The sequence below is a fragment of the Dromiciops gliroides genome, chromosome 2 (assembly GCF_019393635.1).
Source record: "Dromiciops gliroides isolate mDroGli1 chromosome 2, mDroGli1.pri, whole genome shotgun sequence".
NCBI lineage: Eukaryota > Metazoa > Chordata > Mammalia > Microbiotheria > Microbiotheriidae > Dromiciops > Dromiciops gliroides.
Genome location: NC_057862.1, coordinates 655500039 through 655638890, shown reverse-complemented (window position 1 = coordinate 655638890; position 138852 = coordinate 655500039). Strand labels below are relative to the sequence as shown.

Below are 138852 nucleotides of genomic sequence, written 5' to 3'. Positions count from 1 at the left end.
AGAAAGCATGGAGAGAGCTTCAGCATGCACGAGCAAGCGAATAGTCCCAAAATATCCATGCTGTCTACCAGAGAGCCCAGAGAGACAGCACGTGGCCTCAAGGAGACCCAAGAGAGCTCACCCATGCTATCCTCAAAAGAGAGAGAGCCCCTTGTAGGGTCTTCCAAGGTTTTTTATCCTCTTTTGATAGAGGCGGGTCATTATATATTGATCAAAGCTATTTGGTTGGCATCATTCAATTCCATTGGTTGACATGACTTGAGGGTGATCTACATTAAAATGAACTCTACAGATGACATCAGGGAAAAGAATACAGAAGACCCTCACTCAAGTTGCTCAAAGCAAAGTCCTTATCTAGGCATGGTTTAATCCTACCAGTCCTTCACTGCTCTAGACCAAAGAATCTATCTTCATTTCTTTTGTTCCCTTGGGTTCATCCCAGATGAGATTTGATAAAATTTCTCAAGGAACACTGGACTTTTTGGAGTAGGGGGAGAAAGGACTGAGAAAGTAATCTCTGGGTCCCCTCCCCGCCCAAGAAATTATTTTCTCACATTACAAAATTGGCTCTTCAGTGGAACAGATCAGGTACATAATATACAGAAGCAAATGTATCTAATAACTCAGTGTTCAATATAGGGTGATGTTATTGTTGTTGTTAAGTCATGTCCAACTCTTTATGATACTGTGGATCACAGCACACCAAAACCGTCCATGGGGTTTTCTTGGCAGAGATACTGGAGTGGTTTGCCATTTCCTTCTCCAGTGGATTAAGGCAAACAGATCACACAACTAGTGAGAGTCTGAGGTCCAATTTGAACTCAGGTCTTCCTTACTCCAGGCCCAGTGCTCTACCCACTGAGTTGCTACTGACATAAGGATTCACTATTGGACAAAAAACTGCTGGGAAAATTGGACAGCAGTCAGGCAGAAATTAAACCAATATCTCACACCTTAGACAAAGATTACATCCCAACGGGTACATGACCTAGATATAAAAAGTCACATCATCAACAAATGAGAAAAACATGGAGGAAATTACCTGTCCTATCTATGGATTGGTTGTTGTCCTTTGTAAACCCAAAGAGGACCAAAATGACATCACTATGTCAGGGTCAAGGTACAGTGTGTGTCTGACTGTGGCTGATCTATGAGTAGAGAAAAGTTCATGACCAAACAAAAATAGAGAGGAACATAGACAATAAAATGGATCATTTTTATTACATAAAATTAAGAAGCTTTTGCATAAAAAATCTAAGATTAGAAGAGAAATAGTTAACATGGAAAATATTTTTGCAATGTTTTTAAGATATACAAGGAACTGTTTCAAATCTAAAAGAAAAAAGAATATTCCCTAATTGATGAATGGCTTAAGGATATGAGTAGACAATTCTCAAGGGAAGAAACCCAGGCTATTTATAGCCACATATAAAAACTGCTCCCACACACTACTAATTAGAGAAATGTAAATTAAAGCAATTCTGAGATTCTACCTCACACCCATCAGGGTGGCAAAAAAAAGGTGGGGGAGAATAATAAATATGGAGGGACTGTGGGAAAACAGGCACATTGAAGCATTGTTGGTGGACCTGTGAACGGATGCTATTTGTTGTTCAGTCATTTTGCAGTTGTGTCCAATTCTTTGTGACCCCATTTGGGGTTTTCTTGGCAGACATACTAGAGTGGTTTGTCATTTCCTTCTCCAGCTCATTTTACAGATAAGGAACTGAGGTAAACAGGATTAAGTGACTTGCCCAAGGTCACACAGCTAGGAAGTATCTGAGATCAGATCTTCTTCACTCCAGGCCTGGTACTCTATCCACTTGTACCACCTATATGCCCCTTGTAAATTGGGTACAACCATTCTGATAGAAAACACTTTGGAATCAAACACAAAAAGTTACTAAACTGTATGTGTACCCTTTGGCCCACCTATACTACTGTGAAATCTATACACAAAAGTGATCAAGGAAAGCTGAAAAAGGTCTTTTATGTACAAAAATATTTAGAGCAGCTCTTTTTGTGGTGGCAAAACACAGGAAACTAAGATGTTCAATAATTGAGGAATGGCCAAATTTGTTGTTGTTCAGTCGTTTTTCAGTTCTATCTGACTGTCACCCTGTTTGGTGTTTTCTTGGCAAAGATAATGGATTGGTTTGCCATTTCCTTTTCCAGCTCATTTGACAGATGAGGAAACTGAGGCAAACAGGGTTAAGAGACTTGCCCGGGGGGGGGGGGGTAACTAGGTGGTGCAGTGGATAGAGCACCAGCCCTGGAGTCGGGAGAACATGGGTTCAAATCTGGTATCAGACACTTAACACTTATTAGCTGTGTGACCCTGGGCAAGTCACTTAACCCCAATTGCCTCACCAGAAAAAAAAAAAGAGAGAGAGAGAGAGACTTGCCCAGGGTCACACAGCTAGTAAGTGTCTGAGGCTGAATTTGAACTCATGAAGATGAGTATCCCTGATTCCAAGGTCACTGCACCACCTAGTTTTCCCTGCGGTATATGGGCATGATAGAAAATGATTATGTTGTTAATTTCCACATGAGTTGGAAAGATTTCTATGAACTGCTGCAGAGGGAAGTGAGAAGGAACAGAACAATTTATACTCTAACATCAATATTAGAAAAATGAACCATTTTAAGGGTTTTTATAAACCGATAAAGAATGAAAGGAGTAGAACCGAGAGAACAACGTATACAATAATTGTACAAATGAACAACTTTGAAAGCTGCAAGACTTATGACCAATAAAATGATCATCCCAGAGGACCGATGATAAAACCTACTTTCCACATCAAAGAGGTGAATGACTTAAAAGCGCAAAATGAGGGGCAGCGAGGTGGCGCAGTGGATAAAGCACAGGCCCCAGATTCAGGAGGACCTGAGTTCAAATATGGCCTCACACACTTGACACTTACTAGCTGGGTGACCCTGGGTTTAAAAAAAAAAAAAGGTGCAGAATGAGACATAGAGCTATTTTTGTATATGTCAACTGAGGGGATTAGTTTTCCCTGACTGCATATCTGTTTCAAGAAATGCATTTTTCTTTTCTTTCTTTTAAATGGATTGGTGTATAGGATGGGGAGAGAATATATTTCTGTTTGGTTTTGCTTGTTTAATAGAGAGAGAGATTTGGGGCAGCCACAAATGTCAAGTGTTCGTTTGCACTCTCATATGAGGTCACTGAACTGTTCATTTTACTTAATAGTTTTACTTTGTAATGAGAGAACTTGCATAAAGTAAAAGTAAACTGTAAATATTTACAAAGTGAAAACAAAACACATCAATAAGATATAATTTTTTTAAAAAAGGAAGCAGGTATAACCTATATCAGATTGCTTGCTGTCTTGGGGAAGGGGGAGGGAGAAAAATTTGAAACTAGAAATCTTATAAAAACAAATGTTGAGGGGGCAGCTAGGTGGCGAAGTGGATAGAGCACTGGCCCTGGATTCAGGAGGACCTGTGTTCAAATCCAGCCTCAGACACTTAACACTTACTAGCTGGGTGACCCTGGGCAAGTCACTTAACCCCAATTGCCTCACGCACACAAAAAAAGCTATCAGGGGGCAGGCAGGTGGATAAAGCACCAGCCCTGAATTCAGGAGGACCTGAGTTCAAATCCGGACTCAAACCCTTGACACTTACTAGCTGTGTGACCCTGGGCAAGTCACTTAACCCTAATTGCCTCACCAAAAAAAATGTTGAAAACTATCTCTAAATGCTGTTATGAAAAAAAATATTCCACATTCAGCAAAAAAAAAAAAAAAAAAAAAAAAAAAGGAAGCAGAGCAGTGAGTCAGATGGGACTGCTATTGCTACCATAAGACACTGAGTGTCACCTGGGACACTCATCGAACCTGCCCTGTCACCTGTCACTCCTACCCATCCTTTGCCTTATTCCACTCTGTACCCCCTAAAACTCATGTTCTCCTCATTGAGAAACCCCCTTCTTGTTAGATCTCTTTTTCTTATCATCCATCCATCATCTTCTTGCAATTGCAGGAACATGAGCCCCCTTGGTCCTCTCCAGTATTGTAATGCATCTTCTCTCTTTCACCAACATGCTGGGCCAAGAGACGAGGTAGACTCACTTCTTCCATCTCCCTGCCATTCCCAGATTATCTACCACTATCCATCAGCAATTTCAAGGTTCATTCCAGTCTTATAGACAAACTTATGGTAATCCTGGTAGCAGTTTTCTATCAGCCTGCCCAAGTCATTTCTCCCAAGGAATTCAGTACCTGGCTCACACACTTCTTTTTCACCCCAAGCCCTGCCTTTCAACTCACAGATTGATGTCCCCTCAGTTCTTCAGACTTCCAAGTTCATCAATATCCTTGACTCCCACGATCTGCACGTTCACAACAACTCCTACACAGGGATGGTCCCATCCTTGACCACCATCACTCCCAAGTGCTCCACCTCCATCGTTCATGATTCTCAAAGTCCTCTTGCTGGGTGGACCCTCCTGTGGCTACTGCCCTCCCTAACCCTATTCTTTGACTTCACTGCAATCTCCATTCACTTTGCCCTCTCTCTGGTATCCCAGCCCATCACTTCTGTTCTGGTCTCTGTTTCATTTTAAATTCGCATCCTAGTTAACCAGTTCCACTTGATACTGCCCTCTCTCCTTGAACCTTTTGCTTCCTTGTCCTTTTGTTTCTCAAAACCCTAACTTTGATGACTCCCACAATCCATCATCTCTGCTCCTACCCACTTGTTGCTGAATGCAGACCGAAGAAATTATACAATTGTATTGACTGGGTCCACTACAAATGTGTTATATAGTTCAAACTGGACCTTCACTGTTGTGTGTCAATTAATAAATATTTTACTCTTCTCCGATTCACTGGATCTCATTCCCCACAACTTCTGTTCCAAATCTTCTCTCCTCAAGTCACCTACACTACCCACTCTTCTCTCCCTCTCAGCTGAGGAACTGCCTCATACTTTACAGAAAAAAAAACTGTAGCTACTTGTCACCAGCTTTCTCTTCTCCCCAATTCTACAACTCAACTCCCCTTGACATTTTTCATTGTTCTCTCTTCCTTGCTGATACAAACCCCAACATCTCCACCAGGAGCTTACGCCTTTCTTTTCTTTTCTTTTTTCTTTTCTTTCTTTTTCTTTTTTTTTTTTTTTTGCAGGGCAATGAGGGTTAAGTGACTTGCCCAGGGTCACACAGCTAGTAGCTGTCAAGTGTCGGGGGCTGGATTTGAACTCAGGTCCTCTTGAATCCAAGGCTGGTGCTTTATCCACTGTGCCACCTAGCTGCCTCACTTATGCCTTTCTTAATCCCCTCCCTACCTAATTTTCAATTTCTTCTTACCCACTGGATCCTTTCCTGATACCTACAAATATGCGCAGATCTCCCCATCTTTAAAAAAAAATTACAAAAATCACATACAAAAAACTCAACCTGTTATCTCTTAGCTCTCCCCTGCTTCACAGCCAGACTCTTAGAAAAAGCTATATTTATTCATTGTCTCCGCTTTTTAACCTCCTTAATTTCTCAACCCCTTAACATCTGGTTTGTGACCCCACCACTCAAGCTGCAACTTTTCTCTCCAAGATCACTAATGATCTTTTCATTGCCAAATTCCTCTCCTCAGTCCTCATCTTTCTTGACCTTTCTGCAGCATTTTATGCTGTTGATAACCCCTTCTTCTTCTCTGTTTTCATGACCCTGCTCTGTCTTTGTTCTTCTCGCCTTTTGACTGAACCTTCTAAATTCCCTTTTCAGTATCAGGGCTTTATTTGTCTTGGTTCTTCCCTCTTTACATACTTTCTTGGTGATGTCATTAACTCCCATAGATTCAACTTTTATCATTATGGAGATGACTCCCAAACATACACATCTACTCCTCCTCCCTCTCCTGTGTTCCAACTGCCTCTCAGACATGACCACTAGGATGTCCTAGAGGCATCTCATACTCAATATTTCCAATACTTACTATCTTTCTCCCTAAACCCATCCTTCCCCTTAACTTCTCTGTTATTTCTTCTCTTATTTCTGTTCAGAGTACCACACTCTTCAAGTCAGCCAGATTACCAGTCTTGAAGTAATCCTCAACTCTCCATTCTTGCCTCTTTGTATATCTAATCATCACCTCTTTCTGGAATATTATAAAAGTCTTTTCATTGGTCTATTTATAGACAATCTCTCCTCTCTCCAATTCATTCTCCACATTGCTGCCAGGGCACCTAGGTGGCACAGAGGATAGAGCACTGGCCCTCAAGTTAGGAGGTCCTGAGTTCAAATCTCACCTCAGACACTTACTAGCTGTGTGACCATGGGCAAATCATTTAACCCCAATTGCCTTAAAACATTCAGAGCCATCTCCAGTCATTCTGATTATATCTTGCCACTGGACCCAGATGGCTCTGAAGGAGAGAGTGAGGTTGGTGATCTTGCACAGCCCTCCCTCACTTAAATCCTATTCAGAGCAAGTCATGGTATCACCCCAATGTCATGGTCTTCTTTGAGATCGAAGGACAAATAACAAGACCCATACTGCTGCCAAATTGACACTCATAAAGCATGGGTTTGACTACACCATTCCCCTTATGAGGCATCTAGATGTCCCAGTGAATAGAGTTCTGGTCCTGAAGATAAGAAGAACTGAGTTCAAATCTGGCCTCAGACATTTACTAGCTGTTTGACCCTAAGAAAGTCACTTGGGGCAGCTAGGTGGCGCAGTGGATAGAGCACTGGCCCTGGAGTCAGGAGTACCTGAGTTCAAATACAGCTTCAGACACTTAATACTTACTAGCTGTGTGACCCTGAGCAAGTCACTTAACCCCAATTGCCTCACTAAAAAAAAAAAAAAAGAAAGTCACTTGGCCACCATCTGCCTCAATTTCCTCAACTGTAAAATGGGGATCATATTAGCACCTACTTCTCAGGGTTATTGTGAGGATCAAATGAGATATTTGTAAATTGCTTAGCACAGTGCCTGACACATAGTAGGTACTTAATAAATGTTCCTTCCTTCCTTTCTTCCTTCTCAAGAAGCTCCAGTGACTCCCAACTTCTACTAGAATAACAAACAACCTCATGGGTAGCATTGAAAGCCTTTCACAGTCTGGCTCAATGATTACATACTGAGTCTCCCTCCCACAGTTCATGCTGTAGCCTAACTGCCAACTTGCTGTTCTTCACACCTGGCCTTCTACCGGCCTTTGCACAAGCTGTCCTCCAGTCTTGGAGTGCGCTCCCTCCTCCCGTCTTGGAACCCCCAGCTCCTACAAGTTGCCTTCCCTTATTATTCTCATCATTAGGGAGTTAGGGATTCCTATCGTTCCTCTAGTTACTTCTCTTGCCACACCAAAATCCATCCCAAGAGTAGAATATAAGATCCTTGAGGGCAGAACCTGTTTGATTTTTGTCTGTTTCCCCCAGACTTAGCATCATGCCTCGTAAATAATAGGTATTTAATAAATACCTGTTGGGGGCAGCTAGGTGACACAGTGGATAAAGCACCGGCTCTGAATTCAAGAGAACCTGAGTTCAAATCAGGTCTCAGACACTTGACACTTAACTAAGCTGTGTGACCCTGGGCAAGTCACTTTACCCTCATTGCCCCGCAGCAAAAAAACAACAACACACACACAAACAAAAAAACTGTCGAATTCAAATTGTGGAAACCTCTCTAGGAAGTGAACCAGTAGGGCAAGTGAGCAGCTGCTATGGTCTCAAGTAACAATGCCAGCCCTTCCTTGGCATGAAGCTGGGCCTCAGGATACCTCTGGAATGGTGCTCAGGAAGATTGGGTAACATGACCCGTGTGCTTATCACCCCAAGGTCTCTTGATAACAGTGGGTAGAGGAGAAGAAATGAGGACCAATCTCTGGATGCCATCCCACCCCTAAGTAGGGATTGGTAGGACAGGAATATATAAAGAGAAGGCAATTCTGGAGCAGGCCCTAAAATCACCTTGACCCAGTTGCCACCATGGCCTACTTGGGACTCCTGTGCTTTTTTGCCTTCATCGGTGCCTCTTTAGGTAAGTGCTAGAAACAGGAAGGGATGTTCCCATGGGCAGGCTCTCCATCGACAATAAGGAACGGCTCTCTCCTGACCTGAAATACCTAGGAGAAAGAATCATAATTCTAAGGCTGGAAAGAACTTCAGAGGCCATTTAAACTAATGCCTCCATTTTTACAAAGGAGGAAACTAAGTCCTAGAGAGCCTAAGTAATTTGCTCATGGTGATCAAGATTTGAACTTGGGTCTTCAGGATCCACATACAGTGGATCTTTCTACTGGACCATGAACCCTCTTAATACTCTCCTCCCCTGCAAAAAAAAAAATCTACCCATGGCCCTTGAAAAAATAGAAATCTGGCTAGAATCTCAGAATGAGCTCCTGTGGCATTTCCCCATACCCAATACTGTGGCTGGGGCTTGGTCCAGACTAGTGATTACATCCATGTAGTAAACTTCCCTGGTTGAAACTCTTCCTACCAATGTAGTTCATCAATTCAACTATAAAACTTAAAAGTTGACTAAGGCACTGAAAGATGAAGGCACTTGCTCATAATCACACAGCCAATATCTGTCCAAGCTAAGATTTGAACTCATTTTTTGAACTGATTTGAACAGACTTAAAGTCCAGAGATGTATATAGCCCAGTAACTAGGTAAGGGACGTGGAACCTTCTCATACCAGGTCTCTTCATGAGGTTGGAAGAGGGACCATTGACCACTGGACCAGGCAAGATTTCTCAAAGCTATCCCAGCCTTTCCTGCTGAATGGGTAGTGAGTGGGGTTTGTGTGTGTGTGTGTGTGTGTGTGTGTCTGTGTGTCTGTGTGTGTGTGTGTGTGTCTGTGTGTCTGTGTAAGATTATGGGGGAACAGAATTCTGAAGTGATTCCTCTCCTCCTCCTCCTCCTTTAGATACAGGAAACAAAAACTACTCAATAAAACCCATTAGCTTAGGCTGCTGCTATCCCTGTTCCCCTGAGCCAACAGACAGCATGCCCCTGATCTAGGCATGACCTTAGTTGTTTCCCAACCAAGCTCTCTAAGAAGAGAATTGGGATATTTCCTTTGGCGTTGTCATAGTTTTTTTGAAGTTGGCTTCTCAGTAATCCCATGATCCCTCAGGTGAGACAGTAACACACTCATAACAGGATGATCTGAGTCAGATGAGACAGTAACAGTATGACCTGACTCAGATGAGACAACAGTATCCATAAATTAGCAAGTATTTTTTTAGAGCTATTCTCCATGCAAGGCATTGTGGGAGCTACAAATAAAAGCCACATTCCCTGCTCTTACATAGCTTAATCTAGCTGAGGAGACCACCCCCCCCCATACACACACACACACAAACAATACAGAGCAGTCTAAGATAGATTGACAATAAGATCTATGGGAAGCAGAGGAGAGAGGAATCACTGGTAGGCTTCATGGAGGAGATGGTACCTGAGATGGACCTTGAAAGATGAATAGGATTCAGATAAAGAGTGTGAGCAAATAAATAAATTAAACATTTATCACACTGTACACTGATAAGATGGAAATAAGGTACAAGAGGATGGCAACTAGAATGGTGAAGGATCCTGAGTTAAGGGGTCGATGGGATTGGGGATCTCTAGCCTGGAGGACAGAATGCACAAGGGGGACACAAGAGTTGTCTTCAAATATTAGAAGGATTGGTCATATGGAAGAGGGAGGGTAGAACTAGGGGCAAGGGCTAGATGGTGCAAAGAGGTCTATTTAGGCTCGATACAGGGAAACATTTTCTAATCATGAGGTCCCTTCCAGCTCTGAAATTCTGAAATTGTGTGATTTATTAAGCACCTACTGTGTGCAGTCCACTGGGCTTGGTAGTAGAAGATTTATGAAGTTATCAGACATGGTGTCTGTCCTCAAGGAACTTACAGTCTAGTAAGGACAGAAGACTCTGGAACATGGACAACTATAATGCAGATATTAGGATCCTGGGACCAAAGATTTAGAGCTGAAAGGAACTTTGAAGGTATCCCTACCCCTTTGTCCATTTTACACATGAGGAAACTGAGGCCCAGAGAGTCATTCAACTAATAAGTGTTTGAGGCTACATTTGAACCCAGTTCTTTGCTGCCTCTTTGCATTACCTAGTGAATATTTCAGAGATGTGTGAAAAATGAACTTTTGAGATCTAAAAGGAAGATTCATTCTCCCTCAGAGGTGATTTGGGCCACCCAGTTCCCTAACCTAGCTCGGGACTTCAGGATTGTCAGCATCCCGGAGTTGCCCCTTTCCCACACCATCTTGATGTTTCCGCAGGCTGTGGTGTCCCTGCCATTGAGCCTGTCTTGAGCGGCCTGGCTAGGATCGTCAATGGTGAAGATGCTGTCCCTGGCTCCTGGCCCTGGCAGGTCTCCCTTCAGGTGAGAGTCTAGACCCTGCTCCCTACATAGGGGTTCTATCCATGATAGAACCTCAGGACTAAATAACAAGCTGGAGCCAGAAGCCCTGAAGGTCAGGGGCGGAAGAGACAGACTCCTTGACTACCCCAATCCCTAGTCTGTGCCTGAAACCCAGAATCCTGAGGTTTCACTCTATGGTGTCTAGAATTTGGGGGAGTAATGGATTCTTCTGCCCTTTCTATCTCTAGGATAAAACCGGCTTCCACTTCTGCGGGGGATCAATCATCAGTGAAGACTGGGTGGTCACTGCTGCCCATTGTGGTGTCCTGTAAGGAGTGGGGAGAATTAAATTCCTTCCTGGGGCTGCCAAGTACCAGAGAATCAGTGAAGACATAAATAGAGACAATTCACAGATCTAGTAAAGTAGCAGGATATCAAACAAATCTACAAAAATCATCAGCATTTCTCTATAGTAATAACAAAACTTAGGATGATACCATAGCAAGAGAAATCTCATTCCAAATGAACAAAATATTGGGACCCAATCTACCAAGAACACTCAAGAAATACTTCTAGAAATACAGTTAGAAAATATTCCTTACAGAAATAAAGGAAGACAAATAATTGGAGGGGTATTCATGGCTTTTGGTCGGATTGCACCAATATTAATAAGAATGAGGATATTGCTTGAATTAATGTATAGATTTAGGGCAATAAAAGGGGTTGGGAACATAGGGTCACAGTTGTAGAACTGGAGGTAACCAAAGATGATTATCAATGTCCAAGTCAACTACATACACTTTGTAGTCAAGGAAACTGAGACCCAGAGACATTAAATGATTGTCTCGGATCACACAGCCTAGTAAGTAGCTGAGTAAAGATCAGTTCAGATTCTCTTTTCATTGTACCAGTTTGCCTCTGGCTACTTTATGGAATTAGACAAAACAATAACCTAATTCAGTTACAAGACCAAACAGTCTAGAATTTCCAAGAAAAAAAAAAATTTAAACTAGAGACAGAGGAAGTACTTTCAGCCTTGTGAGGTTGTGGGAACAAGGGGGTGGCCTACAGAACATGCCCTCCCCCCACCTTCAGAGGGAGGTCCTGAACTGAGTACCCATTCTCCCTTCCCAGTACAGCACACAAATACATAGACTAGATGAAATCCCATGGTGCTCCATACACAGCCATGTCAGGTGGAAACTCTCTCTCTTCCATGAGAGGGGGAAAGGTCTAGTCTTCTGTTCCTCCTATTATAGGAAATCTGACGTGGTAGTTGCTGGTGAGTTTGACCAGGGTTCTGACGAGGAGGATATTCAAGTGCTGAAGATCTCCCAGGTATGGTCATGCCCAGGGCCTCCTAAGGGTGTGTGTGTGTGTGTGTGTGTGTGTGTGTGTGTGTGTGTGAGAGAGAGAGAGAGAGAGAGAGAGAGAGAGAGAGAGAGAGAGAGAGAGAGAGAGAAAAGTAATCCTCAAAGTGATCCTCAAAGCTTCCCCAGTTCAACCTCCTACTAGACCTAAATCTCTTGTGGGCGTCAGGCTGCCATATTTGTCTCCGTATATTTACTAGTACAAGATATAATTCTGCATTAGGTACACTTAACAGACTTATTGGCTCACAGATTTAGACAGGGAAGGGGCAGTAAGGATCGTTAATGATCATTAAATCCAATACCCTCTTTTCTTTTTCTTTTTTTTTTTTTTTTTTTGCAGGGCAATGGGGGTTAAGTGACTTGCCCAGGGTCACATAGCTAGTGTCAAGTGTCTGAGGATGGATTTGAACTCGGGTCCTCTTGAAACCAGGACCCGTGCTTTATCCACTGCACCACCTAGCTGCCCCCAATCCCCTCTTTTTTTTTTTTTTAGTGAGGCAATGGGGGTTAAGTGACTTGCCCAGGGTCACACAGCTAGTAAGTGTTAAGTGTCTGAGGCCGGATTTGAACTCAGGTACTCCTGACTCCAGGGCCGGTGCTCTATCCACTGCACCATCTAGCTGCCCCCCAATCCCCTCTTTTTAAAGATGAATCAACTGGGGCCCAGAAAAGTTAAATGAGTTGCTCGTTTCTTGCTCGTAGGCAGTAATTAGTAGAGCTGAGAGTCCAAGCCAAATCCCTTTTCCAATGTAACACTCAATGACACACCAGCTGAATCTCCAGGCTGAAGGCATGAGGCCATGTGCCATGGGGGATAATGGGAGCCTCTTGATCCCAGACCCTATGGCCTGTGTGACCTGTGACCTTTCCAGGGTAGCTCAGGGATGAATGTTGCACCTTCTCAAAGGACAGGATTAGGCAGGATCCCAGAGGTGTGGAGGCCAGGGTCATTCGTTGATTTCTTTTTCTTTTCTTTTTTTTGGTGAAGCAATGAAGGTCAAGTGACTTGCCCAGGGTCACACAGCTAATAAGTGTTAAGTGTCTGAGGCCCAATTTGAACTCAGGTTTTCCTGAATCCAGGGCCGGTGCTCTATCCACTGCACCACCTAGCTGCCCCCATTCGTTGATTTTTTTCATTCGATGAGTATTTATCAGAAGCCTACAATCAGCCAGGGCCCAGTACCAGGCTTGGGGATACAAAACAAAAACTCAAGGACTCATTCCCTCAAAGAGCTAACATCCTATTGGAAGAAACACCTTCTATAGATAAATAGATTCAAAATATTTATGTAAAGGGTTCAGCAAACTTGTAGTAATAAGAAGCAAGGAGAGAGACAATGAGGCTAAAGGAGGAGGCCCTTCCTGCTGCAACTGAAGGTGTGACCTGGACTGTCTTGGACGCTTCTTCCCCCAATCCCTTTGTTTTCTTTTCTTTATTTTTCTTTTTTGTCTCTTCTCTTTTTTAGTTATTTATTTAGTATTTCATTTCTCCCCAATTACATGTAATAACAATTTTTAACATTCGTTTCTAAAATTCTGAGTTCCAAATTCCCTTTCTCGTGAGCCATTGGATATAGGTTAGATGTGTGTAGCAAGCCCATTTTATTTTTTTTAAATAATAAACATTTTTATTTAAAGTTTTGAATTCCGAATTTTATCCTTCCTTCCCATCCTGTCAACCTCCCTCCCTGAAGGGGTAAGCAATCAGATATGCAGTTCATTTTTTGGGGGGGGGGGGACGGAAATGAGGGTTAAGTGACTTGCCCAGGGTCACACAGCTAGTAAGTATCAAGTGTCTGGGGTCAAATTTGAACTCAGGTCCTCCTGAATCCAGGACCGGTGTTTTATTCACTGTGCCACCTTGCTGTCCCCCAAAATATACTTTTTTTTGTTTTTGTGGGGCAATGAGGGTTAAATGACTTGCCTAGGATCAAAAGTGCAGTTCATTTTCATAGACAAAAGGTTAGAGTTAAAAAAACAACAGCAACAACTGAGCAACCTTAACTCCCAAAGGACGTTAGTGGGTAAATGGCCACGGCTCAAATCTGGTGTGACCTGCAGAAATGAAGATTTGGGAAACGTATGAAATCAGTGCCATAAGTTAGGCCAAGGTCTTTCCCTGAACCAGGAAAATATGCTGAAGTCTAAAATGGGGTACATACTTTCAAATACAAAATTAATAAAGTCATGGGGGAGGAGAGCATCAGCTACTGTGGCTGTCAGGAAGAATGTGGAGCTTGAGCTGACTTGAGCTTGGAAGGAAATGAACAATTCTAAGATGGAGAGAGGTAAGGAGGGCCATGGACTTTAAGAATGATGAAAGAAGGGGTAACTAGGTGGAACAGTGGATAAAGCACCAGCCGTGGATTCAGGAGGACCTGAGTTCAAATCCGGCCTCAGACACTTGACAGTTATTAGCTGTGTGACCCTGGGCAAGTCACTTAGCCCTCATTGCCCTGCAAAAACAAAAAAGTGTATTTTGGGGGGCAGCTAGGTGGCACAGTGGATAAAGCACTGGCCCTGGATTCAGGAGGACCTGAGTTCAAATCCTGCCTCAGACACTTGATACTTACAAGTTGTGTGACCTTGGGCAAGTCACTTAACCCTCATTGCCCCACCAAAAAAAGAAAAGAAAAAAAAAGTTAAGCTAGCCCTTTAGGGACAAGGATAGCCCTGAAAAGTGTTGGGCGGGGTAAGGGGGCAGCATCCCTCAACCATGGCTGTCTCTCCTCACAGGTCTTCAAGAATCCCAAATTCAACTACTTCACCGTCAGCAATGACATCACTCTGATCAAACTGGCCACTCCCATCCAATTTTCAGACACCGTGTCCCCCATCTGCCTTCCCAGCTCTACCGATGACTTCCCTTCAGGCTCGAACTGTGTCACCACAGGCTGGGGGCTGACCAAGCACACAAGTGAGTTTGGAGAGGGGAGAGGGGGCCCCACGTGAAGAGGAATCCTAGCGAAATGCATCAGGTGAAAGACGCAGATTTACTGTTGCCTTCCTCTTCCTCAGGGTCCCTGGAGTGGGGTGAGGCTCTGCCTAGTGGGTAACGTTGCTCTTGTCTTGGGGCCTTCCAGATAGCAACACCCCCGAGAGGCTCCAGCAAGCCGCCCTGCCCCTGCTGTCCAACGCCGAGTGCAAGGAGTACTGGGGGAGCAAGATCAAAGACACTATGATCTGCGCTGGGGCCAGCGGTGTTTCCTCCTGCATGGTAGCTGCCTCTTTCCCCACCCCCCTCCCAAGACTTATATAGGCTGGTCTTTAGAAGAGCCTGGGGGTTGTGTGCCTCTAGAGCTAGGCTCCACTCTGCCTTGCCACCCCCCAACTGTCTTTTGATCTTTACCTCACCTCTAGCTCCCTAACCTTCCCTTTATTCAGTCACTTAACAGGTATTTATTAAGTGCCTGTTGTATGCCCATCTCTCTGCTGGATAATGGGGGAATACAGAAAGAGAAGGCACAGACCCTGTTCTCAAGGAGCTTACAGAGAACAACTATGTTTCTAGACAAAGGTCAACAAGCATGTATTAAGCACCTACTATATACCAGGCAGCTAGATGGCAAAGTGGTTAGAGTGCTGGGCCTGGAGTCAAGACGACTCATCTTTCTGAGTTCAAATCTGGCCTCAGACACTTACTAGCTGGGTGACTCTGGGTGAGTCATTTAACCCTGTTTGCCTCAGTTTCCTCATCTGTCAGATGAACCAGAGAAGGAAATGGAAAACCATTCCGGTAACTTTGTCAAGAAAACCCCAAATGGTATCATGAAGAGTTGGACATGACTGAAAAATGATTCTACAACGACAAAACTGTGTCAGACAGGATTTGAATTCAGGTCTTCCTGTCTTTATCTATTGTACCACTGAGCTGGCTAGCCAAGGTGAACATGACCTGGGGTGGTGTCTGTGTGAGAAAGGGACCTCTCTAAGGGACGTGAAGGTGGAAATGACAAGACTTGACAACAGAGAGGATTGGTGAAGTGAGTGTGAATGGGGAATCACCAACGTTGTGATCCTGGGTGACTCTGGGACTGGTGGGACCCTCAACAGCAGTAGGAAAGGTGGGGAGAAGGGGGAGAGTCAAGGGGAAAGAGACGTTCTGTTTTGGACACGTTGAGGTTGAGGTGCTATAGTCTGAGATGTCTGAAAGCCAGCATTTGATGCTGAGCTGGAGCTCAGGAGAGGCTGGGGTTAGACACACAGCTCTGGGAGTCCTCCATATTTGAGATGAGGGTGAGAACCTTAGGAGCTGATGTGATCAGAAAGTTTATGGAGAAAAGAGAAGGGGGTCCGGAACAGAGCCTTGGGGGCAGTCACGGTTAGTGAGTGTGATGTGAATGAAAAGAAAACACAAAGAAGACCTAGAAAGATCAGTCAAACAGGGCTTTCTGCAGAAGGTGGGATGATGCATGAGACCCAGGTTGGAAAGGATTGGGGCAGAGGCATGAGAAGGGCATTCTGGGAGGGGAATGGTATGAATAAAACAGTGGGGGCAGGCCCACCACTGAGAGTATCGAATAGAATAGAGTCAACTATTCTTTAGGTCTGAGAAGGAAAAAAAAATAATCATATATTAAATGCCTACTATGGTATTTCATTCAATTTAGGCACTGTGCTAAGCACTTTCTAAATATTCCCTTTTGATCCTCGCAGTAACTCTGTGAAGTAGGTGTTATTGTTATTCCCATTTTATAGATGAAGAACCTGAGGCAGACAGAGGTTATGTGTCTTGCCTGGGGTCACTCAGCTGAATGAGGTGAGCCTCAGCTTTCCCTGGCTCCAAGCCCAGCACTCTGTCCACTGCATCACAGAGCTACCTGGGGAATCTCTATAGTCCTGAGCTGGAGGTGACGTGATGAAAGTGGGATTTCAGGAAGATCAATCTGTCCCAGAGAGCAGGATGGATTGGAGGGCTGAGGCAGGAGAGCTTAGTGGCCATTCTAGGATTCTAGGGGAATAGATAATAAGGGTCAGGACTAGGGTCAGCACAGTGAGAATGGGTGAATTTGGGAGACATTTCAAAGGAAGAAATAATGGTTTGGGGTCAGGGTTTGGACACAGGGAATGAAAGGCAGAGACAGAGAAAAGAGAATTTCTCCCACCTCTCATCTCTCCCCTAGGGACCCCCCCCCAGGCTCTTCTCTCCAGCTTCAATCTTGCCTCCCTCCCCCAGGACATTCCTTAACGTTCAGTCTTCTTCCCCCACCCTCTCCATCTCCCCACCTTCTTTAACTGGTCTTCTTCATTCCTCCTCCTTCCCACTTCTGCCATGGAGAAAGCTGGACCCAGAGTTCCCTTCTCTTTGTCCACAGGGTGACTCTGGTGGCCCACTGGTCTGCCAGAGGGATGGTGCCTGGACCCTGGTGGGTATCGTCTCCTGGGGCAGTAGCACCTGTTCCACCTCCAGCCCTGGTGTGTATGCCCGGGTCACAGAGCTCATACCTTGGGTGCAGGAGATCCTGGCTGCCAACTGAGTTTCCTGCAAGAGATGGGCCTCTGCATTTCCCGTGTGCCTGCCTGACATCTCAATAAACTTCCTGGAGAAAGAAGAGTTGTTTCTTATTCCTGCGTCCGTGCCTGGGAGGCAAACCTGGGCTGTGACCTCCTCTGGGGGCTTCTCCCCTCTTCCTTCCTTCTTCCCAGAGTCCAGCCCTAGCGAGGTCTCTCCCCTGGACAGAGAAAGCTAGGCAAGAGCTTTGGGTGTTGGCCCCAGCCTGGGGTCACAGCTAGGTGAGGAATCCTCTGTCATGTGTCTCCTGACCACCCCACATACCCAGAGTGTCCTCCTCCCTTCACTCAGGCTTCTCTCTCTAGCCCAAATGCTCCCCTACCCCCTGCTTAGTTCTAGGGGAAGGCCCTTCTTTTTCTTTTTTGTCTTTTTTTTGTGGGGCAATGAGGATGAAGTGACTTGCCCAGGGTCACACAGCTCATAAGTGTCAAGTGTCTGAGGCTGGCTTTGAATTCAGGTCCTCCTGAATCCAGGGCCAGTGCTTTATCCACTGTGCCACCTAACTGCCCCTAAAGCAGTTTCTTTTTTTTTTTTCCAAGTAGGTGACTTTTATTTCTCTTTCAAATTTCAGTCAAGTCAATTTCTGCAAAATTGCATCCTTCCCCCAAAAGACATTTGGTGAATCAATTTCTGCCCTACAGAATTCACAGCTGGATATGCATATTTATGCACAACAATTATATCCTAGCTACAGGTAGCATGAAATTGGGAGGGGAGGAGAGTCATACATCAGTACTACAATTAGGAAAAAAAAGCAATAAAAATGTTATCAATTACAAACTTCATTGACTCCATTTCCACAACCAATTTAATCCAACACCATTTTTTTTTCTAGAAGAATTTCCATGTTGTTCTAAGTAACAGTTAAAATTCTATAAGCTGAAAATACATCTAGGGCACCTTTTGGTTAAGGTCTATGCCAAGATTGACTTATCACTCACAGAAAATGTTTGCTGTTTCATATATTAGAGCCAACCATGCATCTGCAAGACCAGTGCTACTTACAGCCTTGTCCAACCAATGGAGCAGATATCTTCCTGATCAGCCCAAAAATCGTTTTCCCACGGGCAGATCTGGCTTCTGTTCCAGTTTGCTGGCCTCAATGCATCTCCCTCCACCTTTCCAAGCCTAGATTCTCTGCTTACAGTTTCATCAAAGGGACAAAAATCTATGCTGTACAAAATCTTAACATGGCTTCCAGTTCTGAGACATCTAGAACAAGAAGATTATCCTGAATCATATTTATTTTTTATTTACATTCAGTAGTATGGATCCGTGACAGGTTTCATCATCTTTTGCTGTGACACTAAGCAAAATGCAAACTTTAATCTGGGAAGAAGAATCCAGGAAGTTTATGGCTCCACAGAGCAGTTTCTTGTTAAAATAGATTTTTATTGGGGCAGCTAGATGTCGCAGTGGATAGAGCACCGGCCCTGGATTCAGGAATACCTGAGTTCGAATCTGGCCTCAGACATTTAACACTAGCTGTGTGACCCTGGGCAAGTCACTTAACCCCAATTGCCTCACCCCCCCCCAAAAAAAAGATTTTTATTGTTATCTTAACCTATATTTCCCCCTGTATTCCATCTCCCACCCCTTCCAGAGGGCCATGTCCCAAAATAGACTTTTTTTATCTTAAAGTATTTTATTATTTTCTAGTTACATGTAAAGATAGTTTTCAACATTTGTTTTTATAAGATTTCAAGTTCCAAATTTTTCTCCCTTCTTCCCTTTCCTCTCCCCTCCCCAAGACAGAAAGCAATCTGATATAGGTTATATATGTACAATCACATTCAACATATTTCTGCATTAGTCATGTTGTGAAAGAAGAATCAGAACAAAAGGAAAAAACTTAAAAAAAAGAAAAACACACATGTACAAAAATATTTATAGCTGCTCTGTACGTGGTGGCAAGGAATTGGAAGTTGAGGGGATGCCCATCAATTGGGGAATGGCTGGACAAGTTGTGGTATATGAATGCAATGGAATACCATTGTGCTGTAAGAAACGATGAGCAGGAGGAGTTCAGAGAAACCTGGAGGGTCTTGCATGGGCTGATGATGAGTGAGATGAGCAGAACCAGGAGAACATTGTACATAGTATCATCAACATTGTGTGTTGATCTATTGTGATGGACTATATTCTTCTTTTTTTTGAAGTTAATTTTTTTAATTAATAAAGTATTTTTTCCCATTACATGTAAAGATAGTTCTCAATTATTGTTTATACAAGCTTTCCAATTTCAGATTTTTCTCCCTCCCCCCTCCCCTAGACAGCAGGTAATCTGACATAGGTTTTATATATATATACACATAATAACATTAAACATATTTCTGCATTAGTAATGTTATAAGAGAAAAATTAGAGCAATGACGAAAAACCTCAAAATAGAAAAACAACAGCACCAAAAACAAAAGAAATAGTACGGTTCATTCAGCATCTATACTCCACAGTTCTTTTTTTTTCTCCTGATTTGGAGATCCTCTTCTATCATGAGTTCCCTGGAACTCTTCTGTACCATTGCATTGGTGAGAAAAGGACTTCTTTTGTTTTTTCTCTTATAACATGACTAATGCAGAAATATGTTTAATGTTATTATGTGTGTGTGTGTGTATATATATATATATATATATATATATATATATATATATATATATATATAAACCTATGTCAGATTACCTGCTGTCTAGGAGAGGGGGAGGGAGGGGAGGGAGGGAGAAAAATCTGAAATTGGAAAGCTTGTATAAACAAAAGTTGAGAACTATCTTTACATGTAACGGGGAAAAAATAAAATACTTTATTAAAAAAAGAAAAACAAACAAAAAAGTCGAAACAATATGGATCAATCTACATTCAGATTCCACAGTTCTTTTTTCTGGATGTGAAGAACATTTTCCATCATGAGTCCTCTGCAATTGTCTTGGATCATTGCACTGCTGAGAAGAGCTAAGTCTATCACAGTTGTTCGTTGCATAATGTTGCTGTTACTGTGTACAATGTTCTCCTGGTTCTGCTCACTTCACTCAGCATCTTAAGTCTTTCTAGGTTTTTCTGAAATCTGCCTGTTCATCATTTCTCACAGCACAATAGTATTCCATTCCATTCATATACCACAACTTGTTCAACCATTCCCCAATTGATGGGCATTTCCTCGATTTCCAATTCTTTGCCACCACAAAGAGAACTGCTATAATTATTTTTGTACATGTAGGTCCTTTTCCCTTGTTTATGATCAACAGAACATTTAAAAAAAATACAAAGAGGGGCAGCTAGGTGGCGCAGTGGATAGAGCACTGGCCCTGGAGTCAGGAGTACCTGAGTTCAGGTCCCGCCTCAGACACTTAACACTTGCTGGCTGTGTGACCCTGGGCAAGTCACTTAACCCCAATTGCCTCACTAAAAAAAAATAAAATAAAATACAAAGAGAGGGGGGCAGCTAGGTGGCACAGTGGATAAAGCACCGGCTCTGTATTCAGGAGGACCTGAGTTCAAATCTGACCTCAGATACTTGACACTTACTAGCTGTGTGACCCTGGACAAGTCACTTAACCCTCATTGTCCCACCCCCAAAAAATACAAAGATAAGAAGAAGACAAGGGGGAGAGGGGAGTATTAATGAATTTTTGTATGAATTTTGAATGAACCAATCATTGACACAATGGAAAAGTCCAAAAAATATGTAATGTTCCATACTCACGGACCCTGCCTTCTGCAAAGCAGGGGTGGGAGAGCTGTTTGCTCAGTTCTCTGTGACCAAGCTTATGAGAAAAGTAGTTTTCATTCACCTGTTTATGTGCTTATGTGCTAGTCATTAGGTTCAGTGACGGGGATACAATGATAAAAGACAAGTAGGCTCTGCCCTCCAAAGACACATTCTTCTAGAGGGAAATAACACATAGACACATACATACATACATATATGGATAAATGATGGATGGATAGATAGATGGATGATGGATAACTCAATGGATAATGGATGGATGGATGGATGGATGGATGGATGGATGGATGGATGGATGGATGGATGGATACATCAATGGATGATGGATGGATGGATGGGTGGATGGATGGATGGATGGATGGATGGATACATCAATGGATGGATGGATGGATGGATACATCAATGGATGATGGATGGATGGATGGATTGATGGATGGATGGATGGATGATGGATGGATGGATGGATGATGGATGGATGGATGGATGGATGGATGGATGGATGGATGGATGGATGGATGGATACATCAATGGATGATGGATGGATGGATGGATACATCAATGGATGATGGATGGATGGATGGGTGGATGGATACATCAATGGATGATGGATGGATGGATGGGTGGATGGATGGATGGATGGATGGATACATCAATGGATGATGGATGGATGGATGGATGGATTGATGGATGGATGGATGGATGGATGGATGATGGATGGATGGATGGATGATGGATGGATGGATGGATGGATGGATGATGGATAGATGGATGGATGGATGGATGGATGGATGGATGGATGGATGGATGGATGGATGGATACATCAATGGATGATGGATGGATGGATGGATACATCAATGGATGATGGATGGACAGACCATTTATTTACCACGTACTAGGTCTTGTACTAAGAGCTGAGGGTACAAATTGTTGTTTGTCCTTCGTTTTCAAAGAGGATCATCATGGAGTGATGACTCATGCATGAATTGATTTAAGTGAGGCAGAATTAAACAGAGTCAGCAGTCTTACTCCCTCTTCCAGAGTCATCAAAGTCCACTGGCAGGACAAAAGTCAGACTGGCGATGGCCTAGGATGCAATGGATTACCTTGGCATCTTTGATGTCTGACCAATCTTCAGCCACCTTCATGGCTGGCAGAATAAATTGTTCTCATCCTCCCATTATACTAGGAGAAATCTTCACATGCTTGGGTTAGACATCCCCTGGCTCATCCATGGGTTTGAAGCCTATATCTGGGGATACAAATAGAAGGAAACAAGATAACCCTTGACCTTAGGGAGCTTACCTTCTATTTTTTTTAAACATTACTTTTTTTTTGGTGGGGCAATGAGGGTTAAGTGACTTGCCCAGGGTCACATAGCTAGTAAGTGTCAAGTATCCGAGGCTGGATTTGAACTCAGGTCCTCTTGAATGTAGGACCAATGCTTTATCCACTGTGCCACCTAGCTGCCCTGGGAGTTTACATTCTAAAGAAGGAAGACCACACATACAAGGGTGATGGAGAGAAGAGTACCCACAGCTCAGGTGGGGTGGAGTGGAGAGATGGCCAAGAAGTAGCATGGAGGTTTGGGCAAAAACTCACCTATCAGAACTGGTGTGTATTCATCAGTATAAGAAATACAAGGTCATTTTGGCACAAGGTAGGGAGACCTAACAACTGGAGGGGGGGGAAATCAGGAAAGGCTTCTTGTAGGAGATGCCACTTGAACTACTAGACTCCAGACAGGGTTCTGCTTGCTCAGGGCGCTTCCTAGGGACCAAAGTTCCCCTAACATACATGTACATACACAGACTCACATACTCTTATACATTCATTTACACTCATACACATACACACACTCACACAGGGCACCTTGGTGGTGCAGTGGATAAAGCACTATCTCTAGAGTCAGGAGGACCTGAGTTCAAATCTCACCTCAGACACTTGCTAGCTGTGTGACCCTGGGTGAGTCATGTAACCCTGATTGCCTTAAACATCTGGAGCCACCCCTAGTCGTCCTGATGTATATCTTACTACTGGACTGAGACAGCTCTGGAGGAGTGAATGAGGCTGGTGACCTTGCACAGCCCTGCCTCACTTCAATCCAATTCACTGTAAGTCATGACATGACCTCCTGATGTCATGGCGCTCTTTGAGAACAAAGGACAAACACACTCACACACTCATCTCTGCCAAGGGCTCTAAGCAGTACTGGAGGTTTTGACGAGAGGACCTACAAATGATGTTCAGAATTAAGGGGGAGGGGACAGCTAAGGGCCAGAGGTGAGCCTGAAGGACGTGGGAAAACACCCATCGCTCTCATTACCCTTGGTTCAATGGCCAAAGAAATCTGAAGGGAGGCCACCTTCTGGGGCCAAAGGCCTGGCTCCAGGTGAAGTCAGGGGTCCAGCTGCAGCTTTCTCAGGCACAGGCAGGGAGCAGGGGCCCCGGGACCCACCTGTAGGACCCTCAGAGAAGAGCCACGTGGCCCTCTGTGCCGGGGGGGGGGGGGTGCCCCCAAGGTCTCCTGATAACAAGGTGTTGCCCACCTGGGCTGACTATACAGGGCCGAAAGATATAAAGAGGCAGCTAAGAGACCAGCCCCTCACTCGGTCTGCCCCCAGCACCATAGCCTTCCTCCTGCTCCTCTTCCACTTAGCTCTCACTGGCTCTGCTTCTGGTAAATGGGGAGGGGAGGGTCCCTGGAGAATTCAGATGGAGGATCAGAGGATTTAACATTATTATTACTACTGGCTACAACTTACAGGGCACTTTTGGGTCTACAAAGTAGTTTACTTTTATTATCTCATAACTGATTCTCACAATAACCCTGGGAGGCAGGTGCTATAATCATCCCCATTTTATAGATGAGGTAACTGAGGCCAGAACCTGTGATTTACCCAAGGCTGTGCCAGGCTTCCCCCTCTCAGAGATGACTTTACCTAGCCCATTCCCCTCATTTTACGATGGAGGAAACTGAGGCCTAGGGAGAAGTAGTATTTCCTTGGTCAGACTTTCCTGGGTGGAACAAGGGAGGGCTCTCTGCTGCTGTGGGTGGAAATACCCCTAGGCTGGGCTGGGTGGCCTTGGACTCTGGGCTACAGGGCCCAAGGCCTCTGCCTGACAGGAGATCCTGGAGCAGGCCTTGGGCCATAGGGCTCCCTTGAGGGGATATAAAGGGTCAATGCTCCCAAATATCTCCCCAACATCACCAGGAACACCTCAGATTAAAGATTCATCTGGGTACCCAATGTCCTCTTTTAAAAGGCAAATCGTGGGCAGCTAGGTGGCGCAGTGGATAGAGCACTGGCCCTGGATTCAGGAGGACCTGAGTTCAAATCCGGCCTCAGACACTTAACACTTATTAGCTGTGTGAACCTGGGCAAGTCACTTAACCCCAATTGCATCACCAAAAACAAACAAACAAAAAAACAATAAAAGGCAAATCTCCCTGAGGATTGTAAAGATTCCTTCTCAGCCCTCCCCAAAGGGTAGAAAAATCCAAACCTCTGCTTTCTTCCAGATGCTAAACTAAAATCACCATCATCACAGATGATGTTTAGAGTTTTAAGGTTTGGGAAGCGTTTGACATGTTTTCTTATTTGATCCTGGGAGGCAGGGGCTGCTGTGATTATACCCATTAGAAGAGGGGAGGAGGGGAAGGGGGGATCCTATGAGTTGGGCTTGGGGGCTCAGCTAGGCCACATGTGTGTTGGGGGGTGGGGATGAGAGCCAGCCTTGGACTTCAGTTTATAACTCTCACACCTGTCCCCAGGCCGTGGAGTCTCTGCTATTGAACCAGTCCTGACTGGCCTGGCCGGGTGAGGATGCCTTCCCTGGATCCTGGACCCAGCAGGTCTCCTTGCAGGTGAGAGTGTGGGCCCAAGCTGAATGGGAAATGCCCTTCTCCCCCTCCCCAGGAAAGGGGTAGAAGGCCCCAGAGTACTTGGCCCAGGAAGGGAAGGTATACAAAGGCCTTCTTGAACCCAGGACCTGCTGGGGGTTGGGGGATGGCATAGAGGGAAAGGGTTCTCAACAGAAGGTGTGACAGGTATGGAACCAGGAATGGAGCCTCAGAGTCTCCAACATCCAGCAGGACTAGGCTTAGGCCCAGCTAGGCCAGGATCTCAGGCTCTACTGCGGGTAGAGGGGGGGGGGCCGGGAGGGGAGATCTTTGAGCTCATCTACTCCAACCCAACCAGTGTTTATTAAGCACCTACTCTTCACTAAGTATTGGAGACACAAAGCAAGGCAGAAACATTATTCCTGCCTTTAAAAAGATGACAGTATCATAGGAGAAACAATGTACAGAGGAAGAAACCAAAACAGGTTAGGTAACTTACCCAAAGTCCCACAGTCTGGATTGGAACTCGGGTTCTCCCACTCCCACAGCTCCTATCTGGCCAGCCCACAAAAGGCTGAGAACAGGCTGAGGCTGGGTTTTTATGTGGGCACAGAAGGACAAGGCCAAGGCATCTCTGTTTCAGATGCCTCCTCCTGCCTCCTCCTCTCATCAGGTGGGCCCTTAAGGGGAGGGCACCTCTGCGGTAGAAGTGACACTCCTTCCATTCTTTCCTTCCCCCCAGCTTACTGACGGCTTCCATTTTTGTGGAGGGTCCCTCATCAATGAAGACTGGGTGATCACTGCTGCCCGCTGCAAAGTCACATAAGTTAAGAGACGCCTCTGAGGGCTGGTCCAAGGCTTATTTCTGTATATCACCAACCCCCTTGGGCAATCTGGCGAAATACATGGACCTCTTTTTAAAAGAATATTTTTAAATGCATAAAATTGGGGCAGCTAGGTGGCTCAGTGGATAGAGCACTGATCCTGGATTCAGGAGTACCCGAGTTCAAATCTGACCTCAGACACTTGACACTTAATAGCTGTGTGACCCTGGGCAAGTCACTTAACCCCCATTGCCCCGCCAAAAACAAACAAAAAAAACAAAATGCATAAAATAAAATATGGAGGATTAAAAAAGAAACCTATTTTATAGAAGTATAATTATCAAAATATCAGAACTTCCAAAAAAATTTTTTTAAAAATATCAGAACTTCCAAGGTCTTGTCCCCCGTCCATCCCCCCACCCTCACCCCACCTATGCCCCAGGTGAGAACCAGAGAAGACAGAGGCTTCCAATTCTGGGATGGGGGAGAGGGTGAACTGGGCTGCTCATTGCCTTCCTCTGCCCCCCCAGGAGGAATCACAGCGTGGTAGTGGGTGAATTTGACCAGAGGTCTGATGAGGGGGTCGTTCAGATCCTGAAGATCCGGCAGGTGTAGCCCAGGTTTGGGGGGGGGGGAGGGAGGGGTCAGGGGATGAGGCTGAGGCCCAGAGTGGCCAAGGGTGTGGCTATCACCAAAAGCAACTCTTGGGATCCAAGCCAGGATTTAGAATCTTGTGAACATTCAGAAGTGGATTAAGCCAACTCCTATCTGATCACCAATTTCTTGTTGGAATTCCCTAGGTGATGGGGAACTCAACCTTATGAGCACCCATTCCATTGTGGGGTGGGGTACTGTTTTTTATTTATTTATTTATATGGTTATTTTTTATCTATCTATTTGTTTGTTTGTTTGTTTATTTGAGGGGCAGTGAGAATTAAGTGACTTGCCCAGGGTCAAACAGCTAGTAAGTGTTAAGTGTCTGAGGCTGGATTTGAACCCAGGTCCTCCTGAATCCAGGATCAGTGCTCTATCCACTGAGCCACCTAGCTGTCCCCATGGGGTACTGTTAATGTTCAGAACTCTTCCCTGGTGGCCAGCCAGAGGCTGTTTCCTCAACCTGTTTGGTCTCTGGGGCTGAGAACAGAAGGATTCAGTCACTCAGTGTGAGATGACCCCTGCTTTGGACTGGGGGGTTAAACCATACATGGCAATGACCAGATCTCGTGGTCAGAAATCTTGCCCCCTCCAGGCTCAGGTATTTCTGAATGGGACACGGGACTTGAGATCATTTCTGAGGGGCTCAAGTGGAGGCAAGGGCAAACCCCCAAGCAGAAGCTGTCCTCGTCCCCTTAGGTCTTTAATCACCCCAACTACACCAAGGCCCCCTACAGTAAGGACATGGCCTTAGTGAAGCTGGTCACACCTGCCCGATTCTCAGACACCGTGTCCCCCATCTGCGTGCCTAGTGCCAATGACTATATCCCTGAAGACTCCCGGTGCATCACTAGTGGATGGGGCAGGACCAGTTATGATGGTGAGTGTTCCGTGAAGGACAGAGCCAGGCAGGGGCTACCTCTGTGACCTTGGCCTCGGAGCTGGGCTTGGTGACCCCAGGACTCTTACCAGCTTGAAATGAGTGACCAGATACATACAGTCTTGTCCTTGACAGGACCCACCCCCTTCATGTCCCCTTCTGCCCATTACTCTCCAGACTACACAGGGCCCAAGAAGCTTCAGCAGGCAGCCTTGCCCCTCTTGTCCAATACCCAATGTGAGAAGTTCTGGAGCAGCCACATCAGCCCAGAGGTGGTGTGCGCCAGAACCAAAGGGGCTTCTTCCTGCAGGGTGAGGGTTTCTGTCTCTCTGGGCCCTTTTCCCCAAACCCTCCTTACTCACTGACCCTGTTCCTATATGCCCATCTGTAAAATTATTAAGTGCATTCTATGTGCCAGACACTCTGCAAAGAATTCTCCTTTCGGAGTCTCACAACCCTGGGAGGTGGGTTATTATTTTCCCCATTTCTCAGTTAAGGAAACTGAGGCAGAGGGTAAGTGACTTACCCAGGGTCATACAGTCAGTATCTGAAGCTAGATTTGAACTCATCTCCAGGCTCCATCTACCATGTCACCCAGGTGCCTTGAAATAGCAATACTTACTGTAGCTATTAAAAGTAGTCACTGTGGAGGCAGCTAGGTGGCTCAGTGGATATAGCAACGGACCTGAGTTCAAATCCAACCTCAGACACTTGACACTTACTAGCTGTGTGACCCTGGGCAAGGTCACTTAACCCTCATTGCCCTGACCCCCCCCCAAAAGGACTCACTGTTAGCTATCACTACATACAAGTATACAAAGCAAATACACAAAGTTTACATTCAGGAAATATGCAGAGAAAAGGATTTAGTGACCCCAGAGTGTATCACATAGCAGGCACTTAATAAAATTTTATTGATTGATTCTCTCCTCTCTCTCTCTCTCTCTTCCCAGGGTGACTCCGGAGGGCCCCTGGTCTGCCAAAAAGCTGAAGCCTGGACCTTAACTGGCATAGTCTCCTGGGGCAGCCAGGCCTGCGCACGTTTGAAGCTTGTGGTGTATACCTGCAACTGAGCTCCCGAGGGCAGCAGTAGTCTCGCCCATCCTCTTGAAATCTCAATAAAGCCCACTAGATGGCAGCAGCAAGCCAGCCTGTGCCTGGGGAGAGAGGGGCATGGCATTGGGCAGCAGTGGCCATGCCTTCCCTGACCTGAGGAATACTCTGGACCAGGTGTGCCTAACCTTTTTGGAATCCTGGCCCCTTTGACTGGAAGCCTATGGACTTCTCAGAACAATTTGGTTTTAAATGCATAAAATAAAATACAATAAAAACCAATTCCATTGAATAGTTTTCAAAATATTAATAGTTCTAAGTTCACAGACTTCCTGAAATCTATGTGTGTCTCAGGTTAAGAACATGGGCTGGAGGAGGGCTTCTCTGGATATCTCTCCCATAATTCTCTATCAGTCCATCTCATGAGGTGGGGGCTCACCCATCCACCCAAGGACTCAGGCAAGGACACATGCACAAATGCACACACAAACACAGATCACTCACGGCCAGGTAGACAGGGAGCCCTGGGTGGTTTGGGGGAGAAGAGTCTCTGCCCTTCCTCCCTCCCCCGACAAAATGCAAGTTGAAACTTCCCCATAGGCCAATGGCATGATTTTCTGCCTTAAAGTTTATTGTTATGGTTGCCGGCTCTCCTCACCCTCCCGTGATGACTCTGAAAGCGACCCTGTCTCTTTGTTCCCTCCCTCCCGATTATCACCTGTTGTCTAACTGGGGAAAGTATTTGAACCCAGGTTTAACGCACTTTCCACAACACTACAGTGAGAGGTTTGGAAACCACCTGATGAGGATGCTGGAAAAATTGGGACTATGGCCCCGAGGAGACAATGCATATACATTAAGTGCTTGATAGAAATAATAAAATAATAAAAGTATGCATGCATATATGTGCTAAATATACAAGCTAGAAATGTATACTGTGCACGCACGCGTGCGCACACGCGCACACACACACACACACACACACACACACACACTCGTGTATCTCTAAATACACCACATATGCTGGAAGATCCAACCTCTCTACCTCCCTCGTCTCCTCTGCATTTAGCCGGCATCAGCTGTGCCCTTGGCACGGCAGCCCCCAACCAGCCTCTGAGAACAGTATTTGGCTAGGGGGGGGATTAGTCCAGAGATGGGCAGCTGCCGACAGGGTGTCTCTGCAGGGCACAGGTGCCCTGCTTCCTCTCTGCCCATCTCCCTGCCCTCTCCGGCCAGAGCCATCAACGTGAGAGCTAACAGCTGCTGTGGCCAGCTGCCAGAGGAGGCGATGGGGCTGGTTATTTGCAGTGCCAAGCTCTATGGCTCCCAGGACAGAGCTCTTATGGTGGTTGGGGAGAGACCTGTGAGGGGGCCTCATGGGCAGAGGGGGCTTTGGAGACCACGGGGCTGCTGGGAGGAGAGACGGGTTCATCTACCGTCCTTGTTTGGGCCTTTTCAGGGGAAGTGCTCCTCCGTCCCAGCTGGTCTCGCCAACCACAGCTGCCCCCCCCCCCAAACACACCCAAGCTGGCTGCTTTGCCCTCATCCTTGAGGCAGTGACTCAGCCAAGGCAGCAAGGTCTGGCCAACAGAGAAGGGACCTGGCCAAGGTCACGGAGCATTAATGGCAGAGCTGGGCCCGGAGTCTGGGTCTTCAGGGGGAGGGGTTTTTGGACACAACAGTGGGCAGTGTCACTGTGCTACCCGGGAATGCCCAGTTTCCTGGTGATTCAGTCTTTACTATTATTCTATAGCGTTGCTTCTGATTCCTTCAGTTGCTAGAGCCCTTACCTGCCCCCCACCCCCATTCCCTTTGCAAATATCTCTATATTGTGAACTCCCTGAGGGTAAAGACTGAATCCCCAGGGCCCAAAAGCACCTGGTTTATAGGTGCTCATGTTTATGGGCAGAGGAAAGTGAATAAGAGTGCCTAATATGTGCCAGACACTATGTTAAATGCTTTACATCTTGGGGGGTTGGTATCTTATTTGACCCACACACTGACCTTAGGAGGTGGGTGCTTTTATTATCCCCATTTCACAGTTGAGGAAATAGAGGTAAACAGAGGTTAAGTGACTTGCCCAGGGTCCTACCGCCAGGGAGTGTCTGAGGCCAGATTTGAACTCAGGTCTTCTTGTCTCCAGGTCTGTGACACCATTTCTGGACTGACACCTAAGCACTTGTGGTCTAACCCGAAGGCTCCTAGCAGCCCCTCCTGGGCCAAGGATCAAGGTGAAGGGTGCAAGGAAGCTGGTCAGGGTTTGAATCCTGCCCCCCATGAGTCTCTTGATCATTTGCTCCTCTGTATCCCAGGTCCACATGTTACCAGGCCTTTCTCTGTTCTCTCACTCCTAGGCCAGGTGTGTCTACATGACCCCAAGACCAGGGTAGAGGGTGTGTGTGTGTGTGTGTGTATGTCTACTGAGGGACATACATACATCATCCTAAAAACATTCCACGCATCCCCAAGGAATGCCTGGTGTGGGCTCAGAGACAAAAAGCTGTTCTCCTTTTTCCAGAGTCTGTCTGTCGCTCTCTTTGACTGATGCGGTCCCCACCTGGTCCTTTCCTGGGCTCTGCTTCCAGGCCCCACTGTCCAAGGCCAGCAGCTCCCCCCAACTCCGACACTGCTCCCACTACAGCCGCTCACCTACTTTGTATTCCTGCCCCATGCCCACATGGGGGAAAATGTTGGCAGGAGACTGGGGGTGGAGACAAACTTTCACCAACTTCACTGAATTATTATTATCATCTCTAAAAGAAACAACGGGGTGTTTTTCAAGCCTTTCCCTTCAGGAGTTTTTACTTCCTTTGTCCCCCCCCCCCCCGGCCCCCCGACCCAGGTGGAAGGAGTCATTCACTGGGAGTCAGGGGACACAGACCCAAATGCTAACTTTGCTACCATCTATCTGGGTGACCTTTCCCCAGCTTCGGTCTGGGGGAATTCAAATGGAATTGGGCCATTAAGGAGTAGACCCATGATCCCAGGATCCAGATGGGGCTGGTTCAAAGGGGCTCCTCCCTGTCTCAGGGCTCCCATCTCATCCCACCTCGTTCTGTTCCCGTGATTAGGGCACACAGGCTGCCTTCTCTACACATTTCACTTACAGACAAGGCTCGCATCCTTTTAGTTTTAGGGGTTTTTTTTATTTAAATGTAGACCATTAGTCAAATGATTGGAAAATCAATAATGAAAAATAGTTCTTTAGTGTTTTTTCTCTGCTCCAGCCCAGCCACGCAGAACACAGTATGGTTCACACTGGAGCTGGGGGAGCCTGTGCCTTCTGGTGTCAGGGGAGAGGAAGGGAAGGAGGGGGGGTGGGCAGGCAGGAGGGGGAAAGGTGGGGGGGTGGGGGAAGAGGAGAGAGGGAGGGCTGGGTAGGAGATTCAGTCTCTCTTCAGGCCTCCCTGAGTCAGGCCTCTTGGTTGCTGTGGTTTGTTTCTTTTTAAATATGTACAAAGTCATTTACAGTCTGTGGCCCAGTCACCAAACAGCCAGAGCTACCCCCCGCCCCCCCAACATGGTCCCTTCTGCTCAGGCCGCGGCCAGCTGGCCCAGGACCCGCCTGAACTGCTGCGTGCTCTGGCCCAGCTCCTTCACGCGGTCCACCATGTCCTGGGCAGCTGTGGGGGAGGGGTACTGCAGGGCGGCCGTCTTGGTGGTCACCACAATCTCCTTAAGCATGTCACACAGGAGGTTGCTGTAGTGAGTCACCTGGCTCCGGACGTCCGGAGCCTTGGCCTGGCGGGACAAGGTGTCGCCGATGAACACCAGCTTGTGGGCGCTGAGGATGACAAACTTGCTGTGGGCCACGAAGATTTTGGGGGGTTGATTGGTGGCCACAGCGGTGAAGAAGGCGTCCACGGCGTTGGTCAGGGTGGTCAGGTTGGACTCACACTGCTCTAGGTAGAAGAGCAGCAGCTGCCGGTCTGAGGGAGCCAGCCCCCCCGGCCGCCCTGGGGCCAGGGGCTGGGAGGGGGTCCAGTTGGAGAGGTCATGCTCGATGGGCCGGGACACCTCCTGCTCGAGCCGCTCGAACTGCTTCAGCTGCAAGAGGAAAAGGAGGACAAGCCGTCCGGCGGGGCTCTGCCAAAGCTCACCTTGGGAGGGGCTGGGGGCAGGCTCCTGTCACCAACCCAACACCTACCACGGATACACAGGAACACTTCCCAAAGTTCCAGTGTCCCCATTTCCCAGATGGACAAAGGGACTCCAGGCTGCCTGAGGCCATGCAGCAGGCTAAGGGGCAGCTGGGATGAGGCACCTGCCCTTCTCTTCCTAACCTCAATCATGCGAGGGGTAGCTGTCTGAAAGAGTGGAAGGCCGTGGGCCCGCGGGGTCCTGATGCCATCGGCCCTGTGACCCTCTCCAAGGCTAGCTCTTCCCTCTGTCCAGGCACGGGGCCCTTGTCACTGTCCCTGCAGCTGAGGGTGCAGAGGGGCTGGGGGGGAGGGGTGCAGAGGGGCTGGGGGGAGGGGTGCAGAGGGGCTGGGGGGAGGGGTGCAGAGGGGCTGCCCACTCACCTGCTGCTGCTCCAGCTGACCCTTCCCCTGCCGAATGATGTTGCCCTTCTCTAATAACTCCTTCTGGGTTTTCTCAAATTCTTCCTTTCCCTGGGAGGAGGGAGGCAGAGGGAGACCGTTAGGATGGGGACGTTAGGATGGGGACGTTAGGATGGGGACGTGGCTGCCCCGCATGGCTTCATCTGAACCCTAGGAAAGGCGAGAGGAGCCCCCCTGGCCTCGGAGCACAAGGTCAGAAGTCCAGCAGGGCCCGCACCCCCACCTACACAAGAGGTGCACAGGTGTGGGCTAAGAGTGAAGCCCAGTGTGCCCACAAGGGGGCGACGGTGGCCCACGGGACGCTGACCTTAGGAGAAAAACCAATGATGTCGTGCCAGCCCTTCCTGGTCCAGGGGGCACCCAGGTCTGCCCCAGAGGGTGGAGTTCCCTGGCTTCCCCCAGCCTCAGTAACCTCAAGGGTCTCTCCCAGGCTCCTCTCTTAGAGGACAGAGAGGGAAGGCCCTTTCCTGGGGCGGGGTGTCACGGCAGAGCTGGGGTGAGGGGGTCCAGGCTGATGGTGGGGTGGGGAGTGCCTAATCTGGCTCCCACATGGGGTGGGGGGTTGCACTGCCTGCTCTGGGGCCTGGTTCTCAAGAGCTCCCCCTCGTGACCCAATAGAAGCTGACGTGAAGAGGGAGGAAGCCCCAAAGAAGTGGGTAGGGGGTCCCTGGGGGTGGGGATCATCTTATTTCTGACTGTCCCAGTGCATGGTCCCCAGAAAGCTAGATGGAAGGATGCTGAATGCCCGCAGGGGCCCAGAATCCTGGTTCTGACATAGCAAACTAACTCCCAGAGTTTGGGAGCAGCCAGACCCTTTGGGGGGTGGGGGTCTACATTTCCCGTAGGAAGAAGGAGCAGCTCCCAGCCCAGATGCACCCTGGCAGCTTAGCCGCCATCAGCCTGAGGGGCTTGTCCCCACGTCAGGCTCTGCCTGGGGACCCAGAGGGCCTCCTGGATAATGGAGCACACATAGGAGATCACCCCTCACTGTCCCTCCCTCCTGGGCCCCGGGGTCCTGGGAGAGATGAGACCCACAGCGGCCACGCTGCCGGCCTAGCTACAGGAAACAGTGAGCAGGAGGGAAAGCCAAGGAGAAGGAAGGAAGAGGGATGGAGGAGGACAGAGATGTGGGACATCAGAGTGAGAGAAGAGATACCAGATGGGGGTGGGGGAGGGAAAGAGGGGAGGAGGGGAAGATGGGAGGAGAGGAGGGCAGGGGAGGGCAGGGGAGGAGGGGAAGGAAGGAGGGAAGGGCAGGGGAGGAGAGGAGGGGAGGGGAGAAGACTCCCGACTCCAAAGCCCAGGGCTCCCAGGACACCCCGGGGCTTGGGCATCTCTCACTTCACCACCACTTTGGCAAAGGCTCTACCTGTGTGGCCCCCAAGGAAGGAGATGCCAATGGAGAGGACCTTTGTACCAGGGGCCTCCCTGGACTCCTCTACCCCCTGCTCACCCACCTGCAAGTGAACGTAGTCATAGTCCTCCATCCAGCCGGCCTCACTGTTCTCGTACTGCCCGTCTGGCGAGTCCTGGGCAGTGAATTTGGGAGGGGAGGGCAGAGGCCTCGACTGTATGCTGCTTGCCTTGTCCGAGGGGGTGCCGGTGCCAGGGGGTGGGGCGGGCTGGCTGCCCACCTCGGGGCCTGCCCCCCCATTGGACGGCTTTGTCCTTTTAAAGAGCAGCGAAGCATTGCCGTGCAAGAAAGAAGCCAGCTGCTTTGTGTCATCAGGGATGCCCCGGGAGCACGTGACAAAGCGGTCCAGGTTGTCGGGGGCTCCTGGGGGCTGGCCCCCCACCACCAAGGAGCTCAGGGCCCAGTGGCAGCCGTCCAAGGCCTGGCTGTGTGCCAGCAGCGTCTGGTAGGCGTCTTCCATCTTCTGAAGCTGTTTGCTGAGTTTAGCGTGAAGGGCACGGTCCGTGGAGTGGGTGGCATTGCCCACAGCCCCGCGGGCAAACTCCAGCAGTTCCCGGACGGTGCCCTTCACCTCCCCCACAGCGGCTTGCAGGCTGGGAATCTGGGGCTCCAGCAGCTCGGGGTCCCGCCAGCCACTGCCACTGACGAAGGACATGAGGTGGGCCACGGCCGCGCTCACGCCGTGCTGCAGCTTGGCTAGCATCTCCATGGCGGCATCCAGGTCCATAGGCAGCAGCTCCCTGCCCACCGCCGCTTCCTTCACCGGGACCACATCCAGGGAAGAGGAGGACAGGTTGCTGCGGGTGCTGCCCGTGCTCGAGGCCGACAGACGCTTGCCGTCGGCCCGGGCTTCGCGGTCGGCCTGCGGCGGTATATCGTACACGCTCTCCCCGTCGGCCTCCAGAGAAGCAGCCCGGCTGCTGGCCAGGTCCCGAGGAACGTCATACACGGAGCCCGGGGGGCCAGGTCCCAGCTTGCGCAGGCCCGGAGGCACGTCATAGATCTCCTGGGGTGGGGCCGTGGCAGGTGTCCCCTTGCCGGCGGGTGGGGGGACGTCGTAGACGTCGTCGGCCGGGTAGGGGTCTGTGGAGGGGATGGGTGAGGGCGCCAGGATCAGCGGGTGCCGGGCAGGGTCGAAGGGCTTGGGTTTCAGGAAGGCAGGGGGCACGTCGTAGGTTTCTTCCCGCAAGGGCCCATCGGGCACATCCTTGCTCACAGATGGGGGAATGTCATAGACCTGGAAGTAAAGGGGAGAGGTTTGGTCAGGGTCCACCCCAGACAGTAGGATCACTGACCTCCATACCCGAGGCCGGGGGACGCGTGTGGTGCGCCTGGAGAGAGCGCATATGCACGGTACCGGGCCCTGAGCGATCCCTTCACTGCTCTTGACCTCAGTTTCCCTCTCTGCAAGATCCCCTGCCCAGAGGCAGTTCCCCCGCAGTTCGATCTCCTAATGACCCTACACACAGACACCCCAGCGGGTCTCCACACGCACAAGGCAGGCCCTGCTGGGAGGGTGGACACCAAGGACACGTTGCTCACTCACCGTGTGCTGGTTGGGCAGCTGCAGGCTTTTCTCCACGCTGGGGGGCACGTCGTAGATGTCCAGAGAGGGGTCACGGCTGGTGGGGCCCTTGACGGCCATGGGGGGAGTGTCATACACCTGTGAGGAGAAAGCTCGGGGTTAAGGTAGCTGACCCTTCCCGCCACACCTCAGCTGTGTCTGACGGTGGCTAAGAGCAAGAATGGAGGAACAAAGAACCAGAAGACCCCAGGGTGCAGAGGCTGAGGGACCTTCTGCGGCACTCTGGGAATGCTGGGGCAGGACCAAAGGAAGAAGACCCCCCAGGGGGAGGGGGAGATGCGACTCCCCCCGCATGGAGGCTGCGTTTCCTCACCTCTTGGCTATACTGGCTGGGGAGCAGCCCCCTGACAGGGGGTACGTCGTAGATTTCCTGGGGCCCTGAAGACAACAGATGCCTGGGAATGTCGTACTCATCCTGCTCTGGCTTGGGTGACTCATAGACGTAGGCCTGCCCAACCCTTGTGGGCACCACCACCTGAGCAAGCAGGGAAAGAGAGGGAGACAGAATCAATCAATCAATCAATCAATCAACAGGCGAAGATTCCTGGCCCTGGCTGTGCACCAGCACAAGGCAATGTGCTGAGGTGAACCTCCAAATCTCATGAGTGAAGGGAAGTCCAGGTGTCAAATGGGCCAGATTAAACCGTAACTGGGAAATAGTTAACAAAGTGAATAAAAACATAAGACAACAAAGACAACGCTGATGAGCACGCGGCCAGCAGAGCGCCTCATTTCTCGGTCTGACACTCCGGCTCTAGTCCACCCAGATGGCCCCAAGACCCTCCTCTGGGGATCTGTGCCAAGTTGTCAGGCTTTGACGGAGGCCGTCGCTGCGCGAGGAGGACACCATTGAGTAAGGAGGCTGTCCCTGCGCGAGGAGGCCGCCACTGCACGAGGACACCAGTGGAGCTGAGCTCGGGTCTGGATGGTGGAGCAGCACTAGCCACCCCCATCTCCTTCACTTCTGGGCTCCAGGGCCGCCCGGAACAGCCCTCTTTGGAAAGGGGCCATTTCCTTTCTGTCCCGGTGTCTACAGAGCCCCGAGCAGTGCCCAGAATGTGGGAGGGGCTTAGCCTGAGATGGCCTGGCCTAAAGGTCACAATGAGGGCAGGGTCAGGATTCGAACCCAGGGCTCTCTTCTCTCCCTCCCCATGCATGGTCAGGGAAGCCTTGAAGGAGGAGAGGTTTGGGCTAGGTCTGGCATGAGGATGATTGCGAATGGATGAGACAAAGGTACAGAAGGGGGGAGGGCTTGGGTGTCCCACCCAGAAGGGGCTACCCTCCTGCCCACCCTCCCAGAGGGCAGCAGGCTACACTCTGCTGACTGGGCTGCTCCCAGCGACAGCAGGAAGGGAGGCGAGGTTCCTGCCTCTCAGCTCCCTGCTCCCCAGGGAGCTTGGAGCTGACCAGGCAAGAGCTCCTGGCCCACTGGGCTGACCCTGGAAGGAAATGGAGCCGGAGAGCAGGACTCAGGCAGTTCCTTCCAGTTCTGGGGAGGGGCAGAAGCAGGGACCCCCAGGCTGGCCTGGGCCAAGCACCCAGGGACAGGGATGCAAACCCTGCCCCTCCTCTGCGGGGCTCCAGAGCCTTTGGGGCCTGGATTTGCTCCCCATTAGAGAAGGGGCCTTCCCACCCCAGGGCCCATCTAGCCGGGCCGGTAAGGAGGGAGTCTGAATGGGTGCACGCCTGCGTGTACACAAGGCATTTGTAAAGGCTCAGCACAATCTGGGAGGGGGGGGGGTGTGCAGCAGGGAGCCTGCAAATTCTGTGAAAACCACCAGTCTGTGACTGCTTACATCAAGGGACACCTCTGTCTCTGTCTGTCTCTCAGTTTCCTCATCTGTAAATCCAAGGTGTGAGATGCCCTGGGGAGCCTGGGGTCACATAACCTCATCTTGGGGCACCCGTGTTTTCAAATGACCAGAAAAGGCCCCGCAGCTAGCTCCTTGATCCATATTTCTGGTTCACCTGTAATTCACATAGCAGTTGTTCAGTGGCCTGTGACTCAGTGCTCCTGACCTGCTGGAGATCTGGAGAAGTGAGTTCCTTAAACGCTTTAAACATTAACCACCTTGTTTGCCGAATCAAAGGGCCAAGGACGACGTTCTTCTGAACAAAGGTAAACTTCCACTTATTTAATAACTTCTTACTAAATACCTACTGTGCGCAGTGTTTGCTAGATACCTACTATGCATAGGATACAAACACCTAAAACTAAAACACGACATGAAATAGTACATTGAGGGCTAGAAGGAACCGGACCCAATACTCTCATTTTACAGATGAGGAAACTGAGGCTGAGAGAGGTGGGAGCACCTGCAGAAAGGGGAAGAGCCAGAACTGGAACCCAAGACCGGCCTCCAAGGGGAGCAGTCTTTCCCTCGCATCATGTAACACATCAGTGCTACAAAGTAAAATGTCCTCGGGATGTCTGCAGGCACGAATAAAACTGGAAATAAAGGAAGAAAGCCAAAGACCGGTCCCTGCCCTTGCTTGAAGAAGGGAGACTAGCCCCCTGGGAGAAAAACCCCCCCAAAGCAGCATGAGCGAAGGCCAGATGAAGGCAGCCCCACAGCAGCTCGGGGGGGCCAAAGAGAGCACCCAGGAAGCCAGGCAACACTTAAGAGAAGCGGCTCACGTGAACGGCCGCACGGTGTTGTGTGGAAAGAACACCGGCAGCCCCAGATGCTGCCCAACTGTAAGGCCCCTGAGCGCCGCAGGGGGAACCAGTTCCAGTCTGGGCTCTCGTCCTAATGGCTCAAGTGAGTCCCTGTGTGCCTCGGTTTCCTTATGATCCAGCTGGAGATTCTACTCGGAGTCCTTTCCCAACTGTGACATTCTCTTTAGCCTGATCAAAGCAGCCATAAGCTGCCTGGGGACAGAGGCTGGAGGATCGGGGAGGTGGCACGTTTGCTGAAAGGGAGAGCTGACAACTGGTACAGAGTGTCTGCCCACCTCCCTCGCTGGGCCAGGCAGCCTGGGGCACTCATCCCACATCACTGGTGCCAGAAAACCTGGCCACACGGCAAGGTTCCAGGTGTCTCTCCAAAGGGGGCCTTGGGCAGCAGCCGCTGTGGCAGCCTGCACCAGCTGAGCCCACCGGGCAGCATCCCGCTCATTCATGGGGGCTGCTGCCAAGCCCAGGGAGCACACAGGTCTCCTAAGTGGCCCAACACAGCCCTCCTGCAAAGAGGTAAACAAAGGACCCACGATGGGTCACACAGCTGGCTGGGCAGCAGCCAGGGAGGGGTCGGCTAATGAGATTTTCCAAGTGCCGCTCCAGCTCAGCTGCCCAGTCAAGGGGTTGGGCCCCACTCATGGAGAGAAAGGGGTTTTGTTCCTTAATTAAAGGGGGCGCAGCAAGGGTTGGGAGCAGGGCACCCCCTCCAACCTGAGCTCAGCTTCTCCTGCAGAGTCCCAGGAAGCAGAGGGGCCCTGGTGATCCCCAAGTGCTGACGTCTGCTACCAGACAACAGGCCTCGGGTCCCACCACACCTGTGTCCTCTCCCCTCCTCCTTTCTATGCGCCCCACAAGCCCCACAGAGCCATGTCTGAGGGTGGTGCCAAGGTCAGAAGAGGGCACGAGATACACATGCCAGCATCTCACCGACCCAGGGACCCATCTCCAGCAATGGTCCAGCCCTCCCCCCAACACAGGGCTAGCCCCGGGAAAGATGGTGACCTCCCTCTGCCTGCCCCGAGACCAGACTCACTGCAGCGACTGGCAGCTTCCCCAGCCGGGCCCACGTCATCGTCCATTAAGCAGAGCTGGTGTTTGGCAGTGCAGCGCCCGATGACGCACTTACCCTCCCGCTCTCCCTCCTGCTTTCCTGCCAAGTGCCTCCTCTCACTGGGCCTGGCCCCCCCCCCCCCAGCCAGCCAGCCATCAGGCGGGTGGGAAGGGGAGTCAAGAAGACTGTACTGGCCCAGCTGGAGGGACCTTCCTTGGGGGCTGGAAAAGGGGCAAGGGAAGGGCTCTCCACCCTGGCTTTACACCAGGAAGAAGCTGAGCACAGAAGGAAGGAGGCTCGCCAAGGTCACATATGTCCAGTGAGGGAGCCAGAGGCCTGGGAAAGGCGGCCAGGCCTCCTAGCTCCTGCCTCCCCAGAGAGGCCCAAGAGAAAGGCAGAAGCCAGGGGAGTACTCCTCGAGCCGAGCCCGGGCTGTCCCCGCCAGCCTCCTCTACAGTGGCCTGGCCGGGGCCTCTGGAGATAAGCGCAGCTGGAATCAGACTCAGAACGAGGGGGACCCCTCCCGAGGACAGCAAGTCCTGCTGTCCACTGCACAGATCTCTTTCAAACAGTTCAGGGGGGCAGGCAGAAGGACTTATTGATTAGGACTCCCCATGGGGCAGGCCCTGTGCCAAGTGCTAGGGATACAAGTACAAAGGGAACAGCAGTGGCTGCCCTCAAGGGCTCTGTGTTCTAAGGAAAGACCAACACATAAAGGGAGGTGAGAAGGGAGGCTGTGGGGGAGCAAGGCTAAGCTGGCCCACCTGGAGCCCTCAGGAGGGGGGGAGGCTGAGCCTCCCCAGACAGTGCAGGGGACGGGTCCCTCCAGGGGCTGGGGGCATGGAGCCTGAGCGGGGCACGTCCTCCCTTGCTCAGTTCCCCCTGACGGTCCCCACAGCAGCCTCCCCATGGCCACCCCCCTCATCCTCTCAGACTCGGGCAGCCCGGGCTGCTGCCACCACGGCCTCTGGCAGACAAATCTCCAACTCCAGAGATTTGATCCTCCTCCAGAGCTATTTTTAGACCCACCTCCTCCCCGGCCAAAACCTGCGGAGGCCCCTGCCCCAGGGAGGGGGGGCTGCACTGACTCAGGCTGCTGGGCTGGGAAGGGGAGGAGGGAGCCGCATGCGTGGCAGTGGGGGAGGACAGAGAGGCAGAGGGCCAGCCGGCGGGACGGCCTGGGAGCCTGTGGCTGCTCCTCCTAGCAGCTCAGGGAAAGAGCAGTTGGGAGAGGATGCCCCAGCTCCCCTTCGGCCAAGTCAGGAGTGCGGGAGACCCCACAGCCCCAGCCGAGGCTGACAGAGGGAGGTTGTGGGTGAGCCCGAGGGAGATGATGGGCAAAGTAACACGTGGGCCACAAGGCTTCTGGTGGAGAAACTGATGACCTTTCAAAAACACGGACGTGGCTTTTCTAGCTCTTCTAGGGGGAAAAGCTTTGTTTAAGCCAAGACTTATTGGACTGGAAGCCACACAAGGCTGTCCCTCTGGGACAGCAGGTGACACTAGGCCCACCCTCACCCACACACGATTACTTAATGGATGGAGACTTCCTAGGCAAGACAGGCTTCAAGGAACATTTTGGACAACAACTCCTCGTAGTCTGATAAAAAGGAGCAGCAGCAATAGCATTTACACGTGACTTTAAAGTCTACAAAGCACTTTACAAACATGACCTCACTGGATCCCCACCACAACCCTTTGCGGTGTTAATAGCCCCGTTTTACAAGTGGGGAAACTGAGGTAAATGGCAGTGAAGAATCTTGCCCCGGGTCACGTGGCTATTAAGTGCCTGAGGACAGATTTGAACTGAGATCTTTCTGAGTCCAGGCCCAGTGCTCACCCCGTGTCACTACCTAGCTGCAGCTGGATAGTGCACAGGGGCTTTCTTAAGCCCTAAGATAGCACAGGATAGTAGACAGAGCAGAGGGCTCTAAGTCAGGAACTGTGGGTTCTAAACCTACTTTGACACCAAACAGCTGCTTGAGTAAAGCAGGCATATGGGCATTCAACCAATGACCTCTTGTAGCTGACAGCAGAAGGGAAGCGGCCGCCATTTCCCTTTTCTTCTCTCTTGTGTACACGGCACATTGTTAAGTCAAATTTGTGAAACAGAATTATTTTTAGCTATTGGTAAGCACTCTCACATCCACTCTCTTACTTGGGCCTTGAAATATCCCTCTGTAGTGGGCGCCAGGCCAGTTTACAAATGGAGAAATCACGGCACCGAGAAGTCCAAATGACTTTAATAGCCCCAACTACCTGAGCCAGGAGCTGGCGGTAAAGTTTGTGTGTGCGGATGTGCGGCCGCAGCCAGTCAGATCAGGCAGATGGGGGGAGGAGGAGGAGAAAGAAGAGAAGGAAGCATTTGTCCTTCCTTTTCAGAGAGGACCAGCGACATCAGGGGGTGATGTCTTCATGTGAGTGTGAACCGGATTGAAAGGAGGCAGAGCTGCACAGAGGCGCCAGCCTCACTCTCTCTTTCAGTGTCACCGAGTGCAGGGACAAGACAAAAGCCAGGGTGACTGCCGATGGCCCCGGGGGGCAGTGTCTGACCTTGGCGTCGTCGATGTCTGACCAAGCTCTGGGTGGTTTATCGTGCCTGCTTCAGCCGCCTTCATGGCCATTGGGACACACTGTTCTTACCTGCCCACTCTGCCAGGGAAAGTCTTCACATGCTTGGGTGGCCATGCCCTTAACTCACCAGCGGGTTAGAGGCCTATTGGTTACCCTCAGCCCGGGTTAGCTGTCTGCCATGACAGTTTACTGGCATCTGCCCAATACACACGCTACAGCTTCTTGGAGCCACAAGTGAGAGCTGGGGGACACCCAAGGCTGGTGAGCAGCCCCCAGACCGGAGGTGCCAGTCCTCCCTGAACATACCATACCCCTCTCCTTCCCCAGTGTACAGTCAAGGGCTGCTCAGGGAGCCTGGAAAGGCCTGGCTAAGGCCAGCAGAGCCAAGTAGGCTGTCAGGGCTGCTGTGGAGGGGACCTGAGGTAGGGTCCAGAGTCAGTTCTGAGATCGGCTACGACTGGGACAGCAGGCAAGAGACACAAAGTTGGGACAGATTCAGCCCACAAGGGCAGGCCCTAGGTTCAGTTTTGAATGTTCTATTTCGAAAAGCGCAGACTGTGAAGACCGGACATTAAGCCACTACAAGTGCTCATGAACTGAGGATGTTTAATGTGAAGGGCCATCACTAGCTTCAAGCATGAAAAAGGGTTAGCATGGGGGTGATGGGGACTCAGCCTGATTGTAAGATGACAATGCAGGAGCAGCAGGGATTCAACGCAGTGCAGAGGTACATCCCAGCTCGATGTAAGCAAAACTTATCAATAACCCGAGCTCTCCAAAGGCAGAACAGGCTGTGCCTATGAGCAAGTGAAGCTCCCCGCCTTGGGTCTTCCCCTGGAGGCCAGAGAGCCACCAGGCCCACAGAACAGGTCCCTTCTGTTTAGGTAGCAGCCGGACAAGACCAACTCCAAAGCTACTTTCCACTAAGGGACCAGGAAAAGTAATACGGTTTGGAAGAAATAAAAGGATGCTGGGCTCTAGGGGAAGACCCGAGTTCAAGGCCTGGCTTTGATACTTTTTGCAGTGTCTCAAGTCTCAGTTTGCACTTCTGTAAAATGGAGAGAGTAAGAATTACAGCATAGACCTCACGGCATCATTGTGAGGAACATACTCTTGACACTTGACGGCCCATCTGTGAGAGTTATAATTACGGCCACCACCACGGGCCTCTTTTCCTTTCTGAAAATTTCTTTTTTTGTTATGAAAACATCGGCAAATACTTCAATCGACAAAGAACAAAAGAGACTACATAGGAACTGTGGTCCTCTGCAGCTCGGAGCTCCCACTCTCATACCTGCCCATTTTCCTAGACTGAAAAGGAGAGAACAACAGCCCTCCAAGGAGATAGCTGGGAAAGAAGAGGAACTGAGGCAAGAAGTGAATCCCTTTGGGCAGGTCTGCTAGGGGACAGAAAAGGGAGCCTCAAGTCCTCGCCTATCATGGGAGGGGCCCTAACTCGCATCCTGTTCCCTTTTCTCACCCATCCCAGTCGGGAAGGCCCCTTCCCCATCCTCTCCCCTCCCATGTGTCCAGGCCCACCTTAATGGAGAATCTTGGGGCACCAAAAGCCTGAGGGCAGGTGAGTGATGGGGAAGGTAGAGTTACCATGGGATGTTCCTTAGAAACTATTCTCCATTAAAAAGAAAGAAATGAATGAATGGCAAATTAAAGATCTTGTCAGAGCCAGGTTTCTCCACGGAAAGAGACTGTTCAGCTAATTGCAGGTCACGTTAGAACTCCATGTTTGATGTTCTTCACTGACCCCGATACTCTCGTCCTCAGAGGAAAGAGGGCAGCCAGCCACCAACAGGGCCGACGGGGAGAGAGGAGAGAAAAGAAAGCCACGTGCATCCACCCATCCATCCATCCTTGAGGGAGGCTGGCACAGGCCCCAGCTCCAGACCCTCCGAAGCCAGGCTCAGCAAAGAGAAAGCAGGAGAAGTCACAGGGACCACGGACAAAGGGAGAAAGGCTAGGCAGGCTCCACTCCCAGAACAGCCTCCGCTTGGTTCCATCATCCCTGGTTCAGCTGCCAGCTCTCCAGGTTCCTCTCCCACTCAGGAGCAGGGCAGTATGCTGGGTCCCCTCCCGACATCCCACAGGGCCTGCCTCTAAACCGAAGTCAGGAGAGGATGCCGGAAGGGAAGGCAGAAGCCAGTCCGTCAGGGTTAACAGCCAGGAGGGCCCAAGGACCCCCTGCTTGGCTCAGGGCTGGGCCTGGACTGTAGATCCCAATCAGAAGAGCTGGAGGACGCTGGGGGAGGGAGGTCCAAACACAAATCAGAAAGAAGCCGGTTCCAAGGGTGGCTGCGGCCCAGCAGAGGAAAGGGGGTGGGTGCCAAGGCCACGGCGTCCCAGGGCAGAGCCTGGCCCCGGGGCCCTCCGAGTTCAGGCTGGGACACCAGGACAGACAATCAGGAAGTTCTCCTCCGTCCTCTACAAACTTTAACTCTTGGGCAGTCCAGGCGTCTTTAGCCACCCCAGGCCTCACTCAGGGCCTTGCTGAAGTGGCGGGAGTCTTCATCTCACCTGACCTTCCATTTGGGAGACAGAGTGCCAGGAGCGGTTCGGGTTGGAATCCTGCCTCTGACTATAGCACCAGCCTCAGTCCCCTTCCCACAAAATGGGGAGAGCCCTTGTATTTCCCCTCCCACCAAGCGCTACATAAAGGTGGCCGTTAGCCACCTTCCTATGGTGGGAGGCCCCCTAGCTTAGTCTACATCTCCATGGTGTCCGGCACACACAACATGCCCGCTAGCCGCTGAAATGACCTGAGCTGACCCTCCCAAAGCATCCCAGGAAATTCAGCTACCTCCCCAAGTGACAAGACACTTTGTCCAAGTCTCCCGAACTGTGGACTTGGCTGGAGAAGAGGAGGGGGAAATGGTGGAGCTGGAGGCAGGCAGGCCGCCCCCCCCCCCAGCTGGCCTCCTCACCGGGCAGCTCCCGCCAGCCTAGGCCACAGCTGACATCCTGGATTGGCTCCCCCCTCGATGCCTCCCTCGGCCCTCAGGCCAGCATTTCTGAACACAGCACAAGCTGACTTCCACCTACCTTTCTAGCTTTTTCTCCTATTAGCCTTCTATTTATTCGCTTTAGCGTCAAGCTCCCCAGACCCGCCTCCCCCTCAGAGTGCTGGGGTCAAGTCAAGCAAAACCAGTGAGCATTTATGAAGAGCCTACTATGTGCTGGCACTGTGCCTAGGGCGAGGGATACAAAGAAAGACCAAAAGCAGGCCCTATTTTCAAGAAGATCACAGCCAGTCAAAATAATTCCCGGACAGCTGAGTACAAGCCAGACAGAGAAAGGCTGAGCGGGAGGCTGCATCAGAGGGAAGGCCCTGGGGGTTCACGGAGGCCAGGAAAGGTTCCCTGGAGAAGGCAGATCTTGAATGGAGCCTGGCAGGGTCATCCAGCCTCCAAACTCATGCCTGCCGCCCTCCTCCCCCCGCCCCCGCTGGTCTGTCCTACCTGCACTTCCAGGCCCAGGAGAAGGCTTGCCTTCAGTCTGGGTGCCCTGCACACAAGGTACTTGCTCAATGAGCATTTGCTGTTGGCCAAAGCCTCCTGGAACGCGCAGGGTCCCCAGTGTATAAATTTCTCATTTCATAGACAAGGAAGCTCAGTGGGCCTGAGCATTAGGCGTGCCTTGGGGCTGGCAAAGGTTTTAAAAAATATATATATATTTTTTAATTCTTTGAAGGGCAATGAGGGTTAAGTGACTTGCCCAGGGTCATACAGCTAGTGTCAAGTGTCTGAGGCTGGATTTGAACTCAGGTTCTTCTGAATCCAGGGCCAGTGCTCCATCTACTGCGCCATCTAGCTATCCCCCAGCTGGCAAAGGTTTTCAATGACCCCAGTGTGCTGATAAATCCGGATTCCCACAGATTAAAGTCTGGGGTCAGTTCTCAGGGCACATGAGAGTTGGTTCCTGACGGGGGATAGGTTCCTTTCTTCCCAAGGAACGGGAGGAAGTTTGAGACTGAGGATGTGGCCAAGACCACAGAGTGAACCCAAGACTCCTGGAACCCGAGGCCTTCTCTAACAACTTTCCCCAAGCGAAAGCTTCTACCTCCTGGGGCTGTGGGGGCCCTCATGGACTTGGCCCCCCCAGAAGGAATACACAGGCCTGTGCCCAGCCTAGGCAATGTGGACGAAAACCCCCATGAGAGAAGGGGCTTTGTCTCGGCACACAGACCAGGTGCTTAAAAACTCATTACGGTTATGTTTCCAAGAAAAAAGAAACAAGCACCAGGCTGAAGCTGCTCTTGGGGAATCAAACTATAATAGGGTTTCTCTGGCAGCTCTTACTAATGGACTTCAGGCCACTTCCAGGCCAGGGTGGGGACCCACATTCTGTGCCAAAGGAAGCAGCAAGTGAGCGGGCAGGGTCATGGATGCCAGGTGTGGCAGCCGTGGAAAACATCCACTGGGAAAGCAAACATTGGTGACCACTGCCCCTCATTAGTACAGTGTGCTCTAGAGTGGGCTGCTTTTGCAGCCATCCTGTGAGAACCCAGAGTCAGGCAGAGTGTTTGGAATCTCCTGAGCTTTTAATAAGCTGGGCTGTAGGTGCAAGAACATGGAACCAGCATGAGGCAAACGGGCTGTCAGCCCAGGGGCTACCATGGGGTGGAAGATACAGCATGCTCCTCAGAAACATGCTTCCCTCACACAGCAGCCCACGGCCCTACACCATGGTGGCACCCTGAGCCCCCAACTCCTTCCTATTTTTGACCAAGGCTCTACACTAGACAGAGCATTTAAAGAAAACACTGAATGGCTTCCTTACAGCTGACATGACTGCTTTGTTGTTCATCTTAAGAAACAATGATTTTCTCACTGGTGCTAACTACTATTTCTTGGTGCCCAGACCTGAAACAAGAGTACACTGTGTACAACTGGGTAAGGAAGGTGACTTGGATTATAATAAACAGAGGCCTGATTTGTTTGCACAGTAAACAAACATTCCTGTCCTACGGATAGCCTGACTTGTACATGTCCATGTAGATTCTCTCTGGCATCTGCCAAGTCCTTGACCCTTTGGGAGAGATTCTGTGCCTACCCTATGAGGAAGGATGTGGCCGTGCTGCTGGGGCATCCCCTCAACCTGTACACTTCCAAGGGGGAGTGGAGGGGCTCCCACACATACCTCTCTCTTTCCCCATCAGCAAAAACCAAGAAAATTCCTAAATTCCCTTCCAGAAACACAGAAAGAGAATCATCTCTGCCTCTATTACCCTACAGAGGTGCCTCAAACAGAGGGCTGAGCTACACAATGTACAAAGAAAAGTGCCGCCTCTCACCACTCCAGGCCAGCACCTGCTGCCCCAGCAGGAAGAACCGCTCAGTGTCTACCTGCACACACACCCCCTCGCCCTACCCCCACAGCATACATCCTGTCACTGCAGGAAACTCTGGGAGACCAGACCAGGAGCCAACTCTCCCAATGGTTACCAGGACACCTGGCTCCTGCGTCAGCCTCCCCTGGCTCGTTCCCTGCTCCCTGCCCCCACCTTCTCCCAAGAGGATGCTACCAGGCCCCCGGACGCAGGTTTATGACCACCATGTACTCCCTGGGGATTGGTAGGTAGAGGAACCCCTCACAACACTGTGCAGCAAATACCTTTGAATGCTGCCTGATTTACAATCAAGTGTATTGTGGGATATTAAGAAATTGCCTTTGTATGTCTGCCACCCAAGGCCAGGAGTCTGCAGCTCAGGTGCACTGTCATCTTCTTGGTTTGGCTTATTTGTGACAGGGGTGGGGGTGGAGGGGGAGTTAGAGGGAAGCGATGGAGGTGGGGAAAAAGAATATAAAACTTCCAGAGTGACCAGGTCTCAAAGTGATGAAAAAAGCACTGCCCCTTCCCTTCTTTGTTGAGCTGGGGGACTACAGGTGACACACCGCATGTACTGTGTCCCCCTTTGAATTTTTGTTACAAGAGATACTTGGGGGGCAGCTAGGTGGTGCAGTGGATAGAGCACCAGCCCTGGAGTCAGGAGGACCTGAGTTCAGATCCGGCCTCAGACACTTGACACTTACTAGCTGTGTGACCCTGGGCAAGTCACTTAACCCCAATTGCCTCACCAAAAAACAAAAACAAAAAAAACCAAAAAACAAGAGATGCTTAGGTATGGTGAGGGAGGAGGTATATGTTCATAAACAGGTGACGCCAAACAAGACATTTGCCAGTTGGCCTCAGTTTCCTTATCTGTCAAAAGAGCGGGAGAATGAATACCCCCAATGAGGTCACAAAGAGTCAGATATGCCTGAAACGACTGAACAACAAACATGGGTCAGAGTCTTCAGCTTAACTTAGCCAGAAATCATAGGGCTGGTGCAGAGCTCTCCATCAAACATGACTTGCCCCCTCCCTTACCCAGCCTCAGCCCTGTTATCCCTCGGGGGCAAGGGCAGTTACAAGGACACAACACGATGTGAAAGAACACTGGCCTTGGCATCAGGAGCTGGACTCTTCTCATAGTTCTAACGTTTATTAAACGTGAGGCCTGAGGGCGGCTAGGTGGCACAGTGGATAAAGCATTGGCCCTGGATTCAGGAGGATCTGAGTTCAAATCCAGCTTCAGACATTTGACGCTTACTAGCTGTGTGACCCTGGGCAAGTCACTTAGTCCTCACTGCCCCGCAAACAACAACAACAACAACATGTGAGGCCTGGGCCTTGTGGGGTACTCATATTCATCCATCAAATCAGCAACCATCCATGGAGCCCCAGAATTCATGCCACCGTGTTAGGCGCTGGACACCAGAAAAGGACAGAGGAGCTTCCCCCAAAAGGCTTACATTCTAAGAGGGGAAATAACAGGTACAAGTAGCAGGTAACCAAAGACTGGAAAGGTAGGCTAGACCCAGGTTATGAAGGCAGTAAGCGGCCCAATCGTCAAGTCTTTCATCCTAGAGATAATAAATGGAAAGTTAACTAGACAGGGCGGGGAGACGGTCGGGCCCGTACTTTGGCAGCATCCATAAGGAAGACTGACTGCCGTGGGGAGAGACTTGAGGGAGGGGGATAAATTAGGCAGCTGGGCAAGAGGTGGTGAGGCTTTGGAGCACTGTGGGATGGATGCAAGACGGTTCGGAAGCATAATCCACAAGACTTGGCAAATGGTTGCTTCTGGGGATGAGGAGCTGGGAAGGCCTGAGTATGACTGAGGTTGTGAATTGGAATGTCTGAAAACAGTGGTGCTCTCAACACAAAGGGGGATGCAGGAAGATGGATGGGTTGGGGGAAAAGATCATGAGTTCTGTCTGGGGAACCTTGTAAGGCAATTGATCAGAAAGGAAGGCGATTCAGGAATAGAAACCCAGGTAGGAGGGAATCCAGGAAGAGAGGAGAGGAGAGTCAACAGATCAGGTGCCGCAAAGGTCTTGAAGGATTCAGACTGAGAAAAGGCCTAAAGGTTTGCAGGGAAAACACTTTTCCAACTTTAAAGCCCGATTCTGGGTGGAGAGAAATGAGCCTGGGGGGGGGGAGGTGGCAGAAGCTCTAGAAAAGAACAAGGATCAGTACCATACTGGCGAGCGAGGAGCATCTCCAGAAGATGAGGAGTTATGCCCGGGCCTTTCTTAGAAACATTCTGAGGTGGCATCGGCCAGAATGGGGTGTAGCCCTGTGCTCTTTGGGGACAGAGCGGCAACCCTGAGTACAGGGCAGGACAAGATCCACTTTAAAAAGCCTGCGTCCCCCCAGTAAAAGCTGAAACTCCCACATGCGGCACTCATCTGGCTCCTCTTCAGTCTTGACTCTCCCCACCCCCACCCCCATGCTCCCCAGGTACTCTACATTCCAACATGGAGACATTCCGACTTGGCCTTTGGCTCTCCCAGTGCCCCATACTTGGAAATGACCAGCACTTGCCTGGGTGTTAGGAATCCTTCTCCCTTCCTTCAATCCTAAATCAAATGCTACTTCTTGCATAAAGCCTTCACTGACAGCTGCCTGCCCCTCAAACGTCTGACACTGGGCCTGGCTCTTCTTTGCCCTCATCCCTACCTGTCTCTAGCCTCCTCCTCTCCCCATTAGTCTGTAAGCTCGAACAAGCAAGAATTGTCCACGTTCATCTTTATCCTGTCTGTGAAAAGCTCTTAATGCTTGCTGAATTTAATTAGGGAGGGAGTCTTTTAGTAGGCCTGGACCCTCCCCAGAGCTGGGTGGATGGGAGGGTGTGGCATCTGTGGGCAGAACCAGACTACTCCCCTGGAAGAGGAAATGAGTGAGCACTCAGGAGAGTCCCTTGGTCTGAGGAGGGAGAACAAGCAACATAAATCATGAGGCTGATGGCTGTGTACAGAAATCCAGTCTACCAAGAGGGCTTGTCATTGGGAACACGGGCATCTGCAAGGCCCTCCCCACTCTTCCTGGCCTATTGAATCCCATGCCTGGCTTCAAGGTCAGATCTAAATCCAATCACCTCTGACTACCCACAAACCCACAAGCTTCTCCCGAATTTCTGCAGCTCTTACTTCCTGTAAAGCATTTGTCATTTCATAAGAACATAGGTAGAAAGAAATCTTAGAAGCCACCTAGCCTAACCTTAGCCCCTCTGGTCACATGGGGAGTGATGACAACAACAAACATTCACATAACGCTTCCTGTGTGCCGGACACTGGACCAAGCACCATAATGATCATATCTGATCCTCACAACAACCCTAGGAAGTACATGCTGTTGTTGCCCCCATTTTACAGGTGAGGAAACTGAGTCACACAGCCATGAAGTATCTGAGGCTGGATTTGAACTCAGGTCTTCCGGAAACTTTCAGGCCCCATTTCAGGAGGCCTGGGGAACTTTTAATCCAGTTAAATGTTCCACGGGCACAACTCTCTCTCTGACCACGTGGCTTCAATTCCCCCATTTACCTGCTGAAATTTCTGAGCCCCTTATCTGGTCCCGGAGACCTTTACAAGAAGACTCCAACCACCTATTCCTCTCCTACTCCGGCTTCCCCAGCCAAAGCGGCCGTGAGCTTTCTCCTCTTTGCCAAACAAGTTCCTCCCCATTTCCATCCATAGAAATGCCCAACTCACTCCCCAAAGCCCAGGCTACAAGCAAGCACTGATTAAGTGACTCCCGTGTGCTCAGCAAAGAACCGTGCCTGTCCCTAAGAGGCTGACATTCAATGATCTGAGAAAACATGTAAATCACAAGGCAATATTTGGGTGGGGGGGATCTGGAAAGGGGCCACTTGAGCAGTCTTTATGGAAACAGGATTCTAAGAGCAAGGCAAGAAGAGCAGCCAAGCCCGGGGCAGCTGGTGAGTGAATGCAGATGAGGCAAAATATGAAGTTTGTGAAGGGAAGTAAAGATGTCACTGGAGTAAGGCGGGCCACGGCCAGTGACCTGGGCCCTTCTGGCCCGTCCTCTACTCCTTGGCACCAGCTGGTCAGAAGTGCTGAGATCTACGTCATCCAGTCTCACCCCAAGCTAAACAGAAATCCCTCCCGAGATGGTTCCCAGCAAATGGTGACCCGGCATCCAAAGATGGGGGGCTTGCTGCCTCTGGAGGCGGCCCAATCCACTTTGGGACAGCTGATCTTCGGGCAGGCTACCCTTATTCCAGTCTGCAACCTTCATCCCCCGCTTCTGGTTCTGCCCTCCAGAGCTAAGGGAAACAAGCCTTCCAAAGAGGTGTCCTCCCGCATCACCTTCCCAGGTCCTTCAACCCATTTTGTTAAGGTTTGGAGACTGCAAGTTTGGCAGGCTCTCCTTCCATAGCTCCACCAGGACTCCAGGATCCCAGTGAGACAAAGGGAAGAGCTCAGCTTGGCCCTGGCTCCGACATGTCCAGGTAGATGCCGTCACTTAGCCCAGGGGGCGGGGGCGGGGGGCTTATGAGGCAAGCTGGTTGGGGCATCCCTGTCCTCAGACTAGTTGAGGGCAGATACGCCCGGCCAGCCCAGTTTTTGCTCCAGGGGCATTTCTCTGACCCTCCTTCCCTCCCGTCCTTTCCCTGGAGCTTCCTTCTGATGAGCCCTTTACTTGATACCCAAGGAAGAACAGAGAGAAGTTGCTTCCTCTGCCTCAGGCCCTCCCCAGATCCAGTGCTGCTGGCTCGGCTCCCCAATGTATGTGCAGCCACCCAAGTGTTTGGCTTAGCCAGAGAGGGGCAGAGCAGACTGCTCTCTCAGAGCACCCCACCCTCCCCGGGGAGAAAAAGCCTTGGCATCTCTGACCCACCTGGCAAGCTTGCCCATGACTGACTGCTGGGCAAGACCAGCCTTTAGCACAACCGTGCAATGGGCCAAATGTTATTTGCCTGTTGATGTCCCCAGCCCCAGCGGGCCTATCCCTGCCCTAGATCCCTGGCACCTTCCTGCTGCCTCTGAAAGCTTATGGTCCTTTCCATAGCCCCTCATCTGGAAGGAGAGACTAGTAAGTCAGAAGGTGTTCAATATGATAATGACTTCAGTGGGGCCCCTCCCAAGATGGGTATCTCAATTGTAACAGTTCAAAGGGACAATTCCTAATGGAAATAATTACAACCAGGATGGAAGACACTTGGGGCCATGGAGAAAGTTTCTGGTGTCTCAAATCACAAAGAATCTTAAGATCTGGAGTTTGGAAGGGGCCTCACACAATCGTTTTGTCCAATTTCCTCACATTAATAGGTAGCCACCTATTCCACCCATTTCACCTATGGCTATGGCCCTGCCAACCTGCTTCCGGGAAAGAGGTGTGGTGGCTAGTGCCCCTCTGCACTGGGCCAGTGCTAGATAGGAAAGCACCCCCACCCCATGCCAGACCTAAACAAGCATATCTTAACCATCTAGTCCCAGTCCACCATCTCTCCCCAGATGGTTCTAAGTTCCTGATAGCAGGGGTCGAGTCATCTTCCCCAGAGTATCACCTATGCCAGAGCGACATATGTAGCAGGTGCCTAAACAGTGCTCTGAGTGGACTTCAATTATCTGTAAGCTAGAAGCCAGGGTAACACCAGGCACAAGTCTATCTGAAATGACACAAAGCACCGGCAGCTTGTGTGCAGACACACGTGTCACAGGGCCAGATACTCAGAACCTGCTTCTCGGTCCAAGCCTGTATCAGACGAGCTGGGCCACTGCCCATCTCAGTGAAATCCTAGTGCTGAGTGAGGGGATGGGCAAGCTCAGCCGGCTGGTGGAAGAGGTGGCCCAGGTTCAGGGAGTGGTCCTCGAGGTACTGTCTGCTCCAGGGCGTGGGTGCTGGAGGCCAGGACTGGCACTGTGCCATGTGTGCCCGCTCAACTCAGACTCTGTGTGTGTGAGACACAATCACACACATACATTCAACGTCTCACATTCTCAAACATTCAGTCTGAAACACACACACACATGTATGAGTCTCTCAAGACTCAGTTTCCACATTTTCTTCTGGCCCAGACCTGGGATTTCATTGTACCTCCTGGGGAGGAGATTCTTTCCCTGCCTTGTAACATAAGGTCCAAGCATCGACCTCATTCGGTCCATCCCTGTGCACATCAGAAGTGGGCTTCCTGACCCCGAGGCCGTCCCTGTCTCCTGCGCCACACTGTCTCTCTTTAAGCTACAGCATCCAGGATTCTCAGAATGTCTTCTCTCTCATTCGAGCACTAACTAGGCCTGACCCACTTGATTTCCAAGATCAAATAAGATTTGGGGTGCTTGAAATGAGTGGCAGAGCAATGGACCTGAAATCATTAGATATGGCCTCAGACATGGCCTGGGTGTGTGACCCTGGGCAAGTCACTTAACCTCTGTCCGTCTACGTTTCTTCAACTGTAAAATGGGGATAATAATTGCCCCTACCTCCCAGGGTTGCTGTGAAGAAGGGATGCTGTCAGGGTCACATACAAAGCCCTCTGTACAGTGCCCACCGCACAGGAGGCATTTAATAAACGCTTCCTCCCTTCCTTTCCCCTTCCTCTCCCCTCTTCAAGGTAGGATGGCCATGGGCTCAATGCCCTTTCTACCCCCACCTTCCAGAGCAGCCAATAAAATGACAGGGAAACCACAGGACCATCAGGCTTTGAACACAAAGAAAGGGGCAGGTAGCGCCAGAGAGCAACTCTACCTTTGTAGGTGGTTTTGTCCCTTCCCAGCTCCGCACATCCATGGATGGGGGGACCCGGTAGATGTCTTGTCCCATCCCGGCTGACGGGGGCACTTGGTAGATATCCTGAGGAGGGCTCACAGGCCCGGGGGGCACCTGGCACACGTCCAGTGTGGGATTGAGCGAGGGGGGCACTTGGTAGATTTCCTGGGCCGGGCTCTGGAACTGGTGATGAGGTGTTTGCTTCTGGTACATCAGGGGCTGCTTGGCCGGAGGAGGGACCTGGTAGACACCCTGCTGGGCCTTGTTGGAGCCCGGGATCAGGTAGACACTATCTCCTTGGGTCTGGTAGGCAGGATGCATGGGGGCATATTGGGAGGCTGGGGAGAGCACATTGTACAGGCCCTGGGGGTGGCAGGGCAGGGCTGGCTGGGGCTGGGGTTGCCCCTGGCCCGGCCCACTCTGCTTCTTGTCGTACATGCCCACCAGGATCTTGAGCCGGTTGCCTGGGACGATGCCCTGGCGCCCGTGCAGGGAGCAGAGCCACCAGCCGTCCAGCCCTTGCGTGTTGCGCTCCAAAACCGTCATGATGTCACCCTTGCGGAACGACAGCTCGTCGGGGGATTCGGCCACATTGTCGTAGAGCGCTTTGGCCAGTACGTTCTGGGGAGAGAGAGGAGACGGGGCGGTTAAGGGCTGATCTCCTCCAAACCTCCCTCCAGCCCAGCCTCTGCCTTGGACGGAGGCCCCAGCTTGGGCAGAGCCCCCTCCCCAGCACCACCATCAGGAGGCCAGGGACCGGCTCCAAGCAACACCCAACACCCTCGTAGGAATAATTGTTTTACCCAGGCGGGGTCTAACCTCTCTGAATTCTTCTAAACCCATCCCAAAGCCATTTATTCCACTGGCCCAGGCCACCTGCCAAGCGTAATGAGCGCCATTACATTGCTCCCCTTGCTGAGTTAAACAGAATTCCCCTTCCACTTCCCTCACGCCCCACCCCCCACATTTCAAGGGACCCTCCAGGACTGGCTCTGCCTCTCCCCTTCCAGGTTGTCCCCTTCTGCTCGCCCTGCAGGCTTTTCTAGCACAGTCGCAGCCCCAACTTCTCCACTCCCCAACCTGGCCAGGCCTTCCTCTATCAGAGGATTCACTGTGGGGGCCGAGCACCCAGGCCAGGGGCTGGAGGAGGGACATGGGCTGGGGGAGCCCAAGAAACACCATTTCCAAGCAAGCAAGGGAAGGGAGGGAGAGGCCAGACGCAGCGAGGGCTCCGGACCAGGCAGAGAGAGGACCATCAGGAGGCCCCTTCCCTTCAGCCTTCCCCAGGGGCTTGGTCAGTCCTCCTTGGCTGGAGGAAGCTCCCACCAGCTCCGAGCTGCCTGAGCAGGGCCCAGGATGGGAGGAACAGGAGCCCCAGACAGAGATCACTGGTTCTCTCCCCAGCCTTGTTCTGAGCTCCCAAAGCACGGGCAGAACAGCAATTAGCCAAATTTGAAATGGGGGGGCTCGGGGGGAGGGGAGACAGGGTCACGCACAGGGCAGGTGTGTGCATGCCAGGGGTCACAATCACAGCAGAGCCCAAGGGAACAGGGCAGGTGAGTGAACAGAGCCTCCCTGATCCAGTGGAGGGAATGAGAGCATTCCTAAGGCACCCGCCCCAGGCAGGGAGAGAGCAGGAAGAGAGGGCTTCATCTCCTCCCCTCTAAAGTAAACCAGATTTGACTCCTGATGCCCCGAGGAGGCTTCCTACCTGAAGGACCTGCCTGACTAGGGCCTAGAGCCAGGGAGAGGTCACTGGGAGCAGGGAAAGACAGAAGAGACCAAGGGAGCCTGTAGAGAATGGCCCGGCCTGGTAGAGGGAGCGCATTCCCAGGAAGCCCGGATGCAGAGTGGACGATACCTCTCACAGCTGAACAGGAGAGAGGGGGCCACCAGCTACCCCCCCAACAAACCCCCAATGCCTTGGAGCACCAATGGGGGACAGGGCCTGAACCTGGTCACCTCAGAGAAGTGCCTGGTGTGGGGCGATGGCCTGGGACCCCGGAGCCCCTAAGGCCCTGGCAGCTCTAGAGCTGGGCCCACCCTCCCTCCAGGCTCCACTCAGGTGCTCCTCTGACCTGAGCCACAGCAAGAGCAGCCCGTGAGACACAAAGCCACAAGGACCCGATAAAGGAAGGCTTCCTTTCTGCTGCTGGGACTGTGGTCATCTCAGCTCTGATACTGACCGGCTGCATGGCCTTAGATGAGTCATTTCACCTGCAAAATGAGGAGTGGCACCAGATGGACAGCCTCTGAAATGCCTTCCCAGGACCTTGTTAATACAGAGCAGTCCCTGGATAGAGTATAAGGAACCCCTGAGGCACATGTGAAGTTAGAATTATGTAAAATGTGGCCATAGCTTCTAGCTCTGTGGAGATAAGTAATGTGAATCCAAAAATGTGCCCACTTCAGGGATGCAGGATGGGCGCGTGTTGGGCCCTGGCAGTAAAGGTTCCCACTTACACAGTATTGTACAAAGCACCTTCCTTACAAGACCCAGGAGGCGGACAGATAATTTGTGGATCATGGGCCTTGTCCAACAGATTCTGGGAAACAAAGAATCAAACCCCTTCAGGGAGTACATGACAGTATCAGAACTTGAACCCAGATCCTCTGGCCACGGGCTTCATGCTCTCTCCACTAAACCCGGGTGCCTCATGGCTGTGACTAAGCCGTCCTGGGTTTCCTGACACATTCACTCCATTCAGTGTCAAACTCCCAGAAGAGGAGACTCAGGCTGTGCTGCAGAAAGAACCAGTCATGGCTTGAACGGGCTGACTCACTTCTGAAGCCAGGCCAGCCCCAAGTCCAGGCTCCACTCCCAGAAGGATGACCCGCTCTTGCTGTCCCCTCCCCACACGGGGCATCAGTAGCTGCAGGGCTGGGTTACCTCACTGACCCCATATCTCTCCAGGCCCCTAAAGAGGAAGGAGCAGTCAGGCTCTGGGAGGGAGTGGGGCACATGGGACCCTTCTGGGCCTGCCTCTATAGGAGGCCCAAGGCCCCCTTTCCCCCTCACTCCCTCCCACTCCCGGAGGCTCCAGGCAAACCTGAGCTGCTAGGCAGGCCTCTACACATTGTCCCTGCCGAGCGAAGGGGACAGGGACGCTTCCTGACCCTCAGCTTCTCCCAGCACTTGTCTCCCCTTGGTATGGCCCTCAACTCTCCTTTTCCTCCCCTACCAAATGCACAGACTTGGAGAACAGGGCTCATAGCCTAGCTTCTTTGTCTACTCAGGGCCTAGGACAGTGATTGCACATGGGAGCCTTCTAACAAACACTGATTTGTTGAATGGAATCCCAAGATGGCTGTCGGGGACAAGTAGCGGGGGGCAGGGGGGGTGGGGTTAGGAGACAAGTTGACCAGGGCCTAAGTTAAAGATATAACCCTGTAGGGGGAACAGTGGAGAAATCGCTGGGCCTGGAGTCAGGGAGATCTGAGTTCAAATCCAACCTCAGACACTTACTAACTGTATAACCCTGGGTAGTCACTTGACCTCTTTTGCCTCAGTTTCCTTGAATGTAAAATGGGAATAACAACAGCACCTCCCTTGGGGGTTTCTGAGAGGATCCAATGTTAAAAAAAAAGTGCCCAGGGGGCAGCTAGATAGCGCAGTGGTAAAGCACCAGCCCTGGATTCAGGAGTACCTGAGTTCAAATCCGGCCTCAGACACTTGACACTTACTAGCTGTGTGACCCTGGGCAAGTCACTTAACCCTCATTGCCCTGCAAAAAAAAAAAAAAAAGTGCCCAGCACATTGTCTGGCCCCTGGAAGGGGGACATGGGAGTGGATGCGATGGGGGAAGCAAGAAAACCCAACCCCCCCCCTTATGCCCTCAATATATGCACAGATAAGAACCCCCCCCCCCCCAGTAACCACAGAGAAGTGAGTGATTGAGGTGCCGAGCCCTTCATCATGGGAGGGGATTTGAGTAGAGCTCATGGGTCACTTCCCATGATCCCTGCCAAAGAAATTCCAGGCTCTCTCCTTTCCTCAGCCTGCAAAGAGCTCACACGCGTGACAATGAAAGGAGCCCCAGAAGTTACTGGCCAGCCCTCTCACTTTACAGTCGAGGACGCCCAAGTCACCGGCATTTGAAAGCAGGCCCAAACCCCCAGCCCAGCAGGGCTTAAGCTGGGGGGTGGGGAGCGTGGGGAGGAGGGAAGCTGGGGAAGGGCACTAGGGGGAGGGCTGGGGGCCCAGAGGCAGCTGGGACTCTCCATGACAGGGCGGCCCGGCTGGCTCCCTGCTGGCGGTTCCCAGGAAAATCGCGGCACGGCCCATCCAGCTGTTCTGGGCCCCAGGGAGCGCCAGACCTGGAGCGGCTGGAAGCCAAGAGGAAACACAGAAGGGCTGGGAATGTCAACAGAAAAGCAGGCTGGTCCTTCTGGTGGGAGCTGGGGGGTTGAGCTGGGTGTCTGGGGGTGGGCCAGGGAGGCCCACAGGGTCCTAGCACTGCAGCTGACTAGCTAGGGAGCAGCTGGCTGAGTGAGCAAGCGGGAGGCTCCCCCTGCTCTCCGGCTACCGTGTGCCCTTGGCCAAACCATTTCACCTTGGTGGGTCTGCTTCCTCCCAAATCAAGCGAGGGAAAGGCCTCTACCCGGCTGCCCCTGAGCTCACAGACTGAGCAGGGCCCGGCCAGATACCAGCTAATGGGGAGGGGAAAGGCAGGAGCAGAGACTTAACCCTTTAGTCTCTTCAGTGGGCTCCCCTCCCACCCCACCCACCAGCTTCCTTCCGTGGCCGGACACACAAGCAGAAGGCTATGAATGAGGCAGCCAGGCTGGGGAGCAGACTTCCCAAATATGGTCTGAAGCCGGCCTCCCCTCTGGAATGACATCCTGTCCAAAAGCCGGCTGCGGCTCGGGGGAGGGGACCCAGGCACTCAGGAGCTCACTGCTCCCCTCCTGTCTCCATCACAGCCACCCAGGCCAGGACCCAGGCCAGGCTTCGCTTCCATTTCGGGTGGCTAGCTCCCACCCCTCCCCCCACACCTTCCTTATGGACAGGAAGTGCCTGGAAAGTGAGTCAGAGGGAGAATTTCCCCTCTCGCCCAGTCAGAGGCTGTCAGCCCCAAGGATTGGGGGCGGGAGTGGGGGACAGCAAGATCCAGCCCACCCTGGAGACAAAAGGGAATTCCCCTTCTGCCAAGGCCTCCTCTCCTCTCCTCCTAGCCCAGAGACTGAGGACACTAGCAGAAGCCTCCTCCCTTCCCCGCCTCTGCTCAGCAGACCCATTGACTGCGGCCATGGCCTCTGCTTCTGGGAAAGCCATCTTTGGGCACTGGGATGCTGCCCCTGCCCCTGTCCCGAGGGCCCAGAATGAGCTGTGGCCAAGCCTGGTCCTTGGGGCACCTCCCACCCTGCCCCAGGTGAGAAGTACTGAGGTGCTAAGGAGTCCGTTCCTATTGGCTGCCCCGCTCCTTTGTCTGGCCACCCCTCTCCCGGGCTGGCTTCTCCACCCCCTTCCATGAGCTCATTGTAATGTCTGGGCAGGTCTTGGCTAAAGGCTGCTGCTCATTGTATAGTCTATTCTGGGGCTTCAGCCCTCACAGGCTGAATCTACCTCAGGGGCAGGGAAGGCGTTTTCATCCCTAGGGAAGGAAATTTTCAGGTTCTCCCGTAGGAAGGGATGTGGGGGACTACCAGGACGGAACACAGCATCTGCTATCAGAGAGCAGCTTGCTAGTTTTCCTTTCTTACAAGGGAAAAATGAAAGAAAAGCTATGGCACTTTAACCCAAATAAAATAAAACAGAGGGCTTGGAATAAGGAATCTATGACAAGAAACCTTGCCAGCTCCCCTATCAAGCACCTTCATTTGGGGACCCCAGGGGATTCTGGGGGAGGGGAGGGACTTGCCCAGGGTCACACAGCTGGCACATGTCTGAGGCTGGATTTGAGCTCAGGAAGATGAGCCTTCCTGACTCCAGGCATGGCACTACCCACTGGACCACCAGCTGTCTCAAGGGTACTGGCACTAGAGTCCCATGTCCGCCCAGTGCCCGAGGCCCTCAGTTTTTCATCTGAGGCAGTGTGGCCTAATGGAGTGTGCATCTGTCTACAATTTGAATCACTGTATTTGGAGTCAGGAAGACCCTCGCTTTGAATCCTGCCATTCTACATCAGACTTACTGGGTAAGTCACTGAACTTCTGAGTCTCAGTTTCCTGTTCTGTAAAATGGGAATGAGAGCACCCACCTCACAGGGCTGTTGTGGGGATCCAGTAAGTTAGTGGCTGTAAAGCATCCGGCAAACACTCAGGAACCACATCAATGGGACTGATTTATCCTCATCAGGGATGCTTCTCAAGGTACAGTTCTCCTCTTCGCAGTGACCAACACTGGCATGTTGATAAACTGGGATTGATTGGGACGTGTGCCCTGTGCCCAGCCTAGCCCAGAGTAGGGGGGGGGAGGAAGGGAGCAATCTCATGGACTTCCATCATGTCTTCTCCCTGGCTCCACTAGAAACATTACTACGTGTCCTTGGGCAAGTTACCTTCCCCTCTGGGGGAACAAAACAAGATGTGGACTAAAAAGCCCTCCAGGGCACTTTCTGTCCTAAAACTTGATGATTCCACTTCTCTCCCAGGCAGCCTCCAAGCAGTGGCTGAGACACCCACAGGCACCTCACTGGGGCATCTCTTGGATCTCAGGGACGGGCAACTAAGATGCTTCTGATTCAACCGTGGCCTCCAAGCTGGGCCTGAATGTGCCTACATTGTCACCGCCTCCTCGGGATCCTCCGTGGAGATATTGGGGACACGAACTCAAAGCACCTTAGGCTAATGCTTAGGGTGGGGACAGAGGGGCCCGCTTGCTTAGCTGCGGCAGGGCTCCCGAGTCTCTGGCCCTGCACATCTCTCTGCAGAGAAAGAAAACAGTGCGGGTCCTCCCATACCAAGGACTTCTCTGGTCCTTTAGCTCTGCCCGGCACTATCTAGCCCCCAACAAGTCACATGCTCTCTGTCTCCCAATGTCCATCACCTGGCCAGACCCCCAGCTTTTCTACCTGTTTAATTCCTTCCTCCCCTCCAGGTGCAGCTCAAGAGGGAGCTCAGCTGCCTCTGATGGCCCAGGCCTGGGCAAGCTGCTGGGATGCCAGGGCCACTCACATACTGCCCTGTTCTACAGGTGCCCCATGTCTGCGACCAGACTATCTCAGAGGGCAGATGCTCAATAAATGCTGGTAGGCTTGGAGCCAGGTGTGGCACTGAACTGAGCAGTGGCTTTGACCTCAGCAGCCGTGCCACAGCCCTGGGTAAAGTATCTGCTGATGGTGATGCAGACAGCCAGAGAGGGACCCGAGGAGAGGGAGAAGACCCCCTCCCCATGTCAGTCTGCCATCTGTCCTGGGCCCTGCACCCTGCAGGCACAGGGCAATTGCTCCTCAAAGCCCAACTGCAGGTAAAGGCCTCCCTCTGAGACCAAAGGCCGTGCTTTCAGAGGAGAGCGGGCAAATTCCCAGGCCCTTGGTCTTGTCTGGTGACACTGACTGGCCAGGACAGAACATGGGGGATATACTGGGTAACCTGGGCATTGCCTGAGCTCTGAGAAGATGCCGGTACGGCCCGGAGCCTGCACACAGCCGGCAATCTTGCTGCAGTTACCTGGGGAGGTCACACAATGCAGAGCCCCATTCCCTCTGGCCAGTCAGGAGAATGGGTGACATTCCTGCCTCTAGTCCAGAACCGGCCCTGGAGAATCCACAATGAGGATGCATGTGCCCCACGGTGCAGACACACAGGAGCTTCCTCATCCTTCTGCCTGCAAGAAGACCTGTTTCTCAGACAACGCCCAGAGTTCTTACTTTCCTCCAGGCCCTATAAGAAGCCTGGAGAGGAGGGTGAATGCCCTACCCCACTCATGGCTCCTGGTCACTAGCCCAGGCCCAGGCTTTCTCTCCTGCCCCAAAGCCAAGCAGGGCGTAGACCGCTCAGATGGGTGCTCTGGATGGGAGCCTGCAGCAGGCCCCCTCCCCAACATGGGGAGGTCCCCAGCGGGCACTGGTGCCAAGTCACCACAAACCCTCCACTAGCCTGCTTCATGTTGAACAACAAACCACTTGTTAGCCAACGGGTGCTTGAGGGGCTGGGTGCTGAGGGCTCTCCACTTCAAATAATGTGGCTCATTGTGTCCTACAAGCACATCTCTAGAAGTCCTCAGGCAGCACAAACCTCCAGACCCTTTTGTAACTGAGTGCCCGGTGCCGTGTGTCTGTCTCTGTCTCTCTGTCTGTCTCTCTCTCACACACACACACACACACACACACACACACACACACACACACACACACACGGCCCCCATTCTGGAGAGCCAGGGAAAAGTGGGCCTCGGCTACCAGAGAGAACACAAGCGAGTGGCTGCTGGGTGTCTCTGCTCACTCAGCTGCTTGCTGGGCTGTGCCTGGGACTTCAGGCTGCAGTCTGAGGCTCCAAGTGTCAGAGGGAAGTGAACCTGGGAATTACTGAAAACAAGAGCATGGACTGAATGCTGGGAAGAAGGCCTAGGTGGGGGGTGGGGAAGGAGGAGGAGAATTCAGGGCCTGGGAAGAGGAGAGCACACTGGGCCATCCAGTGGCCCCTAACAGGAGGCTTCATCTCCTGGGCCTCGGTTTCTCATTTGTAAAATAAAGACAAACACATGCCCTGCCTCCTACACAGGCCAGCTGCTGTGAGGGTCACATGAGACCCGGCCCAGGGCAGTGCTGTGTCCATTGGAAAAGCTACTACGGGTGGGACCCCTTCAGTCCTGTCCCTCTCCTCGCTACAGAGAGCCGAGCTCGGATCCAGCAGGCATCCATCCATAAACAGCAGCTGACTTAAAACCTAAAAGCCTCAGAGGGGGCCAAGTACAATCTTCCCTTTTCTCCTGGTTCCAATGATGGCTAACCCACGGCTGGACACTGGCTGGAATATCTTCACAGGAGAGGCAGGTCCCCAAGGACAGAGGCAAGACTCTGTCCTCCATTCCCAAGTGGCTCCACCCTGGGGGCCGGGAGTGACAGCTATGGAGCATGGCTCACCCCCTTTCCCAAACTACTTTGGCCCTAAGAACACCGGCTGCCTCTTGTTCGTAAAGGTGCTCTATGAGCTGGATGGGAATTCTAAATAAATTATAAGAACGACTAGAAAAATGCAAACATTCACTGGAGTAGATTCCAAGACATCAAAGAGAAAGGATAGGGGCAGCGAGGTGGCGCAATGGATAAAGCACCAGCCCTGGATTCAGGAGTACCTGAGTTCAAATCCGGCCTCAGACACTTGACACTTACTAGCTGTGTGACCCTGGGCAAGTCACTTAACCCCCATGGCCCCGCAAAAACAAACAAACGAAACAAAAAAAAGAAGAGAGAGAGAGAGAAAGGATACAATTGAGGGTAAGAGATGGGGAACCCCAAAGCCAGGGCCCTGGGCCGGAGGAGGCTAAGGCCTACAGGTGTGGTGACCTGAAAAAGCCCAGCATTCAACTGGAAGGGCTTAAGGCTAGGGTGCTGCCTAGCCGTGGGACTCATCTTCCTCATGATCTCCCAGGGAAACACAGAGAAGTGAAGCCATCCTGCCTCAAATCAGCCAAACCACAATCAGGACTTAAGGGAGACTCTGTGCTACAGGGCCTTGCATATAGTAGGTGGTAAAGCAATGTTCCCTGAAGGCGATAATGAAGGACAGCTCAGTGTTATCTATGAGAGGGAAAATTCTACTTGGGCCCAGGGAGGAAATCAGAGCAGAAGAGTGGAAAAAAGGTCCGAAGAGCAGCGGCAGCTCAGGGACTACAGAAATTTGGCTTCTCCTGGCCTGAGCCAGAAAGAGAGAAGCAGGTAAATAAGGGGCCTCAAACCAGGAAGATTCCGGCAAGAAAATCTGCCGGTCATAGGAAACCTGCGGGAGGGCCCGGAGGGCTGATCAGCACTTCTGGAGAGGGCAGATTTGGTGGCCAAATCTCTGCTTCCTGCTTCTCACTGCCCAGGGGGATGAATGCCAGGACTGAGTAAACCCGGAGCTCCGAGAGTCTGACGTGTTCTGATTTCCCAGAAATCCCCTTCTCTGGGACCATGATAACAGGTAACATACCAACTTCTATCCCCTGTGGTTTTCTCTACCAAGCACACACACTTCCTCCCTAACCTAGAGAGCCAGAGATCCCCCTCCAAGGTAGCACTTGCCTACTCCAGCTATGCTGGGATGGGATGGAACATCCGGAAAGAGGCCACTTCTCAGGCCACAGGGTGGGACCCCTCTCTGAAGGGACCTGGCAGCACTCGGGCCCTGTTCTTGGCTAAGATCAACAAGGGGACTATGTGTCTGGGAGAAGCCCAGGCCGTTACTGACTGACTGCCACACAGAGGAGCTCTTTGTCTGAGGGAGAGCAGACGCCTCCGCCTAGATTAGTGCTCTCTGACCTCAGCCGGGGTGAGCTTGGAAGGGCCTTGGGTGAGGGGGTTCCCATCTCCAGGGCCTGGCCTCCTGAAGAGCAGGGACACAAGAGGACACACTGCCTTTGTACTTGCCAGCACCTGTCTTGTCTTCTAGAGGAGACCAACTTCACCAAGGTCACAGCCTGCCAGGGTCAGGGTCAGGATTCAAACCTGGGCCTTCTGACCCCGTGCCCAGTGCTTTCTCTTACAACACACTCCTTCCCAGGTGTCAGGAGCCCACCACCATTTTTTTTTTTAAATGTATGAGGTATTTTATTTTTTCCGTTACATGTAAAGATAGTTCTCAACTTTTGTTTATACGTGCTTTACAATTTCAGATTTTTCTCCCTCCCTCCCCTCCCTCCCCCCTCCCCTAGACAGCAGGCCCACCACCAATTTTAATGGCTCAATGAACGTCCCAGACAAAGCTCTAAAACCGGCAGACTCCTTTGAGCACAATCCAGAGAGCGTCAGTTCTCAGTGTCTGAGCAATCTCCAATCAGAGAAACAATGGTATCTAAGGGCACTCGAGTGGTGGGGTAGGGGGCTGCGTTAAACCCAGAGTGAGTGGCTGGCTAGTAGGCAGGAGCCGTGAGTCCACTCTGTCCAAGGCTCCCAGGGTCTCAGCACCACTCCCAGAGGATCATGGGAGAAGAGGCAAGATAAGGCCTCACCCTGCTTGTGGACACCAGAGAGGCTCCAGCCAGCCAGACAAGAGCTGAGCTTTCTGGTGCTGGTCTGAAGCTGGCATTTGGAAACTGTTCTCCTCCTCAGTGTTCCTCCCTGTCACAGCTTGTGCTAACAGGTTCAGGGCATTTGTGGAGATAGGCATGAATACCTGAGCCAACCACAGTGGGTATCAGAAGCAAACATACAAGGCTAAGCAGCCCCTCTCCTGTATCCAAAAGGATATTCAGGGGGCTGGCAGATGGGGCAGCAGCTTAGAAAAGGGAGGGGAGGCTCATCAGCCTTCAGCTTCCTCCCCTATAATCCCTCTCTTTCTGGGACTGAATAGAGCACCCAGAGTCAGGAGGACCTGAGTTCAAATCTAGCCTCAGACACTCACTAGTATGACACCACATAAGTCACTTAACCTTGTTTGCCTCAGTTTCCTCATCTATCAAATGAGCTGGAGAAGGACATGGCAAACTCCAGTATCTCTGCAAAGAAAATCCCAAATGGGATCACAAAGAGTCATAACAACTGAAATGACTGATAACAGGGAAGCTGTCAGGCCTCAGAACCAGAGATTTTCAGACCCCTCCCCTTGACTTTAAGTCTCTTCATCCATTTAAAAAAAAAGATCCCCAACACTCCTCTTCCTCCCTCCCTCTTTCATAACGTGGGTATGTTGGTGTTAATTTGAAAGAGGCGTCATCTTAAGAGATCACAGCCGTACCTGCAGCAAAGGGGGTATCAGATACCACTAATACAAGGGCACACATTTACGCGGTCTGTATTTGTCCTATTATTAATGCTAACAAGCTGACTACCGTGACCAGTAGGTTGGAGACAGGGCAGACGGGTCAACCGAAGAGACACACAATACTGAGATCATCTAAATCTGCAAGTCTCAAACTGTTTGGCCTTGGAACCCCTTCCCATGCCTAACAACTGCTGAGGCTCTGCCCAAGGGGCTGTTGTTTCCAGGGGCTGTTGTTAGCGCCATCCCTCTGAAATGACATGTTTGCATCTGTTTATCCAGCCCACCCCCCAAGGACTACAAAGCTGAGGGGCTGAGGGTGATTTGGTTTTCCACGGCATCACGAATACAGAGCTGGAAGGCACCCAAGGAACCCCAAGGGGGGCTTGTGCAGAGGGAGGTTATGGTTAAGTGACTGGCTAAAGGTCAAAGAGACAGCAGCAAAATTTGAACCAAGGCTTCAGCCTGACTCCAGTACCAGTGTCTCTCCCATTCTGTTCCCCCACCATCAAGGCCAGTGCCAGGCACGGATTGGCTGCTTAACGCTCAGTCAACAGAACCTGGTTCACTAGGTACCTTCAGGGTCAACCAAGGCTGGTTCTGTAGTCAGAGGACCTTTGCCACCGTGGGTGACCCACGCCTCAGTTTCCCCATCTGCAAGATTTGGGGAGCTGCTAGACTAGGTGGTTCCTAAAGTCTCTTCTCCAGTCTCCTGAACAGTAAGTGTGATGGCTCCCTCATCCCAAAGCACCCTCTCGCCCCAGCATACAACATAAAGCATTTAAAAGCCCTGGCGGTGGCAGGCAAACTCAAAAAGCTCCTTTTAGACAGCAGCCCCACCTTCTCCTCGCTTCCACCCTTCTTTAACCTGTTCCGTGGCCTGGCCATGCCCTCAGCAGGGCCCAAAGCCAGCGATCGAAGAGCTAGTGTTAGCTCAGCAGGGCCTGGCAAGTAAACAGTCATCCCTCAGCTCCCTCCAGCCCAGACTTGCCTACTGCTCTAACACCTGTACTGACAGCAAAGGCTGCACCCTTGGGGCATGGAAAAAAAAATACCCCAGCACAGGCAAGCAACTCCCCAGCATCCCCCAGGGCAGGGGGTGCCCAAGAGAGGGCGGGCGGACTGGGCTCCATCTTCCACACCCTGTTCCTGGGAGCTGGCCCAGCCCGCCTCACTCCACCTGCTTCCTTCACCCTGCCAGGGCACCTTGATAAGAACACACGGCACACCTGCTCCTCCCAGCCTAGTGTGGCACTGCCCCCACTCTAGCCCATCTCATCGGTTCTGACCAGGTTTGGGGGAGGGGAGGGAAGTGAAAGGAAATGGGAACCCCTACGGTAATACAGAAGGATGGGGAGACCACTAGTCTTGTATCATAGCCCAGCTCCATAAGCTACTGAAGGCATCAGGAAGCTCTCCCAAAGTTGGCAACTTGCTAGGCCTACACAGCCTCCCCCACCTCAGACTGCGGATTTGCTATATAGACACAGATACAGAAGGACAACTATTATCCGGGGCCAAATGGACACACAGGAGGAGGAAAATAAAGATTTTAGGAGGTGAGACAACACTTGGTGAGCCAACGGCATCTAGATACAAGGTCACAGGACGGGTGGGGCGGTCCCTGCCCAAGGGATAGGACACCCTAAAGCAGGTCCTATCTAGTCCTCTGGCTCCTTCTAAGAGTCCCGAGATTGGGCCTACACCTGGTGTTTTGCAATAGCAGGTATCAGGGGCGAGGAGCAGGGATGGCTGCGAGTGGGGCTCCTCCGATCGCCCCCACCCCCAGATTAGCAGGGCTGCGTTCCCTGGGTGAATCATTAACAGACTCCAGAGCCTATGACGTGAGCAGGCACTGTTTATCAGCCCGACCGATGTCAATCACTCACCACTACTCTACCAGCTCCTGGCCGATCCTCCCACCCCCACCGTCCCCACCCAGATGGGCAGGAGGTCACAAAGGGGAGGTGCCCAAAGCCGCCGCCACCGCCGCCCCCTCCTCCTCCCTCAGCCGAGCCAAAGGCGGGTGGGTCAGCCCAGAAAAATCGACCACTTATGGAGGAGCCTGGGGTCCTCTATCCCCCCACCCCCACCAATAACTTTTCTACCTTTCCCGGCAAACCCGGCGGTCCAGTCCTTCGGACGATAAAAATCCGAGAAGGTTGGGGCTGCGACCTCCAACAACATGGTGGGGGGGCTGCTTTCTGGCATGCACATTTAGCAGCGAACCCCACTTCTTATGGCCTCGGCCTGAGCCAAGCGGAACCCCGCCCCCCAGGCCTCCTCTGGACTTCAGGGCGTTAGACCAGGGAGCCCCCAGATGATGTCGGCGGGGTGCAAGCCGGTCTAGAAAGGGCCATCACCTGAGCCGGCGCCCACCTCGGCTGCGGCTCTCCCCGAAAAAAGCCCTAGCAGGAAATGCCACTCGCTTAACCCCTTTTCCGCCGAATCCCGACTCCAGGCATATGGGGGTGTTGGGGGGTGTGCACACACCCCTCCTCGAAGAAAGGGGGTGTGTATGCGCACGGGAGAAGAAGCGGGGGTTGGGGGTGTGGAAGGGGAGGAATGGGGGTGCGCCCTTCCCTAAAGCAAAGGGGTGTGTGTAGGGAGGGCTCTTACGGAAGGACGCGAACGCCCTTCTCCGAAGCAAAGGGCAGCGGGTATTGGGAGAAGCGGGGTGTGTGTGATGAGGAGGGGCTCACAGGAGGGGGGGGTGCTCCCTTCCCCGAAGCATAAGGGAGTGGTGAGGAGTGAGGGATCAGAGGAGGGTGTGCGCCCTTATGTTCCTTTAGAAAAGGGGTGTGTGTTCGGGGCGGGGGGATCACCTAGGAATGGAGTGCGCCCCCTTCTCGGAAGCACAGGAGGGGTAGGCACAGAGCTGGGGGTGTGCGCCCTTCCCGGCGGGGAGGAGGGCGCCGCGCCCGGAGGTGTGCGCCCTTCCTAGAGACAGAAAGGGGGTGTGTGCCGGAAAAGAGGGGCGTCCCGCGGAGCCGCTCCTCTGCCAGGTCCCCGCCGGGCCCCGCTGGCTTGGGCTGGCCCCAGCCCCGGCTCCCGCCCCGGGTCCCGGTCCCGGCCCCGGCCGCACTCACCAGGTAATTCATTTTCTCGGGCCCCGGCCCCGCGGCCCGGGCCCCGCTGGGAAGCAGGGGGAAGGCTGCTCGGTCAGGGCGGCCCCGGCTCCAGGGCCCCGATCCTAGCGCATCGCCCCCGCCGCCGCCGCCGGCTCCCGGGTCCCGACGCTCAGCGCTGCGCCCGCACACTGGCCGGGGCCGCCCGGGGGCCGGCGAACCTTCTGCCTTCACTGCCCAGCCCGGCTCCCGGCATGCCCGGCCCGCTTCCCCATTGGCTCTCCCGGGCTCTCCATGCAAATGAGCCGCCGCCGCGGCGTAGGCTGCCCGAGCGCCCGCCAGGCTCCCAGGAGCACGCTCCCCAACCTCGGACTGGGAGGAGCGCGTGCGCGCTGGGGGCTGTTTGAAGGGCGGACCTCGGAGCACGTGCCGGCCCCGGGGGCCTCGAGGGAGCCGGCCAAGGCCACGTGACTGGCGCCCCGCCGCCCGCCCCCTTCTCACCTTCTCCAGGGACCCCTGCCCTCTATCCTAACATTCACCAACCTTTTTTAGCCACCAAAGGTCTCCAGAGCGCTTGCCTCCCCCACGAGACCCGCCCTCTATCTCCCACCTCCCACTTCCGTGCCCTTGCCTACAACGGAGCCTCCCCCTACACTACTAGACTCTCCCGGGCAGACTCAGCTTAAATCTGGGTTCTCCATCTTCTAGACCCTGCGCAAGGCTCACCCACTGCCAAAGGGCTCTGCGGTTCTCTCCTCCCCCCCCCCCCGCCCCCAGCGCCATGACCTTCAATCTACTCAGTATCCAACCTCTGCTCCCAGTTATCCCCATCTCTCCCCATTCCAGTAGAATGAACACGTATTAAGCGCCTACTGCATGCCACGCCACGCACTGGAATGCATTTGAACTCTGAGGTCGTTTTTTCAGTCGTGTACTATTCTTCCTGACACCTTTAGGAGTTTCTTGACAAAGATACTGAGGTGGTTTGCCATTTCCTTCTCCAGCTCATTTCTACAGATGAGGAAACTGACTTGCCCAGGATCACCTAGCTAGGAAGTGTCTGAGATTGGATTTGAACTCAGGTCTTCCTGACTCCTAGCTCAACACACTGTTCACTACACTACCTACCTACCCGGGAGTCAAGAAGACCCGGTTCAGATGTGCCCTCTGAAACCTACTAACTCTGTGTGTGTGTGTGTGTGTGTGTGTGTGTGTGTGTGTGTGTGTGAGAGAGAGAGAGACAGAGACAGAGACAGAGACAGAGACAGAGACATTCTGGGCTAGTCACTTAACCTGTGTTTGCCTCAATTTCCTCTTCTATAAAAAAGGGAATAATAATAGCACCTACTTCCCAGGGTTGTGAAAATCAAATGAGACAGGTGTAAAGCAGCTAAGCCCAATGCCTGGCACATAGTAAGAGTTGTACAAATATTAGCTATCATTATTTTTTTAGGTACTTAAATGCTTGTTGACTTTGAAATCAGTAGGGTACTAATCCAAGCCCTGATTAGGGAGAGGTCACTTCAGGAAGGGAGAGGCCAGTAGCCAGGACTGTGTAGATATAGGAAAAAGCAGAGAATGGCTATTAGATTTCAGGTGGGAGGTAGAGGGGGAACAGATGATACCAGTTTGTAATTCTGTCTCAAGTGTAAAATGAGCTATTTATGTTGGTGATGATGGTCCCATATTACAGATGAGTAAACTGAGGCTCTGCCTCATCTGTGATATGGGACTAATCAAACAGCTAGTGTCAGAGCCAGGATTGGGATCTAGGTTTCTCATCTCTAGTCTTGGGTAAATCAACTACATCTCAGCCTCAGAGTCTCCAGAGCCCTACAAACTAAAGGTTAGACCATGTCATCTGAAAGATCTTCTTCCATGCTAAAAATCTGTTCTGGGGAGAGAAAGAGTTGACAAGGAAATCACCTCCTTAAGTCTCAAGTTGTAACTCTTTGTGAGCTTTTATGAGTCCTTGCGGACTAGACAATCCAATGCCATTTCAGTGCCAGGGGGATTATGGGCAGAACCCAAAGCACACCTAGGCATGAGCAGGGCCCTCCTAGACACAAGGCTGAAAACTGCTTCTTTTTTATTTTCTGAACAATTTTTCCTCTCCCCTCTACAGCCCCACCTCCAACACTGGGCTGAAGTGCCTTATAGAAGAACCCTATCCTAGACTCCTTAGATCAATTAAACAATTTTGACCCCAAATCAATTTCATAGTATCATGGGATCATAGATTTAGAGAAGGAACCTTGAGTCTAAATACTGCTTTCTCCAGCCCCCCCCCCAATTTGGCAAATGAGTAAACAGAGGCTCAGAGAGATCAAATAACCTGACTAGGGCAACACAATAAAAGAGTGTCTTTATTCACAGTAATACAGTGATCCAAGACAATCCCAAAGGACTACTGATGAAATATACTATCCACCTCCAAAGAAAGAACTGTTATTGATGGAACAGACTGAAGTCTGCTATTTTTCACTTTCTTTCATTTTATTTCCTTTTAATCAAGTTTGCTTGTACAAAATGACAAATAAGGTAATATTTTACATAATCATACATGTATAACCCATATCTGATTGTTTGCTGCCTCAGGGAGGGGGAAGGGGAGGGAAAGAAGGATAAAAATTGGAACCCAAAACTCTAAATAAAAATGTTTATTATTTTAAAAAACAACCAAAACAAAACAAAACAAAATGAAAGAGTATCTGGTGAGATTTTAAGTCGGGTCCTCCTCACTCCATATCCACTATAATCATTCGATAATAAGAATGGTTCTGGCAAAAGGAACTTAATTAACCATCTCAGAGACTATAAACCCTCCCCAGGCTTCTCTAGAGAATCAACATCACAGGATGCTGACTTCATTAGCCGTGCAAACGTCATACATGACGTCTTTGGTTGCTTAGAGAGTAATGGGAACCAGTCTAGGACTCTGCCCTGGTTGGAGAATAAACAGAAATCAAACACTTAAAAACAAGCCCCCCACCCCCACCCCTGACAATGGAGGTAGGGGAAAGCACTGGTCTTAGCACCAAAAGAACGGGCACCAAGGCAGTTCAATGATGCTCTTGCCAGTTCTCACCTGAGAGCTAACTGCTACCATGGAGAGGTCCAAGAGACTCTAAGACCATATGTTTCAGAGCAGTGATCATTGTGCATCATCAACAGAAAGAAATTTCTCCAATTCTTTGACTTGAGTAAGTGTAGGAGCTCCCTATACTCATGAAATGACAAGACTCAATATCACCAAAATGGTACCAGGCACTGTGCTCCATGTTGGGCACCAGAGGGAAACAATATGCAGACAGATAAAGTAAAAATGGAGGGGGGTGACGATAATTTGTCATACATTAGTAATGGAGTAGGGGAGATAGGTCTAGTGTAGGAAGTGGCCTGAAAGCTGAGCCTTCAAGGAAGATGGGGGTTTTAATCGGAGAGTGTGTGAAGGAGAATGGGGGTCAGTAAACCTGGAGAGGGAGGTTGGAGGCAGACTGAGATCCTCCAAATACCAAAGGATTTTGTAGTTTAGCCAAGAGGCAAAAGGGAATACCAGGGGACACATCTGCACTTTATGAAGAACCCTTTGGCAGCTGCATGGAGGATAGGCTGAGGAGAGAATGGACGCTCTTGCAGTTGTCCAGGCAAGAGATGATGAGGTCCTGGACTAGGGAGCTGCAGGAGTAGAGGCTTGAAGGGAAGAGATGGGAGAAGATGGCAACTGATGACACCCAGGGCTGAGGGAAGGGAAAAAATGGACCAGGAGCCTGAGACTGTGTGGCTGTGCCCTTGACAGAAACAGACAAGTTTAGGAAGAAGGGGAGAGTTGGGCAAGTTCTGCACTGAACTAGAGTTTAAGATATCTAGTGTTTATCTTAGCAGAAAATGTCCAGCAGGCAGTTGGTGGTGCGGAAATGGAGTTAGGGAGAGATGATGATGATGATAAATTAAATAGAATGTATAATTTATCTGTAAAGAAAAGAAAAATAAATTATAAAATGAATAATGAAAATGAATAATAATAATAAATGTGGGGTCATCTGCATAGAGATGGTAGTAAAATCCACTGGAGCTGATGATGAGGAAGAGTGTTGGGAGAGAAGAGGGGCAAGCAGGATGTTGCTCTGGAGTCTATGTATACAGACCCCCATACACACACACACACACACACACACACACACACACACACACACACACACACACAGAGGAACATGAATTTTGATCCAACAAAGGAGACCAGAGAAAAAGGGATTAGACCGTCCATAAAACCCAGGGAGAAGAAAGTATCCAGGAGTTTGGAGTGGTCAACAGCAGTGCTAACCTCTTACTCCAAAGACCTTTCCTCCATTGTCAGCTTTCTGGTCCTCTTCTCTAGAAGGATGAAGACTAGGAAAAGGCCAGGAGAGGAGAAGCCCATTGGTTACCATGGAGGGAGGCTCCCAGTTGGGTGATGAGGTCAAAAGCCAGATTGCAAAGAGATTGAGACGGGAGTGAGAACAAATGGAGTCAGTGAGTTTAAAGATGGCTTTTTCTAGGAGCTAAGCTGGGAAACAGAGGGGAGACATGGGATGTGAGCCTGAGAAGAGGGAAGCTTGTTTTTAAGGTTGGGGGAGATATGGGCAGGTCTGTAGGCAGCAAGGATAACATCAGAAGACTCTTTAAGAGACAGCCTGAAAATAAGAGAGAGACTACGGACTAGATGTGGGAAGGGGCAAGAGCAATGTGAACCTTTGGAACCTGGGATCTAATGATCTGCCTGGTCTATTTTGGGGAGCTTGTCCACCCTGCCCATTTGTGAATCTGAGTCCCTCCTAGTGCTCTGTGAACTACAGCACCACCTAGCTGTCCCTCCTACTGTCAGGAGGACCTGAGTTCAAATTCAGCCTTAGACACTTACTAGCTGTGTGACCCTGGGCAAATCACCGTTTGCCTCAGTTTCCTCATTTGTAAAATGGGGAAAATGACATGATAAGTTAAACATTTAATAACTGCCTACTATGTGCCAGGCACTGGGCTAAGCTCTAAGGATACAAATAAGGAAGATAAGAAAATAATAAGAAACAAAAAATATTTTTTTCTAAATTTCTCTAATTTTAATGAGTGTAGGAGTTCTCCACACTCATAAAATGACAGGACTCAACAACACCGGAATAGTGCTAGGCACTCTGCTTGGTGTTGGGCACCTGCTTGGTTGAGGGCCCCTTCCCTCAAGAAGCTTACAATTGAATGGAGGAAGACAATAATAATATAACCTACCTCCCAAAGTCCTTGTGAGGATCAAGTGAGATGATATTTATGAAGCACTTTGCAAACCTTCAAGGGCAATGTAAATACTAGATTTGGGGGGGGGGCGGGGCAATGGGGATTAAGTGACTTGCCCAGGGTCACACAGCTAGTAAGTGTCAAGTGTCTGAGGCCGGATTTGAACTCAGGTCCTCCTGAATCCAGGGCCGGTCCTTTATCCACTGCGCCACCTAGCTGCCCCCACTAGCTATTATTTTTAATAATATTTGATTTTGTTCCTAATTGCATGTAAAAACAATTTCTAACAGTCTTTTTTAAAAATGTTGAGTTCCAAATTCTCTCCTTCCCTCCCTTTCCCTCTCCCTGAGAGGGTCAGCAATTTTGTATAAGTTATACATGTGTAATCATGCAAGACCTATTTCCACATTAAATACTGGCTATTATCATGTGACCCTAGGCAAGGCATGTGATCTCCCTAAGCCTCAGTTTCCTCATCTGTAAAAAGGCTATTTCCCCATCTACCTCATGGGGTTTTTGTGAGCAAACAACAAGAGAAATGTGAAACATAACTCTTAATAAACTAGCCCCCTCTTCCAAGAGTCCTGGGGATTAAACTGCCACAGGCTGTTATCCAAAGCAGCCCTTCTCAGCAAGCCAACGTCTCCCGGGCCTCGTCATTTCCCCATCACTTTCTCCAAAAGCATCTCCAAACAGCCAGGGCAGGAAGCTTTGGAGAGTCCTGCATCTTAAACCCACTGCAGACATCTGATCTGACGTCACTGTCACCACCTAGGAGCTCAGTCCCTGGGGTGAAATACCCAGACTCCTCGGCACCACAGGTTTGAAGCTGGGCAGAACTGACTCAACCTTTCCTGTTTCCAAGATAAATACGGGGGGTGGGGGGGAAGCAGTGTGCCATGTGGGGACCAGGCTTCTTTCTCTGCTCAGCCCTGCCTCTGGCCTCTTACCAGGAACATGGGTCCTCGGCCAGGACAGGCAAGGTGCCAGGAGGCTGCACTCTGCCGGACGTGTTCCAAACACAATGCCAGTTTTGAGTCAAAAGTTCTATCTCTGTGAATCCAAGTGTTCTTACCTGAGGTAGTGCCAACCGCAAAGGCTAGTTGTCCCTGCAGTTCTGAACAGTTCAATTTGTCCAAGTTCTGGTCAGATACTGGCTGGGACCTTAACATCTCTCAAATGAATTTTTTCGGGGGGTGAGGCAATTGGGGTTAAGTGACTTGCCCAGGGTCACACAGCTAGTAAGTGTTAAGTGTCTGAATCCAGATTTGAACTCAGGTCCTCCTGAATCCAGGGCCAGTGCTCTATCCACTGCGCCACCTAGCTGCCCCAGGGTCTTAACATCTAACAGTGTCTGGCACATAGTAGGAGCTTAATATTTCTTTCCTTCTTTCCTTCCTTCTATACTCCCTTCCTTCCTTCCCTCCCTCCTTTCCTCCTTCCTTCCCTCCCTCCCTCCCTCCCTTCCTTCCTTCCTTCCTTCCTTCCTTCCTTCCTTCCTTCCTTCCTTCCTTCCTTCCTTCCTTCCTTCCTTCCATGTTTCCCTCCCAGATTTTGAAAACTATTAAAAGATTGATCTGAGCTACTGGCCACAGGACTGAAGGTGCTGGCCTATACACAACAAACCCTCCATCTCCCACCTCCGGCCATGCCTCTGCCCAGGCTCTTTCCCATATCTGGGATATACTCCCCTCCTCACCTATGGCTCTTAGAACCCCTAGCTTCCTTCAAGGCTCAGCAGGGCTTCTCCTTTCTATCCTCCTAGGGGGTGATTCATCCTTCCACCCACACACCATTCCTTTGTATATGCTTGCATTTACTTATCCATACATGTTATTCCCCCCCAAAGAATGTAAGATCCATGAAGGCAGGAGCCAGTTCCTTCTTATCTTCACATCCCTGGTCCCTGGCACAAAACAGATGCTTAACAATATGTTTATTGAATGAAATGAATGAACAACATATGGCCTTGGGGAAATGGAAACATGAAGACTTGTATGGTCAGGAATGCAGAGGCCCCAGTTGTCCTGACTCAGGGGGCCACAACAACACCTCGAACTGTGAGATGACGGATTTAGAGGAGGAAAGGGTCCCTGAGATCATCAACCCAACCCCCTCGTTTTTCCAGATGAGGAAAGTGACACCAGGGAAGTAAAGCAATTTGCCCAGAATCCCTCAAATAATATGTTACAGACTGGAGAAGTGAATCAAGGGCCTCTGACCACAAGTCCTTTCCAAAGCATGGTCACAGGGCTTTTCATTTGATCCTACTCGGTAAAGGAGATGGCGGAAGGAAGGTTATCATCATTTTACTTGTGAAGAAACTGAGGCCCAGAAAGGTTAAGGATGGAGAGTTAGGATGACACAGAAAGTACACTGGAAGGGGCACCAGGATATTTGGATTCTGATCCCTCTCATGAGCAAAATGCTTTATCTCTCTGGGACTGTCCCACAGGATAGAACATAAGCAATTGGACTCCATGTCTGATATTACCCAAGTAAATCCCATGATGAATCCTGGGCAAAGCTGAAATCCAAGGCTTCTTCCCTCCCAGTCTAGCCTGCTTTCCCCATGGCCTCTCCTTCCCACCATCAGCCCATGCCTCCCTTTTTTTTTTTTTAAGTAAAAAGGTGATTTCAAGGTGAGGTTAGGGGGCAGGTATGCTCAGGGAGCAAAGGGGAACATGGGCAGTCCTGATAGAGGTGTGTTCTGAGAAACATCACCTTCAGTAATCCAAATGTAATGGGGGCAAGGGATACACTCAATTCAATCAAGGACTTTCAGAGGGGAAGTGAAGAATTAGGCTGGGGAGGGATGGAGGGTTTTTTTTTTTTAATGGAACAAATATCCTGTCCTGGGACATAACCTCATTTAGAAGAAATCAGATTTCAGAATAATTGACACTGCCCCAGTTCCTTGCCCTATTACTTCCTCTCAGCAGCCCCCAGAGCACAAGCTTACTCAGAAGGACACTATGTGGCAAGGGGGAAAGGGGGGGGAGTGTTGGAATGGGGCAGGACCATTTTCCGGAAGCATCTAAAAGAAGGCTGAAAGAGAATGGGGACATACAGGCTACACCCCTTTATTTTTGCTGTTCTACATTCATCTCGTAGAAATTTTTTGTCTGTTTGTGGAGGAAATCTGAAGGGCCTGGAAATTTCTGACCTACTCTGCCATCTTCCCAGAAGCCCCACCATCCCCACCCCCATCTTCCTTTTCTGATGCTACTGCCTGACCTGAGGAGGAGACTGACCCAGTCCAAGGGATGACAGAAGAGAGGGAGGGAAGAATTCCATTCCACCTCAAATCCCAGCTATGTGTTCAGCCCCTCCCCTCAAAGAACTTATATATTAGCGCAGGGAATAATAACCACCTAAGGCGTTTAAACCTGCGGTCTGGAACTTAATTTTTTTTAATATTTTGATAACTTTTTCAATATAATTGATTTCCTTTATAATTCCTGGCATTCTATTTTATTCATTTAAAAATTTTACTGAGAGGGGGTCCCTATGGCCCCTCTTCCCCAGAGCACCGAATGGAATCCGAAACACAAAATCCAAGACACTCTAGAGTGCTTCTTAGGTGTTTTCAAGTAAGAGACTCCCCTTTGAAGGTAAAATTATGGCTGATACATGTTCCTCCCACCACAGGGCTACAACTGTACTATGAATACTCATTGATTCCGATCTACATGATAAATGATTAAATCCACCATGCAAAAGAAAACGAAAAACAAATACAGCATGATTTTAAAAGCTACTATACATTTGGTAACACTTTTGCAAAGTCGTGATACATATGTAACTATAATAACTAAATTTATAGAACACTTGAAGGTCTGAAAAGTACTGGTACAGACATGATTTCATTTGATCCTTACAACGATCCCATGAGGCAGGGGCTGTCTTAAATATGGCCCACAGATTCCCCTGGTAGATTTCAGAGGTCTATGAACTTGGATGGGGGAAAAATTCACCTTTATTTCAATATAAGTGGTTTCATTTGTCACTGTATGTATTTTCTTATGCATTTAAGAAAATTATTTAGGTGTCCAAAGGCTTCTCTAGACTACCCACAATACCCCAAAATGGTAAGAACTCCTATGTTAGTGGATAGAGCACCAGCCCTGGAGTCAGGAGGACCTGAGTTCAAATCTGGCCTCAGACACTTAACACTTGCTAGCTGTGTGACCCTGGGCAAGTCACTTAACCTCAATTGCCTCACCAAAAAAAAAAAAAAAAGAAGAACTCCTATGTTTGGGCCTCAGACAGGTTAAGTCAGAATTAGGTTCAGTGACTTGCTCATGAACCTGAAGCTCTCAAGGCAGCACTGAACCCCAGGCTTGTGTGTGTGTGTGTGTGTGTGTGTTGTGTGTGTGTGTGTGTGTGTGTGTGTGTGTGTGTGTGTGTGGCAATTGGGGTTAAGTGACCTGCCCAGGGTCACACAGCTAGTAAGTGTCAAGTGTCTGAGGTCACATTTGAACTCAGGTCCTCCTGACTCCAGGGTGGTGCTCTATCCACTGTGACACCTAGCTGCCCTGAACTCCAGGCTTTCTGACCTCAAGTCTAGCCCTGGACTGTAGTGGAGTATTTGAGCCTGCTTCTCTATGTGGGAGACGTATGTTTGTTCTGCCAAATCACGTAGCAGATTTTGTTAGATGTGAGGTGCCCATGTGGAGCTGGGGACCCCTTGGGATCTCTCCACACCAGCTCCCCCCAAAACCCCTAGGCTCCCAGTTGGGAATCTCTGCTGTAACACACTACAAGGTTGAGAGAGAATCATTTCCAAGCCTGGTTTGGAGAAGCAGTGCCACTACTTTAGAGGTGACCCACTCTTGGGTTTGGAGTGAGAGGGCAGGGTTCTCTGGGAGGAATTCTTCACCATTAGGGAATATCCAACCCCTGCCCCCTGCCCTTGGTTCCCTGACCCTGTCATCTAAGCATCTGGTGTTCTCAGGGCAGCTACAGGAAACTCATCTTTCCTTTTCTCAACACTACCACCTCCAGGGATCTGATTCCCAGGGGATCCCAGATCCTAGGAGAGCCCTGATCCCAAGGGATCCAAGACCCAGAAAACAAAGAAGCCAAGGGCCCAGGGCATGGGAAGGGGAAAGATTAGTGGGGATTTCTGTGGTTTTAAGTAGAGTTTCAGAATCTGATTCTCTGCCATCACATCTCCTAAGGAGGTAAGTGAAATCTTGGATTCCTCAGAGCCCAGACAAGGTGGGTGGGTATGTGTAGGTCAAAGCTACTACCACATTTGTTTGTTACAAATCCAGGGGAAAGGGGAGGGACATTTACTATCTCTGTTAAGAGCCACCAAAGCCCACAGTGTCTCTAGAGCTCTTGGGGGGCATCGGTGTCCTGTGTGTCTCTCTGCGTTCTGTATGCTTATCCCTGACTCTGTAGGTCTGTCCCACTGTCTGTCTGTGCATCTGTTTCTCCCCAGCCTCTCTGTATCTCTCTTTCTTTCTCTATGTGTGAGAAATTGGGGAAACACTTACATAGGCATTCCAAGAATTTGTTCCTTTTCCACTTAAACATTCCCCTCATCTCTGCCTCCCCCCCTCCTCCCCTATTCGCTTCCGAGAATGGCATTTCCTCTTCGGAAATACTGCCCTTCAGGGGTTACCTTTGCAATGTGCCACTGAGCCGAGGAGAGCCACTCAGCTTGCATCGGCGAAAATTATTACCACATGGGCTTCTCTGCCCAATGTCCCACGCATCCCCCATCCCCACCCCCAACCAGTCCAGTATCCTGGGAGAGGAGGAAACCCTTCAGGCCCACACAGGTCAGTGGATGAAGGGAACAAGACTAGGAGAAGAGGGGGATGGGAGAGGTGGGAGAAGAATGGGATGACCTGTTCCTTGTGCCAGTCTTAGGACAGTCAGGACTGATGGGGAAAGAAACCAGAGAGTTTATTCTGGGTGGGACAGGCTTTCCCCTCTCCTACTTCCAGAGACCACTAGGCATTTTCAGAACCCATCTCTATGCTTAACACAACTCCCAAGGACTTTAGAAGTGATCAAAGCTGTGACTCATGATGAAACATACCTCTTATCTCTTGACCAGAAGGTGATGGATTAGAGGGGTAGAAAATGAGACGTGCCAATGTGTGGATTTCTTTTGTTTGACCAGACATATCCGTTACAAGAGAAAGCTTCCATGGCGGAATTAAGGGTGAGTAACTAATATTAAAAATGCAAAAAAGAGCATCAAAGAAACATTTAAAGAATATACATAAGAGAATGCAAACAATAGCGATTTTGTTATCATCTTGTTAAGCTCTACAAGTACTTTAAAAACGATACATGACAGATGTTCGGTTTTTTTACACAGCCTCCTGTCTTGCTCTTTGTATATTGTTGACAAGTATTAGTTTGTAATGAAAAGAAATTTTTTGTTTAAATTTTGACTTGAGTCAAAGGACTTGGGTTAAAATCCTGGCTTTGACACTGACTAGCTGTGAGACATTAGGCGGAATTATTTCCTTTTTGGATCTGTTTCCTTATCTATAAAACAAAAGCCCTAGAAGATGATCCCCCAGGGCATTTCCACCTCCACATTCTTTTTCCCCAGTTCATCCTCATGCTGCCAGCCCCCTTTCTCATCACTGTTAACAGTTTCTCCCCTTACTCTTGTACACTTTCCAAAGATATTCACCGATTCCAAGTCTATTAGCCGAGGAGATCTTCCTTGGCTCCCTGCCCATCACCTCTCTCCATTTTTCAGGGAGGTTGGGGCAGTGCAGCAGAGTCAGGAGCCTCCCTCACACTTTAGGAGATGGATTATGGCACTATTAGAGTACAGAATTCTGTAAATCTGGGAAGCCTTGGTGGAATGGGGCAAAAGTTATTACCTACCATACTGTCACCATCTTTCCAGACATACCTGGTTAATAAGGTGGGAAGCAGAAGGGAATAAGCATTTATAGAGCACCTACCATATGCCAGGCACTGTGCTAAGCTATTTTGACAAATATTACCTCATCTGATCCTCATGACAGCCCTTTGAGGTAGTTTGTGTCATTATCCCCATTTTACAGTTGAGAAAACTGAGGCAAACAGAGGTTAGGGGACTTGGCCAAGGTCATATAGCTAGCCAGATTTGTGTGCACTGTGGTGCCCCCCCCCCACACACACACATACCTTCCCAGCTGCCTTTAAGGGGACAGTTGTTCTCACGTCCCCATGACACACTGACATTCAGATCAAGGTAAAGATAAAGATAATAAAATACTTCACCTGGAGCAGGAAGAAGGATGATGTAATGGAAAGAGAGCCATTTAGCTCAGAGATTACACTTTCACACTTCCGGGATTAAGTGCCAAGAAGGATATTGACAGCAAGAAAAGGCCCAAGTGTGTGAGGACAGCTATAGCAGCATTGTTTGTGCTATTATCGTTCCTCTTTTACAGGTGATGAAACTGAAACAGGCAGAGGTTAAATGACTTGCCCAAGGTCATACAGCTAGTAGTGTCCCAGGCTGCATCTGAACTCAGGTCTTCCTGCCTCCAAGCCTATCCACTGTATCACCTATCTGCCTTTACTAAAAGACAAGGCTTTCTGTTCATTAATGTTATGGGGTTGGGACATAAACTGGCCAGCTAAACTAAAGGACAGACACACCTCGAGAAGTAAGGGAGATAAGGCCATTAGGAATGGCTGCTGCCTGGTTAGCACCAGGGGACAGAGATAACTCCAGAAATCAGAACAATCACCCCTCACCCCACTTCTCCCAACCCACCCCTAATAAGGTTCAGGCCCATCTACCATCTATAAAAGCTTTTGCCTTTCTCCTGTTTGAGGAGATACGGATCTCAGAGAATCGTCTCTGAACCATCTCCCCTTGTCTTTGACTTCTCTCTTGGTCTCCTTTCTCTAGAGCCTAAATAAAAGATTATTTTATTTTAATTGGATTTATATGGTAGAGGATGTAATTCTTTAAAGAGGAATACCTAAGGACCACCCCACCACCACCACCACCACCGATTTCCCAATGACAATTAATAAACTATTTTCCATGCAATACATTGGAGACTATAACATTAACATTCAAATATAGTGGCTCCATGGATGAAGAAAAGCTTATGTGATAGAAATCTTTCCACATCTCCATTTTTCAATTGTCTAGTGGCCTTGCAATTTCATTCTTAAAAGCAAGATCTCTCTATTTTTCTCTGTCTCTCTTTATCTCTCTCTCCCTTCCTCTCTGTCTCATAAAGAAATTAACAAAGTATTTGTTGGGTGAGGTGATTTCTGCACTCTTTATATCTCTAGACCGTTTTTACCAATGTCTATTCCTTTATCTGTTTCCTATTTTTCAACATCAGCAGTTTGTTTAAAAATGGATCAACTAGGGGCAGCTAGGTGGCGCAGTGGATGGAGCACCGGCCCTGGAGTCAGGAGTACCTGAGTTCAAATCTGGCCTCAGACACTTAACACTTACTAGCTGTGTGACCCTGGGCAAGTCACTTAACCCCAATTGCCTCACCAAAAAAATAAATTAAAAAAAAATAGATCAACTAACTGATGAATACAATAATCCAAGACAATTCCTGAAGGACTCAGGATTGAAAATACTATCCAACTCCAGAGAGAGAACTGGTAAACTCTGAGTGCGAATTGAAATATAATTTTCTCACTTTATTTTTCTTGTGTGTTTTTTGCAACATGGCCAAAATGGAAATATTTTGCATGATTTCACATGTATAATTGATATCTTGCTTGCATTCTCGGTGGGTGGGGGAAGGGTTGGGAGGAGGGAAAGAATTTGGAACTCAAAAATTTTTTTAACTGTTAAAAATAAATAAATAATAAATTAGAAAAATAGGTCAGCTAGAGCTGACTCAATTGGGTGTGATATCTTTAGTTTAGTTCCCCGCCCCCTACCCCAGTATTCATTCTAATTCTTGTTCCAACAAGTTAGTAGGCCTACTCACCACAGATGGTTGACTTGAAAATAACTCCCACATGAGTAACGAATCATTTCCCTTCTATTAAAATATAATTTCATTTACTGTGATATAATTTGGTACCATGTCCAGTACCTCCTGTCCCTCTTCTTGAAGTATTCATGATATGGAGCATTTTTTCCTATCTCTTCCTACATCGATCTTTTTAATGAATTCACCGAGTATTAAAGTATATGTTGATTTACTATGGATGTTCTTATCAAGCTCTTCAAGGAATTTATCTCTTTCTCAAAAGATGTTGGTGCAGAAGCTGCGATTCTTTCCACTATGGACTTTTCTTCAGAGGCTTATCGTGAGCAATGCAATGCAGGATGACCAGGCATCCTGAACAATGAAGTCATCTGTGGAAGAGGTCAAGGGGCTTGAAGATGCTTCTCTGCACACTCCAAACTGGTAGGGAAAATAAAGGGCGCCCAGACCTTACAGAGGCAAGACTTCAGTGGGAATGTCAGTCTGTTTTGGAGCTTTCATTTTCAGTGTAAAGAACCATTTTTTGCAGAAAAAATGGAGGAGAAGGGGCAGCTAGGTGGCACAGTGGATAAAGCACCAGCCCTGGATTCAGGAGGACTTGAGTTCAAATCCAGCCTCAGACACTTGACACTTACTAGCTGTGTGACCCTGGGAAAGTCATTTAACCCTCATTGCCTCACAAAAAAAAAAGAAAAGAAAATGGAGGAGGGGGAGAACTGAACATTTATGTCTTCTCTGTTGTGGAACTTGGCCATTTGTTGGGAAGTGTCTGTTGTGCTAAGACAAAATATATCAATAAATTAAAAGATAAAAGTAAAAAGGGCAAAGCTATGGGTGTGAACTTTGGGCCTCGGTTTTCTCATCTGTACAAATGAGCAGGTCGGACTAGATGACTTCTAAGACCCTTTCCAATTCTGCCATTCTGCAAGGCTCTTCTTCACAGGTATCAGGCACCAGGTAGACCGAACCAGATTAAACCTGTAACTGGGAAATATTTAACAAAATGAATGGCTTATTTGGGTCCCATTTCTATTTGAGTTTAACATTATTACACTACATGACTATGTATTTCCTAAGGCTTCTAGGATTCAAAAGAGGTGGAAAGTGGCAGGGTGGAAACAGCAGGACCAAAGTGGGTCATCAGGGCGGGGGAAAGGGATGGACTGAAGGGAAATCAAGTTGGAACAGCACAACATCCAAGTCATTGCCCCTCCATCCTAGGAGGTTCTGGCCTTTCCTCTGTTTCAATGACTCCAGTTTTTGAGCTCCCCAAACAATTGCAGGAAGTTGTGTCCAGGATGAGAGGAGGGGCCAAGCCTGGAGAAGGTCCTGGGGGTGGCCCCCTGGACAGGGGAGGCAGGAAGGAGCTAAGGGGCCATAGGGCCGGGCGGTCCAGCATCAGGGGCTCCTCTGATAGAATGCAGTTGAGCAAGTATTGGGAGTGTTTGTAGCCAGGAGCATTTGGAAGCAGAGCGTGCACATGGGCAAAGGACAAATGCTTCAGGGAAAAGCTAGTTTCTGATGTGAGGTGCTCAAGTAGAAAAAACACTAGCCTCAGAATCTGAAAACCGCTGCAGCCATTAACAAGATCCTTTTTTTTTTTTTGCCAGAGTGTAGTTGGAAGAGGGCTGCCACACCATTTAAATCCCAGTTCTGGTTTTACGAATCCCATGATCCTTGTGTTAAGAACCTAGATCCTAAGGCAGGAGCCCACCAGTGTCCCAGGAAGGGTGGGGTCAGCCTCTGAAGAAGTCCAGCCATCTGCATAGTCACACCTGACACGGGTGAGGAGTGGGGCTCAATCAAGTCACTTCCCATCTCTTGACCCCAGCTTCCCCTTCTGTCAAATAAAAGGGTTTGAGTAGATGAAGCCTGAGGTTCCCTCTAGCCCGGACACTCCTGGGTCCTGTTTCTTTTCCTAAATCCTTTGGAATGTAAGGCAGGAAAAGGAAACCCTCCAAAGTCACTGGAGTCTGGATTCAAATCCTTCCCCTGATGTTTATCATAGATGGGACCTTAGCTAGACCTTAGCTTCTTGAACTGTGGGCTGCGTAACTGAATGTGGGAGTCATGAAAGATTTAGGGAAAGTAATATGCCTATACACCCCCGAGGTCAAGTAAAAATTTCTTGGGTGAAAAGGGGCCATGAGTGGAAAAAGTTTAAGAAGTCCTGGGCTAGATAGTACAGTAGATACAGTGTTGGGCATGGAATCTGAAAGACTTGGGTTTGAATCCTGCCTCAAACACTTACTAGCCATATGACCTTGGCTTAACCTCTCTCAGCCTCAGCTTCCTCATCTGTAAAATGGAGATAAAAATAACATCCACCTCCCAGGGTTGTTATCTGGATCAAATAAGATAATACTTGTAAAATGTTTTGCAGTCTTCAAAGCCATCCCCATTGACATAATAATACTTTAAGTTCTGCAAAGTGCTTTACGCATGCTATCTCCTTTGGTCCTTACAACAACCATGTGAGGTGGGTGCTGTTATCACCATTTTACAGATGGGGAAACTGAAGCTGAGGGAGCTCTACTTAACCAGGGTCATACAGCTGATGCCTATCTAAGGCTGGATTTGAACTCATGAAGATGAGTCTTTCTGACTCCAGACTATGGCGCCACCTAGCTGCCATCTAGGGCTAATAAATATAGGAAAGTCCAGGTAAGAGTGCCCCTGCCCCTCCCGGCAGCAGGGAGCATCTAGCTCCTGACCCCCTTTGGAACCCTGCAGAGGGCTCCTTAGCTTAACAAGGACCTCATAGATGGGCAAGGACCAGGATCCCTTTACAAATAAATACATGTTGAATGAGGAAGAGAGAGGTGAGAGACCCCAAGAAGGGACAGGGAGGCAGGTCAGGCCCCAGAGCAAGCCCTCAATGATCGGGAAAGCACATGAACCTTACTAAATTGGCAGAGATGGGATTACAAGTCAGGTCTTCTGACCCAAAACCTTGTGCTCTTTCTTCCCACATCTCATGATGCTAAGTGCCCAATGAGGAAGACAGACAGTAAGAGAGAATTGAACCCCATGAAGGTAAGACGTAGTCATCCAGCCTTTGTGCACCTGAAGACCCCTACCCAAAGATGGGGAGCCCACTGTCCCTGACACGGCCCATTCTACTTTTGCAAAGCTCCAATTGTTTTAAGAATATTTTATCGAATGAATGGAATGGAATACTATTGTGCTATAAGAAATGATGAGCAGGTGAATTTCAGAGAAACCTAAAAGGACTTACATAAACAGATGCTGAGTGAGATAAACAGAACCAGGAGAACATTGTACACAGTATCAACAACATTGTGTGTTGCTCAGCTGTGATAGACTTGACTCTTCTCAGCAGTGCAATGGTCCAAGGTGGTTCCAAGGGACTCATGATGGAAAATGTTCTCCAAATCCAGAAAAAAGGAACTGTGGAATCTAGATGCAGATTGAACCATGCTATCTCTATTTTAATTTGTTTTGCTTTTTTGAGGTTTTTCTTTTTGCTCTGATTCTTCTTGCACAGCATGACTAATACAGAGATATGTTTAATGTGATTGTACATATATAACCTATATTGGATTGCTTGTTGCCTTGGGGAGGGGGGGAGGGAGGGAGAAAAAGATAAAACTAGAAATCTTATAAAAACAAACGTTGCAAACTATATCTACATGTGTAACGATTGGAATAACGCCACCTGCTGGAGACTTACTGTAGAAGAGTTCCGCCCATGAAGCGAAAGTCTTTGAGGGCAAGACCAGGAGTCTTTTCTTTGGCGTCAGGAAGTGACGCGGGCTAGTGGGAGGAGGAAGGAAGAGACTGGCGCTCGCTCTCGCTCTCTTTCCTGAGGACGCTGGTGGAGAGCGGAGCTAGAAATGTGCTCTCCCTTTAATAGATAGGAATCTAGGCCTTTCTCTCTCTTTACCAAACTCTTATTCTCCTTAATAAATGCTTAAAAGTCTAACTCTTGCTAAAGCTTATAATTTATTGGCGACCACTCATTAGGTATTTTAGACAGTTTAGCTAGAATTTTAGCCCTTAACACATGTAACTGGAAAATAATAAAATGCTTTTATGGAAAAAATATTTTAGCTATATCTCCTGTTTTAATTTTTTTTCCCTTACATCAAGATGATCTCCCATGCCTCTCCTTGCTCTAGAATCTATGACCTACTCTAACTGAAAGCCCCTATGAATCAATCATCCCCTTCGGTCTTTGAATTTCTTCACCTCTTACTTGATTGAGGAAATTGATCCATCCGTAGGGAATGGCCTATTCTCTTCCAAATTAAAAACCCCTAGACAGCATCTCCCACCCTGTCAGAAAGTGGTCCTTCTCTTTGCCAAGGCCAACCCTTCTACCTGTGTCCTTGATCCCACCCTCTCCTCCAGGAAATGACACTCTTAATCATTCCTCCTCTCTCTAATTGTCAACTTTTCCCTATTTCTTGGTTCCTTCTCTATTGCCTTCAGACATGCCCAGGTGTCCCACATCCATAAGAAAACCCTTCCTCTTGGGTGATTGTCTCATCTCTCCTTCTCAACAAAACTCCTAGGAAAAGTTATCTACGCTCATTGTCTCCATTTCCTTTCCTCCTGATTCTCCATCTCCCATCTCTGTGTCTTCACACTGGTTTTTTTTACCCATGCCTTCCTTTTCTCCTCTGCCTCACATGACCCCTCACCTCCTTCAAGACAAAGCTCAAGCCTCACCTTTTACACGAAGCCTTTCCTCATCTCCCAGCTCCTAGAGCCCTCCCTGGTTACTTGGCATTTATTTTGCATATAATAATAGATGGACTTGTTATCTCCCTTAAGAAACTGTAAGTTCTTCTAGAGTAGGGATTATTTCACTTTTTGTCTTTATATCACCAGTTCCACTTTAGTCAGCCAGTCAACCAACAAGCATTTATTAAGCACCTACTATGTGACAGGCATTGGGTTACTTGGCACCGGTACTACAACAGCCTGCTCCTTTGAACTTAGATTGAATAAAACCTAGGAACTACAGCAACTCTCAGAATGGAGAAGCAGAAAGGAAGCTGATTGGGAATTGATAAACCTGGGTTGCCACCTCTGCCCTGCCCCTAATTAGCTAGGCTAACTTGGACAAGTCACTTGCACAGGCTATTGTTTCCTCCTCTATAAAATGAGGGGGTTTAGCCTGGAACATGAGTTACTAACCCTTTCTGTGTCCTGGACCCCTTTGGCAGAATCATTTCTCTAAATAATTGAAGGAAAAGCTCTATTTCAGTTAGGGATAGGTCAAATTCATGAACCCCTTGAAATGGAGGTTCACAAACCTCCTAAAATGGAAGGCTAGATGAACCAGATGTGCCCCTGGACCAAATGATCTCGAGAGTTCCTTCCATCCAGAGGCCTCCTGAGCTTGTCCTACAACCACAGCCTGCAGTAGGTAGTAACAAAAGCAAAGTGTCTAGTCACAGGTGCAGATCTTGCCTCCAATGCTCCCTACCTCTGGACCTCCCTGGGCCTCAGTTTCATCTATAAAACAAGGAGCTTCTGAAGTCGCTTCCAGCTCAGATATTCTTCCAAGCTCCTCTAGCAGGCCTCGGCTGTCAGAAGAAAAGGATTTCCTGAAGCCGGAGGTTAGCGCTGCCAATCCCAGGGGAGAGATGGGAAGGGAAAAGATGAATTTGACCTAGAAACCCACAAGGAACTGACTCTTTCCAGCTGGGCAGAAGCTTGGAGCTTGAAAATGAGCTGATGTGGGAGTCAGACCAGGGAATGGGGATGGGAGCCGAGGCAATCCCTCATCAACTCTGCGGGGGTCCAGCACCAGGTCTGAGATCTCCCCCACCCAAGCCTCCCAGACTAATCATGATAATAGGTGACATTTATTTAAATGGAAGTTTAGGCTTTACAAAGTGCTTTGCATACATTATCTCATTTGGCCTTGTCTTGGGCCCCATTCACAGAACGAAGGACAGAGCCAGGAGGGGCTGTTACCTTTATTTGCAGAGAACAAGAGGATTCTGTAAACTGTTTCAGCAACAGCTGGCCTTGGCCTACCTTGGGCAGTTCCGTCACTGTGACTGGGCCCAGATACTTGGACAAGTTCATGCAGGACCTGAGCATCTAAGACAGAGTCCTGCTCCCAGGCCAGAGAGTACAGGAGAAAAGGCAGATGGGACTCTGGAGGGACCAGGCTCTTCAGCAGGACTGTGGGGGACAAGTTGGGGAACAATCAAGCTGGGTTCCCCACCACCCAGGCAGGACAAAGGGCCAAGTTCTTCTCCCAATTCCTGACATCCAGGCAAACCCATTCCTAAATCATCCCTGCTGGTGGCACCCTAGTCTGTTTGGAAATGTGATTCCCTGCTCCCCTGATTTCTACCCAGTGGGGCTAAACTGACCAATTGATCAACAAGGTGCCATGCTCTGTGACCAACACAAGGGTTATAAAGACGATTGAAACTGTCTCCACACTCAAGGAGCTTTCTTTCAAGAAGACTGATGCTGACTCTTTCTTAGGGAAATAGAGTGGCTTAGTGGGAAGAGAGATGAATCCTAGCCCTGTATGACCCTCCCTGGGAAATTCACTTTATCTTTCAGAGTTTCAGTTTTTCAGCTGTAGAACTTGTATATTACCATAGTGTCCATCATCTACCTTATAGGGCTGGTGTCTGGAAAAACCTGGAAGAGCTGTCCAAATGTGAACTGCTGTAATTGTGATTATTACATTGCAGAGCAGAAGATCACAAGAAATGGGGTGGGGGTAGGCATGGTGGAGGGATTGCCAGACAGTGGCTGTTTCAATCTTCCAGCTGCTGCGCCCTATGCAGAACACAGTGCACAAGTATCGATTAGCTAAATCCCTCTGACAGTGAGCAAGGGAGAAAGAGGACATGGCTTATTCCAGAAATTTCAGGCCTCCACGAGCCATCAGTTTGTTGGGTGCTAAATGAGTGAGTGAGTGAATAAATGAATCCACTGTGGGGAGGAGGGGGTTAGAAAAAAGAGTAACAATAATCAGAGCTACTCTAAGCCTAAAGAAGGGGTTCTGGGGAGGAAGGTATTAAGGTTCTAGTTCTTGTGTCTGCCCAGGCCCATAGCTGTCTGGATAGACACCACTGTCTTTCCAAAATGGTGCTTTCCCTGAACAAACTACTTTCAGAGGCCATTGGCCAAGGCGGATGGGGAAGTTGGCATGTTGCGGCCTTCCTACAGTTGGGGCGGGTGGTTCCTTGGCCTCCTCTCTTGTCAAGAGTCAGGGGCCTGGACGAGAGGGCAGAAGCCTCAGATGAGCATCAAGTGTGCTTTGATAGGATAATGGAGTTTTTAAGCAGGAAATCAATCCTTTTGCAGACAAGGAAGCTGAGGCTCCAGAGGTAAAGTGACTTTCCTCAAGGTCTCTGAAGCTGCCCCCCACCCCAGGTGACTTTCTGCCCAGGTCTCTGGACTCTCTACAAAGTTCTTTCAATGACTCCAGGCTGTTTTGCTCTTCAGAGGTGGGGGTGGGGGTGGGGCCAAGGGATGCTGTAAGTGGTTAGTGGGTCCAGAAACTTGAACCTGCTCCCCGTGGGTGTCTGTCCCAGCCTCAAGGGGGCAGGCAAGATGGGGGCAGGAGGAGAGGGGGAAGGGGGTCATCTCAAGGCTCCAGCTGTGTTTGTGGAACAGCTCAGGAAATGGTGCAGCACAGATTCTTTTGTGTAGCAAAATAATTATAATCAACGCCCGCCACAGCAAATGAGCTTGGCACTCATCAACCCGCTGCTGTAATCAGCAGCCAGCAGTCTCTGATTGTCGTTCCCCCTTCCCCCCTCCCCCCAATACTCCCCTGAGTCTAAAATGACATCAGCTGTCAACTGAGGGCTGATAATAGGGCAAGTGCCACCCTCCCCCCCCTCAACAACAACAACAACAACTCGAAGACTCACACAATGGGGGAGTCCTTGGGAGCCTGGGGGGGGGGGTGGACAGGACTGACAACCAGGCATAAACCCCTGATGGGTCAGTCAGTGACTAGCACAAGCTCACAGAATCATAGACTTAGAGCTGGACGGGACCTGAGTGGCCTTATGGTCCAATCTCCTCATTTTACAGATGAGGAAACTGAGGCCCAGAGAGGTGACATTCCCCACAGTGACCCCTAGAAGGAATGGGAGTTCTTTGGCATTAATGACAGTGGGAAGCCAGTGAAGTTCCTAGATGCTCCTTAAGATGGAGAGACGGGGCAGCTAGGTGGTGCAGTGGATAGAGCACCAGCCCTGGAGTCAGGAGGACCTGAGTTCGAATCTGCTCTCAGACACTTGATACTTACTAGCTGTGTGACCCTGGGCAAGTCACTTAACCCCAATTGCCCCACCCCCCAAAAAATAGATGGAGAGACAAAGAATGGGGAAAGGGAGAGCTGTCTCCATGGCCGGAAGTCATGTCCCCTCTGGTGCAGGGACAGTCCCCTAGGCAGGCTTTCGCCTCAGCTCTCTCCCTCCTGCTCTCCATGAGGCCCAGGGTCTCCAGTAGCTCCTGAACTCCTGACACCTACACCCACACTTTAGCCCCCAGTCCTCATCACCTGCTTGCTGACTCACTGCCAGCCTGCACCACCACCACTCCCTTTCAAAGAGATCTTCCTTTATTTTCTCTCTCAAGGACCATGAACCATAAAGAGCAGAAGTAAAACTCCCCTAATTGTTTTAATTGCTTTTCTAATTTGGAAATTAAACAGCAAAGAAGGAGCCTGGAGAGAAGAACAATTACCCTGGAACTGGGCTGCAGAGGGCTGGCCCACGGCTTCCCAGGACGGAAGAGGGGGCAGGAAACCAGACGCTGAGCTTGGCTGCCACGAAATGACCTGCCCTCACTCACACTGCCACCTTCCACTTTACTGAGGGTCACAGTAAGACTGTCGAGAAAGAAAGCATTGTATGCCAAACCCGGAAAACTTTCCTCCCTGATGGAGCTGCCGGTGCCATCTACACCCACCCAAAGTCCCATGTAATCATGCCTTTCTCCTTTTCTCTGAGCCCCTGGAGCCTGGGGGGACAACATGGTCCTCACTCCCTGGAAGGGTCCAAAGAGTCCTTCATCACAGGACAGGTGATTGATTGGCCCTCTGCCTGTGTAATGAGCAAGTCCACCCAGGTCTGGAGAGGACCAGGGTTTAACTGGGAGACAAACGGTTTCTGGTGCAGGTACCCTGGCATTTCTGTCACTCTTCTAAAAGGGAAGGAACTCTTATTCCCTAGGGTTGAAGTCAGTTATTCGTCCTGCAATTTAGCGATTTGGGGCAAGCACAAAAAAAGAACCTTGCCCCAGATACTGGCCGGGGGCGGGGGGGGGGGGGGAGAGAGAGAGAGAGAGAGAGAGAGAGAGAGAGAGAGAGAGAGAGAGAGAGAAGAGACACAAAAGAGACACAGACAGAGAAGAAACACAGAGAAGAGACAGAGAGAGGGACAGAGAGAGATCAGATAGGATCCATATTCAGAAGGAGTTTAATGAGATGGGCAGTAAAAACACAGATTTATTCCTTTTCAAAAAATTTATTTTATTTTCATGAAGATCTGCCTTTTCCTCCCTCCCACTTCCTCTCTTTCCCCTAGCTGATAACATGAGAAAAACAAAACCCTTTTTTCAAACATGTATAGTCAAGCAAAACAAATTCCTGCACTGGCTATGTAAAAAAAAAAAAAAATATGCCTCAATCTGCATTCAGCTCTCTCTCTCTGGAGGTGGAGAGCATGTTTCATCATGAGTCCTCTGGAACTGTAGTTGGTCATTGTGTTGATCACTGACTAAGCTTTTCAGTTTGTCTTTATAATATTGTTGTTTTTGTACACATTGTTCTGGTTCTGCTCACTTCATCTTCATCAGTTCATATAAGTCTTTTCAGGTTTCTCTGAAACCCTCCCCTTCATCGTTTGTTACAGCATAATCTTACTGCATCACACATTCACATACCATAGCTTGTTCAACCATTCCTCAATGGATGAATACCACCCCTACCCTCGGTTTCCAGTTCTAAAACAGAACCCATTATCCCCTCCCCAACCTCCCCTCCCTGCCAATGCCACACAGTTAATAGCTGGCAGATTCTCTCATGGCATGTCCAATGATCTATATCACCCTTTACATGGTGGTCCCCAAACGCACCTGGATGAGGAGAAAGGAAGTTCCTTGAATGTATGTGTGTGTGTGTGTCTGTGTATAATCCAATATACCATATTATCCAATATATGTATTTTCATATTCTCCTACCTTTAGGGTATACGTGTGTGTTGTATCATGATGAGGTATGGTAGGACTTAAAACCTCTTTTATATATAAGGAAATTGAGCTTCAGAGGGATTAAGGCAGCATAGGGGAGTAAAAAAAAAAGAAGGGCTTAATGAAAAAAGAGAACATTACAGAGACCTGGGCTGAAATTTATACATACACACACACACACACACACACACACACACACACACACACATATACACATATATACATACACATACACACATTTAAAATAAAAAATACACACACACAGGGGCCATGCTGGTACTTGTGCCCAGACTTCAGCGACTCAACTGGAAACCCCCACCCAGTACCTGGCCAAAGGATGGAGAGAGAATCTCCCATCTGCTTTTGCCAGGGCCCCCAGTGGGTGTGGAACCTTCCTCTGAAAACAGGGGAGGGCGGGAGCTGAGAAGCAGAGGAAAGCAGCTGGAAGGCCTGGTCTTCTGGAAAGCCGCTGGGAGTCGCGGGCACTGACCTGAGCAGGAAAAGCCTGTGGCCCTGAGATTCTGAGATTGCCCCTGCCCCCCCCCCCATCCAGTCCCAGCTATGCAGGGTCACGAGGCTCTTCAGGTGACAAGGGAAGCCATTGTGAATGTGGTTGTCAAGACATCCCAGGATTCTGAGCTGGAGGGACCTGGGGGATCAAGCATCTACCTCAAGCCCCTCATTAGGTGCCCTGCCCAATTCACAGTGAGTAGTAGAGACAACATTTGAACCCAACCTGTCTAATTTGGGGGGGGGCAGGGCAATGAGGGTTAAGTGACTTGCTCAGGGTCACACAGCTAGCAAGTGTCAAGTGTCTGGGGCTGGATTTGAACTCAGGTCCTCCTGAATCCAGGGTTGGTGCTTTATCCACTGTGCCACCTAGCTGCCCCTTTAGCCTGTCTAATTCTTAATGTTCTTCCCACTACATCATTAGGCTCTCAAACGCACAGGCAGGGAGGCCAGTCTGCCAGGGGACAGCGCGTCTGACACCCACAGACCCAGGACTGCTCTCCTTTGAGCCACCCTTTCTCCTGTGCCTGTGGCTACCTCTTCCCTCAGGTTTGCATAGCAGTGTCCTCCAGCATCCAGAGACACAAAAGCTAAGGTCCTGTTTCCATTCATTTTTGTGATCCTGGCCTGCGATTTTACTGGTGAAGGGAAACACCTCCTCCAGCGTCTATCAATGTGTATATAGTCTGAGAGAGTTTCCTGGGGCAGTAAGTGAGACAGGCAGAACTCGTCTCTGGCTGGCTTTCTAGCCATTATCAACCATACTGTTTCCCATTTTACAAATGAAGCAACTGAGGCCCAAACTGTTAAATGACCCGCCTGATGCCACACAGAGAGTTACTATAAGTCACTTACCCTCTCTGGGTCTCAGTTTTTCCTATCTGGAAAATGGAGACAGCACCTGCCTTTGTCTACCCAGCAGAGTTATAAAGATACAGTAATAATAATAATAATAATAAATAACAGTTAGCACTTATAGAATGCTTTAAGGTTTGCCCAGAGCTTAATGTACGTTGTCTCACTGGGTAAGTGATCAAATAAGTTTGTCCCAGTGAATGACAGAAGAGTTTGCTAATGGATAATAAGAGTTCACATGTATAACATACTAAGTGCTTTCCCCACAGCCCCTGCTGATATTGGTAGCGAGTCTTATCCCCATTCTGCAAATGAGGAAACTGAGGCAAAGGGACAATTAGTGACATTCCCAGAGCCACACAACTATCGAGTATCAGGTCCAGTCCTCTTTTCGCTCTGTCTCAAGGGGAAATGTTAAGGACTATCATTGTCCTGCTTTTCCTTGAGCCTGTCACAAGTTTGCACTGGTGGGTGTATGGGATGGAGAAGAAGTCCCAGCCCCACTCCCCACCACCCAACCCTTCTGGCTCTGCCCTACATGGCCTTAAGCGTGGTTCTAAATCTCCCCCAACCCTCCTTGGAGAGGATGCCCGCTTAACGCTGAAGCCGCTGGGGCTTTGCTGGGCTCAGAGACATCTGTTCTAACTTGGGAAACACACCGACTCCATGTACACACATCCTAGACAATGCATCCCTGCCAGACCCCATCTCCACACATGGCTGGGAGCCTCCCTTGGTGCTGGGCCTCAGCCAGCCCCTCCTCCAGCCTCATGTTTGGAAAGACATCAATGTTTTTCCCCTCCTAGTACCCGGGATTGGAGTCTCCGCACTAGAGGCGCTGACGGAAACTGTCACAACACAAATCAGAGGCAACCCTCCCTAGGCCCTCCCCCGGGAAGCAGACAGGGTGGGTGTGGAGAACGCGTTCCTTCTGGGCGGGTGATGTCTCTCACCAGGGTGTGGATGGCACCCAGTGGGGCAGAGGTTCTTGGCCATTGGCATGGCCTCTATACCATTTCTCCCCACCCCAGGTGACATGGCTTATTCCTGTTCGCCCCCTCATTCTTCTCTGCCTCTCCTCCAGATCTAAGCAGTATCTTTTTTGGCACTGGGCAATGGGGGTTAAGTGACTTGCCCAGGGTCACACAGCTAGTAAATGCCAAGTGTCTGAGGCCGGATTTGAACTCAGGTCCTTCTGAATCCAGGGCCGGTGCTCTATCCACTGCATCACCCAGCTGCCCCCTCTAAACAGTATCTTGAGTGCCCAACACTTAGCACGGGCCTCGCACATACTAGGTGCTTAATAAATGTTGACTGAATGGAATTGAATCTCATGACATATGTTTATTTCTCTGTCTGTCTTCTCCCTCCTGGGAAAAATCTGTCCTGCCCTGATTTCTCTCTCCTTGTGGCTCTGTGTGTCCTTCAAGGACCTGCTTTAAGCCAGATCTCAATCCTTCATGAGCAGGAAATCAGGAGACCTCTGTTCCAGTTCTATTACCATATGATTTCTTAGGTCTCAGTTGCCTCATCTGTCAAATGGAAATACTTCCTTAGAGGGTTGCAATTAGGATCAAATGAGATCAGGTACAAGAGAGTTCTCTATAAAGCACCATACAGATAATAATGCATCATTGTTATTATTACTACTAACATGAGACAAAAAAAATTCTATGTCTCAAGGAAGAACAGGACAATAAAAATCCTTAAAATTTCCCCAGAAGAGAGGTAGAGTGAAGAAAGTGCTACAGGAAGGAAGGAAGGAAGGAAGGAAGGAAGGAAGGAAGGAAGGAAGGAAGGAAGGAAGGAAGGAAGGAAGGAAGGAAGGAAGGAAGGAAGGAAGGAAGGAAAGAAGGAAGGAAGAAAGGAAGGAAGAAAGGAAGAAAGGAAGAAAGGAAGAAAGGAAGAAAGGAAGAAAGGAAGAAAGGAAGAAAGGAAGAAAGGAAGAAAGGAAGAAAGGAAGAAAGAAAGAAAGGAAGGAAGGAAGGAAGGAAGGAAGGAAGGAAGGAAGGAAGGAAGGAAGGAAGGAAGGAAGGAAGGAAAGAAGGAAGGAACGAAGGAAGAAAGGAAGAAAGGAAGAAAGGAAGAAAGGAAGAAAGAAAGAAAGAAAGAAAGAAAGAAAGAAAGAAAGAAAGAAAGAAAGAAAGAAAGAAAGAAAGAAAGAAAGAAAGAAAGAAAGAAAGAAAGAAAGAAAGAAAGAAAGACAGACAGGCATAACCCAGTGAAGCAAGGTGGAGGACACTGAGTGAGGCTGGGGCAGGGCCTGGCCTCCCTCCAGAGCAGGACAGAAGTTCCGCACGCTGTCTGGGTTTGCTACTGGTCTAGTCTAGTCCTTGCCCTCACTCCCTGCCTCTGGGATTACTGCAGCAGCCTCCAAGCTGGTTCCCCTAGGTCAGCGTGAGCCAAAGGGGAGAAGACACCAACAAAAGCTAATGCAGTCTTGGGCTCCGTTAATAAAAGCCAAGCATCCAGAACGAGGGGGATGATGACAATGTGTCCCAGGCCGAGGCTATCTGGAGGACTGTATTCTTCATGTGACCCCACACTGCATCTACCTGCAGATACAGGAGAAGAGAGCGGATGGCAGGAACATCCATTTCCATGCAGGTAAGATCTCAGAAGTCACCGAGCTGAACCCCCTCATTTTAGGCACCGGAGCATCCGAGACCTGAAATGACTGGCCCAGGGGCCCAGAGGCTGTAAGTGCCTGGGGCAGGATGCCAAGCAGGCTTTCCGGACTCATTCTATCCACTGAAGCATGGGACCCCCTCAAGGCAGCGTGCATGGAAGCTGCCTTCTCAGCTCCTTGGACATACTAGACGCGGCTGAAAGTTTCAGCCTCTGTTTCTCTAAATGTGGGTTGCCCGGGTAACAGTTGCCAGAGAACATACTCTCTGAACTCCCAGTGCTTTCGTCCATCCTCAGTGACCCATAGCATCTCAGTAGGACTGGCCTAAGGAGCTAGAGGCTTCTTGCCATTAACAGAGAGGACAGGACTGGGGCTTTTATTGTTAGTGAGAAGGCAGCCATAGGCGAGGGGGGCCAGGGAGCAGGCCCATCTTCCAGGCAAACCTCCATTTTCCCTGGGGAGAGTCAGGCCTCCAATGAGCATTTGGAGAATGAGATCAGGTCAAAGTCAGAACTGGAGCATTCTGTTCTCCCTCCTTCTCCAGGCCCTGGGGCGTAAAGCCCAAGACACAACAGTTAGCTCATTTCTCCCTCTAATTCTCATTTCCCTAGGCCAAGGTCAGGAGCCTGGATTCTTCCAGTCTGAGCAAAGCTGAGAGCTAGAAGATCAAGGTGGGGGGGTGGGTGCAGCAGCAGCTCTCCAGGCTGGCTGAGTTGGTTCACAGCAGCTGGGAACCACCAACAGCTCAGGCCTAAAAGCTTCTGGGGGCTCCCCTCCCAAAGGGGGCTGAGGACACACCACAGTCCTGGGGCATCACCGACCCCAACCGAAATGTCCCTCCAGCCTAGCTCCAAATATCCAGACCACAATAGAGAAGGTCAGAAAACTAGAATATGACTTAGGGCTCTTTCCTCCATGAAATCTTTCTGGATTCCCCTCCCCCTAAACCCCTGGCAGGGGAGAACACATTCCTCTTCAGAGCTCCCACAGAATTTCATTGTCCACCTTTCCAGATTTTGTTCTGATATTTTCATGTTATAATTATAAGTTCCAGAAACACAGGCTTTTATCTAAACTTGGTATCTCCCTAATCAATCAGCAAGCATTGATTAAGCACCAGCTATATGCCAGTCACTGGGGAAACAAGGACAAAAATGAAACAGACCTTGCCCTCAAAGAGCTTTTAACAGTCTTTTAGCCGTCTAAGCCTAATAACAATAGTAATGATAGCGGACGTCATGTTTATATAACAGCTAACATTTACTGTTGGGCGTTCAGTCACTTCAGTCATGTCCAACTCTCCGTGACCCCATTTGGGGTTTTCTCGGAAGAGATGCTAGTGTGGTTTGCCATTTCCTTCTCCAGCTCATGTGAGGAAACTAAGGCAAACAGGGTCAAGTGACTTGCCCAAAGTCACACAACTAGTAAGTGTCTCAGGCAGGATTTTGAACTCATTTCTTTCCTGACTCCAAGGTGGCATATGAACAAAAACATACACAGATACATAAACACATATATTTACACACGTGTAAATCACATATATACATGCTTTATGATATTCGCATGCATGTACGTGAGTGCATGTGTATACATTTGTGATACTTAAATACATAATCTCATCTGATCCTCCCAACAAACCTGTCAGGAAGGTACTATAGATATTGTCACCATTTTCCACATGAGGAAACTGAGGAACAAAGCTATTAAGTGACTTCCTGGTGTCATATAACAAATAAAGTCAGAAGAAGAATGCCAGCCAGGATCTCTACCCATTCCAAGTATTCTTTTCAGTATAATATACTGCTTCTCCTTCAGTGCCCAGCCCCATGAATACAGTCGGTGTTAAATATGTGTTTGTTACTGCTCTAGGTTCAGGTCTCTACCACCTGCTTCCTACTCTCCAAATCGACAAGTCTTTATTTGGTATCTACCCCTCTACCTATCCAAATCCTCCCCTAAGCATTGGAGGTGCACGGCAAGTAAGTTCAGCCCCATTTTATAGATGTGGACACCAAGGTTCACAAGGCGAAGTGGGCTTGCTCAAAATTATACAACTAATTAAGTGGCAGGGTCGCCCTCTGGGTGTGAGGTGGGGCTGTTCCCACTCTTTCATGGATGCTGGCCTTGACTCCCGATCAGGCTGTGGGCATCTTGAAGGCGGGGACTCCTTCTCAGATGACTTATGTAGGATGATTTTTATAGTACTCTGAAGTTTGTGAAGCACTTTCCAGGCATTAGTTCCAGTAATATCTCTTGCTGCTGGGGATGAACTTATTAAAAACACACCTGCTGACTGATCTTCTATCAGGGACCTTAGATAAGGATGCCTGGCTTTCTCTGCTGGTCTTAACCCCAACAGGATCCCATCCTGTTTTGAAAGATGGACAGACGGACAGAGACTGAGACACAGAGAAAAAGAGACAGAGAGAAAAAGACAGAGAGACAGCGGCATCTCTGAAGGGATCATGGCTCCCTAGGCAAGGAAGACGTGTGCATGCACACTCTGGCTCCCCCTACCCTGGCCCAAACTGGCCTGACTCATGCTCTGGAATCTCCTTCTTCCTTCTTGACCTCTTCTGTTACTAGGTAACGAGATCATCCTTTAGCCGCCCCTCACCCTGCTACCTCCCCACCCACAGCAGACATCAGCCCCTGCTCCCTGCTGGGCTCTTGAAAGAGTCTTTTCTTCCCCCTTCTCCCATCTGCCCAGAGGCTGGGCCAGCCAGTCAGGAGGAATCCCAGAGTTCCAGGCTCCCCCATCCTTGCCTGAACAGGCTAACAGTCCCCTCTAGAGCATCCTCATCTCCAAGGTGCTGTGTCTCCTCTCCTCTCCTCTCAGACAGAACACATTCCAGTAAGGGGGGATCCCACCCGGAGCTCATCCCCACCGGCCTGGGTCAAACAACAGGGAGGAAGAAGAGGTCCCACCATCTGCTTTGCCAATGCACCTTAAAGACCACGGGTCCTTTCCATCTGATTTGGACCATGTCCCCCATTCGAATGTGAAGTCTCTCAGAACAGGGGCTGGCTTGCTTCCCTGTGTGTCTCCCCAGCACTTAGCACGGTGCTTGTCAACAGGAAGGCACTTAGTACATTTTTTAATCATTCATTCATTCAACCTGACCCCTGGCCACCCCACTGTTCAAATGCATTCTGACATTTCCTTGGAAAGAACACAGTGTGTCTCTACCCAAAGGGGGCAGGAGGGTGGGAAGGAGGCATAGGATGATGGGAATAAGGGGACCGGGTCAAAGAAAGGTTAGAGTAACCAAGGGTGCGGGGAGAGGATCTCTCCCACCAAACAGGGCTTGGGCCACAGAGCCAGCCTGAAGAAAAAACACAAAAACCAAAGAAACCTTTAGGGGAAGGAGGGGGAAATGAGTCTAAGGACAGGACAATCCTCTGCATCCTGTCTCTGAGAATCTCACTACAGTCAGAGATCATCTCTCTCTCTCTCTCTCTCTCTCTCTCTCTCTCTCTCTCTCTCACACACACACACACACACACACACACACACACACACAAACACGCGTGCATCTAAGACAGAGGGCCTAGCTGCCCTCCAGTAACATCATCCATTCATTCATTCCACGAATAAATATTTACTGATCTCTTGCTAGAGGTTAGGGACATGCCCCAAACATCCTTAGCTTCACTTAACAACTCACGATGGGCCTGTCGTCTGTGAATTTTCCTAAGCCCTTTTTGAGGTTGCTTATGCTTTCCGTCTGGGAGGGGAATGAATGGTTTACTCCCCAGCATTTGTAACTTAAAAAAAAAAAAAAAGGAATTGTCCTAACCTCACCCCTGAAGTCTCAATGAGAGAGGAATGACGCACCTTAATTCTAGGATGGTGGGTTTCGGGGAATGAGTCCGTGTAACTCCTCTCTATACACTTCATGGCACAAGCATTTGTTGCCCACTGTTTACCAGGCATTGGAACAAAAAGGCAAACCCAAGGCAATCCCTGGCCCTAAGAAGCTTATTTTCCACTGAGGTTAATGACAAGGGCAGAGAAGTACAATTGTTGTTCAGTCAATTTTCAGTCACGTGTGACCCTTCGTGACCTCATTTGGGGTTTTCTTGGCAGAGATACCATAGTGGTTCGCCATATCCTCCTCCAGCTCATTTGACAGATGAGGAAACTGAGGCAAACAGGACAAAGTGACCTGCCCAGGGTCATACAGCTAGTATGCGTCTGAAGCTTGGAATTGAACTACAGCCTTCCTGACTCCATTCAATTAATTAACACATTAATCAACAACCTACCAGGTGCTGGAGTTACAAAGACAAAAATGAAAAAGTCTTTGATCCTTTATCAGGAGACAACATTAACATATAGAAAATATAGAGGATAGGCACTGGACTTGTGATCTCATTGGGAATAGGGAACTTCTGGGGGAAGAAATCCCCTCTGCCCATATAATTATAGTCTCCAAAGAACAAATAGAAATGGGGGTCACTATCTGTACGTAAGACTCTCCGCTGGTCACATTTCAACTTTGCTTTAACGTTCTCTAGGGGGCAGCTAGGTGGCGCAGTGGATAAAACACTGGCCATGGATTCAGAAGGACCTGAGTTCAAATTCGACCTCAGACACTTGACACTTACTAGCTGTGTGACCCTGAGCAAGTCACTTAACCCTCACTGCCCCATAAAATAAAATAAAAGGATCAATAATTCCCATCCTCAAAAAAAGAGTGTAACATTCTCTATGTTTTATTGTATTCTTAGCTATTTTGTTAAATATTTCCAATTATGCTGCAATCTAGTTCTCTGGGGTGTTGTGGGTCTTGTGGAGCCTGAGTTGCCCAGGCCCCCACAGCCCATGTGTATCATCCCCAGCAGGGTTCTCTATACACTATGTCATGCCACCTCTCAGAGGTGACGCATCCATGATAACTGGTGGCGGGGAGGTACTAGCAGTAGAAAGGATCCTGAGAGGCCTCTTGGAGAAGCACGGCTTGAGCTAAGGGAAGGAAATGAGGAATTCCAAGAGACTGGGGTGGCCAGGGAGTCCCTTGAGGTAAGAGGGACACGTGTAAAGGGTAGAAGGTGGGGGATGGGATGCCTTATATGAAAAACAGCAAGACATCAGTTTGGCTGGACTGAGGAATGCCAAAAGAGGAATAGTTCATGGATAGGTTGGTCCAGGTCTGGTCTCAAAGGCCTTTCTTTCTTCCTTCCTTCCTTCCTTCCTTCCTTCCTTCCTTCCTTCCTTCCTTCCTTTCTTTCTTTCTTTTTTGTGGTGCAAAGGGTTAAGTGACTTGCCCAGGGTCACACAGCTAGTAAGTGTCAAGTGTCTGAAGCTGGATTTGAACTCAGGTCCTCCTGAATCCAGGGTCGGTTCTCAAAGGCCTTTAAATGCCAAACAGAGGAATTCATAATGGCTCCTTGGGGTTTGGTACTAATAGGCATCAAACGAGCCAGGAGCTAACTGAGAGCAGGAGGGGGTGGAGGGTCCTGTCTGGCCCATGTGAATGCACAAGGGCTGGGGAATGGAAAAGTCCCAGTTCTCACTGCTTTTCATTGGTTACCTGGCTCCCTCAGCACAGGCTGGAGGGATTGCATTCCAAGGTTTCCAGGAATGAGTGGGGGGACTCTGGGGGCAAGGGGGCGGCCCGAATGCAGATTCCATTGTTCCGTGCCTGCATCCAGCTCTACCCCTGCCCCAAGGTTCCCGTCAGCCCCCCATGATTCTTGTACCACCTGCAATTTGTCTGTCACACTGGGACCAGGAGGCACATCTGAGCCCTGTACAATGTCTCAACGGGCCTGGAAAAACACTGCTAAAAAGGAAGAAAGGAAAAACAATAGGCCTTGCCCACAAACTTCCCCAGCCTTTCCCCTCCCCACACAGTGTCAACAAGTTATCGGAGGTCAGCCAAGTGACGGCTGGCTTGGTCAGGGGAGCAATTCTGGCCCACCACTCTCCTGCTCTAGAATGACATCTTTTGTGGACTTTGAAAGCCCCTTCCCACCTCCCCAGGCTTGTCAGTTTGCGCCTTTCTGTCTTTTTCGACAGTCCCTCAATGCTTCTTGACCACCCCATGGCTCTCTGATGGCTGACCCCTGCCTCCAGGCCTAGAATGCTCCACTCCTCACCTCCCTCCTTCCCTGACTTCTTTCAAGACTCAGCTCAAATTTCACCTTCTGCTAGAGACCTTCGAGCCCCCCCCCCCAGCTTAGCTTCCATTTACACTTAACGTTAATTCACCACAAGTCAAGACATCACCCTCCTGACTTCACTGGCCCTCTTCAAAAAGGAAGGACCAACAACACCACCTTATTTTGTATGAATGTAGTTATGTGTGTCTTCAGGCAGTGAGGTGGTGCAGTGATAGAGTGTGATGGGCTTGGAATTAAGAAGACTTAGTGGGGGGCAGCTAGATAGCACAATGGATAAAGCACTGGCCTTGGATTCAGGAGGACCTGAGTTCAAATCCAGCCTCAGACACTTGACACTTAACTAGAGCTGTGTGACCCTGGGCAAGTCACTTAACCCTCATTGCCCTGCAAAAAAAAAAAAGAAGAAGAAGAAGACTTGGTGGGAAAGCTAGGTGGCGCAGTGGATAAAGCACTGGCCCTGGATTCAGGAGGACCCGAGTTCAAAGCTGGCCTCAGATACTTAACACTTACTAGCTGTGTGACCCTGGGCAAGTCACTTACCTCCCATTGTCTTTCACACACACACACACACACACACACACACACACACACACGAAGACTTGGGTTTAAATCTGACCTCAGATACTTTCTAGCTGGGTGACCCTAGAGAAATTACTTCACCTCCGTTTACCACAGAGCTGATGTGAAAAACAATGAGATAATATTTGGGGGTTTTTTAAGTATTCGGCAGAATGGTTGGCACTAAAGAAATACCGATTTCTTCCCTTCTCTCCCCTTAAGAACAGGGACTGTATTTTCCTTTCTTTGCATCCCTAGTGCTTAGTTCAGTACCTGGCTCATGAGAAGTGCTTAATAAATGCTTGGGGCAGCAATGTGGAATAATGGATAGAGCGACATGGCTGGAGTCAGGAAGACCTGAGTTCAAATCTAGCCTCAGATACTTATTAGCTGAGTGACCCTAGGCAAGTCACTTAAGCTTGTTCCCGTCAGTTTCCTCATCTGTAAAATGAGCTGGAGAAGGAAATGGCAAAGATTTGGACAAGACTGAAAATGACTAAAACTATCTATATTTATATCTATGCATCTCTATCTCTATTTGTATATACAGGGGTAGGGGGACAGAGAGGAACAGTCCCTTTAAGGTACTGCCCTTTTATATGGAGCAATTTGTTGTTGATTTAATCAGTCCCCCTTAGCAAAGTTCTAAGAGAAACAGTCACTTTCTGACTCAGAGTTCTGAGTTAGTTATTGCTTATCTTGAATTGACAAGATATTTTATAATGGCAAAAGAAGGATGTAAGAACTGTTCTCTGATGGAACAAAGGTAGTTTATCTGATTATTGACAGAGGATGAGAATTTGGTTACTCAATATAAGCTAAGGTGGTATTATTCCCAGAGAGGACTCATCATCTGAATCCAAATTGATAAGACAGAGCTGTGAAAGGACAGATTTCAGAACTGTATCAGCTAAGTTTGAAGCTGTAAGTGAGAGCTACCATAGCTGCTGTGGGGAAGGTCCAAAGGAACAGTCTAGATGCAGTTATCAGAGAAGTTACCCAGAGGACCGACTGACTAGTTTGACTGAAATGTGGAGGATCAGCTCAGCTTAGTAATGAAGCAGTCTCTGTTCAATACAGAAATTAAGGATTTAAAGGAAACTTCATGAATAACTCCTGAGACAGAAAGAGGACACCAAAGTTTGTAGTTCCAGAATTGCCACTAACTCTGAGCACAAAGGTTTCTCTTGTACTTTACTGGCAGATCTTTTTAGGGAAAGTAGCCATTCTCCCCCACAGACATTGAGTATATTGATAGAGAATGTGACCTAGGCTTAAGTGTGAATTTTAATGTATTTATTATTCACCCATTTGCTTCAATATATGAATATATGATATTATTTCTTTTGTTTTATTGCTAAGTAAATAGTTCAGTTTCAAATTAAAATATCATTGTGCATAGCTGGTTTATGTAAATGGAAACACATCAGTGGGGGTTCAATTGAAAACTAAAGTGGTGAATAGGGAAAGAATATTCTGTTGCAACTGGGTTACCCTAGGCCTTAGAGAGAGTTTAAGTGTAATTTCTTGGTGGTCCTTCTTTGGAAAACTAGACTTGAAAGTGTGAGTGCAACTTGAAGTGAACAAACTAGCCCAGGTGTTTGGGTACTCAAGTGAGAGGTATATGGGGCTATATAGACAGTCCACACATCTGTTACAAACACGCACAGATACATACACACATATATAAATTATATGGCCCCCCAAAATACAAGATAACCTTAATGAGGAGGGCACTAACAACTGGGGAACCAAGAAATTTGGGTAACAGAAGGTGACCCTTGAGTTGTCTTAAAGGAAGAAATGATTCTTACATTTTTACATCTTATTAGTCATTTACATCTAATATCAGCATTTGATCGAGTAGGAGAACGGAGGGGAGAAGGATGATAGAGATTAGACCTTTGGGGGTTGGAGAGTATTCTAGAAGAAGACCTTCCCAGCAGCACTTGAATGGGGTTCCTGGAACAGGATGATCTGACGACACATACCCTCCCAGCCTCCCATGAAGCTAACTCAAACCATTCACCATTCTGTCAGAATGAGAACTTCACCCAAGTACACAAGCCTGTCTTATTCAAAAGCAGTAGCTCCTAAAATTCCATTATTCCCAAGCTAGAAGTAATGTGTTCATTACACAGACCGGAATTCCACTGATGCAAAATGCACGAAGAAACTCTTTTAGGACTTCCCGGGCTCTAGAGTGTTGGAAATAATTAAGACATTTCTCCAAGCTGAAAGGATCCAACTGGAAACACCCCCCACCCCCCCCACCCCCCCCCCCCCCCCGCCCATGAAATGATGTCCACAGGCCTTATATGCTCATCCTCCAAGCCTGAAAAGGTCTCCCTCCTTACTTCCTTCCAGATGCAGTTCAAGCATCACCGCCCTTCCCCCACCCCCAACTGCAAATGTCCCTATTCTCTGTATTTTTTTTTTTACCATATATACCTATATAGTTGCCTGTGGTGTCCCCCAATAGGACCATCGTTCTTTATATTTGCATCCCTAGTGCCTGGTATGCAGTTGGCACTTAATAAATGCTTCTTGATTGACTGAGAGGCAATGTGTTGTAGTAAAGGGAGGGCTGAACTTGGGAGTCTAGAGAAAGCTGGGCTGGAATCTGAGCTCTGATTGTGAGCCAGTTAACTTTCCTGAGTCTCAATTACCTCAATTATACTATTCAATTCCACCACAGAGCCATTATAAAGAAGTCTCTTAAAAACCTTAAGATATTCTATAAATGCAAGTTATCATTACTAGACCAAACAAAAACAAAAAGAAAGTGGGTGTCCACACATGTTACTGAGATCTGACTTCAGGGCACTGGGAAGATTAATTCCAACAAAACTGAAAACATAAGTTCCTTGATGGCAGGAGTGATTGGGTTTTGTTTTTTGGAGTCTGGGGTTTTTTTGTTTTTGCCTTTTTGTATAGTGCCTGCACAGTGTTTGGAACATGGGAAGCCTTAAAAAATGTCTGTGGAGGGGGCGGCTAGGTGGCGCAGTGGATAAAGCACGGGCCCTGGAGTCAGGAGTACCTGAGTTCAAATCCGGCCTCAGACACTTGACACTTACTAGCTGTGTGACCCTGGGCAAGTCACTTAACCCCCATTGCCCCGCAAAAAAAGAAAAAATGTCTGTGGAATTCAATTGAATCTTTGTCTCTTCCCTTGGGTAGCTGAGTGAAGATGAAGATTGGGGTCACTGCCCTAATCATTTGTGTAATTTTACCCCCAACATCCATGTATGCCTTCTCTCTGTAAGCAAAGCGGGGGACACCTATCAACTGGGGAACAGCATCATAGTATTACTATGTTCTAAGGAATGGTAAATGTGAAGAACTCAGAAAAACCTGGGAGGATTTGTATGAACTGGTACAGAACAAAGTACAAAGAACCAGGAGAATGATTTACACAATGAGTAAAACAATGTAAAAGAAAAGAACTTTAATTAATGCAATGATCAATCATAATTTTCTTGACCTTCTGAAGCCAGCCTACTGGGAGGTTACAGGCACAGAATGAAGCTGTATTGTTGGACATAGCCCTTGTGTTGATTTATTTTGCTCAGCTCTACTTTGTGAAAGAAAATTCTCTAGGTAGGGTAGGGGGAGGGGTCAATAGGAAGTGATAATGAGGTTTTTACAATAGCATGAATAATACATATACAATATATTTTACAAGAGCATCAATAGTATATATGTGGATATATGGATGTGTGTGTATGTATGTGTGTGTGTGTGTGTCTGTGTATACCTACTAGTTGCACCTCCCAGTCCTAGAAGCTAGAGATTCAAAGACAAAAATGAGATAGCCCCTCCCTGTAAAGAGCTTACATTCTTCCCCAGGATACAACATGTACAAAGACAAGTAAATATAAAGTACATACAAGTAGGTGGCTCAGTGGATAGAGTCTGAGGATTAGAGTTGGAAAAACCTGGCTTCAAATCCAGTCTCAGACACCATCTGGCTATGTGACCATGGAAAAGTCACTTAACCCTATTTGCCTCAGTTTCCTCAACTGTCAAATGAGCTGGAGAAGGAAATGGCAAACAGCTCCAGTATCTTTGCCAAAAAAATTCCAAATGAGGTGATAAAGAGCTGGGCATGATGGTAACCACTGAACAAAAACAACTGAACAACAAGAGTCACAAAGGAATTGAGCCCTTGCCAGGGGGGAAGGGAGTCCCTCTGCTGCCAAAGGAACACTGGGTATCCATAGCATAACAGCTGAGAGGAGGAGCTGGGAGCAAGGAGGGGCGGAGGTGGGATTTCTAGGCATTTTGACAAAGCAAATAATAGGCAAATAACATGCAAATTAATGCAAAATCATGTGCAAATTAGACTTTTTAACATGCCAGCAACTTTAGGATTTCTCCTACTAGGGCTTCTGAACTGCCAGTCAGTGAAGAGAAGACAATAGGACATAATCAGCAAAAACCACATCACCAAGCTCCAAGGAAAAAGTGAGGAAAATGAGAATAGAGCAAAGAGGGTGACCCAGGGGAAGGGCAGAAGAACAAAGGCAATTCTACAAGCTTTTGTGAAGTACCTACCCAGGGTCTGTAGGATGCTAGGCAAAGAGGAACAGAAAGGTAAAAAAGAAGTAATCCCTGCCCTCAGGAAGCTAGCATTCTAAGAAGCAGAGTCCTATACATAAACAAGCCTAAACCAAGTGGAGGCTACTGGTCCTGAGGGAAAGGGATGTGGCCAGGGGTCAGGAATGCTTTCCTGTAGAAGGTCTGGAGCAGAGTATTAAAGGAAACAAGGGATCTGATGAGGCAGAAGTAAGAAGGAAGTACACTCCAGGAAGGGGCACAAAGGCAAGGAGATAGGAGATGGCAAATGGTGGGTGAGGAAAAGGAGGAAGAGTTTGGCTGGGCTCTATGGTTTAGGAAGGACAGTAGTAATAAATAAGAAGTCTGGAAAGGTAGCCCAGTTCTGGAGGGCTATAAATACCCAACAGAAGAGTTTACATTTTATCCTAGAGTCAACAAAGAGGGAAACAATGTATATAAATAAGTAAGGATAATAATAACATAAATAACAAATGGATCTGGGCATTTGAAAAAGCCATTTAATGCTAGGTGGTAAAGCACCAGACCTAAAGTAGGGAGGCCATGAGTGACTTACCCAGGGTCACATAGCTAGTAAGTGTCTGAGGTGAGATTTGAGTTCAAGGTCTCCCAACTTTAGGACTAATGCATTACGATCTAGCATTAAATGGCTTTTCCAAATGCCCAGATCCCTTTGTTATACACATATATACACATATGGATATCTATAAACACATACACATATACACATATATGTAAGACTATACTATGCTTATTTCCACCTGTCACCTGCTTCTCTGAAGGTGGATAGCATCTTCCTTCATAAGTCTAAGTCTTGGGGCAGCTAGGTGATACAGTGGATAAAGCATTGGCCCTGGATTCAGGAGGACCTGAGTTCAAATCTGGCCTCAAACACTTGACACTTACTAGCTGTGTGGCCCTGGGAAAGTCACTTAACCCCAATTGCCCCACCCTCCAAAATTTTTAAATTAAAAAAAAATAAATTGTATTGATATTTTTGCTTTTCTAACACCTTATCTTTATATCATTATTGTATTGTACTGAAAAAAAATGGAGGCCGTTCACTGAGAACTCCCTTTTCTCTCCCATCACTCTGATACCTTCCATTATGCCCTCCCCCACCCCCCACCATATCATATGAAGTGGTCACCCTTCTCCTTGCCAAGGCAAACCCCTTCTATCCTTCTCTAGCAGATTGCCTCCTCTATCATCCCCTCCCTCCCTCCCTCCCCCCCCCCTCTCTCTCACTCTCGCTCGCTCATCTTCAATCTCTCCCTGGGCTACTTACCCACCACTCACACACATGCCCAGGACTCTCCCATCCTCAAAACCCCTCCCTTGATTCATCCGTCCCCACTACTTATTATCCTATATCTCATCTTTTATCCCTTTGGAGGATGAACTCTTTGAGAAGATGATCTAGAAATGATCTTTTCACTTCCTTTCCTCTTACTCTCTTCTTAACTCTCTACAATCAGGCTTCCCAGCTCATCATTCAACTGAAACTGCTCTCTCCAAAGGTACTGAATGACCCCTGAATTGCCAAAACCAATGGCCTTTTCTTAGTCCTCATCCTTCTTGACCTCTCTCCAGCCTCTGACACTGCCCATCAATCTCCCTCTTCTCCTTCTCACTCTCTTCTCTAAATTTCTGTGGCCCTGCTCTCTCCTGGTTCTCCTAGCACCCATCTGACCACTCCTTCTCAGTCTCTTTTACTGCATCTTCATCCAAACCATGCTTACTAATGAGGGGTATCTCCCATGGGCCCTCTTCGCCCTCAATACTATTTCAGTTGGGAATCTCATCAGCTTCAATTCAATTATCACTCTCTGCTGACAGTTCTCAAATCTACCGACCCAGCCCTAACCGCCCCCTGACCTCCATAATTTAAATCTCCAACTAAATATTAAACATCTCAAACTGGATGCCCCACAGACTTCTTAAACTCAACATGTCCAAAACTGAACTCAAAATCTTTCCCCTGAAACCTTCTCCTCTTAAAGTTACAATAACAATGATTATGGCCTCTGAGGGAACTGTTTTGGGGGCAAATTTTTTATTTATTTTAAACTTATATGCAAAATGAGAAAGGAAATTTTAAAACACACATTGCCATGCATAGGACAGGATTTAATATAAAACAATAAATGTCCATTTTAAGAAAACCTATATAATAAACACTATACATTGCTTTCAAAGCTACCCAGTTTTTCTGTGCTTCCTTGTTGGTTTTCTTTTGTTCTCTGCTATGCACTTTTTACTTTTTTCCCCTCTTCTCCAAGAAGGCTAATTAAACATGGCCATTTACATGTGTGTATGTGTACATATATGAAATATGTGTATATATGTACACATGGATAGATAGATATCATGTAGAAAGCTTCTTTCTTCATAGGTCCAAGTCTTTCCATGTTTCTTTAAGTTAACCAGCTCATCATTTCTCATACCACAGCAGTATTCCAACACAATCACATGAGGAAGCTTTTGAAACAGGCATTATACACATTTAAGGGAGAAAGGGGAGAGGGGGGAAAGCAAGGGTCTTTTATTCCCCCCTCCCCCACATACAGGGACACTGGCTCCCTTGCTGCTCCTTTCATAAGAGACTCATCTCTCACCTCTGGGCATTTTGTCTATCTATATAATTCTCTATCTCTTGGCTCCCTTCAAATCTCATCATAAATCCCACTTTCTACAGGAAGCCTTTCCCAATCCCCCTTAATGGAACTGCATTTTCTCTTTGAAATATCTCCAACGTATCCTGTATATGTCTTGTTTGGAACTAGTTGTTTGCCAATTGTCTCTTCCCTTAGACTGTGATTTCCTTGAGAACAGAGATTGTCTTTTGCCTTTCTTTGCATCCCCAGTGCTTAGCACAGTGTCTTGACACATAGTAAGGACTTAATAAATGCTTGTTGAGTGATCAATATTTACCATTGCATTTCCCCCCACACACCTCCCATAAAGCCATCCCTTATAATAAAGAATAAAAAAGGAGGGGAAAATCATCAAAATTAGCCACATTTCAAGAGTCTGGCTTTTATGGGGTTCCCCACCTCTGTAAAGAAAGGAGAAAGGTGACTTCTTATACCTCTTCTGACGAGGATTGCTCATTATGATTTCAAGGCATTCAGGTTCAACTATTTTGTTGTTCTTTCTTTTTCTGTTGCTGTAGCCACTATTTATGTTGTTTTCCCATCCTATGTCTCTTATTTTGCCTTAGTTCATCTAAGTCATTCCTTGCTTTTCTGTATTTTTTATCTTCTTATAGTGCAATAATATCCTATTACATTCATGTGCCATATTTTGTTTATTCCTCCATCAGTGGGTTTCTACTTTTATTTCCAGTTCCTTGTTACAAAAAAAATGTTGCTATAAATATTTTGGAGGATAGGAGGCCTTTCTTTTTGTCATTACCTCCTTGAGGTGTACACTGCTTAAAAGGGTATGGACATTTTAGTCACTTTCTACATAATTTCAAATTGCCTTTTCAGAACGGTCAGACCAATTCACAGCGCCAACAATAATGCCCATTATTTGTGTACCCATCTTTCCACAACCCTTCCAACAGGGAGTATTCCCAACTAATAACCTTTCTATTGCCTTCTCTCTGAGATCATCTCCAATTTATACTGTGTATGTCTTGTTTGTATGTGTGCTTGTTTATAGTCATTTTGTATATATAGCTTCTTTGCATGGAAGTTATCTTACCCAATAGACACAACTCCTTGAGGGTAGAGACTGATTCTCTCAACTTCTTTTGTATCCCCATAAACGTTTATTGACTGCCTATCTGGACAAATCCAATAGCCTTCATGCCTTTTGACTTCTCTGAGGTACATGACATTGTTGAATATCTTTCTCTCCTCTGCAGGACCCTGTGAGATTGCTCTCTCTTGGTTCTCTTCCTACCAGATGGTTCCTTCTCTGTCTCTTCTGCTGGATGTTTGTCCAAATCATACCCACTAACTGTGAGTGTCCTCCCGGGGCTCGACCTCTTGTTAACCTCATTAGCTCCCATGGATTCAATGATCACTTCCATGCTTGCAGATGACTGGGAATTTACAAAACACTTGATAAAAAAAAAGTTTTTAAAAAGTAAGAAAAGGGGGCAGCTAGGTGGCGCAGTGGATAGAGCACTGGCCCTGGAGTCAGGAGTACCTGAGTTCAAATCCGGCCTCAGACGCTTGACACTTACTAGCTGTGTGACCCTGGGCAAGTCACTTGACCCCAATTGCCTCTCCAGAAAAAAGTAAGAAAAGTCAGGCTAAGAAAAGGTCCTTAATTCTTACTCTACCAGTGACTGTGGTCTGACCCCAGGCAGCGGAATTATAGCTGGTGCTTGTTCTGCCAAGTAGTAGGGTGAATCTAGCTGGGACAACTCCCTCCTCTTCCTCAGCTGTCTGTGAAGAACAATATACATGCAACTCTCTAGGTTGCATAGCAAATAGTTGTCGGAATATAAGTTACTACCTTAATTAGGTTCACTGTAGTCTCTACCTATATAAGCCAGTAATGCAGGGAAGTTCCTCTATAGGTGGCATCTGAAATGATTGTGTATTTATTCTGTCTAAATCTATTTCATGGAGACCTCAATATATACTGGTTGACATGTGTCCTGATTCAAGTGCGGATGGATGATGTGGCATGGAAAAATATTTATTCGTGGACTTGTAAAGAGTCGAGAAGAGGCTTTAAATATGATCTAGTTCAACCCTCTCATCTTCTAGGTGAGGAAACAGGCCCCGAGAAAGGGAAGCCACTTGTCCAAATGAAGCCAGAGCTGCCTCTGAGCAAATCAGCAGGTGACTAAGTAAGCTCTGAGAGGATTGAAAGCAGAAGGGGAAACCTTTGAGATCCTCTATCCCCAGACCTGGGGTAAATGCAGACCGTTTCAGCTGATGGTCTTCACTCAGTTCAGACCACCCCAAGAGTGGTCACACAATCCAACCCTGTCAATACCACAAGTTCAGAGACGAATTTCTCCTCTTTCACCCCCTTCCCCAGTACATTAGCTTCTGACAAGTCCCTGATGGAGCATGGAAAAACAATCCCCAATTTCCTTCTCCCTTTTAAAATATATGAACTCAAGGTACCAGCCCACAGGGAGACAGGCTAAGGAGAGAGGAAGGTTCCATCCTTCTTCTACTCAAACATGCCAGGAATCCCTGGGAGGGTGAACAATAACAAGTCAGAATACAGTTTTTAATTGCTTTAGGGCACTCTGAAATACTAATGCTAACAACAAAGTATAGTCTCATTTATCATGCAAAGTTTCAGCTGCCCTGAAAAGAGCCCACACCAGTGGCAAACCTAGACCGAAGCTTCGTGAAATTTGGCCACACGGAGAGAACAGAGCTGCTCCTTTGGTGACAATTTGATTTGATTCAACAGACATTTATCAAGCACCTATGACACTCAAGGTCCTGAAGACCCACAGCCCCATGTAGACTTCCCTGGACTTCATAATTCCTAGAGCTACACATTGCCAGTCTCTTCCTTAAGCAAAATAAACAGCTGAGGAAGGGAATCAGCAGGCGCTGGCTGGCCTGATATTCTGTTCATTCAACAACCCTTTATGGTAGAGCTGGAGGCCCGGAGGCTGGGGGGCATACAGAGATGAGTACGAAAACAAGGCCCCTGCTCTCCATGACTTTGCAATCTTTCCCTGCTGTTTGGGAGGTTGACGCTGGCTGATCGATTGCTTGGGAGAGCTGAGATACAGTAGGGGATCAGGTGTCTGCACTTAAGTCTGGCATCGGCGGAGGGTGGGGGGCACCGGGCTGCCCAAGGTGGGGTGAACCAGCTCAGATGGAGAAAACAGTTTTCATACTGATCATGGGCCAGGAGTGGTCGCTGCACTTCTAGCCTAGAGAAGATAGGGAGACCCAGTCGTCATCCTCCTCCTCCTCGATCATATTTAATCCAACCTACCATGGTGGCCAAAATCATCTGCCATCCTTCAATGCCCACCCCCAGGCCCATCCCTAAGGCCTTCCTCTTCTCAAAGTTCACAGGCTAGTAAGTACAATAACAACAATAACCGAAATTTATAGAGCACTTTCTGGTGAGCAAATCCCTTCCATGTCACTACATTTCATCTCCATAACTGCCCTGCAAGGTTTTACAGGTGAGGAAACTGAGGCATAGGGGTGTTAAGTGACTAGTAAATGTCTGAAACAGGATTTGAACTCAGGGCTTCCTTGCCTCCAAGTCTGGTGCTCAATCCACCCCACTATCTTGCTGACTCTAGCTTGCAAATGTCACTGCAGCACTGAAGTCCTATTCTGATAGGCACAACTATGCTAGGAAGGCTGAATATAGGCCCCATGATCGACTGGCTATAGATATAGACCATGGATTGGTCTGTTATCCAAAATCTAATGAAACAGCCAACCAGTATTTATTTCTGTTGTTTTGGGGGGCGGGACAATGGGGGTTAAGTGACTTGCCCAGGGTCACACAGCTAGTAAGTGCCAAGTGTCTAAGGCCAGATTTGAACTCAGGTCCTCCTGAATCCAAGGCTGGTGCTTTATCCACTGCACCACCTAGCTGCCCCCCAGCCAGTATTTATTAAGCACTTACAGAAAGGCAAAAACATGGTCCCTACCCTCAGAGGGCTTATGTTCTAAAAGGGGATGCCACATGTATACAACTATGTACAAACAATATGTACAAGGTAAATGGGAGGTAGTCTTGGAGGATTGCAGGCACTGGCCAAGCTGAGTTATTAGTCTACCACCAGTTTGGCTGTGGGATAATTACTTTTTCTCCCCTACAGCTAGCTACCTGTAAAGCCAATCCTCTAAGTTAAGAAGCAAAGAGGCTGAAGAGACTACCACACCAACAAAATCAGACCTTAAATTATGTCATCGCATTCTCTAGGAAACTATTTTAAAGGCTAATTTAATTCAGAGGTAAGATTAATGAATGAATTGATGAACGAACAAAAACACATTTATTAAATGCTATGTGCCAAATGGAAGGTTATCAATAGAAATGGCCAAACTAGACCTTTCTTTCAAATACCTCACACTGATTGTGGGAAATAACACATAAGAGGACATTCAGCTACAGGACAGATATCAAATTCCAGAAGCCTGAAGGATGCAGTGGAGGGGTAGATGGCAAGGTCCAGGGGCCTTAGGTTAAGTTAATATATCAGTATGGAGCTTGCAAGGCACAGAACCAGAGCAGATGGTAAGGCCAGTTGTCTTCTATCTCACCAGAATGAATTTTTGATTCCCATAACTCTAAAGCTAAAAGGAACTTTTAAATTACCTGGAAATCATATGACTATCCCAAATAATGCAATATGATCATGATAGGTCAGTCACCTAAGATCTCTTCCAACTATGAGATAAAAGCTGTCATTTTTTGAGTTAAAGTATCACCAACCCTCCAAACACTATTATGCCTCTAACTCACAAACCACAATCAATGAAGTACTAAGTGCTATCATATCAGACTTAATTACCCCTCCCAAACAAAGTTCGAGCTTTAGTTAAAGTCTAAACAATGTCTAAGTCTAATAGCAATCAGCTCATCTCAAGGTCGCCCTTGGTCAGTCACTGACTTGCTAAGTCCATCTCGTGTTTAGGAGGCCAGCATATAAATTGTTCTGCAAATATTGACCGAGAACACCTGGTCTAGGTAAGCCACCTTGTCAGGTAGTTTGGAACACTCAAGATTGCTAAGTCACCCAGGGTGCCCTGGCTTGGTCACTCAGCTGAGACCCCAAGGGGTTAGAAGTTTATCTGTATTGTACATATAGAACCTATATCAGATTGCTTTCTGTCCTGGAGAGGGGGAGAGGGAGAAAAATTATCTTTACACATAACTGGAAAATAATAAAATACTTTTATAATTAAAAAAAATAAAGAAGTTTATCTGTAGTCCTCAGACAGGGCACTTTCATTTGGAGGGCACATTTCACTGGAGAGAAGCTTTTGTCTACAAATAAATTTATTTCACTGGAAACCATTTTCTGTACTCATCTGATGAATCTTATTACTATCTTCCATACCTCAGGAGAGCTCATTTATACTCAAGCATGCTAAAATAAAAAGAAGATGGAAATGTTGTTTCTCACAGAGGAATCCCAGACCTCAATCAAGTACTGGTTAAGTAATGGTAGTGTCATGAAGATAGGCTATGGGAATTTGAAATTAGAATTGAAAGACTAAATAAAAATTTAATTTTTTTAATTAAAAAATACTTTTAAAAAAGTGAATCAATTTTTCACACCCTTTGTCCCAACACTACTGCTGAGCATTTATCCCAAGGTGGTTAAAGATCAAAAATACCAAAATATTCATAGAAAATTTTTTTTTGTAATAGCAAAAAAACTAGGAGCCAATTAAGCATTCATGGATTGAGGAGTAGTTCACCAAATTGTGATACACGAATGTGGGAGAGAAGGGAAGGGGATAAGCATTTTATAAAACACCTACTATGTGCCAGGCACTGTGCCAAAAGCTTTTTACAAATTTTTTTTTGGGGGGGTAGGGCTATGAGGTTTAAGTGACTTGCCCAAGGTCACACAGCTAGTAAGTGTCAAGTGTCTGAGGTTACATTTGAATTCAGGTCCTCCTGAATCTAGGGCTGGTGCTTTATCCACTGCGCCACCTAGCTGCCCCCATAGGTACTATTAATCTCCCCAATTTATAGATAAGGAAAGGGAGGCAAACAGAGGGGAAGTGACTTTCCCAGGGTCACACAGCTAGTAAGTGTCTGAGACTGGATTTGTACTCAGGTCTTCCAGACTTCAGGACCAGAATCAAATTGTCAGGAATGTAAGGAATGCAAAGAAACTGGTTTTAGCTGGTCATAAGTGGAAGTAGTAATAAGAGAAGAATACAATAATGTAAAGGAAAACAACACCAATTTTTACTTCCAGGGACACCTCTCTCTTGTTGATAAAGAGGTGGTGGGAAGGACCAAAAGTGAGGAGGGATACAATGTCAGATATACTCAGTGTGTCCATTTGTTTTGCTTCTTTGTCACAAGGGAAGGTTCTCTTGGCATAGGGTTTTTGGGAAGTTTAATTGATGCATTAAAAAAATGTTTCACAAAAAACAACAAATTTTTTAAAAAGAAAACAAGGTAGGGGCAGCTAGGTGGCACAGTGGATAAAGCACTGGCCCTGGATTCAGGAGGACCTCTGTTCAAATGTGACCTCAGACTGGACACTTAATAGCTGTGTGACCCTGGGCAAGTCACTTAACCCTCATTGCCCTGACAGAGAGAGAGAGAGAGAGAGAGAGAGAGAGAGAGAGAGAGAGAGAGAGAGAGGGAATTGCCTACTACGTGCCAGGCACTAGGGTAAGTCTGGGGGACAGATATAAATACAAAATCCCTGCCTCAAAGAACTTCATGCTAAGCCAGTAAGAACACAATTACAAACCCAAAATACCTCCCACTGTGGAAGGGCTTGTATGATGTTGGGATCTACATATGGGAGGAACTTTAGTGACCTTCTATTCAAGCACCCTCAACCTAGAGATGAGGAAGCTGAGGGCTCAGAAAATAAAATGACCAAACTCATAGAGATGGCAAGCAGCAGACCCAGAATTCAAAAGGAGCAGAGCTAAGTGGTGCCATAGTGCATAGAGTGTTGAGCAGGGGGGAGTCAAGAAGACTCATCTTCCTGAGTGCAAATGTTACCAGCTGTGTGACCCTAGGCAAGTCACTTCATACTGTTTGCCTCAGTTTCCTCAACTGTAAGATGCACTGAAGAAAATAGCAAATCTCTCCAGTATGTTTGCCAGGAAAATCCCAAATGGGGCCACGAAGAGTAGTCAGAAATGACTTAACAACAACTCAACTCCAAATTATAAGGCCATTCTTCTGTGCTGCCTGGTGAATCTCTCCTTGTCCATAGAACTGACCCATCACCCCCAACCAGCTGCCCCACAAAATCCATCCACGTGCCCAAGAATCCCCAAATGGCTTTGCCAGCTAGAGCCATCCCTACCCTGCTTGGGGGACAACACCATCTTTGTAGGGAAGCAGCCCAAGAAGACAGAAGGACAGTCCTGTGCCTGGCCCTTTCTCACACACAGAGAGAATAAAGCAGATGGGAGTAGCAGCCAGTTACAAGTGGGCACAGTGCGGGGATTTTTAGTCCTGGGGAAAGTGTGCTCTGAGGGTAGGGGGGGAATAAGGTTGCCCACACAGCTGCAGCCTTCCCTGGCCAGGAAGTTCGCTTGACACCTTTCTGAAGAATGATCATAGAGATGCAAAAACTCAGTGGGAAAGAACATTTTGTTTTTCTAAAGGTGCACACTTACATGGGGACGGACACACACACACACACACACACACTCACATGAGAAAGTGTAAAATACACACTCAAACCCCTTGTTCCTGAAATTTTTCTGTTCTCCCCAGCTTGTCATCAAATCTCCAGACAAGTACAGAGCCCAGGTGCAAAAATTCTAAATCTCCCCCTCTCCCAGATTCATCTATTTCTGCAATCAACATTAATTCAACACCTGTGTGCAGACCACAGTGGTAGGCACTAGGGGAGATAGAAAGTTTAGACAAGACATAATGTCTCATGGAACTCGCCCATCAGGAGGGGGAAAGACAGACACACAGGAGACCAAAGCACAACATCAGGATTGACTGTATTCGCTCAAAAATTCATGGAGTTCTTGCACAGCCAGTCTTGTTTGCTTGGATCTCTATCCTTGGTGCTTAGTTCCAGCTATCTGTCTGTTGATGTGTCGAACACTGTGCTAAGTAATCATAATGCAAATCAAGGCAAACAAAAAGGACTCCTTAGAGAAGACTTACGTGAAACTAGGTCTGGGGAGCTTGTTTTGGGCAGCTGGGGAGAAGGACGGAATGGATCTGGGAGAGCCTCCCAGATACTCTTCAGAGGGCAACATGAAGAGCTAGCTGCTGATAGGTACTGGACACCAATTAAGGACAAACTGGAAAAGTGAACCAAGCTGGACGAGAGCCAAGCTTCCTGGAAACAAATTTCACAATGGGTACGTCGTTCTCTAGTATCTGGAGGCCTTGGGATCAGCCAGCAGCAACACAGATCATCTCTAGCCCTTGCACTGTGGTTCCTTGTCCTTTATTGATGATTTGCACCTGAGATACAACAGATTCAAAACTAAGAGCCTACTGTGTGCAGAGAATGGTCCTGAGGGAGATACAGATGTTAGAGGAGACAAAGTCCTGGCCCTGGAGAAATGCAGAGGTGTGTGTGTGTGTGTGTGTGTGTGTGTGTGTGTGTGTGTGTGTGTGTGTGTGTGTGTGTGTGTAAGATACCAGTCCAAATAGCTATAATACTCAGTATGATATAATGAATGCACTTGAACATTATGAAACAAAGTGCCGAGACACTGGGTCATTACTGAAGGGGAGGGTGTCCATGGAAGGTTTCCTGGAAGGAAGTGGTCATCTGAGTTGAGTTTTAACACTAGGATGGACCTTCAAAGGACAAGAAAGGGAAGTAGGCAGATAGGTGCCAGAATGAAAACCTGTATTGTGCTGGGGGAGAGGAGAGCAGCCCCATTTGGCAGTAATACACCATCCATGGAGGGGAGTAACATGAGATAGGGTGGTTGTAGATTGTGGAAGGCCTTGAATGCTTTCCTTTCAGTCCCATCTTTTATAGGAAGCTTTCCCAACCCCTCTTAATTCCACTGCCTTTTCTCTCTTAATTATCTCCTATTGGGGCAGCTAGGTGGCACAGTGGATAAAGCACCGGCCCTGGATTCAGGAGGACCTGAGTTCAAATCTGGCCTTAGACACTTGACACTTACTAGCTGTGTAACCTTGGGTAAGTCACTTAACCCTCATTGCTCCGCGAAAGAAAGAAAGAAAGAAAGAAAGAAAGAAAGAAAGAAAGAAAGAAAAAAGAAATGTTAAAAAAAATTATCTCCTATTTCTCCTGTATATAGCTTACTTTGTATATATTTGTTTGCACATTGTGTCTCCCATTAGATTGTGAGCCCCTTGAGGGACGGACCGTCTTTTGCCTCTTTTTTTATTGTGTGCATGTGATTTCCCTCTGTGAGTTAGAGTATTTTTTCTCATATGGCTATAGGTAGCTTTGATTATTTCATCTAAAAACTTCATGTCTTTTGATCATCTATCAATTGGGGAATGGCTCCCTTTTTAACAAATTTGACTCAGTTCTCTATGTGTTTGAGAACTTTTGCCTCTTTTTTGTAACACCATTGCTTAGCTCAGTGCCTGGCACATGGCAGGTGCTTATACTGATTGAATGACAGGGAGAAGAGTCTGCACTTTCCACAACAGGCACCTGAGAACCATCAGCAACTTTTGAGAACAGTAGCCTGGGGGGCAGCTAGGTGGCAGTGGATAAAACACCAGCCCTGGATTCAGGAGGACCTGAGTTCAAATCCGGCCTCTGATACTTGACACTTACTAGCTGTGTGACCTTGGGCAAGTCAATTAACCCTCATTGCCCTGCCTTAAAAAAAATTTTTTTTTTAAAGTAGATGAGGAGAACAGTAGCCTGACCACATTATTGGGGGAGTGCTACAAAGGACAGATTGGAGGAAGGAAAGGACAAAGAAAGGAAGGCCTGTAAGGAAAGCTGCTTCACTAGTCTAGCCTGGTGGTGATGAGGGTTTTCAGGAGGGGGACAGTGGTGGGAATGCTGAGGAAGGGATGGATACCAGAGATGTCCCTGAGGTACAACTGATGGGACTTGGCAACCGAGTGGACACAAGAAATGGGGGAAAAGGGAACAGGCAAAGTTCTGAAGCCCAGGTGGACCCTCCCCAAGCTGAGAGCAAGTGGAAGCTCAGGACATCACAGAGTGGCTGGAAAACAGCATTAGGAGCGTAAGGTTGTTCGAGGAAAGAAGTGACCTCAGAGAACTCCCCCCCCCCCACTCCACCGTGTCCTCCAGGAAAAAGCAGAAAGCCAAACCACTTCTACTCCCAGAGCCATTCAGGGATCTCCCTCCCACCATCACAAGGAGACCTTTGTGCAGCCACCAAGAGCCTGAGAAATCAAAACGGCCACCTTAGAAATGATCGCAGGGGATCTCTAGTTAAGCATCCTGTCTGGAGCAGGGAAGGAAACCAAAGCTGGGGAGTGAGGCGGCAGTGCGGGAGAAGGCCTCAGCCCCCAGGCCCCCAGCCCCAGCCTCCCCCACCAGCCACAGCCTGGGCAGAGCCTGCCCTTGAATTCCTGCTCTCAGGCGGGAGCCTGAGCCTACCCTTCATTTGTTCCTGCCCCATTGGGTCTAAACCAGTTTCACCATCTCTGGTTTTGATTACCTACTGGGACAGAGGACACCAGGGTGGGACCTATTATGGCAAATGATTAACAAAGAGAAGCGTAAGGCTGACTTACATCTGTATCCAGCCTTGGTTCAGATGGCCTTGTAAACTTTCTTTCATCTTTTTTTTTTCCTAACCCCAGTAAGCCAACCCTGGTGATAGTGATTACTGGCAGAAAACTAAGGTTTTGGGGGGGGGGTTTGGGTGGAGGGCACCCTGATCTAAGTGCTTAGCATAGTGCCTGGCACATAGTAGGTGCTATATAAGTGATTATCCCCTTCCTTTCCCCACTTCTGCCCAGCGAGCTGTGAGTGAATAGTTGAGACCAGTTCCAGCCCTCTCCGACAAGTGCAGGGTAGGGATATTTCACTTTTGCAGTCATCCAGAGATTTCAAAGAATTCATGGGATCTTGAAGGCCCCCAAATAATTGGAGCTCCTCTAGTCAGCAAGATGCAATGGGAAGATTACTGGATTGAGAGCCAGAAGCCCTGGGTTCAGATGCCAATAGTTATGGGACTTCTCATGGCCTCTGTGTCTTCCTCTGAAAAAATGAGGGAGTTGGACACAGATGATGCTGACATCCTTTCCAACGCTACTCTTCAGTATAATCCTAGTTCAAACTCCTCATTTTATTAAGATGGGGTAACTAAAGCCCTGCAAAGGGAAGACAACTTGTCTAAGTTGTTCAGTCATTTCAGTCACAGCTGACTCTTCATGACCCCTTTGGGGTTTTCTTAGCAAAGAGCCTGGAGCGGTTTGCTTCTCCAGCTCATTTGACAGATGAGGAAACTGAGGCAAACAGGGTTAATGACTGGCCCAGGGTCACCCAGCTAGTAAATGTCCAAAGCTGGATTTGAACTCAGGTCTTCCTGACTCCAGAATTGGCATTCTATCCACTGTGCCACCTTGCTGCCTGATTTTTTTTTTAATCATTCCCTAACTCTCTCCAAATATCAGCTCCAGTCCCAACTCCTAAAAGAAACTTTTGGGGCAGCTAGGTGGTGTAGTGGATGGAGTACTGGCTCTGGAGTCAAGAGGACCTGAGTTCAAATCCAGCCTCAGACACTTGATACTTACTAGCTGTGTGACCTAGGGCAACCCTGATTGCCTCACCCAGAAAAGAAAAAAGAAATTTTTACTAATTGTCCAGGTATTCGTGTTCCATTCCTCCTTCCCTCACTGAAATTACTATATATTTATTCTGCACATATTTCATATTTACTCATTTGGGTATGTGGCGTTTCCTCCCTGTAGAATATAAGCTTCTTGGGGACAGGAACTGTTATTGAATTATATTGAAGAGAAGTGGAGAAGCCAGGATTTTAACCCAAGACCCCTGACTCCTAATCCAATAGCTTCTTCCTGCTCTCTTTGCTCCGACGTGCCTTCTTTTGCGGGCTCACCCCATTGATTACTTCTTTCTTTGAGGAAAGGAGAGAAAGAGGAGGAGAGAAGAGGGAGGAAAGGACTAGAGCAGAAGGGAGAGAGGGGATCCCAAGGGGAGAAAGAAAAGGGGTGAAATCCCCTAGGAAACAAAAGAAACAATGGAGTTTCTATAAGGGCACATAAAAAATAAATAAATAACCCCTGCAATGAAAGGCGAGTCAGGAGTTCCAGGAGCTGTGATGAGCAGTGAAAAGAAGGCTAATTGTAGTAGATAATGCATCAGATTGCAAAGACAGGAGCCAATAGACCAGCCCTGGGCCCTGCTCCTCTGAGTCAGCTCTGATCAGGCCAACGTCAGAGGCCTAGTGATATCATGCGGATGAAAGGGGGAGGGAGACCTGCAGCAGAGATTGTCACCATGAGCTGAGGCCCTTTCTGACCCCTGGCTCCCATGCCTCTGTCCTGCCCAAAGGAGATGAAGTACTTCTTAGCTCTTCCCATGCAGACTTCAGAAGCTCCAGACCTCCCCATTTGAATCAGCTACCAGTTCTGGCACTGGAGACTCTCTACCAACCTGTTTCATCTTCCCTTTGGGGGCCTTCTCTCAAACGAGATGGTGCAGAAGCAAGAAGACCAGATTGGGCATCAGAAGGTTTGAATTTAACCCTGGCCTGGAAAAAAAAAGGAAGACTCCTCTCCCTGAGTTCAAATCCAGCCTCAGACACTAGTTGGGTGACCCTGGCTAAGTCACTTAACCCTGTTTGCCTCAGTTTCCTCATCTGTCAAATGAGCTGGAGAAGGAAATGGCAAACCACTTCAGTATCCAAAAAAATTGGACATGACTGAACACAATAAGGAAATGAAGAATACTCTCATTCGATGATAATGATGATGATGAGAGTAATGGTAATAAAGTAATTCTACTTAATGACCTATTCTACTGGGCCTTGGAGTCAGGAAGACCTGAGTTCAAATCCAGACTCAAATATGTGACTATGGGCCTGTCACTTAATCTCTGCTTGCCTTAGTTTCCTCAACTGTAAAATGGGGACCTATCTCCAAGGGCTGTTGTGAGAGACAAATGAGAGGATATCTGCAAAACACTTAATAGTGCCTGGTACAGAGCAAGTATCATGTAAATGGTACTTCCCCTACTTGCGCCAGAACAAAATTATTTTCATAACAATACTAAGTAAGAGGTTATTCGCCTAGTAAAACAGCCCTCCCTTTTCCAACTACATATTCTACATCTACTTCAAGCAAAACAGAATATTACAAAAGATGAAATGCACTTAGGAGAATTCAGTCACCTTTGGTTAAGACGGACTTTAAAGAGATCTGCAAAAATATGTAAAGTAAAATGCCACTTCTCACTAAATTATTTTTTGTTTTGGAAAAAATTCTTTTAAATAAAAATGCCATTTACATTAACATACAATGGGGTTTGTTATTTTTAATGAATTAATAAATGTTTCTAAAAATATATCAGTTGTAGGGGCAGCTAGGTGGTGCAGTGGATAGAGCACGGGCCCTGGATTCAGGAGGACCTGAATTCAAATTTGGCCTCAGACACTTGACACTTACTAGCTGTGTGACCCTGGGCAAGTCACTTAACCCTCATTGCCCCAGGAAAAAAACAAAGTATGGTTTTCTTTGTGTGCTGAAATCTTTCTTGCTCCACTGTCTAGCTGTCATGTATAGGTGACTCTGGTGGATTGCAAGCCAAGGAACCAAGATGGAAAAGCTTCAAGAATGGGCCCAGAGACTGAGCCTTTGAAGGTTCAGCTCAGCTCAATTTAGACAAGCTAATCATCACAAGACTGGCCTGATTTCCTAAATTATGGATTAGTAAAATACAAAAGATTTGAAATCATAAACCCTGGATATATTAAATATCTTTTTTTTTCTTTTTTTTTTGGTGGGCTTTCTTCTCTTTGTTTATATTTATTGCGAGGGCTACTAGGATTTAATGATTTTTATTTAGATAGCTCCTGTTCTGGGGATCCAGAAAATCCCTAGAAAGGCCCTGAAAATTCCTGCTTCTATTGAGGGAGAATAATCGGCCACTAATCCCACGCACTAGCTGAATTCCACCTAGGATTAAGATACCAATTCTTCCACAAGGTCCAAACAACAAGGAGCCTTTGTAGGAGGGGAAGCTGGGTCAAGGTGCCTTGAGCCCAAGTCCAGGCCCCCAGCCAGTGCTCCAGCCCCAAAGAATGGTGGTGATTGTTGCCAGGTCCCTGACTCCTTGGGGCACAAGGGGAACCATGGAATAAGGCCTGTAAGACTTTACATTTTACTTTGCTAACTTGAAAGCACAATGTAAATGTCACTTCTTGTTGTTCTGTAAGAGCTGGTTTTAGCCACAGATCAGCATCAGCAAGGCCGGAGGAAATGATGAACCAGGAATGCGAAGGGAAGTACTTGACTACCCAAATATCTGTTAGTAAAGGGCTGGCTTGGTGGTGCAGTGGAGAGACTCTTTCCTCCTCTGCAGTTAATAACCACCCAAAAGTCAATGAGCATTTACTAAATGCCTACTCTGGGTCAGACACAGTGCTAAAGAAAGGCAAAAAAAATAAAATCAGTGTGGGCCCTCAAGAAACTCAGTCTAACAGGGGAGGGAACATGTAAACAAGCTGGAATTCCCACCTACCCGCAGCAGGGTTATCTTCACTCCAAAATTGGGCTCTACATACCCCAACCCTTACCTAAGTTTGGTTCTTCCCACCTCCCACCATGGCAGTTTAATTTGTAAAATAATTTCTATTAACAAGTAAGATGGGGGCAGCTAGGCGGCACAGCAGATAAAGCACTGGCCCTGGATTCGGGAGGACCTGAGTTCAAATCCAGCCTCAGACACTTGACACTTACTAGCTGTGTGACTCTGGGCAAGTCATTTAACCCTCATTGTCCCCACCAAAAAAAGAAAAGACAAAAATGAAAAAACAAAACAAAACAAAAAACAAGTAAGCTGGATCAAGATATAGATGAGATAAATTGGGGGAGGTGCAAAGGGTCCCTACTCTATTCTAATCAAGAAGAGAATTTACTGTGTTAGCATTCACAGTGGCCCTTTGTGGGACCAATGCCAGAGACATACGTTGAGCCAAAGAGGATGTAGGTAAGAGGAAACAGAGACCCCTCCCAGTGACAGTCTGGAATTCAAATTTATATGATGACCAGGCTCCAAGTCTCAACCCATTTATCAAAGCAAGTGCAATTCTCATTTCTGGGCGGCAAGAAGAACAAGCTGGGTAGAGAAGGTGCTTCAGTCTGCAGGAAGCAGGAGTAAATACACCAACCCCAAGAAGGGGCAACAAAGCAGGCTATTTCGCCCCGACATTCTGAACAGCAAAGGGAAGAGGAATCGGCCTGGGATCACACACACACACACACACACACACACACACACCCGAGGAAGCTTCAGCCAAGTTTTCAGAGATGATGGAGAGTGGGTGGGAAGGTGGTGATGCCACCAAGAAGGAGGGTGCCAGAGGATGGCAAGAAGGGGGGAATGTGAAGGTTTGAAACAGGTCCTAGGTGGGGTCAAAGGACTCTGGTTCAGACAACCACACAGTGTGACTGGTTTTTACTGTTGGCCCATACCTGGAGTGCTGAGTTCAGTTCTTGGCACCGCTTTTTAGAAAGGACATTAACCAAAGCAAGACTGTCCAAGGGAGACTGAACAGAAAGGTAAAGGCTGTGCCAGGATGACGTTAAAGAAAAAAAATATTAATACCTAGTATTGTAGGCCCAAGTCTACCAGAAACTTTTTTTTAATCATTTAACATCCTAAATTCAAGCATTTCTAGCTTAGAGAGAGAAATGTCCAAGCTGACAGAGTCTGTACTAATTCCCTAGGACATCTCCCTACCCCAAGACAATCTGAAATAACATTTATAGAAATCTCAAACTAGGAAAAGGTCACAATATGTTAAGAGACAGCTATTGGGGGAGGGGTGTCACCCTTCAAGACCAAGTCAAGAACTACTTAGAAGGGTCAGTAGGATTGGGATAGGTTTAAGAGAAGATGGACGGGGGCAGCTAGGTGGCACAGTGGATAAAGCACCAGCCAGATTCAGGAGAACCTCAGTTCAAATTTGGCCTCAGACACTTGACACTTACTAGCTGTGTGACCCTGGGCAAGTCACTTAACCCTCCTTGCTCTGCCAAAAAACAAACAAAAAAAGACATTAGGAGACCCCCCCCTTTTTCCAGAGCTAAGGCCCATCAAGCAAGCAGTGCCCCGAGCTTGGCATAACAACAATCCTTTGCATTCACCCTCTAGATGATCTCACTCTCTGACAAAAATCATGTAATTTTATTGTATTGCTTTGACCAGCACTAGGCATTCTCTGAGCTCAGACAAGTACCTGCTGTATCCATGTTCCATTCATGAAGTCCTGCTATGAATCAAACTTATAAAAAAAGCCAGTGTCACTGTACTGAAGAGCAGAGTGCATCAGCTGTTCTGCCTGGAAGAGGAAAGATGCCCCTCCCAGGATGCGTTCATTACCTCCAATCTCATCTCCATGCCCCTCTAATTTCCTCTCCCCTCTGATTGGAGGGCTGGACAGTGGCATACCAAACTCCTCCCAATACCTTCCTTTATAGGAGACAGAAAGTGGACTTTTGGGCATCTGCTGCTCTTCCTGATTTGAACTCCACAGAACAAGATGAGCCCCTTGACCCTGGCAGGTCCCCCCTGGTGTAGATGCCCCCTTGCTCAAGCCACAGTTCAGAATGATCTATCCCTAAAAAAAAAAAACCTTCAGGGTAGGTCTGCCCAAGGAACAGTCTCGATTGTAGCAGGCTTTACAACAGGTCACGTATTTTTCATCTCAGAACACCAACTAGAGGAATTAAGTTGTCATTGTTGGGTGTGTTTATATGATTATGTGTTTTAACCCATCAGCCCAAGAAGAGTTCTATTCAAAACCTTAGAACTCTCAACATATTGCCAAACCAGTGGATGGAGGCTAAAATTAAGTCTTTCATTGCAGTAAAAATAAAAACGACACCTGGCTGAGAGTGAAGTGAAAAAAAAAACAGCTAGGATTTATATAGTATAGAGATTTGAGGTCTACAAAGCTCTTTACCTACATCAGTTCATTGGATCTTCACAACTTTTTGGGGGGGGGGCAATGAGGGTTAAGTGACTTGCCCAGGGTCACACAGCTAGTAAGCGTCAAATGTCTGAGGTCAGATTTGAACTCAGGTCTTCCTGAATCCAGGGCTGGTGTTTTATCCACTGCGCCACCTACCTGCCCCCCACAACTATTATTATCTTTGTTTTACAGATGAGGAAATCCAGGCTGACAAACATTAAGTAACTTGCCTAGGGTCATATAGCTAATTTAGGCAATATTTGAACTTGGGTCTTCCTGATTTGAGTATAGCACTCTATGCAGTGCACCTCCGAAATGACTGAGAGGAAATGTTCAATTAGTAGATGCCTCATCCTAATCTCAGGGCTGGACGAAACTTTAAGCATGACCCAGCTAAACTAGGAGAAAGCATAGTTGTTGCTTTTTAGTTGTGTCTGACTCTTTGTGACCCCATTTGGGGTTTTCTTGGCAAAGATACTGGAGTGGTTTGCATTCCCTTCTCTGGTTCATTTGACAGATGAAGAAACTGAGGCAAACAGGGTTAAGTGACTTGCCCAGGGTCACACAGATAGTGTCTGAGGCTGCATTTGAAATCAGGTCTTCCTGACTCCAGGCCCAGATCCTGCCTCTGACACTTGCTACCTGCCTCCCTGGGCTTTCAACTTCCTCATTTGTTTTTGTTGGTTTTTTGGGGGTTTTTTTGTGAGGCAATTGGGGTTAAGTGACTTGCCAAGGGTCACCCAGCTAGTAAGTGTCAAGTGTCTGAGATCGGATTTGAACTCAGGTCCTCCCGACTCCAGGGCCGGTGCTCTATCCGCTGTGCCACCTAACTGCCCCTCAACTTCCTCATTTGTAAAATGAGTGGTTTGGAATCCATGGCCTATGAGGTAGGAGGCACTTTCAGCTATAGAATCTATGATCCTATTTCAAACCCTTTCATTTTACAGATGAAGAAACTGAGCCCCAAGAGGAAAAGTGACTCACCCGGGACGGCTAGGTGGCACAGTAGATAAAGCACTGGCCCTGGAGTCAGGAGGACCTGAGTTCAAATCCGGCCTCAGACACTTAACACTTACTAGCTGTGTGACCCTGGGCAAGTCACTTAACCCCAATTGCCTCACTAAAAAAAAAAAAGTGACTCACCCAAAGTCACGCAGTAAATTCACAGCAGAGCTGGAACTATAAAATCATAGTCTCCTCTCTCTTGTTCAGTGCTATTCCCCCAACTTCCTTGTTAACACCCTTTCTTCTATGTTAGCCCCTCTCTCAGACAGCCAAAATTCCTGTAAACTTGTTCGGTTACTAAGTCTTCTAGATTCAAACCCCACTGATGCCAAGGCCACCATCCCCCCTCCCTCTGCCCACACACACATAACACACACCCATGCACATACAATTAATATCTTATTCCTTCTTCTCCCTCCATCTCCAGCCCTGAAGCTCCTCCACACCACTGGGTCCCGGCTGCAGCACATGAGTGCTGAATTAAGATGACACTGGTTTTTATCAACCAGGGTATTAGTGTGACTAAGTGGGGCCAATTCCGGGTGCTCTCTGCCTCCAGTTTACACACAGGTACCAACGTCACCCTGGGTGGGAATAAGAGCTTCACAAAAAGAAGGATTTGCTAAAAGCAGCTCATCCCAGTGTTTCCCTAGTACCTGCTACAGGGTCATTAAGGGGAAACTGAGATAAAGCGATGACAATGGTAATGTTCCCTTTCTCTCTGGACATTTCTAAAAGAACTGAGGAAAATGCACAGAGAAACAAGTCATTAAAAAAATCTTTTAAAGCAATTCAATAAACATTTACTAACCCCTAGCTGTGGGCATCATCAGCTTAGTAGTACAGGTGTTAGAATACTGGGTCCACAGTCAGGAAGATATGAGTTCAAATCTGGCCTCAGACACTTACTAGTTGTGTTACCCTGAGCGAGGCACTTAACCCCTGTTTGCCTCAGTTCCTCATCTGTCGAATGGGGACATGCTGAAGAAGGAAATGGAAAACCACTCCAGGATCTTTGCCAAGACAGACTTGTGACAAAGAGTCAGACACAGAGTGAATTACTGAACAACCCATTGTGTACGGGAATTCTATTCCAGACTAAAGGGGTCAGGACAGGACATGTAATTTCAATAGTAAGGAAACTCCCTTTGCCGATTCAGGTTGGCAACTTCTTAGGGAACTGTCCCCAGCAATGAGAGGCTTGTTGGGGTCACCTAGCCACGATGAGTCAGGGGCAGTCTTGTAACAGGTCTTCCTGGTTTGGAGGTCAGTTCTCTATCCGTTATACCCCAGTGCCTCTCAGGGTATAAAAACAAAAGGGAAATAAGCCATGCCTCTTTCTCTTAGGAAGTTTTCCTATCAAATAGAGAAGGATAAGATAGGGACACAAAGTCAAACCAATGCCCAAGAGTGGCATTACCCATCAACTCTGAGAGATCCACAGAGTGGGGAAAGATGACTTCTAGCCAAGAAGGATCAGGGACAATTTGATGGAAGAGGTGGCTGCTGAGCCCAACCTTGGAAGACAAGAGGATTCCAATGGTTCAAGAGTGAGAAGATGAGGGGGGTGGGAGTGGGGAGGGAGAGACATTCCATGAGGAATGGAAGGAAAGGGCAGGTTGAGTTCAGCAAACAGGGAGGAGTCCAGTTTGGCTGGAGCAGAGACGACATATGGGGGAGTGGTGGGAGGTAGGCTAGAAGGGCAGGCCAGAGCCACACTGCGGAAGGTTTGGCATCCCATGCTGTGGCACTGACCGATGGATAGAGGAGAAGCTAAGGACACACTTTCGCTCCCAATGAGAGTTACTTGGCACCTCTATCCTTGATAGCAAAACTGCGTCAATAATGTCATTCTTTGGGGCAGCTAGATGGTGCAGTGGATAGAGCACCGGCCCTGGAGTCAGGAGTACCTGAGTTCAAATCCAGCCTCAGACACTTAACACTTACTAGCTGTGTGACCCTGGGCAAGTCACTTAACCCCAATTGCCTCACTAAAAAACAAAAACCAAAAAACCAAAAATAATGTCATTCTTCCCTATTACTCTGTGAAGGGCTGAGGTGCCCATGTTGGATACTAAAGTAATAATAACTAACATTTCTATGGTCTTTTAAAGGTTTTGAAATGTTTTACATATTTGACTTTCACAAAACCTTATGACCTTGGGACTCTCCTTATCCCCATCTTACAGATAAGGAAACTAAATCTGAGAGTTCATGACCTGCTCAGGGTCCCATGGATAGTAAATGCCAGAGGCAGGATCCTCTGTGCAGCTATCCACTGTGCCACCTAGACACCCATAATGGGAAACCGAGGCACAGAGCAGAGCGAAGCCCCACAGATGCCTAGAGAGTCATTTGCAGAGCAGGAATGACCTTATCACATATCTATTTGCTCATGGAATGCCTTCCCCCATCCTTAACCCCACCCCTCAACTACCCCAGGGACATCGTTCTAGGAAGTGTCAACAGGGGGACCATCTACAAAATGTATAGAGGCCAAAGTTCCTTCTCCCTTAATGAACTCACTCCACAGTTAAAGGGGGAGAGAGGCTGAGTGAAGGGACCCAGCTGCCCCAGCTCTTCAGTACAATAGATGGATGCTGCTGCCCACCCCTCTGGAATTCAGCCTGATACGCAGCAGGCCTCAATGTGACCCTTCAAAGCCATGGGGTTTTTTTAGCTTAGATGCTTGGGAAAAATCAACCACTCAATGAGTCATCCCAGGCCCATCTCCATTGACAAAAAATAAAAAAGAAATGCAAAAAAAAAAAAAAAAAGAAAGAAAGAAATCGCAGAGCTCAATGCCACCTCTTCTTACCCTTTCCTTCCCTAGAGAACTCAGTGCTAGCTTCAGTCCTCACAGCATCTTGTCATTTCTTTGGGGCTAAATGTCCTGCCTCAGCATTATTTTGGATAATGAGAGCCACAATGAATGCCTGGCTTAAAATCCAAACGTGGCCGTGGGCACAGACATGATCCACAGCTATTCTGAGCTCAATGTGTTTCAGGCACTAAAAGAGACAGACAGCTCTGCCTGGAAACTTCCCTGTGGCCATCCCTCAGCAGATGAAAGCAATTTCAGACTTTCTCTTCCACTCCAAAAATGAAGGGGGGGAAAGCCCTGTAGCCCTCCCCCCACTCACCCACAGATCTTGCCTGAGGGCCCAGTATATCTCTGCTCTGATGTGAGGAATAAAGCTTCTTGGGAGACAAAAATCATAAAATAGCCACGTTTCCACCCCAAAACAAATCCATGCTTAGCTGTCTCTGCCAGAAGGTTTATAGCTAATTAGAAGTCAGCCGTTAAATGGGCTTCCCTGTTTTGTCCACATTTGGTTTCTGGTGGAAGGACACCTGATGAGATGATGGTCAACCAGCCAACCAGGGGGTCCCTCCTTCACCTTCTCCCAATCCCCCATCTGCCCCACCCCCTTCACTGCTCCCAGGGAGGCTCCCAGGCTGATCTCACCAAATGTGACAGGGAGGCAGAGCCAGAGCCAGATGGGGACCCAACCACCTGGTAACAATAACACTGCCCACAGAGGGGGGAATGAGGTCACTTGGGTAACTTATCAAGCTGATTAGTATACAGAATCCTCATTGTCCCAACCCCAATACCTGCCTGTGCCCCCCAGGAAAATCAGGGACTCTGGAATAAGGGATCAAGATATGATCCAACCAACCCTTCTCCACTCTTACCTCCCACTCTCAGTACTCTCATTTGTTTGGTTTTTGCTGGGCAATGGGGGTTAAGTGACTTGCCCAGGGTCACACAGCTAGTAAGTGTCAAGTGTCTGAGGCCAGATTTGAACTCAGAGACTCCTGAATCCAGGGCCAGTGCTTTATCCACTGCGCCACCTAGTTGCTGCCCTCCCCCCACCCCACCCCTCCTTGGTATTCTCAGCTCCAAGCAAGGCTAAGCTCAAGGTTTGACGTTCTACAAGAGGCTTTTCTGATTCTCCCAAATTAACACTCTTAGTCTTTAATGACTTTCTGTGTGTTTTATAGAAGTAGACTAGAATCTCCTTGAGGACAGAGACTACTATGTTTTTCTTTGCTGAGCTTGTGCTGAGCTTGGAAAATCAAGAAGACCTGAATTCAAAACTAGCCCCAAACACTCTGAGTGACTCTAGGCAAGTCACTTCACCTCGATCAGGCTCAGTTTCCTGGGGATGATAATAGCAACTACTTAACAGGGTTGTTGTGAGGATCAAGTTAAGACAACATTAAAGAGTTGTATCAATGTTGGCTGTTATTATTCTTTCTATCCCCAGTTCCTAATACTTTTGTTGTTGTTCAGTTGTTTTTCAGGCCTGTCTAACTCTTCATGGCCCCATCATGACCCAAAGATCCTGGAGTGTTTGCCCTTTCCTTCTCCAGCTCATATGACTGATGAAGAAACTGAGGCAAACAGGGTAAAGTGACTTGCCCAGGATCACACAGCTAGTAAGTGTTTGAGACTGGATTTGAACTCAGGTCTTTGTGACTCCAGGCCAGGTCACCACCTAACTACCCCTGCTTCCTTAGTCCTTGGGAGGCCCTTAAGTTTTGGCTGAATGAATCAATCCTTTAAAACGACATCCCAATTTTCCAAATCTTCTTGCAGAAGGCCAATAAGGTCCAGCTTTATGCAGACCTCATTCTGACCTGCTATACATTGAAAGCTCTCTGTATAGTCACAGGTCTCACTCAGGAACACCAGGGCCAACCTAAACTTAGTCTTCTCTTTCCACCCCAGTACAGCAAGGATGAGACAGAACAGGGGCAGTCAGTGGCCTCCCCAACTTAACCAAGTTCCAAAGAGCTGGGTGTGAAAACTGTGGAACTGTGAGCAGCTTCTTAGAGAAAAGGGCCTCAGAAAAGGGCAGAGGGGTGGGGTTTGGCAGGAATTGTTTGTTTCTGTTTTAAAGATTAGATGATTCTATAATAATTAGGCTCAAAACACTTTAAAACAGAATTGGTAAGCAAGGGGGGAAGAGAATCACAACACCCAATGAAAGCTCTAATTTTTTCTTCTGTAACTCTGAATTACCCTGCTTCCACTGTGGGCGGAAGCCAGCCTCTAATTCCATAATAACAAGGCACAGTACTTACATAGCATCTTTCATCCAATAATCTCCAAACACTTTACAGTAGTTAATTAAGACTCAAATCTGCCCCCTGCGAAGAAGATACTATAAGACTGCTTTATAATAAAGAGATAGGACAATGGAGGGGAGAGTGGGGAGGAGAGGTTCAAAATGAGGAGATTAAGGACCCAGAAACAAGTTGATAAAACTGGAGGTCCATGGGCTTCTTGACTAAATTTGAGGCCAGAGAGAGGCTAGGGACGCAATGGAATAATGGGTATATAAGATACCCAAATTTGTGACATCATAGCTGGAAGGGACCCTCAGAGATGACTTAGTCCAATCCTTATTTCTTCATTCCTCCCTCCATTCCATGAATTCAGTTCAACAAACATTAATTAAGAGCCCATTACTTGCTAGATACTGAGAATAGGGGGAAAAAATCCTTACTTTCAAAGGGCTTGCATTTTACTGGGATTGAATACAACATGACCCAGATTAAAAAAAAAAAATAGAGGTTAATTGAAGGAAGGAGAAAGCATGAACAACTGGAGGGAAGAGAGAGAGTTTCCTAGAGATGGCAGCACCTGAGCTGAGCCATGAAGGTAAAGGATGAGGAAACTTTAGGCCCCATTAAGGTAAAGGGATTTTGTTCAAGGTCACATAGGAAGGATGTTTCCAGTCTGAGATTTTAGTCTCTTTCACACATAGCAACCCCTCCTCTGAGAGCAATATTATGAGAATCTACCCATCTGCAAAATGGGATACCATATGGCACTGGGAAGCCTCCTAGGGCAACTAATAACTTGGCCCAAAGTACCAAAGAAACACCTTCAAGATCCTATTACTTGAGCACTGAAAACTATCTTATTTGGCAGGATTCGGATCTTGAAGTGTTAATAGTTATCCCCAAGGCTGATGATGAGGCCTAATAGCAGCAGTCATCCTCCCAAGACAGGGGAAGAAGAGGATCATGGATTAGGGGAAACTGAGCTGAGCAAACACATGGTGTGCCGGGCATTGGCTTTCCATAAGTAAGACCACAGAGAAGCTAAGTTTGTCACAGAAGTCTCAAAGAGCACTGGACCAGCAGAGAAATGTTTTCCTACCTGCTGGTGGAAAGAAACATGATACTTGAGTCTGTTAGTGATGTGCCTTGAACTGTGAAATAGATTTAATCACCTTTCCCTTGATTTGCTTTTTTCTCCCCATTTGTTTTTCCCCAAACACCTCATTTTCAATATCTGCCTCTGATGGTGCTGATCTCTTTCCATGGAGAAAACTCCTTCCCCATCCCAGTCCTTCCCTGGGGGAGGAGGGAAATAAAAACCTCAGACTTGGCTTGTTTTAAAACCATCCCCAGCAGCCGCACCACCATAAAGCCTCTAACTCATGCACAAACTCACACTGTGCCAAGGTTTTCCTTTTCCAGATCACCCTGAAGTGTAGGCACCTCCCGCCCCCAGCTCACTGAGCCTTGGCCCCAGGTGGCAAAGATGGAAAGGACCATTCATTGCAGTAAACAGAACCCAAGTGTGGAAGATGCGCTCAGCCCAAGAACCTGCTGATCTGGTGTCTCCCGAGTACTCCCCTGCTGGGGCCCAGCCTTGGAAGAGAATTGCTCACCGCCCAGGGCAGCTGGCAGCATCAGCACCGGCTGGGCAGACAACCCAGACGTTAGCCAAACCAGACCCCAGCCTGGAACTGGAAACTCACAAGGGACCAGGCAGCTGGACGGATGGGAGTAGAGGAAGGGAGGGAAGGAGGGAGTAAGGGCCCGAGAGAGAAGGGGAAATGCGAAGTAGTTCGGAGAAGTTTAACAAAAGTTTCCGGGGGATTTTATCCAGCAGGAGGAAAAGTTTGAAGGTAGAGCCATCTGGCAAGGCCGGGAGAGTTTCCCCTGGGTCTCCTTGCTGATCATTTTGATGTCAAGTGACGGCACAAAATCCGTGTCTCGGAGATCCCTCCCCGCTCTCCATCCTTGCAGTCCTGGGAGCCAAAAAAGCAAAGCCCTCGGTGGAAGAGGAAGTGGGAGAAGCACCCCATTCTCCGATCGTTTCGGGAGGGGGGGGGAGAAACGAAGCGGGGCGACACAGGGAGATCACCCCCACCTTGCGCCCCCCCGCCAAAGTCGTGGCGCACGAATAAGGCTGGTCTGGTGCAGCCCCCCACCCCCGCTCTCCGAGGTGGGCCCCGCGCACTATGCCCAGGCCGGCCGCCAAGTCCCCGGAGAGCGGCACGCGCCGGCAGCCCGGCTCCTGGGGTCCCCTCGCTCCCCGCTCCGCCCCTCTGGTGAGCCTGGCACAAAGGCGGCGGCGGCAGCGGCGGCGGGCGCGGTACTCACCGGCACAGACATCTTGGCGGCCGTCGCCCGGGCCCGGGATGCTCCTCCACTCCCTCGGCTGGCTCTCCTCTCGGGGGCTGCGGGGCGCGCGGCGGGGGCCCGGTGCGGGCGCAGCTCCCGCCTGGTAGCCTGCGAGGCGCGTGGCGGGGCTGCTGCGACTGCGGCTGCTGCGGGGGCGGCAGCGGGCTCTCAGCTCGGGGCACCCCGGGCGGGCCCCGCGCTCAGAGCCCCTCGGCGGCACCGGGGCGCATCCCGAGGCTCTCCTCCCCGGAGGCGGGGGCTGGGCTCGGCCGGGGCCGGGGCCGGGGCCGGGGCTGGGGTGTGCGCGCTCTCCACCCGCCCCTTTCCCTCCCTCGGGGGTCCGGGCCACCCTCCCCACCCCGCCCCGCGAGGGCCGGGACTCCGGGGGGGCCGCGAGGGCAGGCTCGCCCGCTGCCTGGGTCCGGGCCGCTAGCTCGGGGTGGCCGGGGGCGCACGCAGCCCGAGCCGGTCGGTGCAACTCGGCTCTCACTCCCTCCGTGCGCAGGCGCTGCTGCTCGGCGGCGGCCTCCTCCTCCTCCTCCTCCTCCTCCTCCTCCTCCTCCTCCTCCTCCTCCTCCTCCTCCTCCTCCTCCTCCTCCTCCTCCTCCTCCTCCTCCTCCTCCTCCTCCTCCTCCTCCTCCTCCTCCTCCTCCTCCTCCTCCTCCTCCTCCTCCTCCTCCTCCTCCTCCTCCTCCTCCTCCTCCTCCTCCTCCTCCTCCTCCTCCTCCTCCTCCTCCTCCTCCTCCTCCTCCTCCTCCTCCTCCTCCTCCTCCTCCTCCTCCTCCTCTCTTTCCCTCCCCTCCTCTCTTCTTGGAGCTCAGGGCTTCGTTAAAGGGAAGGACCCCGGCCCCAGTTGTTTTTTTTTGTTTTGTTTTGTTTTGTTTTTCTGTCGGCCTAAGGCGTAGTTCCAGGGAGCTGCTTCACCCCGCCCCTGACTTTCTCTGACATTCAGGGACTCACGGGAGAAGCTGGGGCTTCCCTTCCGCTTCACCAAGAAAGAGATCACCTCCCACCTACACTGTACTGTATAGATCCCGTAAGGGATAGCTGTTAGCGTGTTGTATCTCTGCTAGAATATGAGCGCACTGAGGGCAGGGGCTGCGGTTGTGCCTTTCCTTCTATTCTCAGTTCTTCCAAGGGTGTAAGTGCTGGGTACCACCTCCGACCCCACACAGGCTCCGGGGAGGTGAGGGGAGCGGCTTTCTTTGTATGCCCAGTGCTTAGAACCCTACCTGGCACGTAGTAAACGCTTACTACATGTTTGTTGATGTTGAAAACGGGCTGGAGAAGCAGTCGTGGAATGATGAGGGGACCTGAGATGGATTCCCGGGCCTGCCCTTCTTAACTCAGTGTCTATGCGCTGGCTACTTAAGACCGTGGAGTCCTGGACCCATAGCCAGAAGAGGCCTTCATCCCATCCAGCTGCCTCATTCTGTACATGTGAGAGAAATCCAGGGGGGTTGTGACTTAACCAAGCTCTCAGGAGTGAGTAGAGCCGGTACTAGAATGAATGAACGGATGGACGGATGGATAGATGAATGAATGAATGAATGAGTGAATGAATGAATGAATGAAAAAAGCATTCATTGTTTTCCACGTGCCCAGAACTGAGCTAAAGGCTGGGATTACAAATGCAAAAATAGTTCCTGTCCTCAAGGAGTTTACATTCTAATAGAGTAAACAACACACGTAGAAGAGTGATGTGGGGGGCGGTGCACTTTGGTCCAGAATGTTACCAGGGAGGTCAATGGGACCCTAGTGGAACTGAGACAAAAGCTGAATAGATTGTTGCCAGGCTAGGGGGAGGGAGGAATAGTCGAGGACATTTGTGGAAAAGGAAGGAGAATTTAAATATAAACTGTCAGGGTGCACGGTCAGTGCTGT

At 48.7% G+C, this 138852-nt stretch overlaps 3 protein-coding genes across 6 annotated transcripts; 2 read left to right on the top strand and 1 right to left on the bottom strand.

Moving 5' to 3' along the window:
• Nucleotides 1–7927: 7927 nt before the first annotated feature.
• Nucleotides 7928–17288, top strand: LOC122742591 (chymotrypsinogen 2-like). Of its 2 annotated transcripts, XM_043986913.1 has the most exons (8): nt 7928–8012; nt 8676–8720; nt 10281–10384; nt 10612–10691; nt 11623–11701; nt 14473–14653; nt 14820–14953; nt 17052–17288. In XM_043986913.1, the coding sequence occupies exons 1-8, from the start codon at nt 7961–7963 to the stop codon at nt 17211–17213; spliced, it is 837 nt and encodes a 278-aa protein (XP_043842848.1). In that variant the 5' UTR covers nt 7928–7960; the 3' UTR covers nt 17214–17288. The 2 variants fall into 2 exon arrangements, with proteins under 2 accessions (XP_043842848.1, XP_043842849.1); XM_043986914.1 differs by lacking the exon at nt 8676–8720 and having other exon boundaries at nt 7939–8012.
• A 7506-nt stretch (nt 17289–24794) lies between these two features.
• Nucleotides 24795–28242, top strand: LOC122739481 (chymotrypsinogen 2-like). Its single transcript, XM_043981212.1, has 5 exons — nt 24795–24835; nt 26166–26244; nt 26989–27169; nt 27347–27480; nt 28123–28242. The coding sequence occupies exons 1-5, from the start codon at nt 24795–24797 to the stop codon at nt 28240–28242; spliced, it is 555 nt and encodes a 184-aa protein (XP_043837147.1).
• Nucleotides 28243–31346: 3104 nt separating this feature from the next.
• BCAR1 (BCAR1 scaffold protein, Cas family member) lies at nt 31347–137270 on the bottom strand. Of its 3 annotated transcripts, none has more exons than XM_043986670.1 (7): nt 136948–137270; nt 54141–54782; nt 36097–36258; nt 35745–35861; nt 34242–35435; nt 32746–32835; nt 31347–32269 (listed from the first exon to the last, which is right to left on the bottom strand). In XM_043986670.1, exons 1-7 carry the CDS (start codon nt 136957–136959, stop codon nt 31757–31759), a joined length of 2730 nt encoding a protein of 909 aa, XP_043842605.1. In that variant the 5' UTR covers nt 136960–137270; the 3' UTR covers nt 31347–31756. The 3 variants fall into 3 exon arrangements, with proteins under 3 accessions (XP_043842605.1, XP_043842603.1, XP_043842606.1); XM_043986668.1 differs by lacking the exon at nt 136948–137270 and adding an exon at nt 69092–69437; XM_043986671.1 differs by lacking the exon at nt 136948–137270 and adding an exon at nt 68111–68271.
• Between the last annotated feature and the right edge of the window lie 1582 nt (nt 137271–138852).

Bases quoted from the DNA above. Each gene is read 5' to 3' on its own strand.
- LOC122742591 (XM_043986913.1), top strand. From the start codon at position 7,961: ATGGCCTACTTGGGACTCCTGTGCTTTTTTGCCTTCATCGGTGCCTCT. The intron at 10,692-11,622 runs GTAAGGAGTGGG...CTCCTATTATAG, and splicing joins GCTGCCCATTGTGGTGTCCT to GAAATCTGACGTGGTAGTTG. The intron at 14,954-17,051 runs GTAGCTGCCTCT...CTTTGTCCACAG, and splicing joins GCGGTGTTTCCTCCTGCATG to GGTGACTCTGGTGGCCCACT.
- LOC122739481 (XM_043981212.1), top strand. From the start codon at position 24,795: ATGCCTTCCCTGGATCCTGGACCCAGCAGGTCTCCTTGCAG. The intron at 26,245-26,988 runs GTGTAGCCCAGG...TCGTCCCCTTAG, and splicing joins AGATCCTGAAGATCCGGCAG to GTCTTTAATCACCCCAACTA. The intron at 27,481-28,122 runs GTGAGGGTTTCT...CTCTCTTCCCAG, and splicing joins AAGGGGCTTCTTCCTGCAGG to GGTGACTCCGGAGGGCCCCT.
- BCAR1 (XM_043986670.1), bottom strand. The intron at 36,259-54,140 runs GTAGAGTTGCTC...CTGCTTGCTCAG, and splicing joins GGACAAAACCACCTACAAAG to GTGGTGGTGCCCACAAGGGT. The intron at 35,436-35,744 runs GTGAGTGAGCAA...CTTTACTTCCAG, and splicing joins AGCTGCCCAACCAGCACACG to GTCTATGACATTCCCCCATC.